General features: G+C 35.3%; 1 protein-coding gene across 1 annotated transcript; it reads right to left on the bottom strand.

Moving 5' to 3' along the window:
* Nucleotides 1-11938: 11938 nt before the first annotated feature.
* On the bottom strand, nucleotides 11939-73032 carry LOC149543426 (flocculation FLO11-like protein). The gene is made up of 5 exons (XM_089798212.1): nucleotides 72447-73032; nucleotides 72063-72174; nucleotides 67717-67837; nucleotides 12901-13929; nucleotides 11939-12714 (listed from the first exon to the last, which is right to left on the bottom strand). Exons 1-5 carry the CDS (start codon nucleotides 72685-72687, stop codon nucleotides 12274-12276), a joined length of 1944 nt encoding a protein of 647 aa, XP_089654338.1. The 5' UTR covers nucleotides 72688-73032; the 3' UTR covers nucleotides 11939-12273.
* Nucleotides 73033-144179: the final 71147 nt, after the last annotated feature.

A 144179-nucleotide genomic window follows, 5' to 3' on the forward strand; every position in this document is an offset into this window, starting at 1 on the left:
AAAAGTTGTGTAGTATGTAGTAAAACTAAAGCTAACGTTGCATAAAGTTAATAAATAGTTTATAAATATAAAATGAAAAAGAGAAGGTAGATTTCCAGTGGTATATATAAATCATTTTTGAATTTACGATACAATTGATGACTTGTGAGTTGCATTAGAAAGCATAAATACTTAATAATATTCTGAGACTTGATAGTATCCTATAAAATGCTAAATCTCACTGACTAATAATTGACTTGTCATGACTGACCTAAATCAATTTCCAATCCATATCCTCAAACTTAACTTCGCCTTTTTTTTATTTTGGCCTTCATTTTGGTCAGTTGACTTCATCTCAAAGAAGCTAGTAGAACTTGTTTTGGACTGTCATTTAAGACTATCATTCTTGTTTGAAATGTTGGCTAACCCTCTCCTTTCACTTATGAAAGTCTAGTACGTGAGTTCCCTCCCATAGGGAAACTTTTTGACATTATATCAAATAGTAAGAACCCTCAAACAATCTTCTAGATTCGTGCCTAGTTTGTTTCTTGCCTTTGATTTCAAGAACCTCAATGCATTGAAAATTCTCTCATTTTAACAAAACTTAATATCATCATTTAACACAAGTTAGCAAGTTTGAAGTATTCTAAGATTTCTCCACACAATATTGGGCTTTGACTTAATTTTGACCAAAGTCATGTTATTGATCCCAGTAGATATGAACTATCCAAAGCCTTAATTAGTTCATACATTGTTGCTACAAAATAGGTTGATTTCTCTGTAAGCTTAGTTTTTCTTACAACTTGTCTATTTCATTTCCATCCACTTTGAAGTTTGCTATGTTACCAAAATTATTCCCCAAATCCAATAGCCTTTTATGAAAATCCTATGGATTAAGTGTTCTCTAAAAATTAGGGTACACAATAGATATAGCTTCTAATAGTTCCTCGCGATGGATTTGATTTAAAATATTTGTTGAAACATGTTTTGCAATCTTCTATAATGTATCTCTCATAGAACTCACAATGTTTTTGAAATCCTCCAATTTAACTAGTCCATCTCTCTTTCTAGTAGACCATGCAGTAGAATGATTTCCATGGTAGAATACTAGTATCTCATTTCCATGAATAGAGAAACACAATTCGCCTTTATAATTAAACTATAAAAAAATATTAGCATGACTCAAATATGTAATCTATTTCCATCTACTAAAATCTTCATTGCTAAATGGAAAATTAGCTAGATATTGATTATTGATGCCAAAGACATTCATTCTATATAGTGTAGCATATTCTTGGACATGAATTATTCTCTCTTGGGCTTGTTTACTAAGGGAGTTCATTTTTTCCAATAGGGAAAGAATACCAGCTAAGGTTAATAGTGTCTCTACATCAATTAACCAATGTAAAAGCTCAACATATTGATCATCTTCTTTTTATTCATCCATGACACCAACTAGAGATTTGTATTCTAAGAAAACCCTTTCTGCAAGTCCATGAAAGGAGATCCATTTGGTCTCAACATTCTTAAGTAGCATTTTTCGATTGGTTATTCCCTCAACAAATTACTAAAATTCTAAAAAAATTGGGAGTTTGGGATGAGTATGCATAGAGCTCGTGAATTAGTTGATCAAATTTGGCTACATGTTCATACTTATGCACAATTTTACATGCTAAGTTAATCATGTGTGTCATCTAGAGAATGGGAACCATGTATGGTGTGATGCTCGTTTAGCTTTACACATAGATCATTCCTATGACCTTGCATCACTGCAACTCTATCTTCTCCTATACACACCATCTTTTTGGCAATTATAAAATCATCCATACCGAAAAGTTCATTTGAAGATTTCTTAGCGAGGTCATACATAATTTGTGTTGTGGTGTTTCTTGTCTTAGAAACATAGAGTAGATGAGGGTGGTGGACATGGTTTTGTACAGTATACACATGCATACACATCTAAGTAGTGTTATCCACCATTGTAACTTCATCTAAAGATAATACAATACAGTTTAACTTCTCTAATTTTTCTCGTAGATCAATTATTTCCACTTCATCAAGACAACTAGCCAAATCACATCCACTATTTACTAACCAATGACTTACAAGATATCTTGAAACACTCATTAATTTTAAAAATCTAGAAATATCAGTGTGGTAGTCATGGGACAAAGAGTAGCCAATTGAACATTTTTTGGATGTATATGTATCATCCATTATCTTTTTAAATTGAACTTCAAGTGAACCCTTGCATTTTGATTTCTCCTATTTTTCTTTATTTGCATAAAACTCTTCTACATACTTGACATGCTTACATTTTTCCTTTATTTTCAATCTAACCACTGTTTCTTCCATTTTTTCAATGATTTGTTTTTTCATACACTTTATTGATATGATTTTCTATTGTGTCCAACTTCATCTTCATTTTTTTATCCTTATCAAGTTTCTAAGTATAGAGGGTACACTTGCATTTTACTAGAGGTTTGTCTAGGTCTAGATTTGGGACTAGAATAGTGAATGTGTACTTTGAAGCCCACGATATCTGAAATGAACTTGTACAATACCAATCATGCCAACTTTTGGCTATTTCTTTTCCTCTACTCTTCTATGCATTTTCATTAGTAGTATTATCAACATTATTACTAGCAGCATTATTGGCACTGTCAATAATAGCATTCCTGACACTCTCAACAACAACATTACCAGCATTGCCAACAATTTTTGTTTTTCCTTTTCTTCTCCTCTTCAATGCATTGTTAGTAGTGATATTATTGGCATTGTTAACAGCAACTTCATCGGTGTTCTCAATGGTAACATCACTGATATTTACATAATCACCTATTGCATTCCCACCAATAGCATCAATGGCAATGCCAATAGCAGTAGGATTCTCACCAATAGCATTTACATTGACAACCAAGTTGATTAATGTTTTATTCTGGCTACATAGGGTACCCATTGGAACATTCTTTGTAACATAGGCATCAAATGAAAGTGTTGATGTTGTAGCTTCATCTCATGGAGCGCAAAAATATGAAATTATATTATTATTGCTTTTGATAGCCTCCCTCTAATAGGTCCAAGTATCCTTCTGCTCGACATCTTTTCCTAACACAAATTGCATGAAGAATATGATTCATATGAAATAGAGTAATAGATAAAAAGAAGGAAAATAATCAAATAGATTTTCTTGTAGCAATGCATGTCATGTAAATAATAACACATTAAAATGGAAAAAATCTAAGTTGTAACAAGCTATAGCTAAGCTCCAAGAAAAATGTAGAATCAAAATGATAAACAGTAACAACTAAAATATATATAAAATACATTAATCTTATATTTGTCACTTACCCTTAAATTTACATAGTGACAGGGTATGTCAGGGACTGAGTATCTAAAGAACTAGGAGAAACTTTTGACTAGGTTGTAGACTGATTTGAACAAGTTGCAAAATAGTTGATAATGGCTTATGGTTTGACAAAGACAGATTTCACACTTCGTGCATATACTAATGTTAATTGGGCGAGAAATTTGGATGACAACAAGTTTACTAGTTGAGGTGCATTCTTCTTGGATAAAAGCTTAATTACCTGGACAAGTGAGAAGAAGGGTTATGTTTCAAATTCTATTATTGAAGTTGAATATGTTGTTGCTACTACTACTTGTACACAAGTCATTTGGATGAAGTAGATGTTGAAAGATTTGAAGGTACGCATTGATGAACCGATAGTTATTCACTGTGACAATTCAAGTGTTATTAACATTTCAAAGGATTTGGTATAAAATTAAAGGACAAAGCATATTTCAATTAAGTATCATTTCTTGAGGGACAAAGTGAATGAGAAGGAAGTCATAATGGATTATGTGCATACTAAAGAGCAGATTGTACATATTTTCACAAAGCCTTTACCAAAGGATACGTTTAAGTGTCTCTAAGGTAAACTTGGGATCATACCCCCTCCTACACATATTTCAGATGCTCGATGTAGTATCAATCTAGTGCACTATCAAAAAATTATTTCCTTGGATTGGTATGTAAGGGACTTCTCCTTAAGAAGAAGCGGGTCTTGTGTGATTCGATGTTGCAAATCATTATTTTAGTTTTTTGAGGACAATTTAGAGCTTTGATGTCCTTGGTCCCTTCGTCATTGATGTCAAAGGGGGAGAGATATGTGTGAAAACCAATGCTACTATTTAGAGGGAGAGATCATTATTGAAAATATGGAGAAATTATTTGAGCTGGAATATTTAGAGTGATCATATGGCTATATTTTGACAGAGGGATGAGGTGGATATATTATGACTTTTCCCATTGATCGGTTTTTCACTTTGTATGTTGTCATCAATGTCAAAGGGGGAGATTGTTAGAGGTTTGATTGAGTGTCTCATAAATTGTTGGGTGTGCTAACATTAGTGTTTTGTCATTAATGTCAACATATTATTTGTTGTTGTAAATAGTGTATTGAGTAGTGTTCAGTTTGGTGGTTTGAATATTATATTGAAGATCTATTATTGCTCTTGATATTGGAGGTTTTGAGATGTTTAATTTGTATGCTTGTCCTCATACAAAGGTTCGCATGATGGTCTAGATGAGTTTTTGGTTGAGTTGTTGATTACTAGTATTATAGTGTTTTGATTAGGTAAAAACAGGTTTTGAAAGGACTCGAAACCTTGTACAAAGGGACAAGAAATATATAACAATGAAAGATCTTAATACAACTATGGAACACCACCCAGAAAACTAGAGGGACACACTAAAGTTCCCAACAAGAGGGCTAATGGCCTAGAAAGCCAAAGACCGTCAAGATTTACAATTTGGTCCAAACTTTTGAGAACCTAAAGACATCAAATGAAGGTTTGGAGGATTTAACTTTTTTTCCTATAACTGATGTCCATCCATCCTCCACCTTCCTAACATTCATCTGCCAATCCAAAGAACCAAGGAAAACTGCAAGAAAAGGGGTAGCCGCACTACTAACCCCCAAAACCCTCGTAAAAGAAGAATGGGCCTCTATACCCACAGCAACAGGAGATTAAACAGTTGAATCAGCACCAGCAACAATGTTCTAGATCGAATAAGCAGCAAAAGAAGGGACAACAACAACATTATGAATCAAAGTCACCTTAGGGACATCATTTGTATCATCAAGGACAGCAATAGAATCCTCAGCAAAAGAAAGATCATTCTGAGAAGAGCTATCCACCCCACCCACATCCTTGGATACTTTCTAAACCGTATAGTGATCATCTAAAACCCCCAACCACCAAGAAGGTGATTTCTTTGATCTAACCTTGTCAGAGAAGCATCGTGCAGCAAGATGGCTAGTCTTATGACATTTCCCACATCTAAAGGGAATACCCTCATAATCAAGAAGTTGGATCCAAGAACCATTAGGCTAAACCAACTTAATCTTTTCGGGGAAACTCTTGGAGACATCAATCTCCACAAGAATGCAAGCATACGTCATCTTATACACATTTGAAGACTTTGAATCAACCAGTTTGAAGTTCCCAATGGCCTCCCCTATAGCCTTGAAGACTAAATCCTGCCAAAAGTGAAGGGGAAGATTCAGCAATCTTACCCATAGAGGTATCTTATTAAAGGATTCAGTAGTCGGATCAAAATCCTGATGCCAAGGTTTGGCCATCAAGGGGAACCTCTCCTCCCAAGAGAAACAATGGCACAAGATGGAATTTCTATTTGCAGCATTTGCAAATTTCACAATAAAAAAACCCCTTGCCACAGGTTAAATCTAAACTAAATCCAAAATGATTGGTTCCCAATATTTGGAAATCCAAGCATGCAAATTTGAAAGCAAGGGCCAAAAACCCTTAAAATGAAAAATAGCAGCAGTAGAAGAGTAATCCTCCACATATTGGGAAATCTCATCAACAATTTTTGAATCTAGATGAATCACAAGCGGATTACTTACAAAGACATGCACGGCCGAACAAAGTCCCCTTCTCTCAACAGGACCACTAAGACCTGCCTCAAAAGCAGAAACATCCACATAAGAAATTCCAAATCTCCCCATAGCAACCTGAGAACCAGGGTAAGCCATCTAAGACGTCCCAGATGACCCACCAGGAGAACCAGCAGAAACAAGGAGCCTCTCACAAGCAGCATTAGGATGATGGTGAGCATCTGCAGCAGCAAGAGGAAGAAACACCTGGGCAAGAGCAGCAGGAGCAGAAATGAAGCATCCACAGTAGCAGCTTGAGAATGAGCATCCACAGCAGCTGCCTATGAACAATGGGCAGGAGAATTGGCAGTTTGAAAAGCAACCAGAGCAGCATGGGTGCGAGCAAGTGTAGGAGCCATCTTGAATCGTCACTTGTCAAGTTCGATGAACTAGTATTATAGTGTTACTATATGCAGAGGTTGAGTATTTGATTCAGTGTGAGTTGGATTTGATGATTCAAGGGTTGCAAAGCTATTACTATCATTGTGCCCGTAATTGTTGTTGTTTATGATTCTAGGTACAACAAGCTATATTTTGATAAGATGAAGTTTGACAGTAAAGTGTTCTTGTTGATCAATGTTGAAAATGAGTTTGGATTTCAAGTTGGAATTGATGCAAAGGTTCTAAATGGTATTCATGTTGCTTTTTGGTGTTCTTAGGTCATGTGATGATCTCATTGTTTCTCTCCTTTGATTGAGGATATTGTAATTTATGTTTTGGTAGCATGTGAGTGTTTCTTCATTTGGTCCTCACCAACTTGATGGAGAAACATGTTCTGATTCTTGGAGTTGCATTAGCGATGGTGTACAATGTGTTTTTGGTTGAAGATTCGATCATACATAAGTCTTAACTAACTTGAGTTTGGATCACATTAATTTTTAAGCATATTGTTTATATCTTTTATTGTACTTGGTTGGCTTCTATACCTAGTGCATGTTTATTTTGTCATTAGTATAAATGAGAGATCATTTTTGTATTTGAGAGTGTATAAGGAGTGTGAGAGGATAAGGTAAGCAAAGTGATGTGAAATGTACTTCATTGGAACTATATAGCCATAGAATATGTTATCTGTCAATTCAATTGTAATTTACTATTTGTTCATCTTGTTGTAATTGAAGAAGATAACAGTAAACCAAACTAAGGGCCAGATCAGGGCCATTGTTTCCATTACAACAACTAAAGGACGGAAGCTACACCATATGGATGTGAAGACTTTTCTCAATGGTGTTATTGAAGATGTCTACATTGAGCACCCTGAAGGCATCATGATTCGTGAGAAAGAGTCTCGTGTATGCAAATTATAGAAAGCTTTATATGGTCTTAACTAGGTTCCTCTTGCATGGTATGAAATGATTGACCAATACTTGGTGAGTCTAGGTTTTTACAAGAATTACGTTGATCTACATCTTTACTTCAAGATAATGGTGAAGATTTACTCTTGGTTCTATATGTTGATGACTTATTTCTTACTGAGGAAGAAAATGTTGTCTCTAGATGCAAAGAGTTGACTTCAAAATTTAAGATGAAAGACCTAGAACTCAAGCATCTATTTCTAGGTTTAGAAGTGTGGCAGAGGCTTAATGAGATCATCCTAAGTCAATGAAATGTATCACTGATATCTTAAAGAGAATTGGGATGTTAGATTGCAAGTATATGTCTATACTGATGGAAACTAACCTGAAGTTGAGTGAATCTGCAGCTAGTTCAAATCTTGTGAATCCTACATGTACAAATAGTTGATTGGATCCTTCATGTATATAGTTAACATTAGACTAGATATTTTTTCTCTAACAAGTGTACTTGGTCAATTCATGTGTGAACCCAGGCAAATATATCTAGTTGGAGCCAAGCATATCTTGAGATACTTGCATGGCATAGTTGGATATGGCTTGAAGTACTCTTCCAGTGTGGACCTAAATTTGTAGGGCTATACTAATTTTGATTGGGTGGGGAGTGTCAGTAATCAAAAAAGTGCCTCTAGTTACTTCAATCTAGAATCTGTTAGCATTTGTTGGTGCAATAGGAAACAATGATGTGTGACTCAAAGTATAGCAAAAGCTTATATGTTGCAGCTAATGTGGCAGCACAAAAAGCAGTGTGGATTTGAAGAATTCTTACAAGATTGTTTGGACAATCATTGGATCCTACAGTTATTGATTGTGATAACCAAAGTTGTGTGAAACTCTCTATGAATCATGTGTTTCATGACAGAACAAAGCATTTCGAGATTAAATATCACTATATTAGTGATATAGTGCAAAGAAATGATATTCGGATGAGGTACATTAGCACTCATGATCAAATGGCCACTATTCTCACCTAACTCCTTGTCACAATGAGGTTTGTGCATTTTTTAAATAAGTTTAGAATTGTGGAGAATGAAGCCCTTGTTGAGAGGGAAGCGTCAATGATTCTTCAACATGTGTTATAATGCATTCTTCTCTATGAGGCAGAAGTTTGAGGTGCATGCCCTTGTTAACGTGTTCTTCTTTATGAGAGAGAAGTTTGAGGCAAAAGCCCTTGTTCCACCCTCTGGGAGTAGCCATGATAGATGTCTTTTGAGAGACTCCAGCACTTTTGTTTATTCACCCTTTGGGAGGAGCCATAGTGAACATCATGATGAGATGACAACAGCATGATTAATAATTATGTAATGAGCAGTTGTGTTCATTTGTATTTCCATTCATGGGAGTAACCATGATAGGCCCACCATCTGGGAGTAGCCATGGTAGATATCACTACATAACTCAGATATCTAAGAAGATACCTAAGAGAGAGTGTTGATGTTAGTGTCAGGAGGTTAAGATGAATCCAGCAATGAATAACGTTAATAAAGAACAGCTTGAAATATTGCAATACATAGACAATAATAGCAATGAGATTAGTCAATGACTCTAATCATGACAATAAACTAATGTTGTTAGTGAACACTAATCAAATCATTATCAAACTGTTTATGAAATGGTGCCAAGTTTTGGTGTGAGTAAAGTCATGTCCCCTAGGCAATTTACAAATACGATTTGGGAACAATAGAAGTGGTATAGAAGAAAGAAAAACAAGAAGTAATAAGCAGCACTGATAATAACAGCAATCACATATAAATAAGAATTGGTAAATTGATCATTCAGAAAATATTAGATTGAATACACACAAGCATAGCAATGCTTATATTGCAGACCTACAGAAGATTGTTCCATTGATATTGCAGATTGATATTACAGATTGAGTAAAGTCACGTCCCATAGGCAATATACAAATACAATTTGAGAACAAAAGAAGTGGTATCAAAGAAAGAAAAACAAGAAGTAATAAGCAGCACTGATAATAATAGCAATCACATGTAAATAAGTATTGGAGAATTGATCATTCAGGAAACATTACATTGAATACACACAGGCATATTGATACTTATATAGCAGATCTACAGAAGATTGTTCCATTGATATTGCAGATTGATAATACAGAAGATCGATACATTCATATCACAAATGATTCTTATGGGGGATCAATATATTGATATTACAGACTGATTCTTATAATAAGATCAATATATATTGTAAATTGATATTGATCAAGAAGCATTCATTTATATTATCAGCCTCGAGTTAGAAATTTTGTAATCAGACTTGATAAATACAATCAGTGATTTTGTTACTGGTTTTTTCAACTTCAAGTTGGAAGGTTCCCCCAGGGTATGTGTTGCACATTTTTTTATGTAAACTACAATCATCTGCATTTAATTAATCTGATCATGAAAATTAACACATCTTTGCTATGTAAGCATGAGCTTGTAGTAATTGCTTTCTTTTCACCACAACTACATGACAACACAAAGAACTTGCAATTTTTTAATAAATAGTTGTCACGTACTCAAAAACATATGCCCAATGTATCATCAGTGCATGAGTGACCTAAAAGTCTCCTCGACAATGTAATGACATAAGATGAAAAAGGTTAGGATTTTAAAATGGCTGTTTCAATCTTACTGTGATATGCATTTATTTCTCATTTCATGAATATGGATCTTAGACATGGTGTTCATTGATCTCTCATAAATTAAACCATTGATGATGTGTTGTAAATGTGGACGGGGTGGAGCCACTATGAAAACAATTTCATGATTGCTTTAATTGAAAACAATGTAATTTACATTAGGTATTGTGCCTTTGCAGATGATGTCAATGGCGTCCTCATTCATGACCTTGTAAAGCAATTTCCATGCCTTTCGAAATAAAGAAAACAATTTCATGATTGCTTTAATTGAAAACAATGTAATTCACATTAGGTATTGTGCATTTGCATATGATGTCAATGGCATCCTCATTCATGACCTTGTCAAGCAATTTTCATGCCTTTTTGAAATAACCAAAAAGTATGCATATGTCATCCCATCCTATTGCTCGGGTTCTCTCTTTATTTACATGCAACAAACCCCTAATAACCACTTTCTACACATACTGCAGTGATTGCTGGGCTCTTTCATATATCAGTTTAGAAAAATTCATTGTTTGTCTATATTATTTATTTAGTTATCATTATTAATGCAACAGTTTTGAAAAAATATATATCCAAAATCCTCGAGTCAATTTTCAATTACATTGCGAGGCAAAAGTGACAATAAAAACTTTTATAACAATAAACAAGAGAGAAAAAAGAAATGTAAATGCCAAAGATGAAAGGGATGTTGTTGCATTTTTTGTTTCTTTTATTTTCTGTGTTTGCTGTTCATATTTAGAATTGCACTATGTGCAAGCTAACTGTCTCGCAATTTGAAACATCTATTGTCTAAGACATAATCAATTATCCCATTATATGCTCCATAGATTTTACTATACATATTAAAATATTTTCAAGAGTAGCAAATACCTGATCAACTAATTATCCATGCCATCTTTCACCATTATGACTTTCAGATTCAGAAGATCCTGCAATGATATGTTATAGAACACAATTTTTGATAAATGCAATTGTCCATTTCATGAAAAAAGAATACTCCAATAACTCACAATTTCAGTGACCCATCTGTTGGACGAATTTCACACGTCAGGCAAAAACCAATCTCCAATTCAAGATCAGGTAGAGGCCCCCATGAAGCATAATCATCTCAATCTCCAACATGCAGCAGCCTAGAGCATTGCTCTTCATCCATTTGACTGATTTAGTAAGTTATTATGAGCCCACCTATGGTCAATCTATTTATATGATTTATCATTGAATTGTGCAACAGGTGGTTCTATATTTTCATTCTATAGTCCATTTACTCTCTCTCTCTCTCAATATTCTACTCTCATTTTGATAATAAAATCACTTATCCTTAGCCAATCGGCCTCTAAAAGCACTACATGGAAGTATTTTTGAGTTTAATTATGATATAAGATAGATAATGTCCCTTCAATCAGTATAGACAATCCTTAAATTAGAATACACACAGCATCTTATGATATCCTTTCCAGTAAAACCTGTGGGGAAAACACCCCTAGATTTTTTATCTAATAATCAATTATGAAAATGTGGAAAGCAAAGCCAAACTCAAGGTTTATGGACACAAAAAATTAGAAATGTCGGGAAGGAAAAAGCTCTACTGCAGACGCTCCCAGTGCCTGACAGACTAGCAACCTGCCATTCTTTGTATTGGCAGCCAATTCGTGCAAAAATCCCACAAAAAGATGTATGGTCAATGGAATGAAAAAATATTACAAATTATTCTGAGGACACCCAATTCTTCTTTCCAATTAACCATTATTTAACAGAGGCCTTTTTTGCTGGATTTTACAACTGCTGAGTGTTTGTGTGTCAATCAAGAAATGCATGAAATTTGTGTATTTTACCAGAAAATATCTTTGCTGCGAGACAGACTTCCAAAGTATATATCCTATTTATCTGCATTATAGAGACAGACTTCGTAAGTGTATTTCCTATTTGTCTGGCACTATATTCAATATTGTCCATAAATCAACACAACTGACTCCCACGTAGTTGATAACCTAGAGCTCATATTCACCAACGTAAGGTTTGCACATTAAAGACTTAATTGATTTTCAAAGAGTGTCCAACATTATACATTCCTGGCATTTAATATTAATGATACAGACTTTATCTTCTCACCATTGAATTGTAAGCAAAAATTTGAAACAGCAGACCACTTCTACGATATGTTTTTTTTCTTTCCAAAAGTGCAGTAAGTGGTGCAAATGATAACAACTCTAAACAATTTGTACTGATACAACAGTCTCCTTTCAAGTCACCAATACCTTCGCTCCAGCAAGCTCCAGATGCAATGACAATAGCAAGTGTGACTTGCCCTATTACAACAATTACATCCAATAACATGTCAATATTGTAATCTGAGTTTACTTTCACAGTCTGCAGCCACACTTCTTGAAGATACAAAACCTTCCGATGGCTCAGACAATTCTCCTAATTCTTGGTTGTATAAAAAGTCATGATCATACTTATCATCTCTAAGTCCAGGACTGTGCAGCCAATTTGTGCTCGCCAGGTTTCCCTTTGAATGAATGCTACCTTGCTGACTTGCTGGGGAGATCCTGCTTCCTCTCTCACTTCCAAAATCGTCATCATCCAATTCACTTCCTAGGCCTAGAGCGATGCTTACACTATGTTCTGAACTAGCATTGCTGCTTGTTGCTACTGGAGAGTCGGAAATACTAGCTGGCCTGCTTCTACTAACTCCTGATCTGACACTGTACAGAGAAGACGTCGGAATGTTGGTCATGAGAGGCCGCAAGCTACTGGGTGTACTTCGGCGTATATCCTGCAGAAAATCAAGTTAGTTGTCTTTTATAGTCTTCAATTAAGGTTGTTTGCAAACACACAATTGATCCACCATCATCAATAGGCTGTATAAAAATTTTATCGATAAATGAAACTTGCATGTTTCAGAATCAATATTAAAGTAAACAGCAATCCCAAGAAGCTAAAAAGTGAAAGCATGGCATACCATGTGTCTCAAAGCCATATCCAAGGATTTCTTTGAAAGAGTCCGCCCAAAACCTGTACTATCTGGAGATGATGCAGGCTTTACTGGTCGTTTGGAATGCATGGTGGATGTAGTAGATCTTGTGGATAATTGATCTTCCTGCCGTGGAGCAGCTTTTCTTGCACTGATTACCTTTTCAACCATCTTGCTACCAAGTACACCAGGGATCATGATCTCATTTCCGTTACCATGTGGTTTACTGGAGTGCACACTAGACCGGTCACTGCCATGGATTTCACTTGAAATTCTTCCTCTTGTGGTGACTGGAGAACAAGACTGTCTTCGGGGCCTGCCACTAGCATTAGATGCTTCATTAGAAGATCTTGCGGCACTGGGAGCTCCAGGTCTGCCTCTTGTGGCTGAAATTGGTCGTTCTGGCATGGTTGTTCTCAAATTTGGAGGCACATCAAGTGAGAAATCAGGCATGGATGGAGGAGGACAGGGTCGAGATTTTACAGAAGGAGAGCTTCCCCGTGAAGGTGCTGAGTTTCTAGAAGGTCGTGAGGTTGCCTTACTCACAGAAGAAGAGCGGCCTGGAGGCATAGTACTAATTTGACTAGAGGCTGGAGTTGAAGGTCGTCTTGTTGGTGTGGATGGTCTTGATGATGGTCTTGATGGAGGAACTGAAGATCTTGATACAGGAACTGTAGACCTTGAGGCCGTAATAGTAGGCCTTGCTGTGGGGGTTGAAGGCCTTGATGCAGTCCCTGCAGATCTTGATGCAGGAACAATGGGCCTTGATGTAGGTGTCGATGGTCTTGATGCAGTTGCTCCAGACCGTGACATAGGCATCATAGACTTCGGTGCCGACACTGTTGACCTTGAGGTTGGAGTGGATGGCCGAGATGGAGCATGACCCATGCCTGTGGACATTGACCTCTTAATATTTGTATTCATAGAATTGTTTGACCCAGAAGAGATACTAGTCTGTCGTGAAATCAAAGTAGTCCTTGCAGCCATTGATGTTGCTTCCATCTGATGATTCATGAGCTGTACATTTAAAACTACAATGTCATTGACTACTTCAACCATTAAGTTGGAAAAAATGCCTGAAAGAGAGCATTCCAAAGTAGATCATATAAATATAGGAACAGAATAGATGAAGCATGCTTGTTAAGCAATGTAAACAGAGTAAAAAGAAGAAAAAATAAATTGGCAATCAAAACAGAAATAACAAAACCATGAAGCACATGCTCCCCAAAAATATATTTAGTTTTTGACACTAGAAACAATAAATGAAATTTGATGATGAAACAGAACAAAAAGAAATCAAAGATAATGAAAATTCATGACTGGTGAAATAGAGACCACATTTAAGATATTTTAATATATACATCATTTACCAATTTATCTATTCAGTAGCAGGAAAGCCTGAAAGAGAGCATTTCAATATGAATCATACAAAGTAAAAGGTCAGGTGAAACCTAAATGCTGGGCAGTTCAAAGTCAAACACAGTGTCAACAGAAAATATTAAAATAAAGATGTTTTATTTCACTGATGAACAGCAGAAATAGCAAGACCATAAACAGACTACTCCCAGAATTAAATATGTTCATAATAGTATAATTTGACAAATACTAGAAGCCCTGGCATAAAATTGATGCTCAAACTGAACAAAAATGATTGCGGAAGGGGTAGAAGTAATGTTTCATAACCAGTACAATAGAAAACATTTTTATTTAGTAATCATTTAAGACTATAATCTGATACACCAATTCATCCATTCTGCTGGGAAAAAGAAAGCCTAGAAGAAACATTCCAACGTTATACAAAGATAGCTAAAAGTAAGTTAACACATTTAAGTTGGACAGCTTTAACATGTTAACAAAGGAAAAGTAATCTTCTTTTATCAATGAACAACAGACATAGAAAGAGCACGAACTGCATGTTGCCTTAAATATTTTTCTACGTTCACATTTGATTGTTGACATGTACAAGAAGTATCAGAGAAACTTAACTTTGAAATACCAAAAAATGTAAAAGAGATAGCGTCATACTTAATTTTGAAATACCAAAAAATGTAAAAGAGATAGCGTCATTCCTGAAAAGTGCGATAGAGACTATACTGTAATCATTTCACCAAGGGGAATACTTAACACTTAGTTGCATTGTATAACTAGACGAATACATTTTGTTCCACGAACTCTATTATCCCTGGATTTTATCATTCAAACTCCTTTCTTTGATGCTCAATATCCTCAAGATTCATATGATAGACACAGCATACAGATATTTGTGCATAACCTTGTTCTCAAAAGACAAAACATTTTCAAACACTCAATAAACTTGGAAAATAAAATCAAAATTTACCTTTTGACAGATCTCTCGACAGATAAGGTTATTGCTCTCCTATCTAAAAGTATTACTCACCTTGGAGATTGGATCCTTTTTTCACATTTCAAACTTGTCTCTATGTAAAATTATAATATCAAAATTTTTAGTTTTTGAGGTGGCGAGCACAATTGGCATGTGTTATCATTTATGAAAAAAAATGTGTTTAAAGATCCCCATTGTTCAGCATAATAGCATAGACCAATAGTTGGTTGTCTAGGATAAGAAATGCTGATTGTAGTGCCAATTTTTGTAATGTGTGACTAAGTTGTCCAAATCTGATGTTATAATATTTAATACATTTAGTATGCAATAATAATAATACTAGAGACAATAATATGACATGTAGAACAATCACATAATGTTATCAAAAGTTTAAGACCACCTTAGGTTTTAGGCTATGTTACCGGATTCGCAAGCAAACCGGAACCGGGTCTGTACTGGGTCTAGATTCACAAATCGGTATGTATCAGATTTGTGTGGTCCGGATTTGACAGTGTGGATTCATCTGGATTTCCAAACTGCGAAGGCAGACGAACCATAGGGTCAAATCTGGACCTTGTACGAATCCACAAGCACCCAGTAGAATCCAGCGCAAATCCACACGGACCCGAAAGAATCCAGTGAAAACCCGCACAGATCCGCATGCCAAATTTGAAATAAGTGCACATGAATCCATGTATATAATGCACACACACACACAAATCCATACAAATCATACTGGGGGAAAGTAACAAATCTGGGAATTGGATTCTTGTACCTGAACCCGTGCCTGAATCCGAATCAGTAACTTAGGTTTTAGGCTATTTTAATAAAGCACAAGTAAATTGATTCAGAAGCATAATAGGGTGCCATTTTAGGCATTCTGTCATTTCTTGGATTTTAGGTTGTTCAAGTGATTTTGAGTCTAGTAAGGTCCCTTGAGACTATTTGGGATTGAGTTGATCCATTTTGGAAAGTTTGAGGTCCAGTTGTAACAAATTGTAAAAGTTGCACAACAGTTGTCATGTTGCAATAAAAATTGCCAAACAACTTTGTCATAGATGTTAAAATTGTCATAATCATTAACAAAATGGTTAATTGGTTGTTTATAATAGTTGGAATTGTCTGTAAAGGCACTAATATGGCCTCCAATTCAAATACAAAGGTTGCAAAAGGATGGAATGAAAGAAACTTGAATTTGGCAGCTTTCTTTTCTCCTTTTTTCCTTGTGTACATGGTCTGTATTTTGCTTGGTATGACCTGGAACGGAACGGTACAGAAATAAAACTTATATGGTTTGAAAGGTAATTGTTTTACAGATATTTTTTTGCTATTACCACTCCTAAGGAAATTGTCATTTGAATGATCTAATAAGTCAATCTTCCTAACAACCCTTTTCACAGACTAGGGTTTCCAGTTTTCTAAAAAGCATCATAACTTTCATTTCCAACATTGGATCTTGATGCAAATCGGACGAAATATACATCTTAGATTTATCTACCATCTCACCAAAGTGATTTTCTTAGTTGCTTGTTTTGCAAAAGTTTTAACAAGTTTTAGTCTGATATCTTCATGCATTTGGCCAAGAAACCACGAAAAGAATAGCAATTTGCACAAAGGGAGTTTGATAATGTATTATTGGCAAGTGAAATATGTTATCAGATGTGTGTGGACCCTATCGAAGCCAAGAAAGTGGTAGGAAGATCTCTGGAGTTCCTTTTGTGGTGATGCCCTAGTGTACTAGGTTCGAAATTAGCCCTTTTAGACCTAATTGGCAGGACAGTCAATTTTTTATGGATTCCCTACAAAACACCCTAGGCTGATTCTGAGATATGTTGAATAAGGCCCAAATGGGTATCTGAACTACGTGTACATTTTTCATATCTTTCCTACATTGGAAGTTACGGGGAAGAACCCTATTTGAAGGGCTACTAGGAGAATTGAAGGATTGCAAGAGAAAACCACCATTGGATGTTTGTGGATTTGAAATATTGGTTGTCTGTGATTATTTTGCAGTTGTCTGCCCCTGCTTTACATCAGATTGGTATCAGAGTTAGAAGACCCTGAGAGTGCAAGGTATGCACCAGGACAAGAGAGTAATGAGCGAAAGTTTGTTGCAAGTATGAAAGAGAGTCAGTGACTTATATCCTCCAATAGTGATGAAACTGGGTAACTGTGCAGATATCTTCCACTAAGAAGAAGTGGGTAGAAGAGGTCTTGGAGAGTATATCTTTCAGAATCCTGTTGGGTAGAGGATAGTTCAGTATGTGAAGGTATTGGGAAGAGATAAAAGAGATGAGACAAGCCTTGCAATGGAATATGCCACACAAAAGTAGTAGATTAACCACGATATGATATGTTAAGTCCTACTTTTGCATACATTATTTGGAAGTCATATGATAGCGGATCCTGAATATGGAGTGCTCAACTGCCAGATACTTTTGTCTACATAATAATTATATAAGATATAATTTTCTGATCATAGAAGCAAATATCATTCTTGGGAATATCTAGGCAGGCCAAAAAAAAGATTTTCAATATCTAGGGATAATATTGCAAAATATCTGGAATTTTTCAGATATCCAAAAAGTGCATAAAAACAAATAAAGGAGAAATAATTGATGTCTTGACTTACTATTAAAATTTTATAGACCATGACAGATTTTTTATGAGAATGTGATTGCCATAGAGGCCATTCATTCCATGGCAACCTCTAAGGAGAAGGCCATGTTCATCAAACTTGACACGGCAAATGCTTATGACAGAATTAAGGGGACATTCTTTTGGCTTTTGGATTCAACAGTGATAGGGTTAACTGGACTATGGTTTGTGTTAACTCTACCTCTTTCTTGGTTATTGTTAATGGTGAACCTTCTGAACTTATATTTAGTGCTACTAGGTGTCTTCAACAAAGGGATCCTCTTTCTCGTTATTTGCTCATCATCATGGCCGAATGTTTTGGTAGATTTATTAAATCCCATGTTAGACAGTCTAATTCAGGGATGAAGATGGTGCAATAGTTTGTCTCCTTATTCTCAGCATCAGTTTTTTGTTGATACAACTTTGATAGGCATGGCCAGAAAATGAAGCTATTTATTTCAGCAGGGCTTTGGACAATTATATGGCTGCTTAGGGAAAAATAATAATGAGGCTGTCTTGCATCTTCTTTAAACTTCTCATCTTATTCAGAGCAGAATCGCTCAGATTCTCAGACTCTAAATTGGCTCGCTTCCTCTGGTTTATCTTGGGATCCCCCTTGGTGTTAGACCTCAACCCAGAGAATTTCAGCAAGAGGTTTTGGGATAAGTTCTGAAAGAAGGTTAGCCATTAGATTTGCATGTAACTTTCTTCAACAAGGTGACTCATTTGAAGGCAGCAGTATAGGCTCTTCCTATTTACAAGTATTTTTTTGTAAGTTGCCCCCTCCAGCTTTGTCAAAAAGTCTCATGCTCTCACTTCCCAATTTCTATGGTCTAGTATTCTCTCTTTAAACTGGAGGTCGGTTGGGTAGGATTCAGTTTGTAGTCCAAGCCACCAAAGTAGGAAGAAGGTCTGGAGCTCTGACCAGCTGGTATTATTGGTTAGTTTTTATCTGCTAAGTTATATTGAGATGGTGCACTTGCCAAGACCAAGACTGGGCTAGAATTCTTTGCCCATAAGTACCTTAAGGGAGTAAACATCTCAAATGTACCTCATTGCAACATTGAGGGGAATGATTCTAAGATTTTGGATACTCTCAAAAGGAGGGAAAAGCTCATCAAGGAGGGCCTATTTCAGATTTGTTACAAGGGATCAAATGCTCTTTTGTGGTATGACTCTTGGGATGGTCATCCCCCAGATCTCAAAGTTCACCCACCTTAAGACCCTTTGTGATATTTTGGTAAAAGGCCAATTGGAGTAAAGGATAGGATCTCAAGACTACTTAGATCAAGGGTCAGATGGAGACAACTTGTTCGAAAGATCAGATTGGCAAGCATTATTTGAGAGCTTTGTTGGTAGACTTTGCAACTGCCCTAAAGGGAGGAATATTTTGGCTTGCGGCCTGATCCAAAGGGCAAACTTTTTGTTGCCTCAAACTACCTAGAATTTGATAGACAGTATTGGTGGAAGTGTGTGGAATAAATCCACTTGGCCTAAATTCATTTTTTTACCCTAAGCTTGTTGCTCAAAGAAATGCCACCTAGACGAATTTGCAAAAAAGAGGATTTTAGGGTCCTTCTATCTGTGTTCTTTATAAAAATAGTGAAGAATATACTTCATGTCTCTTATTTCAATGCCCTTACTCTAGGACAAGTCTAGCACTTCTGGTGGAAATTCTAGAACCATACCTATGTCCATGACACTTCTTACTTGAGTTCTAGATAAGTTTGGTGAGACCTCTAGCCAAGACCCCTTTTCTACTTCTTTCTTGGGTCATTGGCCCCACTTCAATCATATGAAATTTTTGGTTATAAAGGAATTGAAAGATCTTTCAAAATTCAAATGTGGTGAACACTCGCTTGTGTTGAAAGATTGTAAACCATCTTCAAGAGACTATTTCATCCAAATGTGATCTTTATGTGGCTATGGACTCGAGTGATTTGGCTGTTATAAGGACTTTGAATTTGGGGAGCCGTGGTTCAGCATTCTCTATGGATAGAGGATCTAGACAGTCCAAACAAAAAGCTCATAGAGGGGATAGAGGGGCAATGACTTCCCCCTCTTGAGAAAGTTCTAAAGGTTAATACGAATGGATTTTCCGAGAGGAATCCTGGACATGCAGGAAATGGTGGCATTGGTAGAGGCAGCGGTGAAGGTGCTGTGCTCTTTATCTCTATATATGACCAACATTCAAACAACCTTGTGGTTGCTCTTGCTACTCTTTATGCTAGGGTGTTCTCGGGGTTGGAAACAAATTATTTGTGAATCTGATTCACAAATTGTGGTCGATGTGTTGAATAAGCAAAAGACTGGATGGGGCTAATTGGCATTTGGCCTCAATAGCAAAGCAGATTTTGAATCTATGTTCTTTTCAAGATAATGTTTCCTTTTGTCATATTGCATGCAAAATTTCTAGCTAAATGGGCTTTCAAGAATCTTGACAGGGAGGATGTGGATGATTGGGAGCTATTGCCCCCAGAATACACAGTGATTCTAGAAAAGTCAATTACTGGAGACAAGATATGAATGAATTTTATCTGTGGGGTTCCTTTGGGAACTACTAGTTGCTTGTGTGATGTCCTCAGTTGGGCTTGGTGCCTTTTGCTTTGTACTCTTTGCTTTGTTATGAATAAATTTTTACCCCTTTTTCAAAAAAAAACATTAGTTAATAAATTTTAGAAAATATTTTACAAACCTAGAAAATTATAAATAAAAACTAAAAACTAAAAATAATAATATATTACTAATTGAAAAATAATTAATCTACTAAAAGTAATGCTGAAGTATAACAGTTTAATCTACTTATTAATTGAAAATCATATAACTATTCAAGAAATTAAATTTATTTTTATTGAAATTTTTTAAAATTGTTAGAATTATTTTTATATATTATTTATTATTTATAAATTTGAAAAATTAAATAAAAAATATTACAGCTTTAAAATGAAATGGAAAACCATTTAAAAAATTAAAAAATATGCTCACAATTTTGTTGATGTAAACAAAAATAAATAAATTTACCACAAAACAAATGAGAGAAAAAGACATTTTATAAATTAATAGATTATTATATTGTAATATGCTTACTAAATTTATTGAAGCAAACAAAAATAAAAATTAAAAATTTACCACAAAAAAAAAGAGAATCAAATGAGAGAAAAACCATTTTATATATTAATAGGTTATTATATTATTGGCACAAATGAATGCAAAAAATGAATCTTAAAACAATCTGCACACCTGGAGCAGACCTTCAAGAACACGGAAAAAAGAAAAGAAAAACTAACCACAAATTACTACCAGAAATATTGAGGAGAATTTGATTGCTGTTCAAAAATTTCACATGCTTGTTAGAGTAGAATATGTGAAAGGCTTTTGACGACATAAAATTGCAAACAAATAACCCACACAAATAAAAAGGCAGAAATGGAAAACCAAACCCAAAAAACAGTTAAAATTGCTAGCCTTACAGAAAAACCTTACAACAAATTACTCTCAGAAATATTGTGGAAAATTCGATTGCTATTCAAAATTTTCACATGCTTGTTAGAGTAGAATATGTGAAAGGCTTTTGACGACATAAAATTGCAAACAAAAAAACCACACAAATAATAAAGCAGAAATGGAAAACCACACCAAAAAAACAGTTAAAATTGCTAGCCTCACAGGAAAACCTAAACAGGAAACAGAATATTGCAAACAGCCAAAAAAAAGGATCAAAATGGCATTTAAAATCATGATCACTAGGCTTTTTTCCCCTAGTATTGTGCAGTTTTGAACAAAACAATTAGGCACAAGAGCAAGAAACAAGAGCTTACAATTTAACACAAGGGTCTCTCTGCAATCTGCTTACATAGTTTTAATTGTGATCTCAATATATTCATGTGCAAACAAAGTTTGATCTGTAATTTGCACAATGTATGATTGTTGCAAACTCGCTTACAAACAAATAAACATGTTTCCGGCAACTTCATCAAGCCAACATAAACTGTATTACAAGCAGAATTCCGAGAATCACCATGAAATCGCCTGAATCGCCAGTTTGGCGATTTGATTCAACCTAGGCAATTTTTCATGAGTCGTGAATCGGAACAGCCAATTTTTTCTCATGAATCGCCAATTCATGCGATTCATGGAAAAAATCCCCTGAATAGGCTCCATGAATCGGCCACGCGACAAGGCATAAAGTGGACTTATTTCTTTAATAAAACACATGTTTTTTAGGTTTTCTTTTTGGCCTTTCCTCTTTGTCTTAACCCTAAAGGGCCTTCTAATTGTTAAGCATGAGTAGAAGAGAGGAAAACTGAGAGAGAAGAAGAGAAGAAAAACCACAGGTTTCCAACCGGCAAGAAGGAAAAGCACCAAAGAGATCAGAAGTCCATTTGGGGAGGCCATAAATTGCATTGGGAGCATTAAGGAATCAATAGCAACACTACTCAACTCATTTGCAAGAGGTATGTGCTGATTTTTTTTTTGCATGTTAGTGTATTATGCATTTTTTGTTATATTTTTTTAGTTTTACTAAATTGCAAACTAGGGTTTGTTGTTTTGTAGCTTTTGTTTATTAGTTACAAACTTTGATGTTCTACTTGGACTTTCTTATTGCAGCAGCCCTTTGCTTTCATTTTCAGCAATGGGTAAAAAAGATGAATGTTGGAAATATACCGAAGAGTTTCCTGGAAGAAACAAATTTAAAACGAAATGTAAATTTTGTAAAGAAATAAATTCTGGTGGTATTTATCGAGTCAAATACCACATTGCTGCTATACCTGGACATGATATTACAATTTGCACTCACCAAACAGCTGAGGCAAAAAGCACTTGTTTAGTGGCATTAGAAAAATATGAACAAGAGAAATTGAATAAGAAAATGCAACTTGAAGGGTTAAGGGCTATTGGCTCCCATGCTCCCATAGCCCATTTGCAGTTGCATCAGCTTCCGCATCCATAGGTTGTGTTGGGGAGGGTTCTTCCAAGCCTCCTTTTCGTCCTAGTTCTAGTGTTCATGCGAGTGCTAGTGTGCTAGTCGGTCTTATACTAAGATTGAGTCCAACTCCAACTTATTGCGGCCCAAAGTGCGGAAAAACAGAATGGATAGTTACTTTGTGCCCTACACTACTCCTGGCTCACAACCTACGCTTGAGGGCATGGGTTTGAACAAGGAGATTCATGATGCTGCCACAAAAGAGATTTGCAAATTTTGGCACTTTTGCAACATTCCATTTGTTGCAGCCAGGTAATTTATTTATTTTTCTTTGTTTTCTTTAAGGTTAAATTTAAAGTAAAACTTTAATCATAGATTCATTGATTAATCATAGATTCACTTTACAAGCTTACATAATGATTTGACATCTAAATTTCTAATCACAGTCTATTTATGATAGGGCTCCTTATTGGAAAAACATAATAAATGCAATTGCTATTTGTGGTCCGAGGTTTAAAGCCCCAACTGAGGCTGAGTTGAGTGGATACCTCTTGGATGAAATGGTAAAGGATATGAAGGTTGAGCTTGGGGAGCACCGAAAGGAGTGGGTCAAAAACGGTCGCACCATCATGACTAATGGTTGGACGGGTAGGAGGAATAGAACACTCCTCAATTTTCTTGTTTCCTGTGGAGGTGATTGATCATTCTACTTTCCTACATACATAATTGTGAATCGTGGTTGAATATTTCAAATTTTGATTTGTTGATTGCTAATTTCTTGATGATCCATTATAATTCATTGTTTTGTAGGATATAACATGTTCGTCAAATCCATTGATGCTTCCGCTCATATAAAAAACGCCACATAGTTATGTGAGGTTATTGAGGAAGTCATAGCAGAGGTGGGGGAACAACATGTGGTGCAGGTGGTGACTGATAATGCAGCAAGTTATGTTGTTGTAGGTAAACTTTTAAATTTTCAAGTTTTGAAAATAAATTTATTTGAATTTTGAACTTTTTCTAATTCTAAGTTTCCTAACATGTTTGAATTTCTAATTAACTTAAAATTGTTGTAGGTAAACTTTTGATGGAGAGGCACCCCACCATATTTTGGTCTCCTCGTGTGGCACACTGCATTGACCTCATGTTGGAAGAAATTGGCAAGCTTGTGTGGGTTAAATCATGTGTCGAAAGGGCAAAAAATGTATGCAAGTTTATTTATAATCATTCATTTGTCTTTAGCACAATGAGGAAGTACACAAGAAGCAAGGAGTTAGCTCGTCCAAGCATCACAAGGTTTGCCTCGACTTTCATCACACTACAATCCTTGTTGACATCAAGGGACGATTTGAGGAGCATGTTTGTTGGGCGGGAGTGGATTTCATCTTCCTATGCTACGACCACTGCAGGGGTAGATGTGGTCGATTGCATCTTTGATGATGATGGTTTTTGGAAACCTGCTAAAGAAATCCTTAAAGTAAATTTATTGCAATTTAACATTTAGTATTTTACTTTCTAGTATTTAATATCTAATATTTAATTGTTTAATGATTTAGTTTTACTTTTTTATATTATTTTATATTTAAAGTTTTGCCTTGAATTTTTTTTTACATTATATGCAGGTCACTGAGCCCCTTGTATCTCTCCTACGAACTGTTGATGGGGAGAAGCCCTCTATGGGCTACATATATGAGGGCATGGATAGGACCAAAGAGACCATTAGAGCCCAGTATGCAGGAGTGTAGGATAAGTATGCCCCTATTTGGGATATCATCGATAGAAGATGGCAAAATTAGCTCCACCAACCCATCCATGCAATGGCTTACTTTTTGAATCCAACATTTTGTTTTCGTCCTAACTTCAAGGCAGATGAGGAGGTTCTCATCGGCTTATATACAGTGATCCAGAGGTTGAGTAGTGATGAGGATAGCGCAGTTGCAACCATTGAGCTCGACAAGTTCAATAATAAAGAAGGGCCACTTTTCTCTGGCAAGATGGCCATAGATGCTCAGACAACAAAACAGTCAGGTAAAAATTAAATAATGTATTCATGAATCTAAAGTCTATGACTTATAAGTTGTACATTTTAATTGTTGATTATGTAATTTAAAAGTTGTAAATAAGACTAATTGCTTTTGTTTTCCCTTATTTTAGATAGATGGTGGCAAATGTTTGGGCCCACAACCCCAAAACTTCAAAAAATTGCCATCCGTATTTTGAGTCAGCCAAGCAGCGCTTCTGGATGTGAGCGCAGTTGGTCCATGTTCAAGCACATCCACTCGAAGAGGAGAAATAGGTTAACTGTGCAGAGGTTGAATGATCTTGTCTTTGTTCATTACAACCTTTGTCTTAGGATCAAACAGAGTTTGGGCGCTGACTCCTCTCCAATCATTCTAGAGGAGATTGATCTAGAATCAAAGTGGCTCACTGAGGCTGTGGATCCAGTCTTCAATAAGGAAGACCATGAGTGGGTTGACCAGGTGGATAGGGAGGCTGAGGCTATGGCCCTGGCAAAGGACGCAACTAGAGCACGTTCAGGCACTGGTAGACGCACATGCGCACGCACAAACACGGGCCATAGTGATGTTGTTCGTGAGCCCATCTTACATGCACGGGATATGGTTCGGCAGTCCTCTAGGACCTCCCTTAGACGCCTTTCTAGTAGGCAGACTGAATACTCAGAGGCTGAGGCTGAGGCTACGACCGAGCTTGAGGATGATGATGAGGCTTGAGCTGGAGCCTTGTTTTTTCATTTTGTTTACAAATATTGATAGACATATGTTTCATGAATCTTCATCTTAGATTCTTACATACATTTATGATTTGATGTCTTATGGATCTTCATCTTACATACATTCTATGATTTGAATCACTATGATCATATGATTTCTATTTACTTCAGCTAAAGCCTACAATTTACATTTTGCGTTGTTACGTATGTGATGAATTTATCATTTATGTTCCATGTTTATGTATGTTAACTTCTATTTGATGATGTTATAGTGTCTAAGTTATATTCAATAAAGGGTGCATGAAATAAGTTTTAAATTGTTAAAATCTCTAAATTTAAAGAGTTTTTTTAAATTTGCTGATTCATAGCCGATTCATGGCCGACTCGTGGCCGATTCATGATTTGATTTGGCCTTTCCGATTCCAATCCGATTCCGATTCTCGTTACTTTGATTACAAGTACTCCATGTGAAAGCAAAATTTGAAGACACTATATGTCTCAAAATAAAATTCATGCACAAGTACTCAATTGAAGATACTCGTATAAATTACAGCACAATAGATAATAAATTGCAGAAAACTTAGGTAGACATAATACCACTCAATGTTTGACACTGATTTACTTAGTGGAAACTTTCCTGGAGTACAAATAAACCACTTTACTTCTGCTTCAGACATGTAGCTTTACATTTTCTTTAGTGATGTTAAATGCATCATTATGCAACAGGATGGCTTTCTTGGAGCATAAAACTACACCAGTCTCTTGCACACACTGATGACCTTGGCTGCTAATTGATCCTGCTTACAAGTTGCCAAAAGAAACTGTTGTATAGACAAGATATATATATTATAAATGCTGGAGACTCATTTGAATCGCCATAGGCTTCCTATTCCTTGACTTACATGCTTTTGTTCCAGCTATAATAGAACATAGAAAGAAAACCGCATTATGATTGAGACTGATTGAAATAGAGGAAACTTTCCTGGAGTAAGAATAGACAGTTTTACTTTTAAAATGTTTAATTTGTGGTTCCATGACAAGATACCACTCTTGGAGCATGAAACTCTATTATGTGTCATACATTAAAACCTTACTGTTCTTAATCCTTCTTGGAAGTCGCCAAGAGAGACCATCACATCTAGACTTGCATAACTAAATAGATCTAAAGACTCATTTCAATAACCAGATGTTTCCCATTTCTTGATTCACATGCTTCCTTTGTTGAACTCTTCTAGATGATCAGAGGAGGTAGGGGTGAACCAGCATGCAACAATTACTTAACTTATTATGTCAAACACGTCTAGCAATTAACAGTAATCCAAATACCCAATTGATGAAAGACATTGCGAATGAGCACACAAACACATTCCAATGCATATGACATCATGCAAAGCACAGATGCAAAGCACAGCACACAACAATAGGATCAAATTCATTCTCTTCAACCTTCCACCAATGCATATTTGAACCAATAAGTCATAAATAGGTCATCAAGATTAACTGAGTCAGCAAAAGACCACCACAGACAGCCATGTCGCACTCGAAAAAACATATCTTCACTTGTGCAGTAAACCAACATAAAACATAAAAGCTAGAACACTCCATAGACATTAGAAACATGTCAACTAAATTGCATATCTTGAGATTACAATGCAGAGCATTCTCCAAACTTACCCTGACTATTCCTAACAACCAGCTTCCATGTCAGCAATAGCAAAACACAACTTCCAAAATACTATGGACTTGAATAAATTATAGTGAAACATTCACAGACCATGCATTTCAAAACCAACACTGCAATCCAAAAACCTCTCATGCAGAGAAATACAGAGTGTTATGCCATAGGGACTTCAATTTCAATTTCTTGCATACTTTAGCTTCCCATTCATCCCTCTTTTCAGATACACCTCATACAATCTTGTCATCATCATTCATCAAATTAATCATGTGAGCACAATACTTCAAATACTCTTTCCTACATATCAGACTACAAATACTTTTATCTACATACTAGATGTCTTCATACTTCTGTATTCATCAACATCAGGTTGATATCAATGTCCAAAGCATGTTAACATCAATGCTAACACTGAACATATTAGCTAATAATCGTCCCCCTTGTCATTAATGGCAACACCAACCAAAAGAGCATTTGCATTTTCTCTCCATTATATATATATATATATATATATATATATATCCTTTTGACATCAAGGACACAAGGTGTGAGAACTAAAAGATCTTATGAATGTACAGCTCCCCCTTTCAAGGACCACTTCTGCAAAACTATTCCTGAAATCAGAAAACCTCACCCCTCTGCTCCCTCTAGGAGCAGCAGAGGAGCAGCAACCGCATCATTCCAAGAGGCATAAGATAGACAATAGAACTCTCCCTAGAAAAATGTGTCCCTTTTATGCATCTAGTTTGAAAAAGGAAGAGGCAATAAACCCTAACCTGCCTTCACCAATCCCTTTGTGAAAAAATCTGCAATTTGTTCTTCATAGGTACATAGTCCAACTTCACTTCATTTTCAGCAAATCTCTCTCAAGAAGTGATACTAAATAGAAATGTGCTGTTTTTGAATGTATCACCGGATTATTTGAAATATTGATAGCACTTGTAATATCCACCAAACTAAATCCTATTTCTTACATCCAAGAGACTAATCTGTCTCCTAAGAAAAATGCAGCACCACTTGTACTTCTGTCAATTGCACATTCAGCCCAATTAACATCAGTAAACACTTGTACTTCTGTCCCTCTTATGCATCTAGTCTGAAAAAAGGAGAGGCAATAAACCCTAACCTGCCTTCGCCAATCCCTTTGTGAAAAAATCTGCAATTTGTTCCTTCATAGGTACAGTCTAACTCACTTCATTTTCAGCAACTCTCTCTCTCAAGAAGTGATACTGAATAGAAATGTGCTATTTTTGAATGTATCACCGGATTCTATGAAATATTGATAGCACTTGTAATATCCACCAAACTAAATCCTATTTCTTACATCCAAGAGACTAATCTGTCTCCTAAGAAAAATGCAGCACCACTTGTACTTCTGTCAATTGCACATTCAGCCCAATCAACATCAATAAACATTTTTAGACAGAAATAATGACATCTTTTGTAACATTATCCATGATCCGGAGTCCCTTTAAAATATCGTGTCATCCTTTTTATTGCCATCTCATGAGATTGCTTGGGATTAGCTTGATATCTAGCAGCCAAACAGACTACATGAATAACATCTAAAGTTGAAGCAGTCAAATACAACAGTTCTATCACAAACCTATAAAGCTCCTGAACAACTTCCAGAGATTCATCACCTTTTCTTAAGTGACAAACAATAGGCATTGGGGATCCAGCTAGTTTAGAGTTCTCCATCCCAAACTTCTTCAGCATTTCTTTGGCACACTTGGTCTGAGATATGAAAATACCATTTTCTTTCTAGATTACTTGAAGACCTAGAAAGAATAACAACTCACCAATCATAGGCATTTCAAATTCTTGTTGCATCTCTTCAGCGAACTTTTGCAAAGGTTCTCATCTCCTCTAAATATGATATCATCAGCATATACACTTACAATCAACAATTTACTAGTTTCAATCTTAAGGTAGAGATTGCCAGTACCTTTCCTAAATTTTAGTTGTAGTGGATATTTGTCCAATCTAGCATACCAAGCTCTAGGAGCTTGCTTGAGCCCATAGAGTGCTTTCTTGAGTCTGCAAACCATCTCTGGATCATTTGATAACTCGATACCACCTGCTTGTTTTATGTAAACTTCATCTTCCAATTCTTCATTCAAAAAAAAAAAAACTTTACATCCATTTGTTACACTTTAAAGTCTTTATAGGCAACAAAAGCAAGAAACATTCTAACAGCTTACATTCTTGATATCAGAGCAAAAGTCTCTTCAAAGTCTATTCCTTCAACTTGAGTATAGCCTTTAAATATCAGTCTTGCCTTGTTTCTTGTGACTTGCCCATCTTCATACAACTTGTTCTGAAACACCCACTTAGTTCCAATCACATTGTTGTCCACCAATCAGAGAACTATTGATGGATATTTTATGACTGCACCACCAACAGAATAAACTACCAAAGTATCTTATCCTGCTGAGAAAAATCATGTGTATGCTAAGATCACAAAAGATCATACAATTGATGCCAAGGTTCCTTTTTAGGTATGGATAAGCTTTGAGGTCATCGTGATTTGTTTGCAACACAGAGACTTTACACTTGAATCATTCTTTACCTTTTCTGCGATATTGGTGTAAACTTCTTCATTGGATATTGCAGTCTCGTTGTTCTTCTTCAAGTGGGCATGACTGAAATTAAAAGGAAAGGATTAGAAGGAACTAAATCTACTCCTCAAGGAAATGATATCAATGAATAGTGCTCCAATGGACAAACTCCCAATAACCAACCTCTGCTTTGCCAATATCAACTACAACTCCACAAGAACTGGTGCAATCTTCAAAGGGTTATGCAAAGAATTTTCATATCACAATAAACACCATCATAATGAACAATGCACATTTAATGATAGAAGTTAAGCATCCATAAAAAAGTGACTCAGGCTAACACAACATGACAGCTTCCAATCAGCATACTACCAAAAGTATGAGCCAAGGAAACTCATCAATCATCATTACATTTCTCCCTAGAGATCAAAGCACTTTTCAACAATTGAGAAACCAGAAAGACACTGTGCAACAAATTGAAATAAACATGAATCCACCAAGTCTTCACGTCTTACAACTATTGTTTTTTCTGCACGTCTTACAATAATGTATTCCCCATCTACTCTACTCGACTCTAAGGAGCAAGGGATAACTATCTAATTAGCTACGTATATATGATTCCACCTGATCTCGTGATTTATAAATGAGAAGGCAAGGCCTATATAAAGATTTTCAAATTATAATGTGCAGCCCAGATTGACATAGAATAGAGGGCCCAAATTTTGCCACCTTAGCCATAATTAGGGTTAGGGCAACAAAGAATCTATGTCATAAATGAGTAGGTCCACACGGAGCAATCAGAAGAGTGGTGTCCCCTTAGAGGGAGAGTGGTCTGAGATTACCCATAACGCTTGAAGGTTCCCCTCGTAGTTACACCACCATTAGGGACCGGGTGACGCAAAAATAGGGGATGGGTTTCCAAGACAGGAGGACAAAGGGCCCTCAATTTGAGATGGCGAGGGGATGGCAGAGGGGTGGGTACATATGGTATACATATAGTACTTGAAATGCTAGTTATTAAAAGATGGTGACTATTAAGAAGTAACATAACAAAATCGCAAATGCCAAATAATAAATAGTAAATACTTGAACATTGAACATTGAAGTCTTCAATATCAAATTACTAATTAGAAATTAGAATACATAAGTTTTAAATTACTCAATCAACAAATGGAAGATTTCTATTATATAATATCAAAAATATCTTATTGTAAATGGGCCCTTGGTATACTATTGAAGTTGAATGGCTCCACGTGAGCCCACCAAGGATCAAGGCTTGTTGAGTCCAAGGCTCTGACATCATAAGGGATGAGGTTGGGATCGTGCCTTGGGTGAATTAGGCGGAATGGATACCCCTCAATCCTTAGCTCTTAGCCAAAAAAGTTTCAACCTATAGGCTCTTGCTCTCGTATCACGTAGCAAAAATTTCTCCGTAGTGGCCCTCGTTAGGACTAGGTTGCTCGCTGACTTCATGCCTTTGTTGGGCAGCCTTGCTCGCAGCTTTGAACCTCCATCACAAAAAAACATCTAAACATAAAGATGAACACAATGAGTAGCATGATATCAAACAAGTACGAAAATCAAAATGTCAAAATGAAAAAAATGTAGTGAAGGTCGTCACTAATAATCCCTTGGGAGGTCACAAAAAAATATCTAAACATAAAGATGAACACAATGACTAGCATGATATCAAAATAAGTACGAAAATCAAAATGTCAAAATGAAAAAAAATGTAGTGTAGGAGGTCACTAATAATCCCTTGGGAGGTTGGCGAACTCCTCATCACTAGAGCCACTGGACTCCCAAGGTCAAGATCTGCCAAAGGAACACCAACTAGTCCTATATCTAAAGCACCTTCATCCTCATCAATATGTGATAGCTCCTCTGGCTCTACATCCCATAGTGTTGTTGGGCTCTCCTTGTATACACGTGCCCTACGACCAGTGACACAAGGCACTATGTAAAACCACTAGCTTCTCTGCTCACCTAGAGGTAAGTATATTCCTCTTAAGAGAGGTTATAAGTAGATGAGTTCCTCTCAAAAGTTGGAGCACAGCAAACAAATGGTCAATGTGGTATTCGTTGATCTCTGTCCATGACAAGTCCACCACAAAATTGGATCCTCATTTGCCATAGTTCTTATGCTCCTTTGTCACAGCCTTATAACCCCTAAGAGTAGTAAATTCCATCCACTCAGTGTGAATCTTACCAACAATTTCAACATCATACATCCTATCAATGCACCTAATGAACCCTTCCTTCACGTCATCATCTTGAATTGGTGTAACTCTACCAGGCCTAGGCATGTACCCACTTCGGATTCAATGCATAAGCAACAATGTGCAAGTGAGTGTTTAGGTTGTCCCATCTACATTGAATAATAGGCCAAATGTGCTCATTGTAGAATGTTAAAGTGGAGTTCTCTCACACATCTTGCCTTCACCTAGCCAAACATAGAATTGATGCACTCGTACACCTCTCCAAGGTTAGGTGCATCCCCATCCCCATATTTGATGACCTAAAAAATTGGAGTGATGACTTGAAAATTTGTGAAAACCCACAGTATAATTTTTGAGGGTGGAATTATTAAAACCCATTCAAAAAAATTTGAGGAAAATTTATTAAAAACCCATCCACTAAATTTTGAAGGTCAAGAATTAGAAAACCCAACAAAAAATTTTATAGGAAAAATTTATTAAAACCTACCCATTAAATTTTTAAGAACAAAAAATGGAAAACCCAAGAGACCATGGTTTTTAGGATAGAATTGTGCAAAACCCACACTACAAAAAACAAGTCACAACAACTAGTAAACAAAACCACCTACTATAAAAACCTTCACGCGGCAATACACCAAACTTCACAAAGAAAAATACCCTAAAAAATGGCCAAACATCATCACATGTTAAAACAATAAAACACTTTGCATGGTTGGCAATTCACACAAGCACATGTAATCCACATACCTTTGGACCTCCCTTGAGGTAGTTAGACCCAAACTAGCTATGATACCATGTTATAAAACTTGATAGTTTATAGCTTGATATTAAACAATGGAGATGAAGTCTTCTCAAATAGAAAAGAAAATAATCACATTTCTAAACAAAATTGCTATTAACTGAATATAAAAAATGGAAACTAAATAAAACTAATCTCACTAAAGATGACCATTAGAAACATTACATTATTATTTTAATATGATTCACAAATAATTGTCAACACAACTCGCAAAAAGGACATATCAAATTGAAAATTAAAAGTTGGTCCTACCAATTTGAGAGTTGAGTGAATGATTCAAATATTTATGCATTACCTATGTGTATGGAGCATGAATCATGTAGGAAATTGAGTTTCAAAGGTACCCACGTGAAAAATGAGGAATTAATTCTCAATATGTGGATGTTTGGCACAAGTTGCTCGGTGCAATGATGGAGGCAGAAAAGTAAAATACATGATTACTAGTTATAGCACCTTTAGGTCCTCCTAAAAGGCCAATCAGCACTAAAGATTTAAAGTCATTCTATAGTGACACACAATCAGATCCATGGGTGAATTTGCCTCCAGTCATGATAGATATCTGTATTTTGCCTTCAATCTTCTAAGAAGATTGTCTTGCCAGGTCCAATTTGGCGTCATTAATGTTTAGACTCCAACGTTAGCTCACTCCTTTCTATTGGCATTCTCTAATAACTCTTTTCATGTAATCCTCGGACACTCCTCTTAAGCTCATTCCATCGAAGAAGACAATCAGTAGAGCTGCTAGAAAGGACATTTACAAGCAATAGGTCTAGGTTGTGTGGGCCTTCCATCTTGTGCCTCTAAGCTCAAAGCATGCTTTTTGTGTGTACATTTACTACAAGTCAAAGATGGTATCCTTGCCAACCTCTCTATCTCCGACATCATTGGTCTCATGGCTTTATGTTTCCCTTGAACCACATGAGGGTGCATTCCCATCAACTATAAGTTAAGACAGATCATCATACTCCTTGCATTGATTGGATCTCTCATCTTTGCTCCCTACAAGAGGTTGAGACAAAAGAACATTTTACTTTCAGATGCACCATTTAGATTTGAAAGACATACCAATGCTCTAGCAACACTCAAGAAACAATCTCTCTATTTTCTTTAACTATTTTAGGCTAGCAATGTTTAGGTGTCTATCATTGGGAGGTGATGAGCATTCAACACACATTCTTATAAGTTGTTTGCTAGGATTTTAGAGCCTCTAGGTTATCACCTTCTCCTTTCAACATATCAAAGAAATCGGCAACCCTAAATGGCCTTTGGATGCTACTATTGTCTCATAGATGCAAACAAACTTATCTACAAATGTCTCTCTTTCTACCTCTAAATCTTACCCCTCAACATCATGATCCTATTTCTTCCAAATATTGTAGCGCAACTTCCTCTTGTCAACATAGATTCGTTCCTACCTTGCCACTTGTACAATCACAAGGATCGATGCATATGACAAGCTTTTTCACTAGCATGGGTTACTTCGGCCTAGGATGTGAGGTTTGACTGTCGTAGGAATATCCCAATGGAAATATTGTCATTGATGTCAAAGGCATTTAGGAGATCCTTGAAGTATTGTCATTAATGTCAAAAGCATGAGCAAAACCAATAATTATGGCAACCTCCTTATCTATAAGCATAAGGAGACAACAATATGTGGTAGCATACTGACAGTGTTTATATGCTACAAAAGCAACGCACATAAAGGTAATGATATCCTAGTTTCATTGCACATCCAAAGCATTGAAGTTACTTTACATAAAGGTGACAAGGTAGTTATGACTTTGAAGAACCGAAAGAGCATATGCTGAGAACGAAGTGATCACATGTAACAGTGACGTATGGTACAAGCAATTCAGACTGGTGGAAATCAAGAAAAAGAATAAGACGCAAAGATCAAACAATATCTTCTTACCATAATTCATTGAGGCATTCAAAGATTGCAAATAGAAACAGAACAAGCATACCAAGCGCACATGTTGTCAACAGGAATGATGCTTTATTATCCAAACCAAAAAATATAAAACGAAGTCTGTCATCATTATAGCATGATCAGCGGCAATAATATAACTATGAATCACAGAGTTAATATTCAGACAGTATATGACATGGAAACTATTAATGACATATTCAGCACAAAATAGCGACTCACAAGACAGGCCAGTAAGAAAAATTATATAAGACCGACTAGATTAAGATGCAAATAGGAGGAGGCCATATCATGAACAAATCAGATACACATGTCATCTAGCATCAAGAACTCGGGGCAAAATGATAACAGCTGATGAGAAACTAAAAGAGATTATGCAATCATTAAATTAAAAATGTGTTTGATTGGAATATGACGCGAGTTTTTGGTTATTATAAAACTCCATACATATGAGGAAATGATTGTCGGTGGGTCATTGTTCGAGCCAGTACTGAAAGTATGCGCAGCAACATCAAACATATGCCATGTCATCTAAAATTTCTAGTCAGCAATAATAACGATTAGGCCAGGAATCTTCAACAATTAAAATTGAAGGTTAATTCATTACAAGCCGGCGACATTAATAAAATAGTTGCCATGTTCAAGATAATCCATGCCATCAAGAATAATATTGAAGTATGTGAATGCAGCGATGGAAAAATAAGAGTAGACTCTCCATCAAAGAGGTTGAACATACAGAGATTTTAAAGTATGTAATTACTCAAGAATGGTTGACAGAAATTAAGACAAATTCTTCTCTGAAACAAGCGCTTCATAATAAGAGTCGACAGCAATAATCACTTACAGTGATGAATTTGTGTAGCATTCAAGTTAAAACAAATAACTATGTATGCCCGATGATAAGCAAAACCAAAGTAATAAAGCTGCAATAACAAAGGTATGATTAATCAATTAAGTAATAGAAGAACAAATATTATTTAATGAAGGGGTGCATGCATTAAGTATGATTTATCTAATGAAGGCTGCAATTAATTTGTTAAATTGATTTAACAGCGAGGAGATATTATTAAGGAAGAAACAGATTGCTTATGAAAAGGCATGCCTCTAGTTACAAGGATAAAAAATCAATATGAAGCATGTGTTTTAAATATGTGATGGAAGACAAGAATGAATATACAAGAGTAAGTGGGTAAACAGGGATGACCAAAAAAAACATCCTGCAACTATACATATAGATATCATTTATAAAAGATGTATAGATGATGTGTGTTGAGAGTGACTTATATCAGACCTTGAGTAATGTGTGATAAAAACAATATAATATCTATATATTCAGGTTTATCATTCCGATTTATATTGCAGAACTATAAGAGTATGTGTATGAGATACAAGGAAATATACGGTGTATGAGAAAAGTGTGCTTTGAAATCAATATGCTTTTAGACAAAGAAAAGAAAAGAATTGCAGATTTGTTGAAAAAAATATCGAAGAGAAGTATATGCAGATATAAATATCAAAATTGGAGAAGAATAGTTGTGCTAAGAAATTATCCATCATCAGTTGAGTGAGCAACATCATCAAGGTGGAAAGGCAGTTTGTATGCAGTGTTGTATGCAGTGGGAGTTGTTGCCTCCAGTAGGTCAGTGCCTGCGAAGTGTGGGAGTTGGTGCTTTCGGTGGGTCTGTGCTCATAAACACAGGGATTGGAGCCTCTAGTAGGTTGGCACCTACAAAACACTGTAAAAGAACAAGTTTATATATAAAGCAATTAATTTGCCATGGTTTTCTCCCATAATAGGTTTCCTCATGAACATTGTGTTCATGTCCAACTTCACCATTTCTAGTCCAAATAGTGATACTCGACATTCTTCCAACTTAGTTTTTTGCTGTTCTTTGCTCTTCACAGTTCTCACTCCTCTTTCTTAGCTGTTTGTGCGTATATCTCAACCACTTGTTTTGGTGGTCCCTGGTTGTTTTGCATCTTTTATCTTTGTTCTTCCCATTAATATGACATTTCTAGTTGTCTAGGTTTCTCTTCCCAGAACTCTCTATTGAATACTGCTATTCTCCTTAGTTTCACTAACTTACTTTTGGTCATCCGTGGACTTCAATAAAATTTCTTTCTTTCTTTCTTTCTAACCCTAGATTGGGCACAACATAAATTCTACTATTTTACATGATCCATGCCCTTCACCATCCAATTACTAGTGTTAAAAACCTTTTCAGTTGTCTGTTAATTTCTGAGAATAAAACAGTTAACAAATATGTAAAAACCACCTTTCACCAGCTATGAACATAACCTCTAAAGTTTTTTCCTGGGGCTATTAAATGGTTACCAAAATTAATTAAAACACGAGGCATTGAGCCAATATGCAGATAATAAAACGAAAATAGTAAAATGTAAACCTCTGAAGTGGACATGGGCTCAATTGTGTTTTTTTGCTCTAATAATCATTATCCTTTAAAAATGTTGCAAAACTTATTGGCTTTCAAAATCATCATCATATTGGTGTGAATAAATATTTCCACAGATACAACGCATGCATTTAAAGCAGTTTCAACACAAATAGTACTTCCTTAACCTTTAACCCAAAAAGAAATTTCAACACAAATATTGTTTGGGAAGTCGTAACCATTCAACATGTATCCTTAATGTCGTTTTCTAGGATTCTACAGCCTCCAGGTTGATCACCTCCTCCTTTCAACATATTGATCAAACCAGTAACTCAAGACAGTGTTTGGATACTACTATTTCTATGATAGATGCAAAGAGACTTGTTTTCCAACATCTCTCATAATTTCTACATCAAGATAATACCCCTCGACATCAAGGTCCTATTTCTTCCTAACAATGTAGCCCAGCTTCCTCTTGTCAACAACGATTCACTCCTACCCAGCCACTTGTACAGTCACCAGGATAGATGCATACTACAAGCTATTTTGCAAGTATAGGGCTTACTTTGACCTTGGATGTGAGGTTTGATCCTAGTGGGAATAACAATCCCGCCATTTAGTACTCCTCGATGAGCATTATCAGATCTTTTAACCAACCCCTCATGATTATTAGCGACAGCACTAGCGATTTCACCAAATCCAGTCCAAATAGTAATACTTGGTTTTCTTTGGATTTCCTTTGTGGCTGCTCTTTGCTCTTTGGGGTTTTTGTTCGTCTTTCTTAGCTATTTGTACTTTTTCTCAACCACTTATTTTGGTGGCTTCCAATTGTTTTGCATCTTTAATCTTTGTTCTTCCCCTTAGTAGAACTCTTATGCTTTTCTAGCTTTCTCTTCCTAGAACCTGTTGATGTGAGTTTTGTTACATTAAAATATACAAAATCAAAAACTTAATGTTTCAAGGAGAAACACCAAACACTCAATCCTCTCTTGATATAAGGACACTTCTCATGCGAAGCTTGCAAAGTAAGATCATGAAATGACTTCAAGGTTCCTTCTTAATCATGAACTTCACTCAGCTTTATGATGTGATATGTTGGTAATCACAAAGGGACTAATTTTATTCATTCAATGAATATCAACTATTTCTCTTATAGACTTGGCTTTACAACGTGCAATGAAAATATAGTTTTGATCTTCAAACTTCCACTTCAACTCAAACGTAAATTGGCTAACTTCTACTCCAAACTATGAATGCAAGTAATCATGGATGACTTGGACTCTACTATATGTAATCTTGCAAGCAACTCCGCCCACCTAATGCAAGCTTCTAAGGAACACTTGAATGGTTTTCAAATCAATATCTTCTCTCTAGTCCCATCAAATGGATGCAAACTAAAGATTCAACATCAAATGAAGTTAAGTGCATTCAATAATCGGCTTACCACACAAGGCACTCCTACCATCAACAAGAGACTAGTGACCCGGATTTGTTCGAGTCAAGCAAATAAACATCCACAACAACTTCCATTCAACTAAACTACTCCAACACAAAAAGAAATCTACTCCAAGTGAAAGATTGAGGAAACCATGCAACACTTCAAAGCAACATTAAGTAATCCACCATGAAAAACCAACAATGAATTATCGATTACTTTGACAAGCATTATAGCAACAACTTCATCAAGTCTCTCCCTTAGCTAATCTATTCTAGTCTCCTACACTAATAGCTCTCTCCTACTAAGCTTGTCCCTTACAAATGAGAAGGCCTTGGCCTTTTACAATACTTCCATTACAACGAAGGGCCAAGATCAACCAAAGATCAAGGGCCAGTATTTAATCCTTCAAATCCTGATTAAGGTTGCCAAACTTATAACCAATTACACGAGGCCACTAATTAATGGGCCAATAAGAAAATTTTAAATATTTTCAAACTAACAAGAAAATAGAACACTTGGGACAATTTGATTGGTTGTTCTTGGAATTGGAATATTTTTATTGGAGTAGACAACCAATTAACACCTCGTCGTCTATCTCAAGTTTGGAGTCTTGGTTTGAGAAGATGTTTGTTAAAACTGTAAAAGCATCTCTCAACATTTGAGATTCTCTCCATCATTTGAAATTCCCTCATGAAATTGACTTGAATCACTTGCATCTTTGCAAACCTGTGAACTTGATCTTTCTTGATTCTCCTTGAATATGTCCTCATGTGGCTAGATTTTTTCTTGTGTTATGAATTTCCTCATGATTTCAATCTGAATGTGCAAGTTGATAGCTTGAACATGAATCTTTCCTTCTCACTCGAGTCTTGGAACTTGACTCATCTCCTTGTAGTATCTGCTTGAAGTTTTGAAGCCTTGATCATCAGCTTGCCCTCTAGCTTCTCCTTCTTGAATTCACCTTGCAAAACGAAGGAGAAAAGCATTAAGTTCGTGAAAAAAAATCTGAAAAATAAAATCACATCAATAATAAACAAAATGGATTTCTCTTATTCAAGACTAAGCATTTCAATCTTCTTGTACTGATCAATGTCTCGAGTATTTCTAGAGGCTTGGAAGAAAAAGTTCTGCGGTGGAAATCCTAAGGTGAGAGGAATTCCACAATGGGAATTCTCTCAAGAGACGATTTCCACCAAAAATGACAAATAAAAGTCATCCCAACTTCAAAACTTAGCATTAAAAATTCCTTTCTTCTACAACTCTCTAATCTACCTATTTGATTTATCTTTCATTTTGCATGAGGAAAATAAGGCTACGGCGAAAGGGGGAAATTCCAAGTTGGGAGGATTATTGTGGTGGGATTCCTCTGGAGAGAGGATTTCTACTGTGGGAATCCTCTAGAGAGAGGGTTTCCACCAAACACGATTTATCCTTTTCCTTCAATTATTTTCAACCTTTCTCTTTAATCATTAAATATCTTCTCAAGTGACATCCTTCATCTCCAACTCTTGTTTAAAATTTAAAAATGGAGGGGGTGGAATACTTGACATGGGAGGATCTGTGGGGGGAAATCCAAAGCTCAGACTTAGCACTTCATTGTCTTACATCTTTCCAAAACTTCATCATTGCCAATTAGTTTCACTTCAATTGAACATCCCTCAACTCTAATACTTGCTTGATATCCATTTTGGTGCAAAGTGAAAAGGGGGAAATTTGTGTTTGAGAGGATTAAGGTGGTGGGAATCCTCCTCTGGTGAGAGGATTTCCATAGTGGGAATCCTTTAGTGAGAGGATTTCCATAGTGGGAATTCTTTGGTCAGAGGATTTCCACCATATATGGATTTTGCCGCATAGACTCCCAAAACTTGTCATTCACACACACTACTTGATAATTTCTCGCTCCATTTTTCTTCTAGACGTTGGATTCATGCCTTAGACCAAATTTGAGTGCCTTGGAAGGGTGGTGGAATTTTGAGCTTGTTTGGATTAATGTGGTGGGAATCCTCCACAAAGAGGATTTCTACCATATGTGCTTTTGCCAATTAGACTCCAAAAAATGCCAAGTCTTACCATGACTTTAGATCAATTTTGAGCTGATGACTAGAAGGGTGGAAATCCTAAGGAGGATTTCCACAATGGGAATCCTCTGGTCAAAGGATTTCCATGAAGTTCATAAATGCTGCAATTATACTTGGGAAAATTACCATTCTTCCTTCTCTTCATCATTTTAACATAGCATTAATCAGTTTGCTACCTCTGTAAGTAGCCCTTACAACCAAGTTTGCACCACATCCCTTTGTCCTAAGATGAAATCTTGAGATTTTTGGGAGAAACGATAGCTGGTGGAAATCTTGGAGTTAGAGCAAATCCAAAAGGGGAAAGGAAATCCTTTGATCATATGATTTCCACCACATTCCAAATTTGCCCACAATCCTTCCCCCATATCCCAAGCGTGTAAACCTTTCTTTCTTAGACCAAAACTCTACCCTTCCACTAGGACTTTGGCTATGAAAATACCTCAAAAGGACATCAAAACCCTCACACAAACCCCAAACAACTATTACTTCCTAACAAGCCAAAAGTGCTTAAACTCACCCTTGGACTTGGAGACTTTAAAATGTTGCCAACTAGAACAACCTAAGACAATGACTTCTACTTGCTAAAGCAAAAAGCAAGGGTGATGGTGTGAAAATCCCACAACAAAAATCTCTATTGAATACTGCTATTCTCTTGAGTCCCACTAACTTACTCTTTGTCATTTGTGGACATTGACAAAAATTCTTTGTTTGAAATCCACATTGGGGACAAGAAATATTTTACCATTTCACATGATCCATGTCCTTCACCATCCAATTACCAGTGTTAAAAACATTTTTAGTTTTCTGTTGATTTGTGAGAAGTTATAAAAAGTGTGAACAATTATATAAAACCATCTTTCACCAGCTATGCAGACAACCTCTAAAGCATTTTAATTTTAAGGCAATTAAATGCTTCTTACCAAAATCAATTAAAACACAAGAAAAGGAAAAAGTAAACCTTTGAACCCAACATGGGCTTAATTCATGCTTTTTTTGGCTCTAATAATCATTGTCCTGTCCTATAAATTATATCTTTATCCTTATTGGCTTTTAAAACAATCATCATATTGGTGTGAATAAATATTTCCAATGGATACAATGCATAGCACTACTTCCATACGTGCAATTAAAGAATTTTGAACATAAATACTCTTTCCTCAACCTTACACAAAAAGAAATTATTATTGACTCCATAAAAATTAGTTTGCTTTAATCTTCATTGTAACTCTCGTAGCCTCATTCAATTGCTTTACTGTACCAAAAACATCAAATGCCAAAAACCATAGTAGCAAAAATAATTCCCGGGAATATATCAGCAAAACAAACGATCAATGATCTTTTCCAAAAACTTGCAACTTGAAAGGAAAAATTCAGTTAAGGATTAAGGTTTTAAATAAACAAAAGACACGATTGGGGTAAGGCAAGGTTTAGATTTTTTTAAATAGAAATTTATGAATCACAACATACAGTCGAGACATGCAATAAAACCTCAAATGACAATAAGTTATAGGCATTAAAAAAAAATTATTTATGTGAAAGAGTTTACTTATCATTGACACATCGATATTTTGTTTGAGTCAGAAAAGGTTCTTGCCACACCAATAGAAAGGATGATGCTATGATAAAAGAAGAAAATGTGTTAAACCAGTGAAAAAGTTGATTAGGAAAATCCAAGCAATCACTGCATAGGTTGACTCCAGCACCAATGAATTGTGGCATCAAAAGTTAGATCATATTAAATTTCCCAAATGCAAAAACAGACAATGGCTAATGGGTTACCTTTTAGTTTGGGAAGACAAATAAACTTGAGCATGTAGTTCAGCAAGAAAACAAAATAGGGGGAATTTACAACAGCAATTCTTGAGTGGGCACATTCGGATATATGGGACAACAGCAATTCTTGAGTGGGCACATTTGGATATATGGTTACCAATGCTAACTCCCTCCATTATGGATAGTTCCACAAGAAATATGCAGGGGTATTTTTTTCAGATGAAGTCAGAAGTATCAAGTTGTTTAGAGATATTTTTGAAAGGTAGTGGAAATTAATCAGGGAAAAACTATAAGGTTCTCAGGACAAATAATGGAGGAGAGTACACTTCCACATATAGCTATCTCAAGTGTTGCAAGGAAGAAGGAACTCAGTACACACCAAGATCATTCAAAGGTCAACAGAATGGAATGGTATAAGGAGAAACTAAGTGATATTTTAAACAACTATATAACAGTCACAATAGAAATCTTCAAACCTCTTTAAAAATAATAATGGAAAGAGGCCACTGATAAAAGCGTTTACTTGCAATAGGAGCCGTATAACAGCTATAGAAGACATAAAAACAGAAGCAGCTTAGACACGACAAAAACACAATGTAAGCCACTCATGAGTTTTTTGATTGAGCATATATATCCTGATGAAAGATAAAATTTGGAAAGCTTTTGTCATTGGAAAACTAATTGAGCCAAAAATTACAAGCTGCTTAACCTTGCTAGTAATTGTGACATATGTACGGGAGATGACATGAGCAAAAATGCAATGCTCATTTCAGAGATTAGGATACAAATCATAGTTGTGGATGCTAATAAAACTTGACACTGTGTGAGGATCAGAATATAAGCTAATTAAAAATCAGATATCAAAAGTTGACTTGCTAGAAGCTCTACAAGTTGATAGATTAGCAAATGTATCAAAGGACTATCTCAAGTATACAACAAGTGACAAATGACCCTTTTTATACCATATTGGAGGAAGAGAGACAAACCAGAGTGGTATGCCACAGGCAAGTCAGGTAAATGTTAATTTTTTTAGTAATGTTAACTACGTTTTCATGTTCAATGCTATAAATTATGTTCAGCCACAAATTTTCAAGTGGGATAAGGTAGAGTGTTAAGAGGGTTAGGAAACAAAAACAGATGCAGATATTTTAGATTGCTAGAAAATGCAAATATATTTGAACAATGTTCAAACCTGACAAGCCACTGATTGGCTATAAACAGTTGTATAAATGACTCATCCATAAATATAAATCATAAAGCTGGTTAATTGCAATAAGATTTGCAAATAGGGAGGAAATTAACACGACACTTGCTCCTGCAGTGATGGTAGCCCTCAGACTAGTTGCAGTCATACCTGCACACTTCAAGTGATGTAGCAGATGGAAGTAAAGAGCAGTTTTTCTTACTAGCAAGAAAAACTCAGAGCTTTTACATCATAAGGATTTGAAGTGAAAGATAAAGAGCAAATTGTTTGGAGGTTCATAAAGCATCTTTATTGGTTTAAAATGGGTTCCCAAATACACCTAGTATATCAAAATTGCCAACCATCTCATGATCACAAGATACAAGAGGGGTCATTGTCAAAGTTTTGGCAACAATGGTATTATCCTCAAGCTGTACATAAGTTATCATCACCTCTAATGAGGATGATGCATTTGACCAGGCAAAATTGCATTTGTCTACTACCTTTGGCATGAAAGATGGCCTCATCCATTACTTTCCAGCTAAGTTACTGATCCTAGTACTGGTTAAGGTTCGGGTTCGGGTTTGGATTCATGCCAGGTTCAGCGGTTTGGTTCAGAGATTCACTCCAAAATAATTAGGGTTGGGTTTGTTCATTAAAAAAACATATAACAATAATAAAGATAAACTTTTTCCTTAACAAATAAATATAATATACATTTATATATATAATATAGTATATGTTTCATATTTATTAATAAATATTTCCTTAATTTATAACTTAATACATTTATATACAATGTTGTATTATATTTAATATTTATTAATAAACATTTTCCTTAATTTATAACTAACACATAAATTCTAAGTTACCAATCCTAGTACTTGTTCAAATTCAGGTTCCCTGGTTCAGTTCGTCGATTGACCAAAAACAAATTTGGGGTTTGGATTTGTCTTGGGCTAATCGATACAAAACATATAAAAATTATAAATATATACATTCTTAAAGCCTAAAACTAAGAACACAAGACATGATATAAATGTTTTTTATGTATAGTAATATTTATAAGCCTCATACAATATTAATATTGTTAGTATGTAATATTACATGTTGATAATAAATTATAAACAAGACTGCGATTAATATATATTATTAACTTAAGCCAGTATTGTTATAGTGTAACTGTAATGATTTGAATGTGGTGGTGTTATTCTTGCCGCCAAGGTTCAAACCCTGCTGGGGTGTGTTATTGTTAGGTGTTTATGTCGACATCCACCATTTGTGACCTAACTCATTCATAGATCCTCATCAAAAGTGTTTACCCCTCTTGAAAAATAAATATATTATGAATTTTAAAAATTACATATATAACTATTACTAGTTCTGTTCTAGGCTGCTTTTGATGTTTATTTGTTGTTAGTATGTTGTGTGTGTACACCCTCAGGCAGTGGTCTTGTAAGGGTCAGCACCTTAGTTTTTACTGCTGATTAATATCAACAACTATTAATTCTTTTAATCATTTAATAACCCATTTAAGTTAATGCATGAGTTTTAATTAACAATAGATATTATTTACCCTTTTCAATATATACACGAGCTGCCATACAAACATGCAAACAAAAATATTTACTAAAATATGCACGCTTTATAGACATTGTAATATGCACTCTTTTAGACATTGTATAGCAGTTGATGGTGAGAAAGTCATCTCGATTGGAAACCAAACAAAATGCACATTTGTAGATAGTATTATCTTTGCATCTATAAATAATATGAGCAAGTTGCAATGGCAATGTGGCCTAGAACGTTGCCACAAAATTTCAAGGTTTATTTTCGCTTGTGACACAAAAAAATGATAAGATTTCCAAATATTTTTAAGTCAGCGAGAAAAAGTGAAATTGTCATGGCAACAAAGGAAAATACTGTAATTTTTCACAAATCTGCTCAGATTCATCTTGGACAAACCGAGAAGGAACTTGCAGAGCCCTACCTACAAAAGTCGTCCAACTTATCATTGATCTAGATCTAATCTAAATTAAACCCAAAACGAAAGGTCCAAAGGGTGTCGATCTACATCCAATCCAAATTAGACCCAAATCAAAAGGTCCAGAAGGCATCGCTCTAGATCAAATCCAAATTAAACCCAAACCGAAAGGTCCAAAGGGACTAAACCCATAACTTTAACATTTATAAATAAAAATAGAAGTATATCTTATATCCATTCATATAAATATAAATAATAATTTAACATTAAAAATTTTAAATTAGGTCTTGACAGATTTGAAGTTTGAAGATCAATAAAAAAAGTTGAGAGAACTCTGCACATCATGATTGCTCAATATGGCCAATAATGAAGGTACCACCAGCAAGCAATTGGAAAAGCTATTTGATTTCAATTTCCCAAGAATAGAAGTTCCCCATAGAGCTTTGTTTTCAATTCGACTTCATTCCTTCTCTTCTTCACATATCATGGGTGAAATCCATTGATCCCCTCAAAAACAAGTGAGTGAAACTCATTGCTCAACCTGGGAATCATTCTAAACATCTATTTACCAATCCTCTACTAGAAGCTAACGAAGCAAATTCAATGATTTTTTTAATAATCGTGAAAGGGAAAAAAATTTCATTCTTCCTACCACCAATTTTTGTTAGATTCAATTTGGAGTTAGCCAAATTCACCTAGCTGAACCCACAAACCAAAAAGTCAATCCTAGCCAACTCCCTTCCTGAACCAACCCAAAATTTCAATCACTTTTGAACTGGACCCAAAAATGTGAGCTTTTACAAGGAACGAACCGGTTCCATAGCTTACCAATACCAACTATATAATTGTGGCACATAAACAAGTGCACTTTGTCTCGTAAAGTTAACAAGAAGTTTACTAGAAAAAATATTGTAGATTACCAAGATGCCTTTAAGGCCTCCTGCACCCATACGTGATACATAGTATTTGAGTTCAACTAAGTATACGCCTGAGTGCGCCTAGGATGCGTACCTTGGACACACCAATGCATACGCCTAGGCAAAACCATACTCAATACAGGTGCGGGAGGCCTTAAGGGCATACTTGGTAACCTAGAATTTATTTCTAGTAAGCTTTAGTTTTACTACCTAGGTGTGCCCAAGGTACCCAGAGCCATCGAGCACCAAAAAGCAAAATAAGGCATTTTTTTAGTTATTTTGGAATCCAAAAACCCTAAAATGCCCCTTAAAGCATCATTTCACCCAAAAAACAAAGCTCAATTTTGCTCTCTATTTTGTTCGAGCACCTAGGGGAACAACTTGCAAACCCAGAAACTTCACAAACAAAGAGGGAAAAAAAAAAGATGTTTTTTTCACTAGAAGTGAAGAATTGATTAACATGATACAAAGTGTACAAACACCCTATATAAATAACAAAGGTGTGATGAGGGTGTGATGAGGTAGCGATAACTGTTATCAAACTACCAATTACAAAAAATTGAATGCGCTCTAAACAATATACAAATAACATGCAACTAATAGCCACTAATATCTAGTAAAGTATTATATCACCTTCCTAAGTAAAAACTTATGCCTACATCAAAACTAAGTGCAACTTAAGGCGATTATAATGCAAGATGGGTCCCAACAACAAAGCCATCTTCGGTACCCATACATAACAATACAATGACAAATAGAGAAAAGGAGAAAAAATCTGTAGGAGAAAACTCCTCTCTAACAAAGAGCAAAATTTTGAAAAATGCTCAAAAGCAGAAGTAAATTAGGACTATCAAGACTTGCCAAAGAACTTCCATCGCCCCAAACATCAATCACCACAAAAGATAGCGAGAAGATGCCAAGGGTTTGGTGAAGATGTCCCACAACCTAATACTCTGTGGGCAAATACACCAAACTAAGAACACCATCCTGAATGAGTTGTTAAATAAAGTACATATGGATCTCAATATGCTTAGTACTTTGATGCTCCACTAGGTTGCCAAATATATAAATAGCAATTTGATTGTCACACCACAGAGTAGTGGAATGGTTAGAAGCAAAGCCAATCTAAATCCTAAATAAGTGAAGCCAAAAAAGCTTCCTGACCAGCCAAGACTACTCCTTGCTACTCAACCTTTGTCAATGATAGTGCAATAGCGCAATTTGCTTCTTGCAAGCCCATACAAATCAGACCAGAACCAAGACAAAATTCAATGCCAAAAGTAGACCTTTGATCATCAACATCACCAATCCAATCAGAGTCAGTGAATCCCACAATTTGAGTAGTTCCTAATGCACGGTGGATGACAAACTATGTAGTGTCTTGAACGTACCTCAAAATAAGTTTGGATGCCTTCCAATGACTCTGATAAGGATCTTGAGAAAAATGGCACACAAGCCCAACCACAAAGTAAATATCAAGACAATTGTGTGTCAAGTATATAAGATTGCCTTTTGATTGTCAATACAATGTGGCATCAACTGACGGAGTGGTACAACTAGCAAACAACACAACACTTGACTGCAAAGGAGTAAGGGTGGGCTTGCAATCAACCATCCCAAATCTCTAAAGCAAATCAAGAGCATACTTATGTTGAAAGATAAGATCTACTAGCAAGCAACACAACACTTGACTACAAAGGAGTAAGGGTGGGCTTGCAATCAACCATCCCAAATCTCTAAAGCAAATCAAGAGCATACTTATGTTGAAAGATAGATCTACCAACAAAAGACTGATGAACCCAAAGACTAAGGAAGTAATACAACAAACCAATTCAATTATATCAAAAATGTTCCATCAAAGCTCGTTGAGTATCCTCAATCATAGAAGTCTATGAGAATCAAATCATCCACATAAAGCGTGAGAAAGAGGACATCCCCTCCATGTCTGAATATAAACTTCAGGATCGAAGTAACATCTAGTGAACCTATAAGCAAGCAAAAAACTATCCATCTCATACCAAGCTCTAGGGGCTTGTTTGAGACCATATAATGAACATTGAAGCTTGCAAACAAATGAAAGGACTTGCACAAAGCCTAGTGATTGCTCCATAAAGATCTAGTACTAAGTAAAAACTTAAGCCTACACTAACATCTTATTCTCATTTTGGCATTCTAAAGAGCAACTAATGTATATTATATGGCATGACTTTATATTGAAATTTTAAACCATCAATTGACCTTTGATATTTATTTCTCACTACCATTTTGGCATTTGGAATTGATCGATGAAGTAATCATACTATCAAATGTATTTAGTTTTGTACCCAAAGAAAAACCGTTGAACCCATATCAGTCCTCATACCCATACCAGCAACTTAGGAAAAAGTTGTATGGATGACTGTGAATAAGATTTTATGATAACGAAAGTTGGCTGATAAATTAATGCCCAGGCAATCAATCAATAGCTTTGTTTATCTCGAAACTACCACTAGATGTTTGTTTTGCAATCATCTTCTATCTAGATTTATGATAACAAAAAAGACTTGAGTGTTGATTTGCCAAATGAAAGGGCCTCTAGATACTTACGAAGAGAGAATAGTAGACCTTGGGATTTGGGTTTGAATTCAAGTTTGCTAGTTTAGTTTGTGGACTCCGCCATAAAAATTTTGGTTTGGATTTGTTTAGGGTTCATCAATACAAAAACATATAAAAGTTATGAATATATGCATTTTCATAGCCTAAAATCGAGAAACATGCGACTGAATAAAAATATTATTTTAATGCATAGTAATATCTATAAGCTCCATACATTATTAGTAAAGCTAATATTATTGCAATATAATGATAAAATTATAATAAAAATTAAATTTGATATATATTATTAAATTTATCTAGTATTGGCATAATATAATAATTTTAATATGGTGGTGTTGTTCTCGCCACCAAGGTTCAACACTCGTTGGGGTGTTATTGTAGAGTGTTTATGTTAAGAACAACTTCCCTCATTTGTGGCTTCACTCGTTTGTAGCTTTGGATCAAAAGAATCTACCCCTCTTTAAAATATATTTATTATTAATTTTTTTTAAATTAACAATTTGTTAACATACAAATTATTAATTTTTTTATCATTAGTAGCAATATTAATAACTTATTTAATATATTTACATAATTTTTTATGATCAATGATAATTATTACCCTTCTTAACATATGCATTATTGAAGTAAATATGGGCTTCTCCTACTTAACCATGCTTAAGTTTACTCATGCATCATTTATTTATTTTTAGTGCATTTAGTTTTGGTAGTTGATTGTTAGTTTTTTACAATCTCTCTCCTTGACTTTATAAGCAAGGCATATGTACAATATTTGTCCACTTCAATATAGTTGTTTTCATATTAGTGGACTATCTTTCTATTTCTCTCTCTAAAAGGTTGTATTGCAGGTTGTTGATCCTACTTTTGGTGGCCATCTTCAACATGCCCAACCTGCAATACATAATGTAAACAAAAGAATTTACAATACATTAAAAATATGTGCCCCTTGTAGACATTGTATAGTAGTTGATAGTGAGCAAGCCGTTTAGATTGGAATTTAATAAATGCACAATTGTGGATAGTATTACTTTGCGTCTATAAACGATACGAGCGTGAATAGCATTATCACCTAGAATACTGCCCCACAATTTCAAGGTTTGTTTTTGCTTGTGCTACCTGTGAAACACGATAAAAAAGACAAGGTTTTCAAATATTTTGAAGCAAAGCAAAGTAAACAGTAGGTTTTTCATGGCAACAAAGAGAAATACAAAAGTTTGTCACAAACTAACCCAATTTCATCTTGGACAAACACACAAGGAACTTGCAAAACCACACCTACATCACCCATCCAACTAATCATTGATCTTAGATCAAATCCAAATTTTACCTAAACAAAAAGCTCCAAAGAGGTATACCAATTACTTAGCATTTATTAATGAAAATAATGGTATATCTTATATCCATTCATACAAATATATATAAAAAATGTACAAAAAATTTAAACATTAAAAAAGTTAAATTAGGTCTTCATAAATTTAAAGTTTGAAGGTTGTCACTGAAAAAAAAAAAGTTACATAGAAATATGTGCATTATGATTGATCGACTTGGCCAACAAAGAAGGTACCATAGGCAAGTAGTTGGCAAAGATATTTGATTTCATATTACCAAGAACAAAAGTTCCTAATAGAATTCCATTCTCAATTTGACTTCACCCCTTTGTTTGTTCACATATCGTGTTTAAAATCCATTGATTCGCTCAAGAGTGAGTAAAGTCATAGTTCAACCAGGGTAAATATTTATTGAGCAATCATTTGCTAGAAGCTAACGAAGCAGATTCAAAAAGTTTTTTTATAATTGTAAGGGGCCATTTTTTTTTTAAAAATAGAAATCCCACACACTCATTCTTACTACTACCAATTTTTGTTACATAAACCCACAAATCAAAAAGGGAACCCTCACCAACTCCCCTACCGGACCAACCCAAAATCTAAATCAATTCTAACCAAAACCAGCTTTAAGGGCTTCCAAGGAGCGAACCAATAAGATAGCTTCCCAACTTTATAGTTGTGACACATAAAAAAGTGCATGTTATCTAACAAACAAAATAAATCAAAAGCTTACTAAAAAAAATTGTATGAAATCTCGTTAATGGGAGCATGTGGATTAATACAACCTCTAGTAGAGATAAAAAATTGGTATGAATAGCACATGAAGAAGAATGGGTCAAAATAGACTTTGATGGGGCTTTGAAAGGAAACCCTAGACCATCAAGGGCAAGATGTGTAGCAAGAGATTGTTTAGGTAATATTTTGGCCATTGGAGCAAAAAGGCTTGATGATGGAACCAACAATAAAGAAAAGGTCCAAAAGGATTTGCTTGTAGTATATATAGCAAGAAAATTATCATTATCAACCATCCATCTAGAGGGTGGCTCCCAAATTATTACTTATTCATTAGTAAACAATGATTACCAAAATTGTAATATTTATTAAAGGTAAGATTCAAACTTTCAATTAATCGCAATACAATAGTGCAACAAAGGGCAAGACTGTCAAAAAGAAGAAAGGGGTAGTAGCGATTGCTGAAAACCAACAAGGATTGCCATTGACAACTTCACAGTATGGGGATACGAATATTTGCCAGAGGTCTAATATGCCTTCTAATAAAGTTGTTCAAATTGTAATTATCCTAGCGTCGAAGGAACAGGAACAAGAACAGGCTAAAGCCATGAGCTTGACCAAAAATAGATCTAGACGCTTGTGCTAGGGCAGAACAATGAAATAGAAATTGAGGTTAGCAATGAAATCACTGAGGAAATCACCATAATAGAGAATCTTGCATGTAGATTTGTAGGTGGTCGACCAAGCAGGAAAACAATAAAAAATTGGATCACTAAGAACTATTTAACACAAGATATCATTAGATTAATGAATAAACAATTCTTTACCATTATATTTGCTAACGAGGAAAAAAAAGAAAGCGTTGTCAAGGTAGACATCTAGCATATGGATGGCTACTCTTTCTATATGGTGCCCTAGAATCACAATTTTGATGCCCTAGAATAGCAATTTTGATCCAATGAATTATCACCCATACGGCTATCCTCTATGGATACACCTCAACAACCTACCACCAGAATAATAGACTAAGTGGTGCATCAAAAGAATTGGAACGATATTAGGCCCATTCATTGATATGGACATTTGCTATTTCGATGACGACTTGGGTGAATTTGTTCGCTTTCAAGTTGCTGCGATCAATACTATTCCATCATCAATTGGGCTTATTGTCAACAAGATTAACGGAGCCAATTAATCAAAATTGAGGATAGGCACTTTTGCATTCAATGCAAGACCCAATCACACTTCGAAGTTGAATGTTAAACTGAGGTTAAAACTAAATCAATGCAGAGAAAAAAATCAGAAATCGCAATTCCTAAGTTGTCGGCTACCAAGGTTGGGGAGGATAGTAGAAGCAATAAAAAGATGGACATTCCCAATTCAAATTTGGAAAAAATGATCGGGCCATTTATCCCTGTGGATAAATAAGACCCATCGATGGAAAGAATTAGTTCAAGGATTCAGGATGAGCCCAAAATTGGTGCCAATTCCAAAGCCTATTCGGTAGTAGCCATGCTCCAAAGCCTATTTAGTGGTAGCGTTGGATGGAGTCAGCAATTTGGATACCCAATGCTTGCAATTAGCATTCCAACGGTTAATTGATGCAATTATAAAATGAAAGGGCAGGATATCGGCTATACAAGATAGGGTGGAGGAAGCCTCCTCAATTGATGACTCCAGCATCAAAAAGTCTTCCAATTTCCATGGGAGAAAGCCCCTCCCTTGCAAAGCATTGATAATATAATGCTCATATGTTGTAGGCTAACTGGCCCCTGACATGAGCTGCCGCCCCAGGAAGCTTAGGCTTGCATTCTCCAGCTTTCATATTCAACAATATGGTTCTGTCAGAATTTTGTATCATAAGTGGCTCAAGGTCTTTTTTGGAGACAATATTATACCTGGTTCCATTTCTGTCACCATATCAGCTTGAAATTGGTGAGTTGTATTGTTTCTGTTTGAAGCCTACCATGCGTACATTATTAGGTATGGTTGTCCAGCAATTCAATTTACTGATTGAGCCTTTAAGTGGTAACTTCAAAATGCGAAAATCCAGATGTAATGTGGTTTCTATGGCTGCACAATGGCCATGAATTGGTTGGTTGGAACATTTTTAAGACTATGGATGTTTGTCCGTAATTATTAGTAACGAGAATCACGGCGATTCATGAGATTTGGCGATTCGATTCAAGCCAAACGATTTTTTGTGAATCGGTGGATCAAATCAGCGATAAAGGGCTTATGAAATAAGTTATTAAATTTCAAGGGTTTTTTTAATTTGCCAATTCAATTCCGATTCATGGCCAATTCGCAATTCAATTCGGCCTTGCCGATTCCAATCCAATTCCGATTCTCGTTACACTCTGTATGAATGATTGACCAGCTTGCATCCATTATTTGAAGCTAAGGTCATATCATTTTAAATACCCTTCACTTACTGTAGTGGTTCCAGAAATCATCTCTTACTGGTGGTTGCACTATTTCATGGCAATGATACCCTGACTGGATCAAGAATGTCAAATGTAGGATGGGAATTAACTGAGGTTGGGTCATTCTTCCCGTGGAATGTATCTGTTTATCAACCTGATTAAATTTACAGGTTGTCTTCGTCTTCTGGCTGTTTGTAAGCAATGTCAGGAAATTTACTTCACCTGGTTCTTTCCCCCTGCCGCTCTTTTAAATCAGGTTTGTAATCTGTAATTTTTATATCAATATAATATTCTGGCTACGGACTTTAACTGATCAAAAAAATATATTCAAACTTTCAACGATTTAAAATTTCCCATATTGGAAACAAAGCGGCAAATGTATTATCGAAGTGGGTGGTTTCATTGAAATGTAAACATGAAACAGAGATATGGGAGAATTTTTTGAGGTGGCAGCATTGAAGATGTAGTAACACATCTAGCACCAGGAGTTAATAATCACACATGAAATGCAATTGTTTGAGACTCGCAACAAATCCCCTGCAAGCAAACAGTGGTTATTGGTGAGGATAGAAGCAACAGCAGTAAAGAATTTGCAGAGAAAAAACCAGTGACGGGAGCAGTGAAAAGAAATACCAAGGAAGAGCAAAGTGGTGGAAAGCCAAAGCCAGAAGCGGTACAATGACAATGGAGGCAAACATCTCTCTTGGGATGAAAAGCAGCAGATTTCATTTTTGGGGAAAATCTCAGATGACCAGCTGAGAAACATTGTCACAATCCAGGATCCTATGTTTTTGCAGATTATCAAAACATTGCTTGGAGATGAATTCTTGGGTGCAGAGTATAAATATCAGACTAATGTGGACGTTGCATCCATGCTGCTCGCATAGTGTCTGGAGTTTGGCAGCAAGGATGAAGCGAGGTGGATAATGAATGTGTGTCAAAGGCCACGGACTTGAGGAGTTTATCACCATTGCCATGCTTGGAGAGGGCTTCAAGGCATGCGAGGTGATTGGCTTCATGTGGCAGAGTTCACACCTCCACTACATCCACTTTTGTTATGGCAGGCATCCAGTGACAAGAAGGGCAGATGGACAGAAGCACAGGCAGATTGGCAGTTCTAGGAGTACACACTTGCAGGAATGAAAGGAGAAGAATTCGAAGGAGGCGGCAAAGACAGACAAATGAGACAAGAAACTGAAATTCTATGAAGACAATTACTGGAAGGGGCAGTAAGGGCATTAGTATCAGTTTTTTAGTTAATTTTTGAAATTCTGTTGATAGGAAACCTGCGTTTAGTATGAATATTCTTCCACAAAAGGGCATCAAACAACTTTATATGATTATTACAATGTCTTTACAGTCTGTCAATTTTGTTTTATATGGGTTGACAGGTAAACATGAAAATGCACATATTTTTTTATAAAGGGACTAGGCATAGATGGAAAATGCATGTATGTTGGAGAAAAGCCAGGAATGATTTTGTATAACTTCTTTGCAAATCAATAGAAATCAGTGTTTATCTTGCCTTTACCGATCAAAACAAGAAAGTATGAATGACTGTAAATATGATTTTATGATAATGAAAGCTGGCTGATAAATTTGATGTCTAGCCAATCAGTCGGTAGCTTGGTTTATCTCAAAACTGCCACCGATTGTTTGTTTTTGCAATCATTTTCTATCTAGATTCATGATAATGGGGAAGACTGAGCATTGGCCTGCAGCAAAAAGGGCCCTTGAACAAGTTTACAAAGAGAGAACAGCAGACCTCGGGATTCCTTACAGTAAATGTAAGATATTCAACTTGAAAAGTTACCCAAATTCCACCGTGGGGGCTTGTATAATTACATGCTATCTCATGGCTTATCAAGAAGCTACCAACTGTTATTTTTTTCTCCACTGAAGTGAAACATAATGCTACTAGAATATTATAATATATTTCTTTAATAGTCATCTTAGTTAGTCTTTAATTTATTAAGTAGTTTCCATTTTCACTTTTAATTCACATTTGTTTCTTTTAAAAACATCATCTTTGTAAATCTATATAAGGATTAGCGATTTACCATAACATCAATTTACCATTAAAGAAACATTATAATACTCCAATACAATGTAATACAACTACAACAACATTGATTTACCATAACATGGTATCAGCATGGATCGATGGGATTTCATTAAAATTTGGCAAATTATTAAGATACATTCAAGCCTCTATTGATCTAGGATTTTTTTCCAGAAATTTGTTTTTTGATTTTTTGAAATAAAACACATAAAGAGGTATTTTATGAAATTTATGGTTTATCTTCAAAGGTTTTTGCTGAAAATTGCAAACCTGGTTTAAGGTTTTGATCACATGATTTCTTTGTTTCAGCAAGGGTCTCTTTTTCAAAAGTTGGTATTTGCATGTGAGTTGCATGTTCTTGCATGTTGCTTGAATGTGCATTTTGTTACTCGCATGTGTTGTTTTAGCATGCAAATCTTGTAATTTGCCACATGAAGGTTTCTCTAATGGGTTTTCATTATTTTTTCCCTTAAAAAAAATGGAATGGGTTTTCATAATTTTGTCCCTTAAAAAATCTCTTTAGGTTATAATTTTTTCTTAAAAATTATCTGGCGGGTTTACAAATTTTCCTCAAAAATTATCCGGAGAGTTTATAATAATTTCCTCGAAAATTATCTGTTGGGTTTTAGCATTTTTCCTCAAAAAAAAAGCTTTGTATTCTCTGATCCATGTCTCAGATTCTGTTGTCCAATTTCTCTCCTTAAAAATAATGACTTTTTGCATTCTGTTTTGGGGCACCGTGCTCATCCGCAAAGTTTGGAGGCTTTGCCAATTGTTCCACAAACTCATGCCCGTTGTTCACAGTGTTTGTTATCCAACATCAAGTTGAGCGTTCTATTGATTTTTGGTCAGATGTTTTGCTGATTCTGGGATGGTTAGTGGCAAACTCATCTCAGTGACAAAGTCTGTGGAATGCTCTTATCTCTTTTTTCAAAGCATTTTGAAAAAGGGGGCACCTTTCTCTATTCTTTTTTGGACAGATTTTGGCTTTTTGGTCATTAACATTTTGCAGATCCAGAGAGGGCCTCAGCAGCAGTAGAATGCTTTGTAGAATTTGTGACCAAAAGATGGCAGTTAGATAATGACCATTAAGGGAGGAGGGTATTAGAATGATATAATGTTTCTTTAATGGTCCTCTTAATTAGTCTTTAGTTTATTAAGTAGTTCCTATTTTCATCTTTAGTTCGCAAAAAAAATTTTAAGAAACATTGTCTTTCTAAATCTATACGAGCTTTCATCTCCTTTGTTTAATACAACTACAACAACATCGATTTACCATAAAAAAGGCAGTGGTAGTTGCATCCCAATAAGCAGTTTAGATTTGAACCATACCAGATTGTTTGTGTTTGACAGTAGCATTATTGTAGGTAAAAGTACTCATTTATGAAAATCAAATCTGGAGCTTGTCAAGACTCAAGTATCTGGAGCTTGCACTAAAGATATTTATCACCACTACTTCAAATAACTTAGTGAATAAAAATAAAGCTAACTATATTTTTGCACTACATGAGAGCATATTACAAAGTTACAAACAAAATCACCAGACAGACAAGACAAATTTATCCTGATAAGTGATAGGAGATGAGCTTTGTTTCAATTCAAAATTGACCATGAAGGGAGGTTATTAGAATATAAATAATAATACAAGATCAAAATAATAAATGATATTCACTCTCTATGAAGTGTCACAGCCACATTTTTATGGCCCTTACAAATTATGTTCTCCACAAGAACTGTTAGCTCCTGAACTGCACTCAAGCTTGCAAATTTCAAAAAGCCTTGTTAAACTCAAATAACAGAAGAAGAAAGCATCAGTTCTTAGAAAACATTTTGTCTTAAAAACACTAAGTAAAGGGCTTGAGACATAGAAAATGGATAGAGCTCAGTTAATTCTAAATTAAGTATGACTAAAAAATATACGGTTAAGCTCTTTTAAATCTTATAGAAAGGATGATTATATTCAGGGAGGGTGTGAAAAACAGTATAAGAGTATGTCATCGGCTCTGCTAATGGTTCAATTATTGATTGATCCTCCCATCTCTCAAACTGCTTGCTCATGTTTAAACGCATTTTAAATGCTCTAAGTAATAGTGCTAGAATTTAAGGATATTATGGTGGCGCACCTAGCTCATGTAGCCCTACATCTGACATTTTTTACAATAATATGTCAGCATACATCATATCACCACGTAGAGCAGATTTATTGAAGGAAATATTCGGGCCTTCTGCTAGGTTATATTGACTTGTTGCGATCACTTTTGGCACTAGCATTGACACTAGCAGAGAGCATGCAAACAACCTCCATGACCATACTCAGGATCCTTGTCCAACAAGATATGGCAATGTGAAATTCTATGGCACTCTGGTTATGGTATTTTCTTCCTGATGCATCAACAGTATTCTATCATAGCACGGCAATCTTTGTTGATACAACAAATGGCTTTCACTTTGCAGTCTAAACAGTGTACTGTCCCCACTTTAGCTCACCTTTGTAATGTTTCGAACATGATTTCAGCCGACGGAGATCTCTACTCAAAGGCAATCTCAATCGAAAGGGGAACTCAACCAAAAGGCAATGTCTTCCCAAAGGGGATCTCAACCCAAAGGCAATCTCTTCCCGAAGGGAATCTCAAGTCGAAGGCAATCATTCTAATAGCACTGTAATATTCCTATGTCACTTTAGTGCCTACGGAAGTACCTTCAGAAGGAAATCAAAGGCTGCACATGAATGTTGGATGTTCACACAGAGGCAAAAGCAAGGGCACGGGAGATAGCTGTATGGTGATTACAAGCCGTACGGAAGTCAATGGTTGTACGCTATGGATGTTGCTCAAGGTGTCCGTACAGAAATGGTTGGGTGTGTACAGTGATGCCAGGCAGGGAGTACGATGGATATGGGAATCTGGGCGATGAGCACAAGTGGTCTATACGGTGAATGTGGGGAGTTGTGTGGTGACTAACGGAAGCTGGAAGGAGCTTGTCTGTACGGTGTACGATAATGACTATGGTCGTAAAGTTGATGTAGTTGTTGGTGTACGGTGTTATGGGATCTATCACACGGTAGATATGAGGATAAGTATGCAATAGGAAGATCTTGTACATTATGATGGATGACAAAAGAATGAATGACCAATGACTCGATGCCGAAGTTAAGATAGATGTAGATTCTCCAATCAAGGATAATAACCACAAATAATAATCAAGGCCAAACAAGATTATCCAGATATCGCCAAGTAAAACATATAGTTGTACACAAAGTAAGGCACTCAGACTTGCCATTTCCGAGCCAAGTAATACACACACAGAATAGGGTGAGGGTTAAAACCCCACCGAAACCAGAAAAGCCAAGTAGGGAAGATGTTTCACTTTTGAAATGGCGAACAATACAAAATTCCAACAAGAATTGCAATACAATAAAAATAATCCAAATCGCATGACAAAAACTACCTACATGTCGTGCTTAAAATACCCTTCAGAGGAACTCTCGAGTGTTTACAAAGATAGCCGACGGCAACAACTACAAGAACAATTTAAATAAAAATGGGTCCAAGATATACTAAATCAATCGGCCCATAAACAATGCTTTCATTGTTTATTTATTTTTATGATGGGAACATTACAGTCCTCCTGTCCCAAAATTTGCTTGTCCTCAAGCAAATGCAATGCCGAATGTTGAAGAATGTGTTCACCTTCCCAAGTCATGTCGTCCAGTGGCAAGTGTTTCCAGCATACCAAGTATTCCAAGTATTCCTTTAGGGTATAGTTCTGCAAGGTCTCTCGTACGTTAATGATCTCGGTCGGTTCCAACACGAGTTTCCCTTCCTCATTGAGTAGCACATGATCTGTGGTTATTGCAATGTTCTGCCCCACGGCTTTCTTCAAGCAAGAGACGTGAAAGACGTTATGGATGCGGCTCCCTTCTGGAAGTTCTAGTTCATAGGCAACTTCACCGATGTGGTGAGTTACACGATAAGGACCATAAAAACGTGGATTCAATTTTTCCTTCCCTTTTGCCTTCGATGAGGATTGTCTATACGGTTGGAGCTTGAGATAGACCAAGTCTCTAACTTCAAAACTTATCTTGATTTGGTGCCTGTCGACGTAGATCTTTTGTTGATTTTGTGCCCTTTGTAAATTTTCCTTCAAGAATCTCAAGATGTCTTGCCCTTCCTAAAGCTAGTCCCTTACCCTAGGTGCGCAATTGTCAACCAAGACCATGTCAGTAAATGAAAGGGGTTCATACTAGTACAGTGCTCTAAAGGGTGTCATCCCAAAAGACATGTGATAAGTTGTATTGTAATAGTATTCCCCTAGATGCATCCATTTGACCCATGCCCGTTGTAGTGCTGAAACATAGCTCTAGAGGTAGCCTTCTAGCCATTTGTTCACAAACTCTATCTATTTGTTTGTCTGAGGGTGGTAGCTAGTACTTGGCGCAATTCCATTCCTGCCAACAGAAACAATTTTGTCCAGAAAATACTAAGAAACTAACCATCCCTGTCACTAACAATGTTTTGAGGTAACCCGTGCAGACAAAAAACTTCTTTGAAAAAATAAGTCAGTTACCAAAGCCGCCTGGAAACCTAAGGAGATGGCAAAAAAGTGTGTATAATTCGTCAATTTGTCAACCACAACAAAGATACAATCCTTTCCATTTACCTTAGGAAGTTCGGTGATGAAGTCCATAGAGATACTTTCCCACTTCTATTCTGGTATCGACAAGGGTTGCAATAGCCTGGCAGGTAAAGTGTGTTCGGATTTGTTTTGCTAGAAAACTGCAAATTCCCACACGTATTGCGAAACATCATCTTTAAGTCCCTTCCACAAGAACCTCTCCTTGAGTTGTCTATAGGTATTGAGAAACCCCGCGTGTTTGGCTAAGGTTGAGGCACGTATTTCCTTCAAGATTTTCTGCTTCAATTTGGATTCAAGCACTAAGTATATCTGATCCTTCTAGTAAATGATCTCATCCACCACCATGTATCAGTCGTCCTGAGTGTCACCGTCCATTAGCTTACATGCAAATGTGTTTTTGGAATATTCCACCAATAAGTGTGCTTCCGAGTCTGCTGAAATCTGAGACAATAAGCAAATGGCAAGTTTCTTTGACAAAGCATCTGCAACCACATTGTTCTTTCCTTTCACATATTCAATGTCAAAATCAAAAGCCTAAATATTACTTACCCATTTTTGTTGCCTCTCGTTCAAATCCTGTTGCTCTAGAAAATATCTCAAACTATTATGATCAGTACGAATGACAAACTTGGCATCCACCAGATATTGTTGAAACTTCATCAATGCATGCACAATGGCCAACATCTCTTTTTCATAAATGGAATATAGGCGCTCAACTTGTGTAAGCTTTCAACTCTCATAAGCTATCGAGTGTCTAGCTTGCATCAATACCACGCCAATGCCCTCTTCGGATGCATCACACTCCAGAATTAATGGTTGAGTGGAGTCAGGTAAGCCGAGAATTGGGCAAGTGCTCATTGCTTTTTTTAACTTATCAAAAGTGCGTTGCGTCTTTTGGAAGGAGCCTTTCTTAGTCAGATCTGTTAATGGCACACTGAGCTAAGAGAATCCTTTTACAAACCTCCGATAATAATTGCATAGTCCAAAGAACCCTCGCAACTCAGAGAGCAATTTTGGTGGGGGCCAATCAAGGATAGCTTAAATCTTCTCTTGGTGGACCTCTACTCCATATTTATTGACAACAAGCCCTAGGTATAATATTTATGTCATTCTGAATTCACACTTGGATTGCATGGCAAACATGGACTGAACCTCCATGATCCCAAGGACTTCATCCAAATGTCTCAGGTGTTCTTCCCAGGTTTTGTTGTAAATAAGGATATCATCAAAGAATACCAGCAAGTACATATGCAATTGTTTGTTGAAGATGCGATTCATGCAAAACTAAAAAGTAGTTGGTGCATTCATTAATCCAAACGACATGACCAGGAACTCATAATACCCATAGTGACAACATAAGGCGTCTTCTCCACATCTTCTTCCCACATACGAATCTAATGGTATCCAAAACAAAGATCTATTTTAGAAAATAAACCACACCATGCAACTCATTCAACAATTCATCAATCCTGGAAATAGGTATCTATTTTTAATTGTCTTCTTATTCAACGCATGGTAGTCCACACACATGTGCAACATCACATCCTTTTTTTTTTACCAATACTACTGATGATGCAAAAGGGCTAGAGCTAGGACATCCATCCTTTCTTGAGAAACTCCTGAATCATTTTCTCAATCTCAGCTTTGAATCTTTTGGGATGGAGATATGGCAGGGTGATAACTAGTTTGGCACCAACTTCCAACTCAATGGTATGCTCAAAACCACGATGGGGAGGTATGCCAGGAGGAATGTCTATAAAAACTCTATCATGGGTACTCAAGATAGCCTAAAGATCATCACCACGATGGGGTGTTCGTTGTCCTTTTATTGGTTCTGTCAAAACAAAGCAATGTGTAGCCCATGTAATGTCATCATGCCGAAAAATGGCCTCCACCCGTTGTGTCGAAACTTCCTTCGGTCCCTCATTGGCCATCCCACAGAGAACAACCTTCTTTCCATTGACAACAAAAGTGAAGTCCATCCGCTTGAAACTATGTTTGTATTCATCTAGTGACTCCATCCACTCTATGCCCAGAATAACCTCCATATCATCCAAGTCTACTATAAAGAAATCCTTTGTCACAGCGCAATTAGCCATGGTGATGCTCAGTTAGGGAACAAGGTGCATGCAGGGAAAAATGTTCCTTTAGCGACATTGACCTGGAATCCTGTGTGCGTCTCTATAGGTAGACCTCTTCTTTTCACCAAAGATGAGTTTATGAAGTTTAGAGTGGCTCTACTATCGAGCATCAAAATGACCCTCTGTCCTTGTAGGGTTCCCCATACTCGAATACTGTACATCTCAGGCTCCCAACCAGGGCGATGGTTCCTCCGCGTCGTACTAATGCGGTGATCTTCTTTATACGATTCAAATTAACCATTTTGGAGTCCTCCTAAGGCTGACCATCCTCTGTGGGTAGATTCTCTTGATCGTCCTCATCATCAAACACGACCTCAATGTAGTGTATTTTCCCTTTACTGGGGCACCTGTGCCCAGGTTCCCAGGACTCCTTACAATTAAAACATAATTTCTTCCTTTAGAGCTCCTGTCTGGTAGCTTTGTCCAACGAAGGCTTCTTCGACAGAGGTTTTTTATCTCTGTCCCTTGGAAATATTGACAATTTGGAGTGCGAGTAACCTTGAGAGGATAATGTCGATGATGATGCCATGCTTTGCGCCTTTTTTATACCCTCCGAAAGGGTGACAGGATCGAAACATTTTATCTAACCCTGGGGTCCCATGGGGGGGGCTTGGGCTCTATATTTAAGGAGCTAGAGGTCCCATGATAATATTTTGGGGGGGCTAAAGCTTAATTTCAAATCTTTTCCTATTCACTAGGAGCTCCTACTTTTTAGTTGAGTGGATGCAAAAGGGGGGAGGGCTGGAAATAGCCCCTACTGTTTAGGGAAGAATTCTGCCACTTGGCAAGAACCTACCCTTCATTTTCCCTCCAAATTGAAATCATCCTACCAAAAATTCTAAAAACAACAATTTATATTTTTAATATTTCCTTCAATTTAGGAGCTAATTTTTTTAAGCAAATTTAAATGTCATGCCCATGAGACTGCTCCCCTTTAAATGTTCCTAAAAAAGCTCAGCAGCACTCGCTCTATTTTTAAACAAGAAGGTGCCCATGGGACCCCAGCCTAACCCCTCAGTGGTTCTGTCAACCCGTCCATGAAGAGCAGTATCTGTCTCCTTTCAAAAATGTTTGTAACTAAAATAGTGTTTCTGAAATTCTGTGATGTGCTAATTTGGAGTGGAAGTAACCTTGAGAGGATAATGTCAATGATGATGCCATGCTTTGCGCCTTTTTTATACCCTCCGAAAGGGTGACAGGATCGAAACATTTTACCTAACCCCTCAATGGTTCTGTCAACCCGTCCATGAAGAGCACCATCTATCTCCTTTCAAAAATGTTTGTCACTAAAATAGAGTTTCTGAAATTCTGTGATGTGTTGGTCGACCAATCCAGTGTGCCTAAATTGTGCCTACTCTTTAAAATTAAGTTTTGGATCTTTACCATCAAACCGATCTATCAATCTTTCAGTGAATTCTGCATAACTATTTACTTGGTCATGCCCCAACAAAATGGTGCCATGATGTCACCATTCATGTGCCACTCCCTTCAAGTGGAATGCTGCAAATTTAATTGCTTCTTCTTTTGGCATTGGATGAAGCTAGAAGTAAGTATCGGCCTTCATTACCCATGCATGGGCAGATATGGATCTAGATTCGTCAAATGGTGACAGATTTACTTTACTCAACTTTCTTTTGAGATCATCATTAAAAATATCCTCAATTTCCGCCTCTAGAATATCGCATTCTCAATTCTGTGTAATCTATGTAGGATATATCCTCTTCGAAGTTTGCATTCTTCCAGTCTTCTTTCAACAGTTCTTAAACTTCCTCAAAGGTTGGTTGCCTTCCTTCGTGTGATACCTCCATCCATGGAGGGAAAATCGGCATGGAAGGTCGAGAGCGTGTCGGATGAGGATTTTACTTTCCCGAAACTGAGTCAGTACTGTGACCATTTTGTTCCCCAGACATCTTATTAACTATCAATTTCCGGAGAGTTTCTTCCATAAGTCGTTGAGTGTCATTGATCTGTGCTTGATTCCTCGAAAGATCCCTCAATAGTGCCATGACTTCCTCAGGAACCTAGGTTCTTGATCTACCATTCTATCAAATAAGCGAGATCTCATTTTCCGACTATAAACTTTCATTCACTGTCCATAAGTTGGCTGGCTCTTTGGCTCTAATACCACTATAATGTTCCGAATGTGATTTCAGCTGACAGTGATCTCTGCTTGAAGGCAATCTCGGTCCAAAGGGGAACTCAACCCGCAGGCAATGTCTTCCCGAAGGGGATCTCGACCGAACGGCAGTCTCTTCCTGAAGGGAATCTCGAGTTGAAGGCAATCACTCTAATAGCACCGTAATATTCCCATGTCACTTCAGTGCCTACGAAAGTACCTTCGGAAGGAAATTGAAGGCCACACATGAATGCTAGATGTTTGCACAGAGGCAAAAGTAGGGGTACGGTAGATGGTCGTACAGTTAGTACAAGTCGTACAAAAGTCCATGGTTGTACGAAAGTCAATGGTTGTTGTTGGAGATGCCCATACGGAAATGGCTAGGGGGCGTACAATAATGCCATGTGGGGAGTATGGTGGATAGGGGAGTCTGTACAGTGAGGCCAAGTGGTTCGTACAATGAATGTGGGGAGTTGTGTGGTGATTGTTGGAAGTTGGAAGGAGCTTAACCGTACTAATGAATAAGATTGTTGATGTGGTTGCTAGTGTACGGTGTTATGGGATCTGTCACACAGTAAATATGCGGGTAAGTTATGCAACAAGAAGCTGTCATACAATATGCTAGATGACGGAAGATTGAATGACCAATGACTCGACGCCAAAGTTAAGATAGATGTAGATTCTCCAAACAAGGATAATAACCGCAAATAATAATCAAGGCCAAACAAGATTATCCAGATATCGCCAAGTAAAACATATAGTTGCACACAAAGTAATGTGCTCAAACTTGCCAAATCTTAGCCAAGTAATACACAGACACAATAGGGTGAGGGTTGAATCCCACCGAAACCGGAAAACCCAAGTAGGGAAGATCTTCCAATTCCGAAATGGCGAACAATATAGAATTCCAACAAGAATTGCAATACAATAAAAATAATCCAAATCGCATGACAACTACTAACTACATGTCATGCTTGGATACCCTTCGGAGGAACTCCCGAGGGTTTACAAAGATAGCCAACGGCAACACCTATGGGAACAATTTTTTAAAAAAATGGGTCCGAGATATACTAAATCAATCGGCCCATAAACAATGCCTTGATTATTTATTTATTTTATAACGGGAACATTACAACCTTGGTTTGTAGCGAGGATTAGCCTATCATTGACCCTTGTAGCCTATCATTTGGCAAAACCAAAGTCCAATTTTCACTCTAAAGGTCAAGGATGTTCACGATTGCTCCTCTTTTGGACTTACTATTTGTAGTAAGTGTCTATCTTATGAAAGTTGGGATTTCTATCTACAGTAGGACGCCTTTTAAGGTTGGTGGTAGTGTTGAGATTTGGTAACATTGATAGGAGCACTTATTCAAGTACTTACGATTTATAGTAAGTCATGGTTGAGGAGTTACTATATCTAGCAAGGCACCCAAACTCATGGTCTGCACAGTGATTGACTCATTTGTCAGTTGGCCTAGTGAAGTGATTTTTATTCAGCACATTGATATTAGTTATCATTAAATAAGTCATTTTATTATGATATAAAGTTCTTAATTAAGTGGAGCCAATTGACTTTAAAAGCGCATTAAATGAATGTTATGGTGAGGGAGCCAATTTATTTATTCTCCTAAGTAAACATAGGACATTGAAAAGCACAAATATTTAATGGTTTAAAACAAGTCAAATGCATGATGAGTTTGAGGTCAAGTATATAAAGGCCTCTTGAAAGAAATCTAACACATTATGCATATTATCTTCTTTTGACTTTGGTGTAGCTTCTTGGGAATTGGTGTTTTTTGGTTCAAGGGTTTACAGCTTGGAGCAATGTGATCTTAAGAAATTGTTCAGCTATATTTTATTTAAATTAGACAATATTGAAATCGTCAAAGAAAATTTTAGGGGCTCATCTAATAAGTTTCTTCTAAAGTAATACACGAAGACTGGGAAGAAAGCAAACAAACATATCCAAGATCCAGCATTTGAAGTGTTGAAATAAACACTGAAATTTGATTGAGGAGTCACAATTCAACTGTTGAAAGGAAATTGAGAGTTGCAGGTTTATTCAGAAGGGTTTTGGATTTTTTTTTCCAGAAGAATTGTTTGCAGAGAATTCAAGGGGCAGCAGCAATTAATATCACTACCAATACACCAGCATTTGGAGTTTTCTTAGGCAGCCACACCAAATCTGCTAGCTTCAAGAATTGAACACATAAGGTTTTGAGGGATACATTCATACCAAATATCACCAATCATTGGCTTTTTGCATTGTACTATGAGAGCTGTGTTTATTCTTGGAAGCAGATTTAGCGTGGCGTCCAGCTCCAGGTTTTATAGTGATGTTAGATTCATTTCATGACTTCAATAAATTTATGAGTTGCATGTGCATCATTCCTTACATTGAAAGGATTGGACTTCATCAGCTTTGAATTGCAATAGATAGTTTTATTTTCATGTATTGCTTTTATATATTGCAAAAGCACAAAAAAGCATAAATCTCAAGAATACCCAAAAAGTAAAAACATAACAAATTTGCAGAAACATCTTCTAGCAGAGCCAGTTGAACAGGGATAGAGCCAACAGGGTTCTTGCGAACAGCATACCAGCAACAATAGAAAACAGTTTATAACGATTTTTTATTGGTGTTATTGAACTTGGGTCCTGCAGATATGAAATTTCTTTTCAGGCAAAGCTTTTGCTGGTAATGCAGTTTAACATATATTATTAGACAGTCTCAGGCAATCAAGTAAACTTTTATTTTTGATAAGACAAATGTTGGAAGTGCTTAGAAATTTTCCAACTGGCCTTATGGTCTCTAGTTTATGCTAGTGAGTCTGGTCATCTGGCTTCTAAAGATGAGATACTCTATTTTGACCAATGCCTTAAAGAGCTTTGCACAGAATTAGATCATTTTCTTAGCGCAAAAATATATTTTTCTTTGCACAGTTTGGTAAAATCAAATTGAATAGCCAAAAGGAAGATTTATTTGTAGAAAAGTAATCCATAGAGCTTGTTTATACATGACAGTCTACCTTTGTATCACTAGCCAAAATACAATCTTTTTCATTTCAGAATTTTTAGTGGTCAATCTATAAATGAATATGAAAACAAAACGAGAAAAATATTAAACTTTTCAATAAGAGAAAAGGTGAAACCAACTTCAAGAAATATTGTAAAAATACTTACTCTGGAAGGCTTCAAAGCAGGTAGTTGACGTACTGTAGAAGTTCCTCGTGGACCAGCGACCAAGGCCGGCATCTCTTTTTCCAATGAGGGAAAGACAGGGGTTCCAGGTGGTGTGAGAAGCCTGTTAGAAGGTATTTTAATCAAGTTAAAAATAAATATTATTATCAAAGTGCATAAATGCACACTATAAATAAGCCAAACTTTCCATTGTGCTGAAAACAAATAATATGATTTTAAAACATTTATTTTCTTCCAAATGGAAAAGCATCATCCGATGAACTGTATATTTGTAAAACAGAAAACAGAACACAACAAAAAAGCATTCTCAAGCTGAGAAATGGGATACCAAGTTTCAGAGAGGAAAATTTGTTGTTGGATTATCTGGAAACAAGAAAGAATCATTAAGTTCTAGCTATCAGCATGTAAAACACGTCAACTTCCTGTAAATATAATGATATCATTATAGGCCGATAAACCAAACGAAGGACCATATATGCCAACAGTTTTATCATTTATTTGGCACCAACTTTCATTATTGGTAGATATCATCAATGAGTGGAAATTTAAAATGAATAACATACATCAGGAAGTTGGTGAACCTTGAAAGTTGAAACACGTCAACAGGAGCACGATTGAATGGAAGTCAATATGAATGGAAAACCCAGGTTGACAGATCCTAAGTAAAATAATAATGGACAAATATTGAAAGAGTTACTGGACAAGGAACTTGCATGTTAGTAAGACAAACTTACTAAGCCATTAAATAATAAAATTGCCACTTGAAAAAATTCTCATTTTCAATCAAAGACGAATTATAAAGGCTGTGCAGCAATCTAGAGTTGTAGATAGTTCTTCAAATTAAGCTCAAAGACAACTGAAGACAGATTGTGAACCTCGGAGAAAAACATAGTTCAATTTTGCCAAGTGACAAAACGCTTAAGAAGAAGAATGGTAGAAAAAGGTGTCTCTTCAAAGTTCAATCCATTGTTAATTGGTTATTCCTTTTAAACTTCACTCCTCATTCGTTACCATAAAATTAAATTATATTCTATGTAGTGCATGGGAAAGCAATGAATAAAATCCAGGGTTGCCAAGACCAATCAATCAAAGTTGATATCGTCAATTTCTTTTTGCACACAGTTTTGAAGAAATAAACCATCCAACGAATGTTGCAGATCAATGGCAAGTGTTAGGATGTTGCTGATATCAATATCGTGCTGGTGTCTTCTGGAAGGCCTCAAGCAAGTGGTAATGTAATAAATTTGTATTAAAGATAGGGGAGGTGAAACAGTACAGCTTTACCCTTTTGGAGTTATCCCACATAAGGTTTTTCATTTTCATGTGCTTCATTCTCCTATTTGCCAGCCTATATTCACTTCAATTACTCTAGTTTCTCAGGGACTCGAGAACATAAGACAATATGTTCAGCTGGTACAAGCATTGTACTTGTTCACAAAAGCAAATAGGAATTGATACGTATCTTACAACAGCGTGCACTTTGTACACTACTATTCTTGTGAAGCAGACTCACATATTGGCAGTGGAAGTAAGAAAAGTGGTGTGCAATGAATGTAGAGGTAAATGTGAACATGTTTTTATTGACTAGCAAAATTATTGTACATATTAGTCAGTCATAAATCGGTAGAGATCATCAATTTCCGGCCTTGAACTGGTTTTAGCATAAGCCAAAGGGATATCACATAGGGAAAAGGAAATTTGTGTGCCAAAACATGCATTGAAATGTTAGGTCAATTATAAATCATTAGCCACTATTTGTCATAGACAAATACGGTGCCAAAATACTAAATTCTTGATATGCAGATGTGGAACAAACCGACCATGGCCAATGTTTTGCCGCAGACATTGCTAATGCCCAGGTCCCCGTACTGCTACTTAACTTCTTTTTTTTAGCAGCAGCTGGTCGACTTTTTGTGGAACAATTTGTAGAGCCGGTGGCCCCATGGATGGTCATATTTGCTACTTATCAGCCCTCTGAATATTATTTTAAAATTAAATTATTATTCATATTTCTTGCAAATAAATTTGAAAGCAAAATTGTGGACAAATTGAAAGGAGATGGGAGAAAATGATGAAGATGCTTGACTTTTTTCTCAATAAGCAGTTACTGCTTATTTCTGTTAGCAGCAGCTACTCAACGTTTTGAGGCATAATTTGTGGAGCTGATGGTCCCATGCATAGAACATTTGCTGCTCTATTTTAAGCAGTCTTACATTATTTAAAATTATATTTTTAGTTGTACATCTTGAAAAAAAATATCTGAAGGCGAAATTGGACGCAATTAAATGAGAGATTAAAAAACACAGTGAAGACACATGTGCTTACTTCAATATGCACCAACTGCTTATTTTCATCCCCCCATTTTTTTCAAAGCCTATTTTCAACTTCTAAGAGCATGTTCCCATGCCACTGCTTAGCTTATTTTGGCTAGCAGTGGCTGCTCAACTTTTTTAGGAAATAATTGTGGAGCTAGCGGCCCCATGAATATATATTTTGCTGCTTATTTTTAATAATAATTTTACAAAGAAAAAAATAGAAATAAAATCTTTAAAAATAAGAGGGAAAAGAGTTTGTGGAGCCACGTGGCATTTTTGGCAATAAGCAGCCACTGCTTATTTTCAGCCCCTCCTCTTTCAGCCCCTCCTCTTTTCCTCTAGCTTAATTTCAATTGCTAAATAATAGCTGCTCCACCAAAATAGCTAAAGATTCTAACACCATATCCCCATGCTGCCGCCTAAATCAATTTTCAGCTTAATTTTAAGCAGTAATGTGTTCCCATGAAAAATAAAAATTGTAGGAAAAGGAAAATTTAGAATCTTTTCCTACTTTTGTGGAGCAGCTATTTTTTAGCAAATGAAAATAAGCTGTGGGAAAAGAGTGGGGGGCTGGAAATAAGCAGTGACTGCTTATTGATAAAGGCGACACATGTCTTCCCCACGTTTTTTTTCATCCCCTTTTTATTTTCCTATATTTTAGTTTTCAGAATCGTTTGGAAGAAGAATGATTAAAAATTGATTTAAAAATAATTTTTAAAACACTGCTTAAAATTATGCAGCAAATATTTTGATCCATGGGGCCACAAGCTCTACAAATTGTGCCACAAAATAATGAGCAGCTGCTGCTAGCAAAAATAAGCTAAGCAGCGACATGTGTGACATGTTCTAAATTATCATTTTTAGATAATTTAAAATGTCGATGAGAACACTTCACTGTTTAAATTTAAACGAAAAACCCACTTAAGCAGCCGCATGGGAACACAAGGTAAGCAGCTGCTGCTCCACAAAGATAGAGAAAGATTATAAATTATCCTTTCCCTATAATTAAGAAATTGCACGGAAAACTTAAGCTGCTTAAAATTAAGCAGAAACTACTCTCAAGCAGCTGCAAGGGGACATGGGATTTTCAATTTATATGCAGCTAATGCTTGAAAAAATTAGAGAAATGTTCTAATTTATCATTTTTCCTAACTAAGAATTTACATGGGAACACCCTAGCTGGCACATGGTAACACTCTAGCTGCTTAAATTTAAGCCTAAATTGCACTTACAGTCTCACTGGGACATGGAGTTAAAATTACTTACAACCAAAAGTATAGCGTAATGGATCACTGTGCATGGAATACTGAACAACTGTTCATTTGTGTTGTAAGACATGAACAACCAGGATTCAAACATAGAACCTCCCCTGACCATGCTGAGTGCTCTGTCACTAAGCTACTGACACCTCACACGTTTGTGCTATATACTACTATGAATTGCACTTTTAACAATTTCAGCTATATTGTATCCGTAATGCGGTGGAGCAATTTGTCAAACGCGATACGCTCACGTGGTAACACTATGGTGCATCTAAGGCAAACCCTTAGGTTCACGTTCCTGAGAGAGTTAATAACGTGTTAAAATTAGGTTATTTACTGCATCCAATTCATTGTGTGTAACGTACCCCAATCTACAATATAGAATGCAAGTCCCATGTGAATTTGACAAGAGAGATCAATTGGTTAAAACACCACATCCAACTCACTGAGTCTGCTCAAGTGCAACGAATGAAGCCAGATGCAAGTCCCAGTTGTACCTGAGAAAATAGACACCCCTTCGTCCTAATAACTAATCCGAAGGTTGCCACCGTTGGGAAATTTAACAGATCAAGAAAGAAAGAGGGCAGGATTCACATATTACAAAAGGGCGAGTAAAATAAGGGCAAGTAACCACTACCATCCATCACGAATTTCCCTGTGATCTGGAAAATGCCAGACAAACAAAGCTTAAACGTGAACAACAACGTAGATTCCTATTGTATTGGGCCAATAAAAAATGTGCATTACTCACCAATCATAGTCATTTTTGCCTCCGTCTCCGTTAAGCAAGTCATCAGACACTGTCTTCCTCACTGGTGATTCTGGCATTCTGTAGACCGGCGAGCCGCCGGAATTGTTTGCAGCTGTAAGCATGACAAGAAAAAAACCTTCTTTAATACACTCAAGAACAAAAACCAATGCTTAGATTTCAAATGCAGTACAGTAGCGCAAACACTTCCGAAAACCAAATCAAGCATAGCAGACTGAGAGCGAGTAGTAGTGTCCCAGAAGATTAAGTAAAATGAAAAACTAGGTTGCTGAAATGGGGTGCATATTTAAAAATCTGTGCCACAAACCCCACAAATGGCATTGATCTGCAAAAGCAATGTGAACAGTTGGGTATGTGAGTACACACCAATGGGGGATGATTCCAAGTCATCAGAGTGAGGGCTGAGGAAAAGTATATTGTTGCGCTCTTTCTCACGCTTGCGCATCTCATGAAACAATGCCAGATCATCATCCCTCTCTTTTTCTCTGTCTCTTACTGCACTGCCCAGACTACGCCCCCTCCTGTGCAGCAGCAAGTTGCTCTGCTGCATAAAGTAAGCCGAATCTCTGGAAGCCCTCTGATTGTTATTCATAGCTCCCTCGTTCATTCCACAGCTCTTTTAGCTTTTGTTAGCTCCCCATGATCCTTTTCTGAAAGTACAAGCCAGCTACAAACACCCCGTAAAACTGGATTGGAAGATTTCAGGAAACAAAAACTCTTCGCTTCTACTATTTCGGGTGCTTCTGCAACTGTCTGAATCCCACGGCAGACCCACGAGAAGACACAAAACATGTATTATTTGTAATTGGGCTTTGCAAACAGTATTATAATACTGTGAGGCAGGAAAGGCTGAGCTTGTACTTGGCATGAAGGTATCAAGGAAATGGAAATTATTTATGTAAGGTTGGAGGGAAGTCACATGGAGTGGGACATGATTAAAGCCGGGGAAGTTGAGTTTACCTAACGTTGCAAGAAAGCTTTGGACTGACTAAAGTTTACGTAGTCAGATGGTTTCACATGGGAATTGCAAAGCAAAAGGAGCTGCGTTAATAAATATGGGTCCGTCCAACACAAGATGAGGATAATGTCATACTCGGTGCCATTGTATAGTTTCTTTGAGAATTTACACTTATTTTGGTCATACAACTCTTTAAGGGTAGACAATATTCACTCACAATCTAAGTAAAGTGAAATTTTGCACTAAAAGCTTGGTTGTGAATATGATGAAATTCATAATAATTATGATCAATGTGTATCTATGTAATAATAATAATAATGATTATTTTCATTATTATGATAATTAAGATAATTTTAATGAAATAAATTTAGTACAAAATTGTAAATATGTTTATGTTTTTATTTTTTATTTTTTATTTATCTGGCATGGTTCATGGAATGGCTAGAGGCTCGTCGAATCAATTCATAGCTTAGAAGGAATACATCAACTAATTGAAATAATATATGGAAATGAGGTGTACAAACATATGGATGTTTAATGGGATGAAAGTGTCGCAACCTTCGTGTGGAAATACTTTGATATGTTCAGTTATGAATACAAAATTTTGAAAGAGGAGTTGGACAATCAACAAATGATTTTCTCAAGTGGAGATTATGGAATAATTTGGTGTGTCACAGAGTCTAGGTAAATAAATGATGGAAATTTGTGATAAAGTGACATAAAGGGAGTAAGAAGTGTGTATGGCATCAAATAATTATGTTGGGACTTGATTGTTCTCTCAAAGAAAGGGGCCTTTGTTTGGACCATGTAACACAAATGCATTCTAATAGGGAGATTGACTATTAAAATTGGATTTCCTCAGACCATTTGAATGTCCCTTATACATGTCACATGAATAAATAGTGGACCATTTGCTTGTACAGTGCATTGTAGCCCAAGCGTGGTGCTCCATATTTAAAGGAAAGTTAGGGTGGAAAGGCCCTTTGCCTAACAATATCTAGGATATGTTTGGTTGACACTTATATTAAAGAAGGGACCTTTAGGGGTTAGTTTTTGGATGGTGATCCTTGCATTGATCATTTGAAAACTATGGAGGGAGACTAACACAAGAATATTCAAGAAAATAGCATCTCCATTAAACGTGATTTTAAATAGAATCAAAATTAGGATTTGCAAATTGTGAAACACAAAAGTGCTCTATAAGAAATGCAAACAACTTTTGGATTAGGATGACAAAATGATAAATGTATGAAAACACCTCATCCCACCCAAATAAAAGTTAATCAAAGTAGAAAAAGGGTAGAATATCCATTGGATGTAAGCTTTCTCCATCAAGTAGGGTGAAACTCGACTTTAATGGAGCTTACTGAGGCAAACATGGGGCTTCTAGAAAATGATACATCATACAAGTTTCAGTTGTTGAACATGTGAAATATTGAAAAATAGGGTGAATCAATATTCCCCTGAAAAACATTGAACTTTTAAATAGTTGTCCACATAACATAATTTCAACTTGTTGAAAAGGAAAGAGCGGAAAGCAAATAACAGGACACCACATAACACCAAATATTTTTTCATAGAAACCCAAGATAGAAAAAACCATGGACAGGGTTAGCTCTCAGGCATTAAGTAACCAATTACCATATACAAGGGTAGACTACTATCAAGGTGGCTTACTACCCAAAATACAAAACTCGTAGTTATAGTTGTAAGGTGGCATATAGTCAAAGTATAAAATACAAAATTGAATTGTCACAATTACATCTATACATGCATAAAATTTGGTTCTTATTTTAGTACAAAATTTCTTCTATACAATCACTAAGTTACATATATCAATTTCCCATGTACATCAACAAATCACTTATACAAATCACATATCATAAATATCGCATCAATATTATAATATTTTTCTTATGTTGATGTCATCGCCAATAGATACAACCACTGAAGTTGTATCCTTTTGTGTCAGCTAAGGCCAAAGATAAAATTTTGTAAATACATTACCAAAAATGTTAGAGATGTTAACCACATCAAAAGATATCTCACACTAAGAAAAATAGATCTAGATCTAAACATTGGTGCATCATGCAATAGACTGAGACAAGTTATCATCATTGGACCCAAAGATAGACCAGAGATAATAATGTTGGACAGACTAAAATAGTGACATTGATTAATTAAAAAAATGGATGACGATGATTAATAATTTACTCTTTTGTCATTGATGACAACCAAATGTATGGAAAAACAAAACTGCAAAAAATCCATAAGACTCCTCCTATGATGAGCATCCCTAATTTTTTGTTATTTTTAAAAATATTTTTATAACTTTATCTGTGTCTATTACTCCCTTTTGATATCAAGGGAAAAGGGGTAATGCCTAAAAAATTATATACAACTTCAAAAAATTTAAAACTCAAAATAAGTCAAGCTTTATTAGATTTTCCTTCCTCGAAGAACATCTTAAGCTCATAACCCATTTATCCTTGTTATTGTTCCATTGTTGAACAACCTCTATCAAAAGATGAGAATGAACATGAATCAATGCCAATAAAGCTTCTCCATATTTAATGGAGCCAAAGTTAAATAGGGCAATTTTCTATGCCTTAGAAATAGCATGATTTGTCAATGTGATGCAGTCTACACACATGTCTTGGAGATTATCCAAGGGCATATTAATGTTCTCTTTTTTTGTTTCAATGTAGAGAACTTTTTGTGTAACTTCTCAATTGAGAATCTCATAGTACCTATTAGATCTTATGAAAGCTTATAGGTGTGATGTGTATGACAGATGGGTAACTCAATAGACTCAATCTCTTTCCAAATTTTATTTGTGGCCTTTGACAATCGAAGAATATAATCATATAGAGAATTACTCTCCTCGAGGAGGTCCTCAACTTTCCAAATAAGCAAATAAAGATTGGAAAAAGGATTTTTGCATCTGGCCTTAAAAACTGGTAGCAACTTATCCTTAATAGCTTCCTCTTTCTGATGAACTTTTTCATCTATAGACACAAAAAAAATCCTTTGTTCCATTGATAAGTGTTATGCACTTCTCTTTCATACTACTAGATTGTTCTATGTTACATCAGTTACAATGCTTCAGGAAATGATCTCTTCAATTAGATTATATTTTCCTTCAAAATCTTTTTAAAAATCATTCTTTGTCAAAGCCAAAATAGGCACAGTTATCTAAAATCTCTAGAATAAGGTAACTTTATCAAAACCAATGATCAACTTGGATGTGGTAATAGGTCAAAGTATGAGTGTTAAGGTGAGTAAGTTCCTCGATGTCTCATTAGAACCTATACTGGTGAAATTTATTGCAATCTTTTATCTTCTCTTGCCATGCTACTAATTCTTTGCATTTATTTTGATGCAGTGTGTTATGCATTGGATTTACCAGTATGAACTTCTTCTACAATAATTTATTCTTTTCAAATTTCATCTTCCCCTTCTCCTTTCTCTTCTTTCTCTTCTTCTACCTCATTTTTTTTTTCTATCGTTCTTGGTTCTCTCATCTTCTTTTTCTCTTCTTCTCCTTTAATTATATATTCTTCTTTTGCATTTCTCCTACTTCAATAGATGGACCTATCAAAGCATAAGTTCTAATTAGAGAGCATGTGTGCTCTATTTTTGAAGGATTCAAATCAAGGGTGTAAAATTCTTCATCATCGTATTATGTAACAAGACTTATGGGATCATGATTTTGAATGGACAAAGCAAGTGGAAAATCCAACCCTAATGGGAATGTTGTGATTTGCACAGGGGTTGATGGCATGAGTGTGTCCAATCAAGGATCACTATGGAGTTTAGGTGAAGAAACTCGTGTCATGGAGGATGTTGATGATGAAAAACCTCCTGAGGACCCACTAGATAGTGGGAGATAGAAAGTGTATGATCCTCATGGCCAAGTGGAGAAAGCGGGCATGAAAACCAGCCCTAGTGGGAATGTTGCAAAGTGTATAGGGGTTGTTGGCACAGGTGCATCCAGTCTAGGGTTGCATAATGGATCTATTATTGGCACTCTATTTATCGAGGTTGTTGATGGTGGTAAGCCTCCTAGGGACCCACTAGTTCGAGGTGCACAGAATGGGCCTTACTCTCATGACTAGGTGAAGACTTTCAAGGTGAATAGTTTTCTAGGTAAAAGAAAAAAAATGGTTGTCGTTTTTCAAAGATAGACCAACAAGGAAGTCCTCATTTACTAAAGTTATTGTTAAGGAAGATCAACAAAGAGGTGAATTTTCACATTTTGTCCCAGATCCCCTAGTTGATTACTCTATGTCTGCTATGGAACTTTCATTAGTGTGTAAATTTATAGAGCCTTGACCAAATATTGAGCGGTCCAAGCTTTTGCTATAAAGAAATGTCATCTCAATTGCCAAGTGGATAGTTTTTCTCTTCCAAAAGAGTCTATATCCTTTTTTTTCTAAGAAGGAAGACGAGGGCTATGTTTTATGTGGGATTCCCTAGATGTTTGATAAAATGGTTGCAACTTTTTGAAAATAGAGTCCTAAATGGGATTACAATAGTAATTGTTTCATGTCGACCCCAGTTTTAGTTAGGCTCCCTGGTCTTTCTCTTGAGCCTTGGAATGAAGAATTATTTAAAGGGTTTGCTTCATCCTTTGGGAAGTTTTTGTCCATAGATCATATGACAACTTCAAAGATGATATTAGTGTTTTCTAAGATTTGTATCAATTTTTGTTAATTGGATAATCTCACTTTGTTTATCAACATTAATTCTAAATTGGGCAAACAAACTTCGGAGGTTGAATTTGAAGCTCTTCCATTTACATGCTTTATTTGCAACAAATGGGTCATTAGGCCAGAAACTGCCCGAAAAAGCTAAGAAGGCGAATAAGAAAGATGAACCTAAGAAGAAAATTCAAAAACCAAAATCAACAAAATTATGGAAAGAAAAAAAGAGGGATGACATGGTTATGGTTGAAAAAGCCTAGCAAGGGGAGGAGTCATCATAATTGAAGAAGGAAGTGGAAAATATTGGCATCCCTATAACTTATATTCAATAGGGTGGAGATTAAAACGATGTCCAGAAAGATAAAGAGGAACACTTTTCTTTCTAGAATCTAGTTAAACATATTGGCTCTTTTTGGAGCATTGAAGAAGTAAGAAAAGAACGATATAAGGAACATATCAATGTACTAGAAAAGGGTGAAAAAAATGGAAGTGTTGGATCCTAGATACCCCTTTGCAAAATATTCCTATCCAGTCCTTGATGGATGGAAGTAAAATCCCCTCAAGGGTTGAAGAAACTCAATTTATGATACATAAAGTTTCAATATGCTCAACAATATAATATCCTTGCGGGGGAATTTGTCCTTATTCCATCTAATGAAAGGTTGGAGGAGGAGGATATTTCCTCAATCCTAGATACTATTTTCTCAAGAAGTTGGGGGGATGATACATATACAAAGACGTAGATGTTAGGATTAAACCATGGACAAAAATAACAATTACATGGAAATATAACCAATATCAGAAAATAATAGATCACATGGAAAAGAACACAAGACACCAAGACTTAACATGGTTCACCCAAACCTTGGGCTACATCCACCAAATAGCAAGTCCAGTATTTTACAATCCAGTGATTACAACCTAATTACAATCTGTAATCCCTTACAGCTAAATATTGCGGCAAGAACCAATTTTTGCATCACCTTATGAAACAATCCCTAACCCTAAGCCCTTTTATACAAGTATTTTTACTACTTTAGGGTTATAATTAATAATTACATGTCAACCCAAAATCCATGAAGTATGTATGGTACTTTCCTTATCAGTCACCACAAACTAATAGTAAAAGATCTATTGATAGAGCTAGGAGATGAACAATGGTATAAAGGAGTTATTTGAATAAGAAATTAAAAAAAAAATCCAACAAGGATGACTCACTCTTAGTGATGAAAGGCATTACAACTAGGATTATGAAACTTGATGTTGACTCATAGAAAAGAGTTACAAGAAAAAAATATATAAGAAATAAATAAGGGAGTCAATCAGTAAGCATGATCTTGTAGATGGAAGGAAACTTACCATCTTGAAAGCTTGTACTCCCGATAAAAAATGAAAGTTATATCATGGAGCATTAGAGCTCTGAATGCCTTTCATAAGAAGGATATTTTAAGGAATTTTGTTCAAGATCATAAACTTTACTTGATCCTTATTTAGGAGACCGGGATTTCAACAGGGAAGGTAGAAAAAATTAATCTCTTTGAGAACCATGGTGTTGTTAGATGTAGTTTTGAAAGGGCTTATGGGGGCGTGATTGTGTTTTAGAATAAAAGGTACATTTAAGGAGACCCTTTGCAATCTGAAGGAAATTTAGTAAGTATCAAATTTGCTCATATTTGGGATGGTTTCTCTTAGGTTTTGTCCAATGTCTACACTCCTAATACTAAGTCTGGGTAGATTAAGTACTAGAGAAGACTAGAACATAATAGGTCTTCCTTTCTAAATTATCGATGGTTGGTTATGGGTGACTTCAACTCTCCCCTTAAGGACAATGAGAATTTTGAAGGCACAAGATCTCAAAATCATCTAGAAGGTAAACTTGGACTTATGGATTTAATTAATAGACAAGCTTTGTTAGATGTTGATTTGCACAATGTTAACTATACCTGGTCTAATAATGGGACTGGCACGAATCTCATTCAGAGCCTTCTTGATAGAGCTCTTATTTTAAGTGATTGGTTCAATAGGTATTTAGGTGGGATCAGACCATTTTCCAATCTCCTTTGTGGCTGATCCTAATTAGGAACTTTCCCTGCATATTTGAAAAAATGTGAATAGATCATCTAGATCTCATTAATAGAATAAGGGAATGATGGAAGGTTGAGGTGGAAAGTACTACTATGTTTAGGGTTGCTGAGAATCTTATATTTATTAGGCAAAAAATATTGTTTGGAATAAGAGTGTTCATGGGGACATTTTTACAAATTAAGGACTCCATCAAAGCTTATTTATAAAGATATTATTTGGAAAAAAAGGGTCTCCCCAAATTTGAGAAGCAAGGAAGATGAGATTTTAATGAAATATCATAGTATGATTGCGAAGGAGTAAATTAACTAGAGACAAAGATCAAGATTGTTGTGGTTGAGAGCTGATGATAGGAACACAAATTATTTCATATGTTAGCCTCCAAACATATGGATAGTTGTAGGATTTCTAGTATCAGAATTGAAAATGGTAGGATTGATAAGGAGAGACACATTTCAATTTCCATGGTTGACTATTTTTATTTACTATTATTTGTGTATGGAATCTTAATATTAATGATTACGACATTCTTCTTTCAGCCATTCCATCTCTTCTTAACGAGGATTGTAAAATAAAGCTCATTACTATTCCTAATGCTATAGAGATTAAAAAGGAAATATTCCTCTTTTGAAGGTGAGAAATCCCCTAAACCAAATGGATTCCCTATGTTCTTTTCTCAATCTTGTTGTCCAATCGTGGGGCTCGATATCTGTAATACTGTTAAGGAATCTATTGGATCTAAGTCTATGTTAAAGGAACTAAATTTCATGTTCCTTGTTCTAATCCTGAAGAAGTATGGTGTTGATACTTTGAATGCTTTCACGCATATTAAGGAATATAAAATATTTGTAGTTTTGTATATAAAATATTTTCCAAAGTGCATACGATGAGACTATTGAATCTCCTCCCCACTATTATATCACCTCAACAAAATGGTTTTGTGCCTTGGAAATTTTTTTTGGATTATATTGTTAAGGTGCATGAAGTAATCCACTCTATACAGAATTCCAAGAATCAAGGTTTCTTTGTCAAGTTGGACCAAACAAAATCCTATGATAGATTTGATTGGAGTTTCTCATGTAAGGTCTTTAGTGCTTTTAGTTTTGGAGAAATTTTCATCTAGCCTATGTTTCAACTCTTAAGTACAACTTCTAGAGGTGTCATTGTTAATGGATCTTCATCAAGATTCTTTAAAGACTCAAGAGGTCTTCACCAAGGGGATTCCATATTGCTAATCCTTCTTGTCATAATGGATGAAAGTCTTGGTAGATTCATCCGTAAGAATATTTTGGAGGGGCTCATCTAGGGATTGAAGCCAACATTGAATGGTCCCCTCAGTTCTTATGAATTGTTTGCCAATAATATCATTCTTATGGGTTTATCAACTATATAGGAAGCCAAGATGATTAGAAAATCCTTGGACTTTGATTTCTCTATTACTAGTTAGATGATTAAGTAGGATAAAAGCTCTATGTTCTTTACTTATACTCCTAAAAATAGGAAGCTACGAATTTCTAGAATTATTGAGTGTGTTATTGGAAATCTCTCTTCTTCATACCTAGGATTGCCTCTTGGCTTACAACCCCCTAAATCTTTTTGGTCATCCTTGGTGGAGAGATTTAATAGGAAGATTGTGGATTGGAAAGGGGCATTGCTCAGCCAAGAGGTCATACTCGAGCTCCTCGAGGCTACCCTTCAAAGCCTACCTATTTATGCATTAGGTCTTTTCAAGATCCCCTCAAGGTTGTTTGAGGCTATTGAAAGAATCTAGAAGCACTTTCTTTGGTTGAGGGTCAAAGAGAGAAATATATTTACTTTGGTTCCCTAGGATAAAGTCTACGAACCTAAGAAATGGGGAGGGATAGATATTAGACCTATAAGGATCATTAATAAGGCCTTGTTGGCTAAACAAGTTTGGATAATTCATGGGGAGGATAAGGAATGGAATTAGATTGTTAGAAGCAAGTATCTTTTCTCTTTCCCTTTGTTGGATTATTTATTTGGGTCAAATATCAAAATAAATGGCTCTTTTATTTGGAAAAGCATTCAAAACATGAAGAATCTTCCTCCTTTGGATCGAGATGATTGTTGGGGGATGGTTGTAAAATCAAAATTTGGGAAGATAATTGGATAATATATAGTCCTCTCTGATCTGACCCCTCTTTAATTATGGCTATGGAGGTTTACATTTAATGAATTGGACCTTAAGTGAGGGACTATTAGATTAATTGATCACAAGTAAATCTGACTAATTTGGATATTTTCTAAAACACATTGCTATGGCTCTAAATGTTTGGAAAGTGAAGGATAATGTGGAGGACTCGTTAATCTAGGCAAACAATTCTCATGGAAATTATTATGTTTCCTTGACAACAATTATGTTATTGAATCAAATTGGATCTCCCCCCTTTGGGGCTTATGCTTGGGATAAGCACCTTATTCCAAAGATTAACACATTCTTCTGGATGGATCTTCAAAATAAGATTCTTACTATGGACAATATTCATAGAAGAGGTATGATAATTCCTAGTATATATTGCTTATGTAAAATGGAGGATGAGATAATGTTTCATATTTCGGTTTCTTGCTCCTATGCTTAGGAGGTTTGGTCATTTATTCTGCTACAACACTGGAAGTTGTGTTGGATTTTCCTTAGTCTGTTGCAGGATATTTTTGTCTAGTGGTAGACAATGGATGTTCATCTTGACAAAACCCTTTAGAAACTGGTCACCCCTCATATTGTTTGGAAATAAAGTAAAGATTCTTTAGAGATGTCTCTTCGTCTCCCTTGTTTATTTCTAAAAGAAAAGAAAAGAAAAGAAGAAGAAGTATTAAAGATGACTACATGACTAATGTCATCCCAATGCTAGATTTTTAGGCTAGAAGTGGTATTGGTGACTCCAAGATGGATGTCTATAACAACAAAAATAAGCTATAATATTTTTTTCAATGACTCCTCCCCATAGTTGTGTTAAGTTAATTTTGATGGGCCTATGAAGGGAAACCCATGTATTGCTCATTGTGGTGGAATTGTTCAAGATGATAAAGAAAAAAGTATTGTGGTTGTAGCATGTCCTCTTGGGACTCAGACTAAGCATGTTGTGAAAGTGATGGATTTTTTGCATAACCTTAGGCTGGTTAAGAACTCCTCTTGTAGAAATATTTGGATCGAGGGGGATTCTAATAATATTCTCAATTGCATTAAAAATACTTCAAAATATTCACAGACTATTAACTCTATGATTTTGGAGGCCAAAAATATTGTTAATAGTTTTTGACAAGGTGTATATTTCACATGTGTATTGTGTAGTTGTCTCTCAATAGATATAACGTTGCTTTATTGTTTCACGTAAGTTTGGTTCTAGTTCTTTGAATTAATTCCATGGACTTTCTTACACATCTATATTCAAATATAAGTGGCCCAAAATATCTCATATACATACACATAACAATGTGCAAAATTCATAACATCATATAATCCAAAATACCATTCAACTAATCAATTCAATTCAATATTTCCAATATAGTATATCATTTATCCACACTGAAACCACAATTGCATCATATCAACTAAAACCACCATTTTCATAAACATCTCATATAGCCATATATTCATCAAAAATCATATCATCTTAATATATTTAACCATAATGAAATTCACTAATAGTATCATCATGAGATGAACATCAAAATAGTCATATGAACAACCATAACATCAAATATGTCTAGTAAATCAAGATACATGGACACTAGTATCAACATAAGTGAAGTAACCAATCATAATGTAAAATAATTACATCTTATGTTATCAATGCTCGTCAATAACTCTGAATTCATAAAGCATAAACATATCTCATCAAATATTGAATCTAAAATGACAATGTATCAAATGTTATGATAGCTTGGAGAGGGGCCTTATACCCTCCCATAGGCATGGAACTCCTCTAGGAGTTCATCAAAGAGGTGAGGGTATTGTGCTCTCATTCATGTTGCGTCCTCCCATGAAGTTGTAACCTCATCATTACAATCTCACTAGACCTTAACCTAGTCTAGCTCTCGACCTTGAAGCGTTAATGTTTGGCATGCTAAGATTTGAATGGGATCCAATATCAACTACCCATCCAACTCCACTTGTAAGGCATCTCAATATATAATGTGAGACTCAACACACACACACACTCTCTCTCTCTCTCTCTCTCTCTCTCTCTCTCTCTCTCTCTCTCTCTCTCTCTCTCTCTCTCTCTCTCTCTCTCTCTCTCTCTCTCTCTCACACACACACACACACACACACACACACACACACACACACACACATACACACACACACACACATCCTTAGTATAGACACATGAAATACATCATGGATGTGTGACAAGCTAGGTGACAAAGATAAACATTAAGCAATTGGTCATATCTTCTCCAAAATCTTAAATGGGCCCACAAAACGAGGCAAGAGCTTAGAACCCTTTCCATAACAAATTGGAATTTTATGAGGTCACACTCTCAAGAAGACACTATTGTTGATCATGAAGCTTTGATCTACCCACTTCATGTCTGCATATATCTTTTTCCTATCATGTGCCTCCCTGAGATGCTCCCTAATTAGTACTACTTTCTACTCCATATCCTGAAAGGGTTTGGCCCAATCGATACCCTATCCTCAATATGATCCCAACTCAGTGGAGTCTTGCAACGTCTGTCATACAATGCCTAAAAGGGTGACATCATTAGGGATGAATGGTGCCCATTACTATAGGAAAATTCTACCAAGTGAAGGTACTCCTCCCATCTTGACCAATGGTCCATAAAATACATCTTGTACATATCCTCTAACACCTAGTTAACTCTCTATATCTTCTTGTTTGTCTCCAGATGATAGGTTGTACTAAAATTGAGCCTCCTACCCAAAACTACCTATAGCTTTTTCTAAAAGGATGATGGAAAGAGAGTGTCCCTATCTGAGATGATCTTATGAGGAATGCCATTGAAGTTTGATAATATCTTACAAGAATAGTCGTGTAATCATTGGAGCTAGGAAGGTGGTGCAAATAGGTGAGAAGTGGGCAACCTTGGTCAATGTATACATCATCACTGTGATAGCATCGTGGCGGCAAGAAGATATGGGTAGACCACTAATAAAGTCCATGGATATAGCATCCCACTTCCACTCTAGGATCTCGTGTGGCTGAAGTAACCCACCTAGATGATGGTGCTCTACCTTAACCTTCTGATATTGTAAACATCAAGCTACTAACTCTACTATATGTATCTCATGCCTAGTTAGTGATATAGTTGTCTCAAATCTGCATGCATCTTCTTGACCCTAAAATGTGTTGTATATGGTTCTTTGTGAGCCTCTTACATAATTAACTCATGCAATCCCCCCTAAAGAGGTTACATAGATGTGTCCCATGTGACATAACAACCCATCGAATTCCATTGATAGTCAACAAACTTCCCTTCTAGGTATATCAAAGACTAAACCATTTGATAAAACTATGTATATATCTCATCCTCATGCAAGTGGGACAAAACATTATCTCTCAACCTTGTGTCTACGGAGATAGATTATAGCCCATGACACCTTCTACTAAGCACATCTACAACTATATTCTCTTTATGTTTAATGTGGTGGACATCAAAGTCATATTCACAAAGAAATTCCATCCACCTTCTTTGATGAGCATTAAGGTTTAGTTGAGTGAAAATATACAAAAAACTAAGGTGATTTGTATGTAAATCAAATTGATGTCCTAAAAGGAAATGTCTCCACTTTACTAAAGCATGAAGCACTGCTACAAGTTTGAGATCATGAGTGGGGTAATTAAGTTCATGAATCTTACATTTCCTAGACTCGTATGTAATAGGGCTAACATGTTACATGAGCATTACTCCCAAACAATAAAGTAACTTTCATACGTACAAACCACAAAATCTGAAGAAGGGTTTGTTTCTGTAAGGATAGGTGTGTTGGTGAGTACCTTTTTGAGTTCTTGGAAAGCCCTCTCACACCTTTTCGTCCATTCAAATTTCTTACCCTTTCTCTGAAAAGAAGTGATGGGGTGTGTCACCTTAGAAAACCCTTTAACAAAGAACCTGTAATACCCCACTGGTGTTGAAGTTGATGAAAGATCAATCCCATAGCTCCCAAGAATCACCTGCAAGCAAACACCTGTCACTGAAAGAGAGAAGCAAAAGCTATAGAGGTTGGAATTCCCAGATCCATAGATGAGACATTCTTGATGAGCAAAAAAGAGATTGTTATTATCAAAAGTGAATTAATAAATTACAAAGAGATCAATCCTTATAAAAGGAGTTCAAAACCCTAATAGGTAAAACCTAGGTTACATGATAACAATTAATAAAAGAATTAATTATTATATGCCTAAAGTTTAGCTTAAGTAAACTAGAGATAATAAGTGACTTGATAATTAAATCAATATGATTTAATTAATAAGAAAAAAATTTATTACTCTAACACCCCCCCACCCTTAAGATAAACTTAGGGAGTAGCTAAAAATCTAGAAACTATTACAAAAAGTAGATTTGGGTCCCAACAATAAGGCCTGATGAGGTACCCAAGCACAACTAAATCTCTAAAAAGAGGAGAAATAGAGAAAACCACATAGGAAAAACCCTACTCCAAAAAGAGATGGAAAAATGCTAAAAAGAACTAGTGAAGGATTGAAGAAGCCTCCAAACTAGGGAATGTCCCAGTGATGATCATGAAGAACACCACTGAAGCATGAAGCTGCAAACACTGCCAAACTGTTGATCTAAAGAACCTCCACTATATAGAACATGACCAGGTAGAGAAGACTAAGTCTGAAGAGCTGATCAATCGAAGATGGAAGGTATCTTCATGGCCTCCAAAAAAAGGAATGAAAGAATGTTTATATGGTAAATGATCCATCTCACATAAATGCATAGGTATCCAACCACTACAATTGCCTAGTACATAGGATCAAATATTGAATACATAGCTCACTCCATCGAACCAAGAAAGCAATGGAACCAACATAACTCTTGTATAATGTTGAGAGGTAAGACATAAACACTTAAACTCAATGCAATATCTCCTGCAGAAAGAAGAACCAAGAACATCGAGAGTGCAAAAGAAGTACAAACACCTATAATGGCACACGTAATCAACACATCATGAGGCTAATGCCATGGAAGGACCACTCACTTGATAAAGGAAGATGGTGAATATGGCCAACATGAAATCCCCCAAGACGCTTTATAATGTAATGTGAGTACAACAAAACACAAAGATGCACAAGATCCCAAAATGTAATTGAGTGACACTTTATCTCAGTGCATTTGAAAAAATACTACAAAAGGATGTCAACAAAGATCACAAGAGACATAAGGTTGATATAATAGATAATACAACTAATGAAAAATCATCTGAAACAACAAAATCAATCTCCGAACCTAAAATAACCAAAATATCCATTAGAATGCAAAAAAATAAAAAAGGAATGGGATGTGCCTGGAGAAGAATCTGGAAAATAGAGCCTCTAACTTTGACTGCATAAATTAGAAACCAAACAACATAAAAAATTCAAATAAATTGTACCATCACGACGGACTCAGAACAAGCTTTCTAGGTGATATTTCATTTGTGAAAAATGGAGTATGGATGAGGAAGTTACGATAAAAAAAACATAGGTAGGTCAAAAAAGTGCTAGAAAAGCAAAAAAAAAGTGCCTCAGGATTTGTGCCAAATACCTCAAAAAGAGTGCCCAATCTAGAAGTAATATTATTTTGCATCAAATTCCAACTATGTCCAAATTCAACAAATTTTATATGAAAATAGGGGTTTTTTGGTGCTCTGAGCTCAACGATGATGTCCGCTTGGGCTCAAAGTGCACCAAAAGTCAATGACCCCTAGATTCAATACAAAATAACTCTAAAAAATGAAACCCTTCGAAAGAAAAAGTATAGATCTAAAAGCCAAGCCAAACCTCTCATAAATAGAACAAGGGCATGAAGATCTCGAGCTCTGATACCATGTTGAAGTTGATGAAAGATCAACCCCACAGCTCCCAAGAATCACCTACATGCAAACACCTGTCACAAAAAGAGAGAAGCAAAAGCTATGGAAGCTAGAATTCCTAGATCCATAGATGAGACATTCTTGATGAGAAAAAAATAGATTGCTATTATCAAAAGTGAATTAATAAATTACAAAGAGATCAATCCTTATAAAAGGAGATCAAAACCCTAACAGGTAAAACCTAGGTTGCATGATAACAATTAATAAAAGAATTAATTATTATATGCCTAAAATTTATCTTGAGTAAACTAGAGATAATAAGTGGCTTAATAATTAAATCAAATATCATTTAATTAATAAGAAAAACTTTATTATTCTAACAACTAGACCCATGAAACTCCTAAATCATGTCATTGTTGTTGGTGCTAGCCAATCTAGAATAGCTTGGATGTTTGATGATTCCAATGAAAACCCATAACTTAAAATGAAATGGCCTAAATATTTGATCTCTAATTTGAAGAAAGAACATTTTGACAAGCTTCTATACAATTGATTTTCTCTTAAGCATTGCAACACCTTCCTTAAGCACTCTGCATGCTCTCGCTCATCTCGTGAGTAAATCAAAATATCATTAAGAAACATTATCACAAATCAATCAAGAAATTTGTAGAATACCTCATTCACGAGACTTGTAAATATTATTAGGGTGTTTTTTGAGGCCAAATAGCACCAAAACAAACTCATAGTGACCATATCTTGTTTGTAATGTTTTTTTATGGATATCACTCCATAATCCTCAATCGATGGTACCAAAACTTTAATTCAATCTTGGAAAACATGTGGGTGCCCTATAGCTAATAAAAAAGGTCATCAATTTGAGGGAGGGGATGTTTGTTCTTTTTAGTTAGCTTATTCAACTATTTTTTATTTATGCATAGCCATAGATATTTGTCCTTCTTCATAAAGATGACTGGTGCACCCCAAGGAGAGACACTAGGACAAATGTGACCCTTCTCTAGAAGTTCCTCAAGCTGAATCTTAAGCTCATCAATCTCCTTAGTAGTCATATTATTAGGTTCCCTTGAAATTAGAACTACTTCAGGCACAAGATCAATATAAAAATCCACATCTCTATGAGGAGGCCTACCCAATAGCTCTAAAGGAAATACATCTACAAATTACTAAAGGATGAGATGGTCATCAAATTCTTCCTCCTTCTCTTCTTATTCTTCCCCTCTAGCACTAATAATGATTTCAACTAACTAACACCCCTTCTACATGTCGTGCTTTAGCTGCATAGCAGAGATCATACAAATGGATATAGGTCTCTAGATTTCGTATATCACTATAGGGGTGTCATGATCATCTAAGCATTCAACCCTCTTTTGCCAAAACTCTAAGTTAACTCTACGGGCATAAAGACAATCCATGAAAAGTACTATACCATAAGAACTAAGAGATGTGATGTGTAAATTGACTATAGTGGTCACATCTACAATCCAAATTAGATATTTAAGTACCAAAGCTTCAATCAACATTATATCCATTGAAGATAACTCAAAATCACCTTGCCTAGTTTCCATTATCTCGCAATACTCCACAACTGATGGGGATATAAATCAATTAGTACCTCCCGAATCAAAGAGTATGGTAAAATTAGTACCTGTAATCACCCAAAATGATCATCTAGACTATTAGCCCCCTTTCTAGTTTTTTTGCATAATTTATCCATTGCTTATTTTTGATCAAATCATCAAAAATCTATTTATTCAATTATAACCTATGGTTTGACCACTTTATCCTAAGTCTTTTATTTAATTAAAAAAAATACTCCCTTTTAATTAAATTAAAAGCCCACCTTCCCACTTATCCTAAGTGTGCACACATAAAGCATTATTCCTATTTTTAAAATAAAAGAAAAGTCAATTTTGTCTACACATGAATGCACAATTTTCTATGTGAGAGGAATCTTCTATGTTTAAAATAACTTTAATTCTCCTCCATGCATTTCTTTCCCTCTCAAAAGTCATCTATCATTTCTCATTCGTGGAGATGCTTGTGCACATGGATCATCCAAGATGCATTCTCCTCCCTTGATTAAACCTCTTTTGTCTCTTAATCCCTACCATCCATTTTATCTTTGAAAGGAGAACTCTCTCCTTATTATCTCAATCTTAGACTATCATGCTAACATTTTGTTGCAGAATTTCTAGATGCTTTTGGAGCTTTTAAGACTTGGAGCATTCTTGCATTTTGGCATTTTAGCTTAGATCTCACTCTACTTGCATTATGGCATTTTAGCTTAGACTTTCTTTACACTCATAGTTTAGCTCACACAGCTTAAGTAGGAAGGCTTACAACTCTTCATATTTGATTAGCTTAGTGTGGATCTTGCATTTCATGTTAGTATATCTTGCATTGAATTGCACTTGCATTGTGATTCTTGGATGCTAGCACTCTTGCTCTCATCTTTGAATCTCTTGTTCTATGGTGCACCTTGCAAGGGTTGCATAAATTGGTTTATTTGAGAGTCACCGTACTACCATTTTGCACCTTTGCACATCATAGATAGAGATCTATAAGCCACCTCTTGAGATGATCTCTTTCATGGGCATTCTTAAGAATAATAGTTTATAGAAGTATGACACATTTTGTACACATTTTTAGTGCCCACTATGGGGCTAGAACCAAGTTTTTAGCTCCATTTTCTCTCTTTCATTTTAGTTGCATTCTCATTTATGATTTTTTATATCAAATTATTGGATCTAATCAAGTGGTTTTTAAGGTTTATCACTTTGGTTTTAAGGCTAACCTTGTGTAGATTGGTTTGAAGGCCAAAACCCTAGTTTTTCAAAGCTTTGAGCATATCTTCCAAACTTCTTTGAGTTTGGATCTAAAATTATTTTTGCAAGTTGGGGATGTAGATTATCGTGAGTTGACTTGCATCCTTTATAATTTTTTCTTTTGTTTCATAAAAAATCATTTCTGGTCCCAAATTAGTGACTATATTGGGAAAATATGCATTTTTGGAAAGGTATGGGAATTATAAATTGGGTTTATTTTTTGTGTTTTGAATTTGAATATCATATTAGGGATCAATAATTTGATTTGAAAAAATTGGTCTATTTTTGGAAAATGAGTCCCTAGGGCACAGATTAAGAGATAATACTATTTTTTTTGCATTTTTGGAAAGATCTCTAGTTTTTAGTAGGGATCTCTTCATTGCATTTCTATTTTTGGAGCCGAAATAATAGAAAACAAATAAGATCTTGTTGACTAGGTTAAAAGCAAAGAGAAAAAAGAAAAAAGATCATTTGTGATTAGTTTGCACTTTTTTTGTATATAATTGATTAGAAGACAACTTGAATTTTTTAGAAAACTAATAACTTTGTGTTGCAGGTCTTGCTTAGTTTTGATGCCCTAACCTTGTTGTTTTGTACGTGTTGCACACTTGCTTGCCAAATCAAAAGAAAAGAATGCTTGTCAAAGACAAAAGGGCTACTAACGTGTTTGTAGGATTGCCCAAAGAAAACAAACAAACCAAGTCTTTATTATATTTTATTTCATTTTCACGTGCAACATAGATTAGTCATTTCATTTCATAGGAACATAAAACTTGCAAGTAGGGTTCATTATTGGTAGGAGAGTATGCTCTTTACCTTATAGGTGAATCATAAATCTTGACCCTTCATTGGATCTTGAAAGTGAGTGGGATACTCCATTTTTTAGTGGTTTTAAATAATATTATTGGTGTGTTTAGGGGAAGCACCAAGGAATAGGAGAGTATTCTCTTCATCTTCTAAGGTGAATAAGAAATCTTGACCTCCTTGGCGTGGATCCCTTTTGATAATCTTACTGGTGGGATCTTATCTTTAGAGGGTCTACTATTGGTGGGAAGGTACCAATAGGAATGACCTAAAGTGGAAATAAGAAAAACCTAGCTAATCTGACCCACTATAATCACAAATCCATCTAAAAAGGCCAACTCCTTGGGGGGTGTAACACTTGTCTTCGTCTAGTGGAAGTACTTGTGGGATTGTGACCATGACAAAATTGCTAGGTGAGAATGTTTAAGGTACTCTTATGTCCGTGAGGTCCATTACTTATCATATGATAAGGTGTCCCATATCAGGAGCAAAGAGGGTGTTGCAAATGAAACCCTTACTAGACACCTTAGGATAAGAGGCCACCCTATTTTGCCACTCAATATCTTGGTGCAAGGATCAATCCTAGCGAACTACCCAGATCCCCCAAGATTGGACTCATCATATGTGTTCCTTTAGATGTGGGTAACCCATCTATGACAAATCCAATATATATTGTGGACAACCACTTTATGTGAGGCAAGGGAGAATTGAGTTGTGGGCCGAGGTATTGAGTAATGAACTACATTCTTTAGGTAGATATTTCTTGATGTGTTCTTGAATGTGCTAGACCTGTGGAAATCTTTTGAACATACACATGGTGGTAGTTCTAGGGTTTTCCTTTTTAGACCTCTTATATGCTTGCATCATGAAAGGTTACTTTTTCCCTTACTTGATTGTTTGAAGAATACTGTGTCACTATCTTGCTTGAAAAACTTTCTTTTGAACATCAAATGTGCTATGCTATCAAATATTGTCAAACTTTGTCAACCAAGTCCAAACATCAAGTGCAAACATTTTCTTGTATTGCTTGCCACTGGGAGTTTCATCATTTGACTTTGATTTTCTATGTCTTTAGTACTTGAACATGCTTAAAGTGGCTCTTTGGTCTTAGCACTCTTGGTCTTTTCCATCTTCATGGTCTATGCTAGCATACTAAGAATTGATTTTGTTGAAATGGTTACTTTGATCTCTTGACTACACTCTTTGATTGGGAAAGTTGTTCACTTGTCATCTCTCTTGATTTATCTACTTTTCTATTTGACATTCTTGCCTCTTGACTTGAGTCACTAATGTTGTAAGCTGCTTGGACACTATTCTTGATAAGTCACTCATTCATTACTACCTCTCTTTGATAAGTGAGCACTCTACCTTTATATTTTTCACATCAAGTTATCTTATGTCACCTTATTAGCTTCCTCTAGTCTCCTTCATTCTCAAATTTCTATCTACAACCATGGGCTTAAAACCTTGTGCTACCAAACCTTAACCAAGTCTAGATGATAATAAGCTCTTTTATACTGCTAAAGTGTTTCAAGATCTATATGCTCGATACAAAGAACTAGAAGAAACAAACAATCTTTCTTACCTTTATCTCACTAGGTGCATGATAGAAATGAAGTATAAAATTGAGAAAAGGTTAGAGAAAATAATAGAATAATCACATGAGATTCCCATAAGATCTCAATACACACAAAATTCTTCATCTTCAAGATCATATTCTTCTTCTTCTTCTAAGTCTGCACACTCTGTCTCTCCAAGATATCAATTGACTTCATTTATTGGATCTAAAGACCTCATTAGAGAGCAAGCAAGTGATATCTCATGTGAGCATATGCCAAGCTTTCATGATAAAACTATCTTTGATGAAGATATTGATGCATCCTATGCACTTAATGAACAACAAGAAGATCCTAGACATACTCTTGAGAGAACTTTTACTCCCTCAAAAGATTTTTATGATGACATTTCACAAACACTTCTTGGCACTAGGCTCATCACATTGCCTAAGGTTAGCTCATATGGAAACCCATTCTTGGATATCTATTGTGCTTATCATGACATAATGAGCATAGTACTTCATATTGCATTGAGTTGAAACATAAAGTCGAAGATCTTATTGATGATTGGATTTTTGATATTTCTAATGACTCATGTGATGAGGATACATCTCTTGAGCAAGATCATGTTGATGAACCTATGTCTAGTGATGGTTTCCTTAACACCTCCACTTCTTCCATCATGCATGAACTTCCTAAAAATTCAAAGCTCTCCAACATACCTCCATCAAACAAAGAACATAATGCTTTTTGTATTAATTGTGTGTATCCTCAAGGGCTACCTCTAAAAGAAACTCAAGCTAACCTTCACTTGTCTGCAATTCTTTCTCATGCTACTAAGACTAAAAATCTTCAACTTTCATGTGATGTTATGCCTACTCCACTTAGTCCTTTGTTACCTCTTCAAGATCCTATCATGTAAACCTCATATTCTCCCTTGTCCTTAGAAGTGGCTCCATGTCAAGAGCACTCTCAAAAATCTAAAGCTATAAATAGAGACCAAGATCAAGTGCCCTTTCATCTCCTTCAAGATGTCACTCTCCCATATCCTACATCTTACCCATCTCCTAAGTATAATGAAGACATTACTTCCAATAGTTCCACTGAGCTTACTGAAAATATGAGAAACTCAGTATGCCTATGCCATCTTAAAAAAAATGTCAAGAACAAAGCATCTCCTCATGTTCTACTTATCCATATCCACTTCAAAACTATGCTCAAGATTCAAATTCTCCTATCAAAGATGTTGCTCCTATCAAAGATATTCATGAGTCCATTGATGGACTTCACCATGTTTCTCACTCTAAAGATGTTGATATCAATATCCACTATCTATTTGCATCTCCCAAGTCTATCCTTGGTCCTTCCCCATCTAAGCTAAAGTCTTCAAACCTTCCTTCCATATTAGGGCCTTATCTTCCTCCATCTCCTACTTCTACTCCTAGCTCTCCTATCATACCTCAAGATCAACAAAGATGCTCATCCTTGACAAATATTCATTCACATTTCCATCTAAACCAGTCATATCAACCTTATTCATCCATAAGTCCCAAGTATTTTAGAAGAAATTTGGATGATCAACTTAAAAAGAAACACAAGAATCCATTGCAAATAAAAGATCACTATGTCCAATATAATCAACATGAGAATGCAAATAAAGAAAAATCATTCAAGATACCACAAAGGTATACTAAACAAAGCTTAAAATCAAAACAATTATGGGTTCCTAAATCCATTATTGAAGAAATCTGTTGTAAAGCATCCAAAGGAAAATAAAACTCTAAAGCTATATGGATTCCCAAGTCTCTCTTAAAATACTTGAACCTTGAAAATAAATCAAAGTTGACATTCAAGATTCCAAATGCTTCCAATCCATCTTCTTTGAAACATATTCATAAAAAGATTTCAAAACCTTCCACTCCATCTTCCTCCAAAATTTCTCTACCACCTCATACATCTAAGCTTCAAGTTATTTCATCCATTATTCCTTTGCCATTCCACCACCCTTCAAGGTGTATGCCAATTTTGATCTTTCCCACTTTCTCTCCTACACTTATGAAATATTTTCAAGCCTATACTTACCTACTATACATACTCCTACAATCCTTTCAAGGGATGAACTCATATCCTCCATATACTTATCCTACGACCATCTCTCTTCCTTCACCCTATCAGCATCTTTGAGCATACTTTTCTATGGTCTTGGCTTTGCATAACATCTATCATATAGGAGCACTATCCAACTTGAAAAGGCTTGACCTATTTCTAAAAATTCAAAATAAAAATAAAAATATAAATATAAAGTACAAAAAGAAAAAAAATGTGCCTTGGTGAGAACTTGGTAACATGTGCCTTGGTAACAAGAGTATAGAGAAACTAATTCATCCTATAGTGCAAACCACTTCTTGTGGCACTTTAGATAATTACCATGATGAGAGCTTGGCAAATAGGCATCATGCATAATTCTTCCATAATCCATTTGTTCCATCTTTCCTCTCTGATCTTGACAATGTTGAGTTATCCTTGCATATTGGCTATCTTATCCATTAGTTTCCCTATTGTGCTTGCTCATTCACTCATATCCTTCACATATAACTTCATTCTTATTGCTATATCTAATTTCTATCATATCCAATTGACCCCTTGGTCTTGATCATAATAAAGAAAGACATGGTTCTTATAGGCCTCTTGACATGTCTACTCCTTTAGATCACACGCTTGCGTGTTATCTCGCCTATTATCTTCCATTACTTATCCTATATGTTATCTCGCTTATTATCTTCCATTTCTTATCCTATATGCTATCTCACTTAATGGCTTCCACTGCTTATCCTATATGTTATCTTGCCTATTGTCTTTAACTGCTTATCCTACATGTTATCTCTTTTTTTGGCGTTCTTTGCTTGTCCAAAATATGCTTCATCTAACTATCTTTTCCTAGCTTGAGAACTCTTGAGGAGCCAATCCTTGAGGGTCACTTTCACTCACTTCATATTCCTTGCCTATCCATATCTACTTATCCACCAACTTGTTGCTCCATCATGTCCTATACCTTGCTTGACATTGGAATGAAATGATGTGATCTTGCTTGAGAAATAGTAATCTCTAAACCATTCTAAAAAATCCAAAAAAAATCATATATGATGCTAAAAAAACTCTAAAAATTAGAAAATGTCTTGAAAAAAAGACCATCTTAGTGAAAACCTAGCAATAGGTGCTTTGATGTATAACTAAAAAAATAAAATACAAAAAAATTATAAAAAGACCTGAATAAATTACCAAGTGGTGAAAACTTGGAACAGGCACTGCTTGAGACCCTTGCACCCATGTCTATCAATGTCTCACTACGTGTTGATACACCATTCATATCATATTGCTTTTACCTTGCTTAGCTTGGAATTGACTCTTGTTTAGGCCTAGGAGGCATGAACTATATAACTTATCATGGGTCTCCATGTTGCACTGGTGCTTGTTTGGCAACTCTCAAATAGTGTGTTTCAACACTTTCCCTTAACATCGAGTGTTTTTCAACACTTATTAGATACTTTAGTATAGTCTAGGATGTTGTGATACTTCTCATTGGCAGACTTGAGTCCTAAAGAGACAGTCATGTGATTAACACACATGCACTGGGCACTAAAACTAGTTGAGGCTTGTTGATTTATTTTCTCTTTGTGTGTTGTCTATGATGGTTTTATTGTTGAGTATTCCCTCCCTAATTGTCTCTCAAGGATGTCATGAACTAGAGGACTAGGGGCATGGGGCATTTTTTCTTTACCTTTTTCTTGTGTGTATACCTTGTTGATCTTAGGTGTCTTGAGCATCTTTCTTGTCTCATTTGACACTTAGGGTCTGCAATGTATCATCCTTGTCTATTTTGCAAGTGTATGCTTATGGCCATCTCGATATTTCTACACTAAACTTAGCGAATCTAACTGCACTAAGGATCTCGACCTATATGTCTTTGATGAATAGGTTGGATTCTCACATCCCTATCTGGTATAGATCATATTCATATCCTCATAGTTATGCTAGTGATGATTGATCTTCTGATGTCCCTAATAAGGATTGATGATAAAAACTAAGACCTATCTATATAACCCTTGCAATTGCACCTTTTGCATAGTAGCTTACATTTTAGTGTTGATTTTATCTTAGCTTTGCATTTTTTTTATTTTGAGAGAGTCTTATTTATCTTTCATGGACATGTCGGCTAACTACGTTTATTCTTTTCTGACTTCTTCTCATTCATATCTTGTCATTTCCTCTTGGCTTTCATTCACCTCTCCACTATCTTATCATCAAAAGGGTTAATCTTATCATCACATTTATCTGCCCTTTTGAGCCTCTTACATAATTTTGACTTTCTAGATCCATTTTTTGGGATCAAAATCAAAATTTAAGTTCATCTTGATGGTCACAACCATGTTTTATAATTATTCCTTCTTCCATGCAGAATCTTGCCAGGGCAATCTTCATTTCATCATTTCTTCATCATTTCTATTCTCTTTTTCCCTTCTTACTCATTCTATTTCATTTCAATTCACCTCTCTTCTTGCTTTGACCTAATGCTCACACTTTATCTTCTTGGTCAAATTTCATCAAATGGGGGCATATTTTCATTACATGGTGGTCACTCTTTAGTCTTAATCACTTATCTATCATCATGGACTTTTCTTTATCTCAATTTGATCATACTTGGCTCATTCTTGCATCTCCTCTTTGTCATATCAATTTCAATCCCAAGGGGGCAGGAATATTCTATCATTGTTGCAAATTCATTTTTCTTCTATGGTTACCTATTCATATACTTCCTTTTCCTACTTTTTTTGACATATCAATGCTTGTCTCATGTATTGGTATTGTTTATGTCATTCCTAATTTTCAGTACTGCCACTAACAAGTTGTGCATTTAGGATTTTCTATCTCTCTATGCTTCGTTCTTTGAAGTCATATTTTTCTTATCTGCTACTTGCTTAGCTTCTTCGTTCTTTGACTTAATGTGTTCCTAGATCAACCACACATTAGTCAAACAAAGGAAAATGTAATCACCCAAAATAATTATCTAGACTATAAGCCCCATTTCTAGCATTTTTGCATAATTTATCCATTGCTTATCTTTGATCAAATCATCAAAAATCTATTTATTCAATTATAACCTATGGTTTGACCACTTTATCCTAAGTCTTTTATTTAATTAAAAGAACACGCTCCCTTTTAATTAAATTAAAAGCCCCACTTCCCACTTATCCTAAGTGTGCACACATAAAGCATTATTCCTATTTTAAAAATGAAAGAAAAGACATTTTTCTTTACACATGAATGCACAAATTTCTATGTGAGAGGAATCTTCTATTTTTAAAATAGCTTTAATTCTCCTCCACACATTTCTTTCCCTCTCAAAATTCAATTATCATTTATCATTGGTGGAGATGCTTGTGCACATGGATCACCCAAGATACATTCTCTCCTCCCTTGATTATACCTCTTTTGCCTATTAATCCCTACCATCCATTTATCTTTAAAAAGAGAGCTCTCTCCTCATTCTCTAAATCTTAGACTCTCATCCTAAAATTATGTTGTAGGATTTCTAGGTGCTTTTGGAGCTTTTAAGACTCGGAGCATTCTTGCATTTTGGCATTTTAGCTTAGTTCTCATTCTACTTGCATTATGGGATTTTAGCTTAGACTTTCTTTATGCTCATAGTTTAGGTTACATAGCTTAAGTATCAAGGCTTGTAAATCTTCATATTTTATTACCTTAGCTTGCATCTTGCATTTCATGTTAGTATATCTTGCATTGAATTGCACTTGCATTGTGATTCTTGGATGCTGGCACTCTTGCTCTCATCTTTGAATCTCTCATTCTATGGTGCACCTTGGAAGGGTTGCATAATTTGGTTTATTTGAGAGCCAACGTACTATTATTTTGAACCTTTCCATGTCATAGATAGAGAGCTATAAGATGGCTCTTGAGATGATCTCTTTCGTGGGCATTCTAAAAAATAATGGTTTATAGTAGTGTGACACATTCTGTACACACAATACCTCAAGTCATACCTAAGGCCTCTATGACTATGGCTCAGTTCTCATCTTGATGATTATCAACTACTACAAAGACTTTGTGGGATATCCCTATGTCCCCTACCATAGGCTCACATGTTACCATATGATTACTACCTTTCTTATCCCACAAGTCTCATTGGCATGAATGTTTTGCCAAAGTGTGTTGTCATTGATTGGCAACCGGTCAAAGGAAGAAGAAGCTACAAGGTAATGTTAGAAAGTCCACCAAGATAACTTGGGGGGTAAATCATTATCCTACTATTAAAACATTTATCAAACTTATTAATTCTTAACCATGTGATCAATATAACCAAAAACCATAAGAAGATACACTTACACAATAACATCAAATATGTTAATTAGGGAAACACTTGATCAGATGGAAAACCCTAGTGGGGATGGTACCCACAAAATGATGTACTAATATAAAAGTTCCTCATAAGAGGATCTACTTTGTTAGGAGCCAATAAAATACATTTAGTACATATCAGTCCCTATTAGGAGACTTTGAATCCCTGTGAGGAGATTCCAACCCTATAAGGATTTGTAGAAGGTAGAAGGACCCACTATTCGAACAACTTCAAGGGAAAGACCACCAAACTCACTATCCAACTGATCTTTGTATTATTCCTTGCAAAATTATAGAAATGAAATAACTTGACCTCCTCTATCCTCTTGAATAGAGAATTCCTCTTCTGATCTCAATACCAGATCACCAACTTCATCCTTTGGATCACTCACACACATTTACCAACTTCACATATTACTTGCTCAATACTCTTGAACACAAACACACACACTTCATCCACAAGGGAAATAACCTTCATTTATACAATATCCTCAAAATAATTCCTTGAGTCGGCCTTTAAGTTTTCCCAATTAATTATAATAGGACCTCATTAAGATATTACAATCATTTTACAATTACACAACACTGTCAAAGTCTTTACAATTTCTCACATGTGCAAACTCTAACCTTGTGCACTCATTGACATCATCATTAGACTATCTACTATCACCGTCTAACTCCACTAATCACCCTATTAAGAGATACAATCCAAACATCAGAAACCACTTATCAGGTACTCTATCTACACATCATCCTCTATAATTCTTTAATAACTCTCACATGTTTTCGACTCTTCATACACACACTTATCCACTACAATAGGACATAATGTAGGACATATCCTCAAGTACACTCGACCTCATCATCAATACACAATTTGTACAACCTTGTTCTATCTGCTACTCTACCAATCTTTACATAAATAATACTATGTTGACATCAATGAAAAACATAGTCATGAATGCAACATGTCAATCATGCTAACTATCTCTCTAATTATTAGGATACTACCCCAAAGGAATACCATCAACATTCATGCTAATAGGTAATTTGGTCACTGATAGAAGAGTAAATCGGTATGCATATATATGCTACTCCACCATCGATAGACAATATGAAGGATATTTGAACCACATCATAGATGAAGTGAGTCACCATGGATGTGACAAGATAGAGGAATAGTCACAATAGATGTGATGAAAAGGGAGAAATGATGTAGGCAAGGATAAAGGCTACATGTAGATTGATAGATGGAATAATAGGGCTACCAATTTAGACCCTATGAGTAGGTGTCATGGGTTTTTGATGAACATACTAGAAATGGAATTAAAATTTGAATTTGAAATCAATAAGGATATTTTTTCATGGGTAACTATGCCCTAAAATTGTAGAGTGGATTTAGACTATCAAATTATAGTTTGAAAGTGTTAGAGAGCATCTCTCTCAAGAAAATAATAGAGAGAGAGAGAGAGAGAGAGAGAGAGAGAGAGAGAGAGAGAGAGAGAGAGAGAGAGAGAGAAAGAGAGAGAGAGAGAGAGAGAGATTGTTTGTAGTGAAAACCAACAAGAGAGGCAATTGCAAAGGGAAGTGACACATTGACAAGTTGTACTGAGCAACCAAGGGCAGAGGTGACATTGAAGAGCTCATTAAGTAGAAAGGAAGATCAATGCATCTTTAAGGATATGCAACATAGACCTACAAGGAAAGACAATGCCATATTTAGATCATATATATTATATTATTTTCTCAATACTCCCATAGCTACGCACATTCACTAAGGAACAAAATTTCCATGACAAAAATAACTCATGCAAAGCTAACCACACAAAATATTCTCAAGAACATCTACACAAAGCAACATTTTATAACACCATTTTGAAACAAGAACATAAAATTCATAAGAAAAGAAGAAGATCAACCTTGGTCCAAGCTACAAAAAGATAGTTGATGAAGAGCTCCCTTCCCAATCCTCCAAAATTATCTAACTCATTTCTTGTCTCTAAATTAGGAGAGTTGGAAATATCTAGCACACAATGGAGGAACTCACTAAAAGGGTTCTCTACATTTCCCACAATCCTCTTGGGAAAAGTTTGCATTCTCATTGGCATCTCTTCCCAAACCCTTACAAGTTCTAAGTTTAGCAACTAAAAAGGTGGCTTTAAAAAAGGGAAAATTGTTTCTTGCACAAAAATGGAAGGTTGTCTAATGAAGATCATGCTTCCAAAAGTTGATTTTTGTCCATCTTGGAAAACCAACTTTTGAAAATCCTTTTGAGTCAACAAAGGGTTGTCTTAGGGTTAAAAATGACCCTTATCCATAGATATACCAAGTATGCCCTAGGTAAAGTTTTTATATGGGTTCCAAGAGATTTGACCCATCCTAAGGATCTCTAACTAAGTGGGCCACATGGGAAATCTAATATGTTACTATGGTCAAGGTAGAGTTCACATATTTTCTAGGTTGACATGTCATATATACACATCGCATGTGTCCAGTGACACCATAATTACACATGCAACACACATCAAATTTTCCACCTAGAAGTTACACATTTACAAATAATAATTATGCTCATGTAACTATACATTTATAAACAAAGCACTGTTACAAATGAGGTTTTGTCTCTCAATAGATGCAACCTTGGCTAACTATTTCATGTAAGTTTGGTTCTAATTCTCTAGATTAATTCCATGGACTTTCCTTCACATCCAAATTCAAATATCAGTGGCCCAATACATACACACATAACAATGTGCAAACTTCATAACATCATATAATCTAAAACACCATTCAACTAGTCAATTCAATTCAATATTTCCAATATATAATATCATATATGATCTAGATTGAAAACATAATTGCCTCATATCAACTAAAATTACCATTTTCATAAACCTCTCATATAACCATTATGTTCATCAAAAATCAACCATCTTAATACATTTAACCATAATGAAATTCCCTAATAGTATCATCATGAGATAAACATCAAAAGAGTTAGATGAACAACCATAACATCAAACATGTCTAGTAAATAGGGATACATGGATACTAATATCAACGTAAGTGAAATAAATAATCATAATGTAAAAGCATCGCATCTTATGCTATAAAACCTTGTCAATAAGTATGAATCCATAAAATATAAACATAGTGTATCAAACACTGAATCTAAAATAGAAATGTATCAAATTTTATGACGATTCAAAGAGGGACCTCACAGATATATACTAGATCTCAAGGCTACTATGCATTGGAGACAAGATATATTATGATTTAGAGTTGAGGGAGAGCACCATAACTTTGAAGGGGGATTTTGATGATGATATTATCACGACTCGTCACATTACTTAGGAGTCCATGATTCACCAGTATGGAGAAGTGTATCTACTCACTTGTGTGCTTGTCAATAGTATTGGTTGCATAGGAGCTCCTAATCAAGGCTAGAAGAGCTTCCTCTATAGATGGAGCTAGTTACCAAGGGATCTTATTTCCAGGCCACGTAGATTCACATGGGGTGCTACACTCTTGTGTCATTTATTCTGGTAGCTACATGTGATTATGTATAGACCTTTTTGGATTTGGGTTGTTGGTGCTCTTGTGCTACAGATATGGGCATGGGAGAATATCCCCATTTCTTAACCTATGTAAAATGGTCAGAGAGGGGCTAGACAACCATACATCTTTAGATATTTCTAGGGTACCTCCATCAACCCAATTTGGACAAGCTACCATACTGGAGGTGATAACTAGATTACCTAATAGTTGTTGTATAGATGCCATAGCTTGATTGGGAGCATTGGGTTGTGCTTGAATCAGGAGTATATGATGATGTTCTCTAGTGGGCCACTCATTGGTCAGGTCACCCCAATCATGGAGAGATTCTACATCAACCAGACATGAAGACAATTTGGCTAGAGGCAGGATGTAACCACAAAGTTCACCACCTATGCTCAATATTCTAATGAGGTGGGCTAAGGATGGGGTTTAGTTAATGATTATTGTTTGGAAGTATAGGAGGTACAAACACTCTAAGGTGAAACATGGGACTATTTAGTAAATGTGAGGATACTAAGGCCACTACAACATATCATCAACATGTGATTACCCATCTATTCCCCCAATTCATTGATCCAATAGAGTAGGTCCTGGGACCCAAGGATAATGATGATGTGTCTCCAAAAGGAGGTGAAGGAAAAGGTGGTATAGGTGGAGGTTGAGGCTAGGATCAAAGAAGGGGATATAGTTCCCCAACATTAGCAAAGTGCCACCATAGCACACTAGTACATTTGGTCAAACTTTCTAATGTAAATTTCTGACGAAGAAGGCATTTTGTTTGAATTCAAATAAAAATCATCATCTTATATATTCCTTTGATAGAGGATGAATGAAAATAAATATTACATTTTCCTCAATTTTTATGAGAGATCTATGAGCAATTAACCACCCCCCTCCTTGCTCTAGTTGGCATTTGATCATTCTATTCCTCAATGGCATCAGCTCGACTCTCTATGTAACATCGCTTCTCCATCCCCTAAATGGAGCCTAACATTGATTCCCAACCTAAATTACTCCTAGAAGCCATGGGGCCCCCTTCCTAGGTAATCTAGACACTTTTCCATAACAATTTATCTTCCACCCCTCCCTAAATTGTTACTCATCAAATGATTCCAAGTTTATGTCCGTGATTTCAATAAGTTGCCTGAAGAGTTTCAAAAAGAGGGCCAATAGTTTTTCAAATATAGATAAGAAAGTTATAGTCAACAAATTTATGTGTTTAATTTTATTTTTTTACTATGATGTTGCTATTGATGAACATCATCTAGACCTAATGCCCGAGAAAAATATTATTAAGGTTGCTAATGTCACAAATGCATTGTATTTGCTATTGTTTGATCCAATGTGTTGGTATTTTATATTATTACATATCTTGATGGAATTATTTAAAAAATCCACTAATTTGGTGATTGATTGCTATTGTTAAATATTTTTCTTCATTAGTAAGTTTAGCTACCAATTGTGAAGTCACAAAATGTTTCTAGACGATCAACACTACCATTTCATTCTTACTCACAGTTGGAAAATCATTTCAAATAGATTTCAAGAGGATAGAGGAACACAATTTCATAAGTATTCTCAAGATTTATAAGTATTTTCAATTTCATAAGTAGGGGTTGAAAATTTTAGGGAAAAAGGTTCATACTTTTCCAATTTGTAACGCCCCGCCGAGGGATCCAAAAGAATTAACCTAAAGTTTTACTAAGTTTGCTAAACATTTTTTTTTTGAAGTAAGAAAGTATAACATACACATTAAACACATAGTAGCGGAAGCAATAACATGTAATCATCAACAAACATACATAACAAGTTACATTCCTTAAGGATCCCAAGACGTTGAGTCACATTTAAATTTAATTAATTCTAAGTCTAACAACTACCACATCCTCATGAAAGAATATTAAGAAAGTCCAATGTCCATAATATACAGTTGTTATGAATGCCTCTTGGAAAATTAATTCGGAATGCTCTATCATCCACTATACATGTCATAGGGCATGAAAGGCTTAAAAGAATATACATGTGTAAAAATAAAGATACATCATCCTCAAATCCATGATACAAATTACAGTAAAATAAATGACATTATTCACCATACATGATACATCCATACATCCATAATGATAAAACATCCATCATAAAATCTAACCATCCATCATAATAATCTATGAACAGAATGAAGGTAAATGCCAACCAAGAAAGCTCCAGCCACAGTAACCACAGATGGATCTCAATGGTAAGAGTAAAAAGCACTACCACCCGACCGCGTGGAACCTAAATGGCCCACTCCCACCACGCTGAGGAGATAGTCTCAAGTCCCAAACAAGATATCAAAACACAAAGCACAAGTACTCTCTAAGTCTGGGAAATCTTAAAAGTACACTAACTCAAAGGTTCCAACATAGAACGACATCTGAACAAAGAGGCACACAAAGACACGTAGGAAACCTACTATGCAAGTGGGAAAGTGTCATCGCATAATTCACTTCGAAAGTTACTCAAGCAATCCCTTAGGAATCTCGGGTCCCCTGTGATCCTGCAGCCAATAGTATCCTCTCGTAATAACAAGGCATACTATGGAATGCAAGGTTGTAACCAAGCATTCTCTCTACCCCATCCCAGTCTGTACTAGCACTCAAGGCATGGGAGAGAACATACAATTATCTTATTAGGTTCATTTAAGTCAGTATTTAGGTGAGATGTTTTCACTTATTAAAACAACTTACAATGGGTTTCTCTAGGCAGCCTCTTAGGGCCTCGACTCCCATTGCAAGCCACTTCCCGACACTACACATAGATAACCTACCCTAGGCTCATGAAATCACAAATCAAGAATCATAATAAAATCACCTCAGTCCTATACAAGCGACTGAAAGCGTTATAAATATAATCCATAATAATCACATTAGTTCTCCATGAGCAATTGAAAAGCATCCAATGATAATCATATTGATCATGAAAGTTCTCTATAAGCAACTGAAGGCATCACTAATAAAACACAATATCCAATGGTTCTCCAACGAGCAACCAACAAGTATCCCAATAATAGATCACAATACTGATCGAAGACTCCAAAATGGTCAAGTCAAACATGTCACAACATGACATCATCAAGAACAAATCATACACTTTAGTCCTCTCAAAGTGACTTGAAAGCAAATCAAATATAACTAATCGATGACTCTAAAATGGTTAAGTCGGGTAACTCATAAACATACACCTCAACTTCACACAAGGAAACTAGAAAGCAATAACAAACAGTCAATAATACACACACATCATAGAGCATGCCATCGCATTACCATGGTTGGGTTTCAAAAAGATCGAGACCAAAACATCATAACATCACAATCACATAACCCCCGAGCCTCTGGTAAACGTCCTAAACTGGTCAAGCTAAAACAACCCGAAACCCCAAACATAGACATCATAAGGAACAAGATGCAAATACATGTTTTGGCTTGTTTTAAATCACATGGTTGAGTTGAATATAAGGTTTCAGTTTGCATTTTAATGATCGTTTTAAGTGTATAAGGTTCTCAGTATTACCCTTATAATTAAACCCGATAATTAATTCAATCCCATCTATATAAAGTTGCTCTCACGTTTAATAGTCAAATTTCCTAACAAAATAATCTAGGATTACATTTTTATTTTATTAAGTTATAAAAAAAAACCCTTAATGATTTTAAATAAAATAACTAAGATTTAAAAAAATAAAATCAATTATTTAATCTTCATTAATAACAAATATCATTTAAATCATACTTTATTAAATTAATTAATATTTTATTTAGATATAATTACATTTATTATTATTATAAAATATTAATAAAGTTCAATATTAAAATTATTAATAAATAATATAAACTTAATTTAATAATAAATTTATTAAAATTAATTACAATTTATATCATCGCAACTTAACCAAAAATGAAATAACATATAATAAAGTTTTCTTTTTAAAAATAAATAAATAATGCAAGCGATATTAATCGCTGCTTGCGCCATACCTGCGACGCAGGGACTGCTGTTGCAGTCGTCCTGCGTCAGCGAGTACGACTGCATCAGCAATCACCTGCTGCGCGTAGAGGCTATGACAAGGGGGGTAGGGGGTGGTTTAGGCTGCCCCTCCCCATTAATAATTTTTTTAAAAATATTTTGTTTTTGAAAACATTTTTTTCAAAACGTTTATAAATTATTATTATTAGCATTTAATAACATCATATATATATATATATATATATATATATATATATATATATATATATATATATATATATATATATATATATATATGTTAACCTCATAATGGTTTTTGACACTTGAGTACCAATAACACTTACCTACTCTATATTGGAGCCGAGTACACCATGCATGCCGAGCCACAACAAATGCCGAGTTAGGAAAGACTTCAGGTGCCGAGTGATCTTCATGTGCCAAGTAGTTTTCAGATGCCGAGTGAAGATCAGGTGCCGAGTGTTAACAAATGTCGAGTAACATAAGGTACCGAGTGTTAACAAGTGCCGAGCAACATAAGGTGTCGAGTAACATAAGGTGCTGAGTGATACAGTTTTGTTTAGGTGCCGAGCTATCCAAGAAACAACATGTGCCGAGTATCAGCAATACTTCAGGAGCCGAGTAACTCAGAATATCAGCATAAGAGTTTGTAATTGCACAAACTATGATGCAAACAGTTTTTGCAGCTGACATAAGGTAAATCTCGAAGGATTTAATGATGAGATCGAATTTTCTATCTTTCCTATGCAATCTACATGCAGCCAATAAGAAAAATGATAAAGGCATGCAACCAATAGAAGAAATGCAAATAATAAGCGGAAAATGGAGATTGAATATGGATCGTAGATCCATACCTAACCCTAAATCCTCAAATGTATTTATAAGGAAAACAAAATTTCATTGTAAAATATATGAGTGGACATACAAGGGTGCACAAGGAAATCTATTTTTAGAAGCGAGGGTTATCAGATCACAAAAGGATCAAGATCAGAGAAAGCGGAACAGGTGCCTGCATTCAGCAATCAAGGATTGTAATCTATCAGGTTCATTATACCTAATACTTTCTAGCAATTGTATTAGAATGAAAATCCTATGGTGATAGGTTAGCTTAACATCTATTTCGAAGATCCTTTAAATAGGTGATTAAATCCTTTAACAGGGTGACACTTCATGTAAAGTGTTTGTAAAGCCTCTAACCAGGTCACTATTAATACAGTGTAAAGCCTTTAACAGGGCAGATCATCAAAAGTGGTTGAACAATATTGCTGCAGTAATTTTTGTGGGTATCATCCCCACCCCAGTTTTACCTTCTTATTCCTGGAGGGTTTCTAGGTTACCAAATTCCAGTGTTATGAGTTGTTGATGCATGTCTTAGTTTCATGTTTACTTGATGTATTTACATGCATGCAATTTACTTTCAGTTAAAAGTTTTATTGGTTAAAGTGTGATACTTCTGATTCACCCCCCCTCTCACAAGTATTCTTTCCATATTTGAATATTCCAACAATATATATATATATATATATATATAAAATTTGAATTACTAGCACTATCAATAAATACAGTATGGATTTTTTTATTTTAAAACAAGATTTCTCCATTAAATTCAACCATCAAATTTAGAATTTCAATCTTAGATTCAACCCTTCCCGTTTAAATCCTATGTATACAGAAGTTAATTGACAAGAATATGATAAATTTCAATATTGAAATGTTTAAACATTCATCATAGAGAATTCAGGTCTACAATCCACAGACACGAAGAAGATAGGAAATAGGGAAATTGTGTAAATAATCAACGATCAAAACACAAGACCCTACCTGATCCTGATGCTAATATGAAATCCTCCAAAAACTATGAGAGAATTCGCCCCCCTTCAATAACTTTTCTCTGTAAATCTTTTCTAGAATTCTCCTTCAGAAATTCACTTCCAAAATTTGTCTCCCAAAATTCGTGTCCAAAATTGTCTCCAACATTCGATGTGCTAAAAAATGAACCCCAAAGTTGTGATAAGGAGTTTTCTCCCTAAATCGGGGCACTAATTGTGCGTTCACCCGAGAGGACTCCTTGCTCACCAGACTCAAACTCAAAATTAACTTTCTTTATATTTGCTTTATCTTTTAATGCATGTTAAATGAATTATTAAATAACTTTATTTAATTTTCCACTTGACTTCTATTTTTAATTAGTTTATTACTTTTAATCCCATGTGCACTTTATGAAATTAAAATAACATTATTATTTTCTCTTATTTTATCTTTGTAATTAATTTCTTTTATTTTCAACTCATGCTTGTATCATACGATCTAGAATCTTTTAATAGTTTAATATCTTTTACTTTTAATTTATTTTAGAAACTTAATTGATAAAATATATAATTAACTTAAATAACAATAATATTTAGCATTTATTTAAAATGAACTCTAAATATATTATTATTAAATTAAATAAATATTATTATGTTCTAAATTTATCCTTAAACTTTTATCTCCAATTTTAATTCTTTTATTTAATTAATTTCTCGATTAATTAAATATTAAAAAATATCATATTAATTTTCCATTAAATTAAATCATTAATTAATCTTTTAATTAGACTTAATTAATAGAAAATACACCAAAGCCTCATAAAACAACATACGAAAACCCATAATAGCAAAACACATACTAAATTAAACAAAAGGTTATAATCACGAATTAACGTCATCTGACGCATTCAGAGGGTACTTGACTCAGATACTTGTCCTAATTTTTAATTAGGACAATGGCTTAAAGGTTTAGGATTTGGACTTGAGAATTTATCTCCCCTCTCTTACCATTGAGATAATGCGATAGGGTACGCTCATCCTGGCAACTCAGGGAAGTCGATACCCGGTACCTGCAACCTGCATAAAATCCATGCATGTACAGACACAATATTCTAAGCTAAACAAACAATGACAGGAAGTGGGGCATCATGTAGATCCCGACTAGCAGGTGACTACGACTCCCTTCCTTAACCAGATCAGAACACCATACATAAAGAAAACAAATACACACACCATACACATGTAGTATGGGGTAAGTATCCATAAGAAAACACATGTGATAATAAACCATCTAACTAATCATCATCGATAATTAAAAACACTGAATAATCATCATACATGCATGAAATATAGAGTACCAAGTAATCTCATCATATAATCAACTAAATCTGAAACAATATCTGAAAATCTGAAAGTAATGCTACTAAACATCAAGCATAAAACTGGCCTAAAAGAGTTTGGCAATGAAAGTAAAATGCGAACTAGGGGCAAGTACTACACAATTTCTAAATGAACTTATGACAATGGACAAACTTAATGTGGGACAATGTTATAATTTGACTTTATATCACAAATTAAGACAAAGTTGACAATATTAGATGTAATTAGACTTTGAACATTGAAGGAAAACTTAATAAATATATTAAGTCACTTCTTTCTATTTTCTCAATAGCTTACAAGAATCTAATGTCATCAATCACCTTGAGATTATAGCCAAATCTCCATAAAACTATCACCACTGTAGGCTTTAAGCCATTATAAGTGTGATCATAAATAAATCCCTAGAAACCTTCAATTTTTTTTTTATCAAAAGTGTTTGGTAGAATATTTTGGTTTCACAATCTTCACATATCCCATTTTTCATTAATATCCTCCATGAGAGTGATTATTTCCAAAACATTACATAGTTTCTAACATAGTGAATAAGAGCTCCAATAACAGTCATATTAGGGCTTGTTATTTTCTACAAACACACAATCATACAATTTCCTATAAAGGCGCTTTAAAGTACTGGTTGAATCAAGAAAATATGTATTTTTAAATTGTGGAGAATGAAGTTATTAAACAAAATTTGTACAAACCATTGGATTGGAAGGTTTGTTGGAAATTTTAGAAGAAATTGTCCAATCTTTAAACATAGTCAATGAAGATCTTAAAAATTATTTTGAAAGAAAGTAAAATAATTATATTTCCCCCTTAATTGGTTTGAAATAGATATCTTCCAATCCCTATGAGTCACAATTTAATAATTAACAAAAATGACACAAAATGACATTTCAAAACATCATTTTCTTGATCATCATGCCCAAAATCATCTTCACTTTCCACCTACAACTCAAAGAGGAATACTCAAGTATATATAAAATTTGTAATGAATTCTTATCAACAACCAAGTTGGTTTATTAGTTTTTCAATCTAATGATAATATTTGTGCAAACTTGCAAAAATTGCTAACCAACTTTTTGCCAACTTTTTGCACTTTTCACATATGTATTCAAATGGATTCCAATTACCACAAAAAATTGCAAACACATAAAAAATGAAAAATCAACATGATTTAAAACATGTATGAATCTTCTTGACCTTTTGTACCAACTTTGACCATTATTGATCAATTTGAATCTTACAATTTTCCTTGAACAAAATGGCTATTAATGCCTTACAATTCTATTTTGAATGAACAATTTGGCTCTATTTACCCTCAAAAGAAATAAAATGGTCATGCATTGACCTTGTTACATTATTTGAATCATAATTGGTTCTATCACCTCATTGTGTTCTAATATGGAGGTACGTAGGAAATCATCAAGTTTGTATCAAATTTGTATGATCGAGTCTTGACTGCTTAACCAAATAGGCACAATGCTCCTCCTTTGCAACAAGACTATAATAAATCTAACCTATGATATTTAAGATAAGGTTTATTTAAACCTTATTGAGGCATATGAAAATATTATCTTGATCAAAATTCTATGATTTGACCAACCTTTTGCATTGATAACTCCATTTTTGAATATCTTTCGCTATTTCAACAAACTAGCCTTTCTAGGCCAATTGGCCCTTCCCTCAATATTTTTCGGATCAAAATATTATATGTACCAAAGGACTCACCAAGATATTTTTAGATTCAAACACCCTTTTCAAATCTCTAAAATATATTACAAAACCACTAGTTACTCTTTTGGACCAACCTTCCCAAATACAAGATTCCTCATTGCTAAACTAGGCCAATTAAGCCACCTTTATAAAGGAAATCTTCACTGATCAAAATACCAGCACCAAAAAGCTATTCCAATCTATTATTCAGGTCTTAAATGAAAGGAAACCATAATTTTTAAGAACCCACACACTAACCAAGCATCCAATCCACAAAATCCTCACTTTTAGGCTTTTTCATGAGGGTCTCCAAAAACACACACATGCACTCTTCTACAAATCTTAGAAACCACCCATATAATCTTTCGTACTCTCAAAATCGAAAGGGTTGGTCCATTTTTATAAAGTCACCAATCAAAAACATTAATTTTGCTTCTCCAAACAATATTTCTATGCCTAAGGTATCATACCATTATAGTAAAACTCAAATTTACAATTGGATACATTTAAATACCTATCCCTCTATTTGCACAATTGGTTAATTTATGGGAAATTCATAAATTTCAGTTACAATCTCTATATAAGAGTGTTTTTAAACTTGATTGTGGAAAGATGACTCTAACATTGTCAGTACTCAGTTAAATGATGAAAAACCAATTACAAATAAAAGAATACTTGTATATATTTATAACAAATTTTTTTTGAACCATTTGGTTATAGCATGGCTCATAGCAAACAAAATAGCAAGAAAAACAACCTAGTAATTCTAGATCTGCAGTCACTTAAAATCATCTAACTTCTTCCAATTTCAATAAAATTAGGCCAAACCAAATTTAAAGGAAATCAAACTCATGGTAATTTCTATCCATGTATATTTTTATATAGAATAAATACATTAACTATGAGAAAATAAGTAAAATAAAAAAATATTGCTCCTCATAGTTAAAAGTAATGATCATGTTTTATTACCAAATTCTTCCAACTTGAAATTCTTTCCATATCTCCCTCTATCCTTGACCAAGAAAGGATATATAGACCATAAATAAATTCTTCTAGATACCCCTAACCATTTTTTGATATTGGTAACAAGATCTATAACTTTTTGCATAAAAAATTCCATTACAACTTTTTGTGCAATATTTGACAACGTTGCATAACTTGATCAACTAACCTCAAAAATATATTCCAACATCATAAAAAAGTTTTAATAGTTCATAAAAGACCAAATAAATCCTTCATAAATATCCTTTCTATTGGACTAATCACCAACGTTTCCCTTTGGAATTCGTGACATGGGTTAACCGTCTCTTGTGCTCTATAAGTCTAGTGGTTGTATTGAGCATTGATAGGTCAATCTTTTGGTGCAACAACAACCCTAGCTTGTAACAAGTGGTATCTGAGATTGATCACAGGTTCAAATCTCCTTGGGTAACGCTAAGGTGGGGGGGGGGATTGTTGGACTAACCGACAATGTTCCCCTTCGGGATTCATGACATGGCTTAACCACCTCCTGTGTTCTATTAGTCTAGTGGTTGTATCAGGCATTAATAGCTTGATCTTTTGGTGCAATGACAACCCTAGCTTGCAACACTTTCTTATTTTTATTTTTATAGATAAAGTGAGAGTGTTCTCAAAGTCTTGTTGGGAACCTCTTTGTCTTGAGATAAAGGTATTTTTATGATCCATGCTCTTCTTATCATTATTTATGCCTAATGCCTTCTTTTTTTGGAATTAAAAAGAATGTGTTGTAACTTTTAGTGTTGTATATATGCATCTTCCATACCTTCCCTTAAGTAGCCAACAACTAGACTAGTAGCTATATACTAGCTAAGGGTGTTCTAGAAGGAGATGCTAAGAAATTAATTTCTTATGCATGAGATAATAATAAGGTATGATGAATATACTTGTACTATGATATTCTAAATTTAGAATTAACTAGTAAAATTTCCTTAAGTTTCATGGCTTGTATTGTGAAGTTTTTAAATTTGGAATTAACTACTAAAATGTACTTATTTTTCATGGGACCATTTCACTGTTAGTGTCTTAGGTCCCTCGATGGGATCACCAAATTAGATATATGATGGTGACCTCATAGGGGTCCCAAATCCCATAATGGGGATTTCTACTTGAAAATAATCACTCTTAGCTACTCTAGTATAACCAAGATCCTTCATTACATGGTCCACACCAAACTCTAGATAGGTTCATGTTTTGTACCATAAAATCTATCATAGAAATAAGAAAATAGGGCATAAGGAACTTAATTCTTTAGGTTGTAACCTATCCTGAACCCTCTCAACAAATCCTTGAGCCACTACAGACCCCTGAGAATGATGAGTGAACCACTACTCATGCAAAATGGGTCAATGAGTTTAACTAAAAAAACTACAGAGTTGAATCCTTATAGAAATATCACACTTTGACTTGTTACGAAAAATATCTCCTACCAATTAATTGATGAGCATAAGAGGCTTTTCTTAGAAAATATGTCATTTTCTTTGTAAAGCTATACTTTTCTTTATGGTGTCTTTCTCAGATCATTTTTATTTGTAATATGCTTTTCAAATTATGTCCTTAATCTCATTACTCTTATTGATGAGAGGGTTAATATTGATTTACTCTACTAGATTCAACTCTTTCTCAAGTATTAGGCTATCAATGAAACTAGCCTAAAATATGGTTTGACCCAACTGTTGCAAACTTACTCTACACAATAGTTACTACTAAGCTAGACTTTAAAATTTATGTTATGTTGATCTCTTGAAAACCTTAAATTACTCGTCCCCTAGTCTCCTGGACATCTTTGCACCGCATAGTTGGAGTACTCGAGTACTTTGTTAGTATGTTTAATGGTAAATGATTGTGGTTTGACTTGTAATTTTTATAATCTTAAGTATTTTAATTTGGTATATTATATTGAAATATCACTTCATAACATTTTAATTTCTATATGACTAGTTCTAAGAAGACTTTCATACTTGCATATCATTTGGCATAGTTTGTGAAGGTTATACACCAAAGTTCCATAGCCCAATTATTCTTCCTATGAAGAAGGACAATGCCAGATAATATCAATGAAGAATAAAATAAGGAGACAATTTCTAGATGTAAGTCTAACTTAAATAGAAAAGGTGATGAAAAATATTATTATCCCTGCAAAATTTGTGAGGTCTTAAATACTAGAAGACTTATAATCAAAATAGCTAAGAAACATTGTGGAGAGCATGGTCACATTAAAGGGGGGCATGATTATCATTCATTGTTAAGTTATTCATTATATTATTTAATAATTTATATACATAAGAAATCAATTGATGATGAGATTGTGATTATGGTTTATTTATGTTGATCATTTTTCTATAGATTGAGCACCATAGGGAAAATGGTATGGACCACCACAACACGAAGAATATGATTTTCAAAGTGGAGGGACATGGAGATGTGAATATCAAAGTTGGAGATTTTAATCCCATGGAAGATGAAAATCATATGCCAAAAAATACAATTGAAGATTATGATACAAATACATTGATCCATGATACATTTAGTACCAACACAAGTAATCACGTGTTGGAATTATAATGGGAAAGTGAGATGCTGGGGGGGGGGGTGTGGTGAATTAGGATCTCCCAAAAACTTTTACCGCTTTAGACATTAACCATATTAAACATAATTCACCATACACCTCATTAATATTGTATGTAATCAACCATGCAATATCATGTAATAACAAATCTAAAATCTACTAACACGAACAAAATGCATAAGAAAGTAAACAATTCTTGACACAAGATTTGGTATCGTAGAAATCCTCCAATGTGAAGGCAAAACTGTGGTGGGGATGTCACCCACAAAGTCTTCACTAGTGCAGTAATATAGTGTCTATTAGGGATACAATTTGATCATTTCTTATGATCTACCCTGTAAGGGGTCTTCTCTATTAAAAGCATACAAGACTACTAAGTCTACCTTTACAAAAGGATTTAAAATTTGCAACTGAGTACTTTTTTAGGAAATTTATAATAGGTCCATTAGGACCACTCTATTAAGAGATTCACCTGATATATTGATTAGAATGTAACAATATCATGATCCTTCATTCTACACTAATTTATTGATTATAAATCTTCTCTCTCTAGTATTTGATCAGCTTAATGTGACTCTTCTACAATATCTTCTCACTACACTGCTCAATCACCTTTAGTCTTTTGACACTTGATACTCACTAGTTCTCCTTCAACTTCACAAACATGCATTCCTCCAACTCACAACTACATATTCAACCTTGAATCCTTTCTTGTATAACAATCTTAAGAATCTTCTAGATTGTAATCAATGATTGTCATTCATCCTTTTTGCCACTTAACCTTTCCTATTTTCTTATTGTTTCTTTATACTGCATAGGGGTTAGTGATACTGGATTATAGGTGTAATCACCTCCTTGATCTTCACCTTGATCTTAGAAACATTTTACATGCTAAGAAAAATGGTTTACTTACATGCTCAGAAAAATGGTTTACATAAGATTTTGTGTCATTCTAAACTCATATACTCAAACTGCATAACTCAACACATATAACCTCTAATGCTCGATCTTGCTTGATTCTTCTTGTTGATCCTTGATATATACTGTTGGCATTATGATACATTTTTGTCATTAGTTACAACACTTATTGGATTCTGAATGCTTACCGAGCTCTCACCGGAAGCCAAGCTTTACCTAGTTCTCAGTGTTTACTGAGTAATAAAGAAGTCAGTATTTACCGAGTAATCAAGGTGAACAAAGAAGTCAGTGTTTACCGAGTAATCAAGGTGAACAAAGAAGTCAGTGTTTACCGAGTGATCAAGGTGAACAAAGCAACCAGTGTTTACTGAGTGTTCAAGGTAAAGAAAGGAATCAGTTTTGACCGAGTAAAGATGTACTAAGATGTAACCGAGAACTTCATGATAACCGAGCTCCTGAGGTTATCAAGGAAATTAATTTTTACCGAGCTCAGACGGATATCAAGGAAACTAACTATCACCGAGTCACAAGGTTCTATCAAGTGTTTCCTTTGATCACCGAGCAACAGTTCAGATAGAAGTATTCACCGAGTGACATCTCTTCTACCGAGTCTCCAGTGGTTATCGAGTTCAGAACTACTCGAAGTGTTTAGTATGAACCGTGCCTTCACTTCTACCGAGTGCATGACGATGCCGAGTAACGCAGTGGACGCCGAGTATCAGAAGGACACCGAGTCAGTTCAGTGAACCCGAGTTTTTACTTTGGGCCGACTTTGTATAGAGATTTGCACTTGTTGTTTTAGCCGACCTTGCATGTATTGTTTAGCCGACCTTGCATGTATTGTTTATATGGATGGTATATATATGCAATGTATTGTATCATTCAAACAACAGTTGTTATGGAAATGGTAATGAATGGAAATGTGAAAGTGTGAAAGTGTGAAAGTGCGAAAGAAATACATGCGTGCGAAAGTATGTGGGCTGAATTGTGAAGATATTCAGCAGGTCTAGTTTTGAAGCAGAAAAGTTTTATCTATCACATCAAGGTGAATCAGAGCATAGCAGATCTTATCAGCAATCAGTTGTAATCAGATCCACTGTTTCATTCTAACAGGTGAATCAGTTTTTTGTAAATCCTTTAACAAGGTAGACTTAACAGTCTTTTGTAAATCTCCTAACAGAGTGCATACTTTATTGTATGTTTGGAAATCCTCTAACAAGGTGGATCTAGCAATCCTTTGTGCTCCTAATAGGGCAGATCACCAGAAGTGGTCATTGTAAGCCTTAACCGACCAACTTCATACTGCAGTAACGAAGCTTGTGGGTTTCATCCCCACCCCAGTTTTACTTTCTATTTGGAAGGTTTCTGGGTCACCAAATCTGTGTGTTCAAGTGTTGCAAATGATTTTGTTTCATGCTTACAATAGGTTACTTGAATGAATGGTGAATATATCAGTATACAGTTTTATTGTTTGAAATTTTAGAAGTTACTGATTCACCCCTCCCCTCTCAGTAACTTGTCATATCTTGAATATTTCCAACAATTGGTATCAGAGCTATAAGGTTCTCAAGATAAAAGCTTCACAGCTTGAGCAAAGATCAAGGACAATGGAGATATTCAGACTTGACAAAACTATTGAGAATGAAAAGCTAGATCTGAAAATGGCCATGGCTCAACTCAATGAAGCAAAAGAGCATCTTTCACAATCCTTGAAAAGAAGAAAAGAACTTGCAAAGCAAATGAATGACCATCAGTATGTTGAAGAAAAGATTGAAGATCTCTCACCATCAAATAGTTCAGATGAAGCTGACAAAGCAATCAAAGAACTCTTAGAAAAGAATGGATCTCTGCAGGAAGAAATAAGAAAGCTCAAAAGGGAACAAGGAATCCAGTCCATCAGGCTATGCGAAATCTTGGAGCAAAGGAACAAGGCAGCTGAAGACTTAGAGGTAAGGAATAATCAATCCTCTCAGCTTGAAAATCTTGTAACTCAATTATCTAATGCAAATGAAGAAATTATGAATCTAAGATCTGAGAATGAGATTTTGAGAAATGACTTAATTACTGAAAGACAAATCAATGCAAGCTTACAAAGTGATCTAATCTCTGAAAAACAAGTCAATGAGAGAATGATAAAATCTCAAAAAGACATGGATCAATTGAATCTGCAAAATGAAGAAAACTTTCATAAACAAAATGGTAAAGCAGGCCTTGGATACAAGGAAGAAGGTGAATCCTCCAAACAGGGTACTCAAAAGAATCAAAAACCTACTTGCAGCCACTGTGGTAAGTTAGGTCATACATCTAACGGATGTTGGAGCAATGGAAAAGGCAAATTTAATGGAAAGTGCTACAATTGCAATCATCATGGACACAAAGCCAATGAATGCAAAAGGAAACCGAAATTTGAAGGTAAATGTCACAAATGCCAAAAGCAAGGTCATAAGGCATCACAATGCAAATTCAAATCTTTTAATCCAGCTGAACAACTTGTCAAAGCAATATTTGGTTGGGACTACAACACTTGGTGCAGATGTCATTATTGTGGAGAATATGGTCATACTGGCATAAACTGTGCAAGGCATCACCTAAGAAAAAGGGATACCACTGTAAGATGTTATACATGTACAGAACTTGGTCATATATCTAAAAACTGCATGAACATAAAGAAAGTTGAGGATGAGAAGAAAATCAAAGTAGACAATATTCGGAAACAAATGAAGCAGCAATGGATTCCAAAGTCTACCGAGCCAGATAATTCAAGTGATGGAATGGTCACTCAAGAAGTGAGTGACTCTCCCATTTCCAATTAAGACTCATCAGGATAAGACCAGGACTGTATCTACAAGCAATATCCTAAGCAGTCCTAGAATGAAAATATGATCAAATCAGTATTTCAGATACATCAGGATCATGGTCGGTACATGACCTTACCGAGCTCAGTCGGGTGCAATAAGGCTTCTTTCACCAAGTTGCACTTACCGAGCATGGTTGGTTCTTCTCTTACCGAGTTAAGGGCGGATTAACCTATTTTCTTTTGGTCACCGAGTTGCGAAGTTTAAGCCGAGCTAGTGGATGACAGCCTGTCGATCGCAGCTACCTCCGTGCTGAACATTAATGATGAATTTTTCATCAAAAGGGTAGATTTCAACCTCATTTTTCATCGTGAATTCGAGATTTACAAAAAAAAGGGCTTTCAAGCGAATTCAAGTGAGTTGAAGAAATTTTCCAGCGAAGTATTCTTACGAAATCTTCTTACTCACCGAGCAGCAATGGCTTCCGCAAGCACCAGCAGCAGCAAGGCGAAGAAAGGATCCGAAATGCTTGTAAAGGGAACGGAATGGAAGGCACTGACGTTCAAGCTTGTTCCTGCCATCGCTGAATCACTCGACCCGCATGGAGCTCAATCACAGATTCCTCCAAAGGTACTTCTAATCAATGATATTCGTACTCATTTCAAGTGTACTGTGCAAGAAATAGGGACACTAGATATGGATATCACCCTAGCTGAGTTATGCGTGGATGGAACCCTAAAACCTGAGTTCAAACATTTGGAAACCAAAGGCTTAACCCATATCCCCCATCTGCCAAGAAGTTTCCAAGTGAAATGGGTGAGGTATATCTTGAGCCAAGTACATAATGGTCAGTTGTGGTTGGAACAACCAGTTTTGATAACCAAGAAGATGATTCACAAAATCATGGGTCTCCCAATGCTCAACAAAGCCAAAACCACCAAAACCCTAGGACGGGATGAGTTACAGAAGAAAACCCAAGCTGAATGGGATGGCAGAGGTTTAAAACTCAACAATGTTTCAGATATAGAACTGAAATTTGGTATTTATGTTATTGCATACAAACTGTATAGTTCCAGCAGGCTGAATAGTGTACCTTGCGAGGCTGTAGATTTGGCATATAAAATTGTAAAGAAAAATATGGAGTTTGACCTAGCTGATGTACTATTAAAACAATTCAATAAAAACATGGAAAGCATAAGGACTGCAAAGACAAACCCTTGTAAATTTGGTTCTTTGCTAGTTTGTTTATTTTTCTATGTACAAAAATTCTTTCCATCCAAAGGTACAGTTGTATGGAGGAAAGATACTCCAATTTTGTATCAAATAAATGAATTCATAGTAGATATGGGTATGAATTTTGACAAAGTAATGGACAATTATTTTGAAGATTTCAAGGAAAGGATGAACAACAGATTCAGAATACCTCCAAAACTTGTTGAAGAGTATAAGGATGATGTCTGTTTCATGGTTGACTGTGACAAGGTATACATATAGGCAGTTAGACCCCGAGTTGCATGGGTGAAACCTCTTCCATATGAGGTAAATATTGATGAAACCAGGGATATCATTGAAGCACTGGTAAATGAGCCAGTAGACCCAAGGCAACGAATTTTTGGTACTTATGATGAAGCAAAGGCCAGAATTGAACTAGAAATCAAAATTCCACAGGCCATCAGCAAAGGTAAAAGGAAAATGGCCAAACTAAAAACTGAAATGAGTTCTCTTATGGTCACCGAGGGAAAAGGTGAAGATAAAGAAAGTGAAGAAGAAAAAGAAGGAGAAAAAGAATCAGAAAAAGAGCAACCGACAAAGAAGAAAGGCAAGGTAATCATTACCAAGCCCAAGAAGCAACCTACTGCAGTATTCACTCGAAGAACGAGAAAAGGTATTCAGGAACCTGTATTGGTCAAATCTGCACCTACATTCGAGCAAAGGCTCAAAACATTGGAAGAAGGAGCTGGCATTGCAAATTTCAAGGCATTGAGATTTGAGACAAGGACTGATGCAGAGAAAATGCAAATTGAGGAACTGGTACTTAACAAAATGGGAAAATGGAAATACTCCCCGGACCAGATTGCTCCTCATATCTCTAAAGAACTACTGGAGAGAGTACAGCCAAGATGGGAGTTAGCCACCAAGACGGTAAAAGATATATATGAGCAATCCCTGAAGAATCTTCGACCTAGTCTCACTGGAGCAGAGGTAAAATCTTAATTGAAAACCTATGAAGGTAAAATGATGATCAGATTCCACACTTGTTTGGTTTTGATCAAAGATATAGAGCATGTTGTAAATGATGCTACAAACATGTGGAAAAACATCTATCATCTACATAAGCCCAGTGTAGACCCAGTAGAAATAAAGGATGATGACAGCGGCAGCAGCAGTGATGAATCAGATAGCACTCCATCCATCACAGTTACACCAAGAGAGTTGCATGCAATGATGGAAGAAAAAGAGGAAGAAGACAAAGAGGAAGAAGCTAAAGAGGAAGAAGCTAAAGAGGAAGATAAGGAGGATGATACGGTAAAAATTGCAGCAGCAGCTATTGCATCCCTTCCTCACTCCCCAGACAAACCTGTGACATCATCAAAGTTGGAGTCAGCTTCAGCAGGTTCATCTACACCAGATTTACCATCTACACCTACCATATCTCAGCTCTAGGTATCATCAGTAGAAGTGACTACCACTTCATCTACCGAGCTGCATCCCTCTTTGACTACCGAGCTGCACCCCTTTTCATCTACCGAGTTAGCCTCCTCGACTCCATCATCATCAGTTGGTATTGCTGTAAGTTCTCAAATTTTGACAACTCAAATTTGTTCTACAATTTTGTCGCCATCTACTTCAGGCACAGTGAGCTCAGATACTATATTACTGAGTGTATCACCATTTTTGGCCAGCACTCAAATTTTTGACCCTGTACATACTTCTATTGGCACTCAAACCTCAAACATCCCAGTTTTTACTGCTAGTCCTTCTGTCTCTACTGTTGTGTCTATTCCAAAGGTCAAACCAGTCATCTCAGAAGTCAAACAAAAGCAACCATTAAGACTTATGATCACTGGAAAGGAAATTCCTGAAGACATTGACTTGGACACAGAGATAGTAATTCCAAAGATTGACTTTGATAATACTACCATTGAAGAAATGAGGTATGGTAGTCAACTTATTGAGAAAAAGGCTACTCAGATGCAGTTAAGATCAGAAAGGGATAAGGAATATAGGATAATTGAGGAATCCCGGAACATAATTACTGAGGCTATAGGTGTTGATGTTGATACTTCTCAACACATTTTGATTCAACTGGAAGAGGCAGTTAATAAATTCAATGAAGATGCCTCAGGACAAGAAAAGCTAATTGAGCGTGCAGAAAAGAAATTTGATAATAAGGTATTAGGGCACATTGCCCAGAACATTGCAATAAATCAGGTTGCATTAACCTCAGTTTTGGCAGATATGGAAAATTCTTTTAATAATGTAACATCTCTTTTTGCTAAACTTTGTGATGTTACCGAATACACTAAAGGAATAAGAGAAAAACTAAATAAAATTGATGAAGATCTGAAGGTAAGCGCACAGAACTTGAAGCTTGACCCCAGTTCAAGCTCATCTCATCACCTCAAAATCAAATTTTTGTCAGAGAAGCAGGCAGAGCTATTGAGGGAAGAGGCAAGGATCCGATCTACATTGATAGATATCCAAAACATGATCCTTCCCATCATGGATTCAATGCAGAAGCATATTGCACATTCAAAGACATTAATCCATGATAATAACTTCTCCATTGCAGATCATGTGATTGAACTTTCGGCTGAAGTTCAAATAGCTCTTTCCACCTGCAAAATTTTGCAAGAGAATTGGGATAAGACTCTCCAGCTTATTCTCCAGGTACATTCAGAGTTCATCTCTCATTTTGGTGTTTCTATATAAGTATATATATTCTTTATTCTTTGGCATTATTGTCAAAAAGGGGGAGATTATTGTTGGATATGTATACTATGGGTGAATAAGTGTTTTCAAAAAATTTTTACAAAGGAAGAGATATATAGCTCATGTAAATAATGTATGTACATTCTATGGGGGAGTTGTATATAAAAAAGCTATTCTATGGGGGAGTTGTATATAACGAAGCTATGTATATTCAGAATCAGTCATCAGCATGTCAAATAAATTTTGTCTCATAAGTGTTTTTGTCACTAATGCTAAAGGGGGAGATTGTTGGCATTATGATACATTTTTGTCATTAGTTACAACACTTATTGGATTCTGAATGCTTACCGAGCTCTCACCGAAAGCCAAGCTTTACCTAGTTCTCAGTGTTTACCGAGTAATAAAGAAGTCAGTATTTACCGAGTAATCAAGGTGAACAAAGAAGTCAGTGTTTACCGAGTAATCAAGGTGAACAAAGAAGTCAGTGTTTACCGAGTGATCAAGGTGAACAAAGCAACCAGTGTTTACCGAGTGTTCAAGGTAAAGAAAGGAATCAGTTTTGACCGAGTAAAGATGTACTAAGATGTAACCGAGAACTTCATGATAACCGAGCTCCTGAGGTTATCAAGGAAATTAATTTTTATCGAGCTCAGACAGATATCAAGGAAACTAACTATCACCGAGTCACAAGGTTCTATCAAGTGTTTCCTTTGATCACCGAGCAACAGTTCAAATAGAAGTATTCACCGAGTGACATCTCTTCTACCGAGTCTCCAGTGGTTACCGAGTTCAGAACTACTCAAAGTGTTTAGTATGAACCGTGCCTTCACTTCTACCGAGTACATGACGATGCCGAGTAACGCAGTGGACGCCGAGTATCAGAAGGACACCGAGTCAGTTCGGTGAACCCGAGTTTTTACCTTGGGCCGACTTTGTATATAGATTTGCACTTGTTGTTTTAGCTGACCTTGCATGTATTGTTTAGCCGACCTTGCATGTATTGTTTAGCCGACCTTACATGTATTGTTTATATGGATGGTATATATATGCAATGTATTGTATCATTCAAACAACAGTTGTTATGACAATGGTAATGAATGGAAATGTGAAAGTGTGAAAGTGTGAAAGTGCGAAAGAAATACATGCGTGCGAAAGTATGTGGGCTGAATTGTGAAGATATTCAGCAGGTCTAGTTTTGAAGCAGAAAAGTTTTATCTATCACATCAAGGTGAATCAGAGCATAGCGGATCTTATCAGCAATCAGTTGTAATCAGATCCACTGTTTCATTCTAACAGGTGAATCAGTTTTTTGTAAATCCTTTAACAAGGTAGACTTAACAGTCTTTTGTAAATCTCCTAACAGAGTGCATACTTTATTGTATGTTTGGAAATCCTCTAACAAGGTGGATCTAGCAATCCTTTGTGCTCCTAACAGGGCAGATCACCAGAAGTGGTCATTGTAAGCCTTAACCGGCCAACTTCATACTGCAGTAACGAAGCTTGTGGGTTTCATCCCCACCCCAGTTTTACTTTCTATTTGGAAGGTTTCTGGGTCACCAAATCTGTGTGTTCAAGTGTTGCAAATGATTTTGTTTCATGCTTACAATAGGTTACTTGGATGAATGGTGAATATATCAGTATACAGTTTTATTGTTTGAAATTTTAGAAGTTACTGATTCACCCCTCCCCTCTCAGTAACTTGTCATATCTTGAATATTTCCAACAATATACTACACTCAACTTAAATTGTTTTCTATTTGAATTACTTGGCTCATGTGGCACTCAGTTATGTCATGTGTTACCTCCTAGATAGCTCAATAGCTAGTAAATGCTCAACAACTATTATACGCTCAGCCTTCGTTGTGGCTCAGTCGCAATATTGACTGATCAAATCTACCTTATAAATGACTAAGTGTTTTGCACTCATAGATAATACCAAGATTGCCTTTAGGGCAAAAAATCTTCCCCTTTTGTGTTAGTGGCAAAAACACTTATCATGATAAAAAATATGAGATAACAAAATCTTCAAAAATTTAGCTCCCCCTTACAGTGTGCTTCATACCTGTAGCTCAGTCTACACGTAGTACACTATAACTTATATTTTCAAAATATTTTCCAAATTTTTTTTGATCAACATTAGATCAATAAATTGTCTCCTTATTACTCCTATACATCATATGTAACTATCCATTGCCCCTTATTTTTTAGTCATTACATTATCATTTCCAATTTTTTCCTTTATACTTGATCATAAGCATTTCCCCCTAGTTTTTGTCACTTATGTCAAATAGTAACATTTAACTTTGGACTGGGGACTATACCAAATACATCCAAAAATGGTCGGTGTAATCTTAAGGTAATAACCATTGTGTTATCCCAATTGTTCTTGAGTGTCTCAAGAACTTATCTCTTTATCTCTAATTTGGTTGCTAAATCCACCATATTGTCAGCTATAGAATTTTTTTGACTTTGAATGAGGTCCTTGATAATTTTTAGATTTCTTTGCATCACATCTAAATGAGGTAATAAAAATGCTTGAATAGATGTGACCTTTGATCTTATGTTGCATTCCTCATGCAATAATTCTAATTTCTTGCCTTGCAAAAAACTCATCTTAGAAAAATGTGCTAGATTGGAATTTGGGTCCATGCTCAATTCTTGACTGCTCTTCTGTAGATCGACATCAATCTTGTACATATTCTCCTTGATTTCTTTGGTGAATGTGGGGACACCACATAATTTAGTAAACAATGTGTTTACATTATCCACTAACTTTTCCAAATTGGTAACAAGAGTGGAGATCAACCTATTTTAGTGCAATCTTAGTTAATACTTTCTCCATCACTATGTTCTCAAACTTTCTCTCTAATCTTTGCATCAAATTTTTTCTTGAGTCTATATTTGGGTCATTGAGTTTCTCAACAATCTTAACCATCTATTCTATAATGGGGGCATTTTCATCTATGTTCAAGTTGTCTACATTAACAATGTAATGAAATAACTTGTACAATAGAAGAAATATTATATAATTACTTGAAAATAACTTTGAGTAATAGGCCACTTCAAGGGGGAAACCTCCAAATATCTCCAATTAGAACACACTCAAAATATGATCTTGAAATAAGACTCACAACCTCCTATATATACCTAATTATGCTTAGGCTAAATAGACACAATCCTACATAACACCTAGGCCAACCTACCTACCTAAATAATATAATAATAATGATAACATGACTTAATTAAGGATTAAGATAGCCACAAGTTGACTATTCATAACCCTATATACACCAATATTAAGGGCGTAACATGCTCCCCCTCTTGAAAGAAGCATTGTCCTCAATGTTAACCAAGTGTGAATTCTTTTGAATGAACTCCTCATGCTCCCATGTGGTCTCTTCAAATAGCATGTTCTTCCATTGGATGAGATACTGGGTGAGGGCTCTATTCCTTAGCTTCTTCGTGTGTGTTTGAAGAATGCACTCTATTTCCAAAATTATTCTTCCTTCTTCATCAAGCTCTGGTAGTATTGTTTGAGTAGGAATATTCTGCCCAATTACCTTCTTCAAACAAGAAACATGAAAAAATGGATGTATCTTTGTTGTTGGTGGCAACTCAAGCTTGTAGGCAACACTACCAATCTTTTGCATGATTTGGTATGGTCCATAATATCTTGGAGACAACTTACTATTCTTTTTTTGTTGCTTCATTGAGATTTTTTTATAAGGTTGCAATCTCAAGAAAACCCAAACCCCAACTTCAAAATTTCTTTCACTATGATGTTGGTCCACTTGTTGGTTCATTCAATTTTGTGCCATAGTTGAATTCTCCTTGAATCCAAAAAGCACCTATTGTTGATGAAGCAAGTGGTTCTCTACTACCTAAACTATTGGTGACACCTTTAATGATGATGTGATGGAAGGAGGATCATATCCATAAAGTGCCAAAAATGGAGACATTTTTGATGAGCTATGAAAAGAAGTATTGTACCACCATTTTGCAAGAGGTAGCCAATCTACCCATTGAGATTACTTCTTTGAATTGAAACAATGTAGATATACTTCCAAAAAATTATTAACAACCTCAGTTTGCCCATCTAATTCAGGATGGTATGATAAACTATGAGCCAATTGAGTACCCAAACATGAGAATAAATCTTTCCAAAAGTGACTAGTAAAGATAGGATCACAATCACTAATAATAACTTTAGGTGTACCATGTAGCTTTTGGATATTCTCCAAGAAAACTTTTACCACTATACTTGTTGTAAAAGGATGTGATAATGCAACGAAATGTGCATATTTAGTGAGGCGATCAACTACTACCATGATGATATTATGACCTTTAGATTTGGGAAGCCTTGTGATGAAGTCTGAGGATACCTCTTCCCAACGTTGGCTAGGAATATATAAAGGTTGCAAGGGACTTGGTGTTTTCATTGTTTCCCCCTTATTTCTTTGACAAAGCAAACATTCAACCACAAATTTTTGAACATCACCTTTTAGCCCTTTCCAAAAAAATCTTGCTTGACCTAATGATATGTCTTCAAAAATCTTGAATGACCACCAATTGGGGACTCATGTAGTTCTTTAAGAATCTTGTGTTTAAGAGTAGAATTCTTGTAGATATACAAGTGCTATTTATACCAAAGAATATCCCCCTTTAAACAAAACTTATTTAAACTACTAGGGTCACTTTTTATTTGTTGGATGAGATTACTTGTCGAAACATCATTTTTCCACTCCGCTTTGGCTTCTACCACCCAATTTTCTTGTAATATTGAAAGGGCACACAATAAGTCTTCATCTTTTTCATCCTTCCTAGAAAGTGCATCGACCACAATATGTTCCTTCCCTTTCTTGTATATAATTTCAAAGTCATATCCCAACATTTTAGTGACCCATTTTTGTTTCTCTTCTGAAGATAGTCTTTTTTCCAAAAAATATTTTAGGCTATCATGATCTGTCCTAACCTTTAAGTGTCGACCCATTCAGTAAGGCCTCTATTTTTTAACTGCATGAAGGATTGCTAGCATTTCCTTCTCATAAATAGGTTTGAGTTGATTTTTACCTTTTAATTGACGGCTCTCAAAAGAAATTGGTCAACCTTCTTGCATGAGAACTACTCCTATCCCATTTCTAGAAGCATCACATTCCATAATGAATTCCTTGGTAAAGTCCAGAGTGGAAAGCATTGGAGTTGTACACATAGGCTTCTTCAATTGCTCAAATGCTACATTAGCATATTTATTCCAATGAAAAGAATCCTTATTCAATAAAGTGGTGAGGTGTGTTGCTATACGACCATAATTCTTCACAAATCTTCTATAGTACCCTATCAATCCCAAGAAATCCCTCAGCTTCTTAATGATTTTTGAAATAGGCCATTACATGATAGCCTTAATTTTGTTAGGGTCCACCTTTACTCCTTCATGTAAAACTATGTGTCCCAAATACTCCACCTCCTTAAGACCAAAAGCACACTTGGATGGCTTAGCATAGAGTTGATGATGTTCAAGTAATTGTAGTGCTTGATCTACATGCTACAAATGTTCTTCCCAAGTCTTGCTATAAATTAATAGATCATTAGAAAACACTAAAACTAACTTTCTCAAGAAATTCTTAAAAATGGAATTCATCAAACTTTGGAATGTAGATGGTGCATTGGTAATACTAAATGACATTACCAAAAATTCATAGTGATCCTCATGAGTTTGAAATGTTGTCTTACAAATATCTTCCTCCTTAATTCAAATTTGGTAATAACCTAATCTAAGATCTAACTTGCTAAAATACATGGCTCCATTTAATTCATCTAGAAGATCATTGATGACTGGAATAGGAAACTTATCTTTAATGGTGTACTTGTTGAGCACTCTATAATTTGGACACATGTGCCAAGTTTCATCCTTCTTACACACCATCACAATAGGTGAGGAGTAAGCACTTTAGATATGTGTGATAATTCCTGCCTCTAGCATTTCCTCAATAATTTTTTCTATCTAACTTTTTTGTATGTGTTGGTACTTGTAAGGCCTAATGTTTGGTGGCTGGCTCCCTAGAACTAGTTGTATGGCATGGTCATGATCCCTCTTAGGATGAAGTCTTTTAGGCATATCTCTAAGAATCACTGAGTGACAATTAAATATTAGTTGTAAATTTGGATTTGTAAGAGTATTATATTGAGAGACTTCTATTGAACATAGCTGGGCCACAAATCCATCTGCTCCTTTCTTAAGAAATTTTTGCATTTGATGAGAGCTTACCATATGTGGGGATTTTGCCTTCAACACCCTTAGCTCCACTACCTTTCCTTTTGATTGAAATCACATGAATAGTTCTTGGAAGTTCATCTCAATTGTTCCTAATGTAGTAGGCCATTGTACTCCCAAAAAAATATCCACCACACCCATGGATATTGCATCCATTGGGGTGTCAAGTTGATAATCTCCCATGGATAATTTGATGCTATGACACTTCTCTGAACAACTAACTGTGCCCCCATCTGTAATCAAAACCTGAAACTCTGGGGCTGGATATATAAAATAATTTAGAAGAGTTGCCAACTTTTTGTTGATGAAATTATGAGTACTACCTAAGTCGATCAACACTGTTACTTTCTACTTCTTTAAGAAACCCACTACCTTGAGAGTTCGTGGTGCACTAAAACCTAAAAGTGCATGACAATAAATAATTGGTTGAGAATCATGTGATTCCTCACTTGACTCCCTATCCTCCTCGAATATGGATTCATCCTCTTCTTCCTCACTTGAACCTTCAATATAAAACAATTTCTTTTCACTACATTTATGTCCTCGATTATATTTGCTATCATAATTGAAACACAAACCTTTTGCTCTTTTCTCCTTAATTTTTTGTGGATTCAACCTAGTAGGTTGAGGAAGAGAAGGTGTAGAATATACTTTTTCTCTTATCACATTATCCCCTTACTTTCTAGGAATCAAGAACTTCACCTCTACCTTGCGTGCCAATATAAAAGACTCATTTACTAAGCTAGGACTAAGCATAAGTACCTCATGTTGAATGTGATCCTTGAGACGACCTAAGAACAAATAATTCAAGTTATCCTCTATAATTGTATCCACTCTTAAGGATAGATTTTGGAATTTTTGAATATAATCCTTAACCAACCCTATTTTTTGAAGCTTAGCAAGTTGGCTAAAGAAGTTTTCTATCACACTATTGTTATATTGTGCTTGGAGTTCTTCTGTAAAAATTGACCATGATACGATGAGACCCTTTTTCCTCCCATGAGTACACAAAGCCAGTGATACGAAATGAATTTACCTAGTTCTAGATATAAGGAAGCCATCGTGACCTTTTGTCCATATGGGATTTGATGTACTTCAAAAAAATTCTCCATTTTATTTATCCATGTTAGAGGATATTCTCCATCAAATTTGCACATATCCACCTTTGGAAAAAAATTCCTAGGTCTAGTAGGAGTATTAAATTTCATGTCTTTATTAGTTGACTTGAAGGTTTCAGCTTGATTGCTTGAGAACTCCTTCCTTGTTTCATTCATATAGGTGCTTAACATGCTTCATAAATATGATATATCTCCTCGTAGGTCACACATATCCCTCTTAACCTCTTCCTTGAACTTACTTATTTCCTCATTGGGATTACTATCCTCTGTTGTTTCCCAATTCTGATTAGAGGATTTCCTTGTTGTGGTAGCATTCTTTTTGCCTCTTGTTGGAGCCCCGTCATGATGGAAACCAATATTTTTGAAAAAAATCACACAAATGAAATGTAAATTCTCTGATTTTTTTTATTGTAACTTACTAGGGCCAAGATACCCTTACTTGGAAAAAAATCTAAAAAAATAGCAAATTTTCTATCTTGAGAGAAAATTTTCCTAATTTTGTTTTAATAACTTGCTTATTTTTGCTTCAATTTCTCCAAGCTTTGAAATTTAGGCTCCTCTACTACATATTCAAAAACCCAATACAAGTTATACTCCAATTTGGTAGGATGTGAGAGACATGTAGATCTCAATAAATTGTGTAGAAATAGTAATTATGCAATAATTTTCTCAAAGTTGCTCCAATTCATCTAAAATTTTGATTATAGCGTCTTTAATATGGTATTCAAAAACCCTTTGAAAATCTTTGAAAAAATTGCTAAAATCTGAAAGTTATGCTCTTCCAAAAATTGCCCCAATGTTGAGAAAAAATCTCGCCTCTATGGTGCCAAGATTATGCTCTGATACCACTTGTAATGAAATAACTTGCACAATAGAAGAAATAATATAAAATATTATATAAAGACTTGATAATAATTGAGATTAATAGGCCACTTCAAGGGGGAAACCTCTGAATATCTCCATTGAGAACACACTTCACAATATGATCTTGAAGTAAGACTCACAACCTCCTATATATACCTAATTATGCTTAGGCTGAATAGGCACAACTCTACATAACACCCAGGCCTACCTACCTACCTAAATAATAATATGATAATGATAACATTTCTTAATTAAGGATTAAGATAGCCACAAGTTGACTATTCATAACCCTGTATACACTAATATTAAGGGCATATCATATAGTCTCAAGAAATATATCTTTAATATCATAGAGTACATGTCCCTGTTGATGTTCTCTCCTCAACTCCTCTTGCTTGGCCTTTTTGTCTAAAAAATCACTAAGTGTCATCATTTTTTTAACACTAAGATTAGATGTGTTCCAATTAGGGATCACGATCTCTTCATCAAAAGTAACTGCCACCCTTCATAGCCAATAGAGATTGCTTCATATTTTTCTTCAATTTGTTTCCCTTGGAATCTGAGGTGCTGCAACTTGGCATTGTTTATTGTAGTCATTATGTGTGGATTTTGAGATTCTACCTAAATGTCTCCTCTTTGGCCCCCTTAGTACCAACATACTATTATAAGAATTCATTCTCCTTTTCCTTGTCATCTTAAATTTTGAGTTCACTAGTGGAACTCTACTGTCTAACCCCATTTTCTCCCTCATTCAAAGGTCCTGAGAAAATTGGTTTATCACTAGTAGTAAAATGATATGCTTTGTCAACTTAACTCTTTTCATCCTTCTCACAATTTGTATTAACATTATTATTGCCCTCTTTGGCATCATCCTTCTGTTCATGCCTTTGGGTGTTATCACCTTCATTAGCCAACTAACTTTGTTGCTCAACTTGATTGACATTTCCATCACCTCTACTAAGTGAACTCTTAAGAATAGTAGAAATAACAAGTGCTAAATTTACTTGATGTGTGCTCTCCTATGTACCAATCTTTGGATAATCTTTCACTTGTTCTATCATAGGATTTAGATTCAACAAGGTCTCATGAGATGACTTGAATGGTAGAGATTTATCTGTATTCTCTGGCTTGGTTAGCATATGACCTTCACCCTTGCTTTCAAGTTCAACTAGGACACTTTCTTGATGTGACACATCCATTGTCGGGCTTACCTTTGTTTTATCTTCAATCACAACTATGTTATTTTTACCTTCACTTCATTGAACCATGTTGTGGATTTTGTCTGCAAGATATTTTATGTCATCAAAGATGTCCTCTTTATTATCCAACTCTACATTTTCAGCTTCATCTTTCTCATCCTCATCTTTCTTCTCATCATCTGGCATCAATCCATAAATCTTTGTCCATGTAACTTTACTTTCCTCCACTACAATTTCTACTTGGCTTTTCAAAATAAAAAATTCTCCTCTTTTAGGAACAATTTTGTCATTGTACTCACTCAAAGCTTTAGAAATTTGTTTCTTGCTTAGTTTTGGCATAATTTGGGCAAGTGTGCCTTCTCTAATTTGTCTCTCAGTCATCAGTGCATACTACCATTTTTCATCTATTTTACCATACATTCAATTAGGTACCATGTTACCTTATTTTAATGGTGTATACTCAGCCACCAAAGTACTCAGTCAATATTAGGTACCTCGGCCAATACTGAACAACTCGACAACAACTATAGGTCAACAACCACTGAACAACTCGACACTAACTACAACTCAACACTAACAAGAAAAACATGAATATAGATGATTAGGATAGCAAGACAACCTAGGATGCTCCCACATCACAATAATAATATCATGCTACTCCTCATCCTTGTCTAAAGTCAAATCTTGGTTGAAAATAAGGCTTGGATTTCATCCAAAGATCCCTCTACCACAAGCAATCCCATTTTTATCAATCAACCACGTTTTTGGATAATGTCAAGTAGGATGTCTACATTTTAAAGATTTTTTTTCCACCAGTTGTCGTTCTTCCATAAATATAACAAGACATTCAACATATGGTAATTTTCCTCGAGTATGATACAATCGATCAACCATCTTTACATGCCATCCTTTTAATACTAATCGTAATATTTTTGATAATTTGACAACCCGTTTGATAACCATACCATCAATTTCTAGCCATTGACTCATTTAGTAATCACATACCATTTATAGATGATATGACCTTATTTTTTGTCTCACAATATACATTTGCCAATGCACTATATATAATTTTCATTAGAAGGGAAAATTTGCCTCATACAATACTTATTTTTCCATTAGAAGGGAAAAATTTCCTCGTACAATATATATATATATATATTTTACATTAAATGGGAAATATTGCATCATACATTATATATGTTTTTCATTACAAGGGACAAAATTGCCTCTTACATGATACATTTTTTTCTTTTACAAGGGAAAAAATTGCCTCAATTTTATGAAATTTTACTATGGTAAGATTGAAATCACCCCTAAATTTAAAGTTTTCTCAATGTTGAAAAAAGGGTTTGCCAATAGAAATTAATTTTTTTCTCTAGAAATAATGTAGGATTCACCACAATTTTATAATTTTTTTTGGGGAGGGGGTTTCTTAAAGTTGGTCAAATCCTGCAACCTAAGTGTTGGCTCCCGATTTAATGGTGATTTCAACTGCCAAGTAGACAAGACGAGATTTCATCTAAGGACAACTATCTCCTATGATGGACACAATTTGTCAAGAACCTGGGCCAACTATAAGGCTGAACTCCTTCTACTTTAGGCTTTGCAAAACCTAGGCAGGTAGACCTTTAGACTCATTCATATGGTACTAGTTCCATAGCATATATTTGAATCTATACAAAGCATATTAAAGCCTTATTTCTCCTATACTCGTGCAATAATAGAGGTATGCAGTAGAAAATTACAAAACCTATGAAATTCACAAGCTGAGTGAGGGTAGCCTTTCAACTCCTAAACATAAAGGGAAAATGGATGATTGATTATTTGATTTCGAATCAAAAAAACCCCACATATGAAACAACAAACTAAAATGATCCTATAGCTGATCAATAACCTATCCATTGGGTATCTCACAAACCATAACATACATCAGGTATTGGTGATCTATCCTATCACTTTGTGCATCACACATCAATGTTCATACTAAACCTCATACTTATCAGACATCCTTCTCATGAAACTCACAACCTTGTCAAAATGTTTCAAGCATTTACATGATTCATTGAATCAAAGGCAAATCACATTAAAACATACAACCCAAAATGAGATGCAATTGGATCTATGTTCTTTGTCCATGAACCACAAAAGATTGTAAACAAAAGATAAAGTAGACAAGAATCAGAATGAAACTAAGTAAATTTGTTCCTCTTTGTATTCATTCCTAAGTACATTCAAGATGCATGAAAGACTCATAAAAATACACAAATAGATCAGAACTATATTCTATCTTTATTGTTGTTGTTCATACAAGAGAGAAGTACTGAAAGAATGGTGGAATCATAGTGAGAGCTTTGCTCAATAGACTGAGAAAACCAACCTAGGTGGTATCATAGAAATGAAAACTTGTCCAAAAAATTAGAACCAACCCTGTACAATGAGAGGAGAAAGAAAGATATAGATGAGGAAGGAATCCCATATATGATATGGAATTGACACTTGTCCACTTGAATCTCCATTCAATGCTATTGTAAAACATCTTTCATCTTTGTAGAACTTAAAAATGGATTAGATCTCATCATTCTTGGCCAACAAACTCAAAAAATATCTTCTTGACTGATGAGAAAAACACTTTTCTGATAAACTATCATCTTTGATGCCTGAAGTTTCCAAAATCCACATTGCAACACTTTTGAGGCAAAACAAAATCCCTGTTAAGGCCCTCTACAAATTTGACACCTGCCCATTTCATTGTTTTATCAGAAACTGAAAATGAAACTGCCTGTACCAGAATGCAGTTGAATAATGAGCACCTAAGACAAAAACTGACATAAATTTTACCCACTAATACCTATGCATAAACAAATGGAAAATTTGGAAACTAAACTCTGAGATCTTTCTGTTAATATCTAATAGTCCTATACATGCTTAAGAGAAATGCCTTGGATTGCCATTTGAAGCTCCAGGTTGTAGACTAATTCCCAAGCCTGATTTTTTTATATAAAAATTAACCTTTTCCCTAAAGTTAAAACTTTATATTTAAAACTTCTTTCAATTTAAAATACTTGCATACTATAAGGAGGAAAATCAATAAAAAATGATTTTTTGAAATACTCATTTTACCCCCTTTTTTGAATTTGGGTCAACCTAGTTTGACTAGCCCATTGACATGTGGAAGCACCTGATTGGCTGATTTCTAAACTTTCACCCTGATACATCAGCCTACCTCACTTCCATTTGACACATCGCGACCATGTGTCACCTTCCTATTGGTTTGTACTACCTTATTAGTCGCCACATCATCACAACCTAGACCCCTCTATCACGTAGGTGCCACATGGTGCCTCTTGATCGGTCTGTTGAATGCTCACCAACTTTTGACATGCTGCCACATGTCATCATCTGATTGATCCTTGCATTTTCATACTTCTTAATGAGTGACCATCTTCATTTTGCAAATTTGTGACAGACGCCAATTTGTTGCCACATGATACAATCTAGTGCATCGATTTGTGAACCACCACTTCATCACCTCTACCATGTATCACACTAAAGCATTTTTGCATGCACAATCAACATTTCACCATGTCAACATGATAATGTGACATGTGACACATGTTCTCATTTTCCAACTCACCTGTCTCATTGTGTGCCACGTCATCGATGCCACATCATCACCTTGTCACATGTCACCTTGTCACATTCTCACATGTATAGTCAACATTTGCCACCTATTTTACGAAAATGCAACATTGAAGGATGACTCACCACATGTCAACCCTGCCACATCAACACCTCAAAATCCATGCTAGTCTTGGAAACATCTGCCACATATCACTCTACCATTTGTCACTAGGCTGGCCATTTGTCACACTGCGATTTGTCCAACCCTATCACATTAACACCTCAAAATCTATGCCAGGCCTAGAAACATCTAGCACGTGTCAGTCTCTGGTTGGTTGCTCCAATCCTTATCATCATCCAATCATCAGTCTACATGTTCAAAATTTCTACTTGGTCTCCAACTAGGCTAGGGCGCACATGCGCAAGGTGTCCCCTTTTGTCATAAAGAATAAAGCTTTAGACACTTATGTTGAGAATGCTTTCATATTTAAAACATTCAAATGCCCATCCCACAAGCAATATGGGATATTGTAATATACCTCCCCTTCATTTTAATATTGTAGACATTATGGATACTTTTCTCATGATAGGTTTGTTCCTGCATATACTTCTATTCATCACTTGAAAGGATTCCAGTCAATAAAAAACCCTTTTGCAACTTCTTTTGGGCTCTTCTCTACAAGGTTGCCATGATTTGTTGATATGTTGGGCTTCCTTCAATCAGTTTCTTGTAGTTTCAAAAGAGAGAAGTATATCATCTTCTGTAATGACCATTTCCCCTTTTTACCATTATTTGTAAGCTCCCTCATCTTCTAGATTAGAATCAACAAGGCTGGAAGATAGTTGAAAGCAAGCAATTCAATTTCTTTTCTCTTACATGATCTCATTTCACATACACATTACACTTCTCATGAGAAGGTAAGTGCTATTATCATCCATAACATGATTAACCAAACGATGAGTGGTACATCTGAAAACATCTTCATCTTAACACAATCTGCCAAGCTACGTTTGATCGAGGAGCCATCTCATCCACTCTGAACTCACCCTCCACAAAATGAATTTGACGAAGGTGAAAAAACTATAGTACAAATCATGTGACCCCCTTTGTAGACTATAGGAAAACTTATCACATTTATCTTTCTATTCATTCCACACATCTTTGGCCAGAGCTGCAAAGCATCCTATTGAAAATAGCATCTCTAGATTTAGTGGATGGTTTGTGATATGAATCACTCACTTACCAGTTGCAAGGAAAGCTGAGTATGCCCTTAAAAACTTAGTCTCATAATGACGTCTTGGTGGAGAACCAAACTCCTCCAAACTTTAATTCTGGACTCCTCAATTTCATGCATTGAAACAAGCAATGGACAAGCAAATTCATGGGAAAATTAAAACAAATGGAGCTCCTCACAATACAACTTTCACATATTTTATAAACACTATTACACTCATTTGATTTGTTCTAGAGATCCACTGTATTATAACCACAATCGATGTCTCTTTCCTTGTAGCCTGTACAAGAATAAATTAAGTATCTGAGCTGATTGCATAATTGCCTCCTTGGTTCAAGGTCTAGCCATAAATGAATAGATCTTAATACAATGATGGTGTGGATTTGTTATCTTCAATGTAGAATCCCACTTGTAAGTGCACTTGGCCACTTATAATTACAAAGTAAGAACATTTGTCCTCACCATTTCTCAATCAACAATGTATCTGTTACAATCAAATGTGCAACCTACATATACATGTGTGCTACCCTGTATGTTTATCCCGCTATCAACATGAGCTAGTTACTTAGTCTTTTTGATAAATCATTTTCATCTCCACTAAGTATTTTGCCTAAAACATCACTATTGACAAGTGGATAGAAGTTTGATCAACTTAAAAATACCAACATTGCATTGGGCACCTCCCTTTTTAGATTATAATTAATCTTGCACTTTAATGAATACCACCTGCAAGCATAGTCCATGCTTTTTCATGCACTATATCTTCACATATTTATATAAAAGGAAAAATCAACATCACATTTCTCCTTTGTTATGGAAATCAATTCTAATGCATCTCGCAAGTAGCAAGACAATCCCTTGTATCCACTTATTCTCAAACTATGAGATACACATGTTTAGAATGCCATGATAATCTCTTAAGACATCTTAATCTCTATAAGCATGTTATCAAACTTATGGAATTAGTCGGGCCCAAAAGTGGGTCACGCTATTTTTTTTTCAAATTGAAATACCTGACCCTTCGATCTAATCAATTAATCAACTGGCACTAATTAGATTCAAATTCCATTATTGTTGCATCATTTAAAAACTCATTTTACCTCTGCTTGCAAACTGTGATTTTCTGCCAGGGAGCCTCTGAAACTGGCTTTAAAAATTGACTGAATCAAACAACTGGGCCCTGAGATCTGACATACTTGCTCTCTTGTTTACACTTTTTTAGTCTGCAAAATCTCACTTCATGATGATTACTCTGTCAAAAGTTATTGACTGGCAAAGTTGTGCTTTTCAAACTCCCTACAAACAAACATGTTAGAAAATGATAAATCACGTTCAGTTTTGGTTTTGAAAACAGATCAAATGATCATTTGGAGGCATGAAAACTGGGGCATTAGTTCACTGTCATGTGGAGAGTATAAATCTATGATTTGGGCTTATGAAAAATAACCAAGAAAATTTGGCAAGCGTTCGAAGTGGGGTATTAAGAATTATAGAACTGAGAACACTAACAAAACAATGATTTTCACAAATGGAATGAACCTGGGAAAGTGTGCAGACGGATTCGTCAAGACTTGGAAAATGACACACTTAAAGTAATTTCAAAGTAAAACACAATGATACAATCCATTTATCTCATCTATCATAGTTTCAGAGTTATGACATCCTGAATAGGGCTGTCGATCAAATTGCAGTTTTAGACACCAATAAAACTTCATAAATTGCATTTGGAATCGCCTTTGAAAATTAGTCAAATAGATCCATCATACGCTAAAATCTAGAACATAGCAAGTGTCTAACCCCTAGAATGCAATAGAAAAGGAACTTCTTCAATAGGACTAACTAGGTCAAATTTATAACTAGTCAAATAGGGCTTCTCAGAATTCTGAACAATTTGCATCAGCATGACAACATTAAACAACCAACTTTGAGGGATTCAAAACCTAGTCAAAACATATTGAAAAAACTTGAAATATGAAACATAGGTTCTTTGATATGCATACTAAATATTCAAAAAGTGGTGAGTCATGAAACTTAACCGAATGCAAGATATTCATTTGCAAACTAGGTTTCCTATCGTCATTTGACATAGGCAAAAATGCAGATTTAAGCAATTCTCAAAATGAAACTTCACGAAATGATTTCGAATGGAAATTTATCAACATAGGACATATGCATATACTGAATTCAAGGTGTTAGAAACATGAAACACTTCATAGGCCTCAAAATGATGACTAGGTGTGTATTAATGAATAATGCTTATAGGGGCTCAATTTGACTTGGTTTTCAGAATGGTACTCAAAATCAGGGCTTCAATTTTGAGTCCCAACACTAAGAGAAACCTTTTGTAACCAATAATTATTTGTACTTCTCAATACTTCCATCATAACCTATTTTCATTTTGAACACCCATTTACATCCAACATGTTTCAATCCCTCGGGAAATAATACAAGGTTCCATGTATCATTCCTCTTAAGAGTTGTCATGTCCTCATCCATGACTAATTTATATGAATTCAAATCATTCATACCAAGAATCTCTTCTATAGATCTTAGTTCATTAATATTAGCATTCAAAGAAAATATGCATCTCCAATCATCAAGAGAATAACCATACCTTTCAAGTGGTTTTCTTCAGAAAAGCTCAAGTTGAGGCTCAGGTTAAGGTTCTCCTTCTTCCTCAAATGATTATGAACTTGCATATCTCTCCTCAACTTCTTGTCTTTCTAAGGGCCTCAATTTAACTTTCTCAAGTGCAATAGGCAGTTGAATCACATTTTTCTTTTCTTCCAATTGTTATGGTTGCACTAAAACAAAAGAATGCTTGACTTCTCTAAAGTCCCAATCAATTAGCAAATCTTCCATCTTCAACTTCTACATTTCAAAGTTTGGGCTAGAAAAATTCTCTACACCAATCTTCCTCAGCATGTTTTCCATCTTTACTATCTTGTAATATAAACAGTGAAATATTATGCACAAGCTCCCACTCAAACCTTGATTAGTTCAAAAAACCTTCTACTCAAAAAATAGAGCCAAAACTGGCCAGTTTCTGATACCACTTGTAACAAAGTAAAAGTATGTAGAAACGATTCACATGCTAATCTTGAGAATACAAATATCAAGAGATGCATTACAAATATCAACTTAACTATTATAGGGATTCAAGAGATGCATAAGAACATAAATAAAATAACAATAAACACATGACATAATGATTATTGTGGGGAAACCCTTACGGGAGAAAAACCCCACACTCTGTATTATCAAATCAAAAAGAGATTACAATACACTTCAAATGCAAGTTCTTACCTGAGTATCAACTGAACTAAACCTTGAAAAAGCTTCACTAGCATCCTTCCAGCACTCGATCTTGCAAAAAATAATAATACTGAAACTCCTCTCGAAGCCCTCATTTTGTAGACTTCTCACAACATAGAAATCACTTGTGGTTTTGCAATACCATGTGCATAACCTCGTTGCCACATGTTACACATCCTTGAATTGTGTTACCCAATATAGGCATGAACCATGTTAAAATATAGTCTCTCACATCCAATGTCCGATCCCTTATTTTCGATCCTTATAGTTGTCATGAAATGTGTCATATAACATCTACAATGGCCTTCTGATATTGTAGTATGGACATAGCATCTTCCAATAACAAAATTCATCTTTTCCAAGTCACCAACATGTAGATAATTGCCAACTACATTTTGGAATTATCTAGAACAATATGCAAATTTGAAAAACATAATATCAATGTCGAAAGGGTATGTAGTTGCAATGGTAAAACACACCCACTAAAACAACTTATAATTTGTTCCTTCTCTTCATGAACTATCACATGACTTAAATGAACAACATTACATTTTATCAATTGCTTAGATACTCATAATTTCTATCGATATAATCATTGCACCTTCAAATGCAAGTGGTAGTTTTTATTATATTGAGTGAAACAATTGATTACAAATTCATAATCAAAACAACAAATCTACTAATTAGAAAAAGAAAAAGAACTCTCACAACCCTAAAACTACACAAAATGAAACAAAATGAAACAAAAAGAAAGATCTCACTACTAGTTTGAACAATATCCACACCCAATAACATTAGAGTTCGCCACCATTGGGTTGGGGTGTGTGGACTTAAATCGGGACTAGTTCCCAGAAATTGTGGATAGAGTGCCCTCCCCTTTAACGATATCCTTTCCTGTTAGGGTTTCTTCCAAGGATAATGCTAACCCCCCGATTCTGCAGGATGTTACTAAGGTGCATGCAGATGACTATCTTCGCGACAAGCATGAGGTCACCGTGGAGATCAAGAAGATGACTGACAATGATGTGTGGGAAAGAATCCATGGTTTAGAAGAAAGAATGCACCTCTTGACAAAAATTATTGTCAAGGTGATACATGCAACTGCAACCACGCTACACTTGCTTAAAGACCAGGAGGGTGATCTACCAAAGGAGGACTCCAGAATGCTATTTTACTTCCTTGCGGAAGATTGGGCTAATATCCTCTTGGGGAGGAAGGAGGCCAAGAAGCCTTAAGGGCTCTCTCCTTTTGGTTTTTCATGTTGTATTTCTGTTGGTTGTTGAACTTGGTTGGGTTTAAGTTAGTTATGCCTTTGTTTTTATATTTCCCTAGCTTTTTTAGTTCTAGTACATGCAGTATTTGTGTTATGCCTTTTGAAACTCCTTTAGTTAAGTTTCAAAACTATGTTTTTAAGTGGTAGGAGGTAATTTTGGATGGTGGTTATCTGCTAGTGCTTCACCAGTTTGACTGTTTAATTGGCCAACCCCCTGATTTTAGCTGCTTGTAATTCAAAAACATCAAAGTTCGCCTTAAAATTTGATAGTATGATGAGGCAAGAACTTTTGTTGATGTGAAAAGCTTATAAAGCTCTTTCCAAAAGTAGAAGTCAAATTCACATCCTTGTCTTTGTATGTGAGAATTTACACATTATACATATTACATTTTGGTAAAAAAAACCTATGGCCCCCGGATGAACGTGCAAATGGATATAAAGACTCTTATTGGATATTGTCTTTTCAAATGTCTTTATCTTAATATTGTTGGACATTGTCTTTTCAGATGTATTTTTTTAATTTATTGGACATTGTCTTTTCAAATGTTTTTTTCCTCGCTTTTCTTGCTCTAAGCATTGTCGGGCACATGCGCGTTACATAAGAACATGTTGACTGAAGACATCGGAATAAGATATGATGTTTTTTTATAAGATTCCACGCCTTCTCATAAATATGACACCCCATCGAATGGAATGAAATCATATGATTTGACGTTCCTTCTACCCATTTTATTACGTGAAATCATAAACATTACGGCAGAATCTTACAATAATATTATGATTTATTATTGTTAAATGAATATTAGTTTTTTTTTTTAATGAGATTTTGTGAAAATAAACTAAAGTACCACATGTATGAGAATTTAATGGCTTTATGTATACAAAGTGATTTCAGGATAATTTGAGAAAATTATATTTTTGTGTTCTTTAAGTTTTGGGTTATTTTTTATGTATTTATTTGTTTATAAGTATACTTTTTAGTAAAGTTTTATTAAAGTTGACATTTATATATTTTTAATTATTTAGAGTAAATTTATGCACATATTTAATTAAGTCTTTTTTTATTCATAAATCTAAATTCTAAAACTTAATAATTTAGATTTGGATTTAATTATGTTAGTTCTTTCTCTCATGTGACTTGTAGATTGACTTTATGAACATTGCATTAAATTGTGTGTTTGGCTATTGTATGTAAAGATATTTATTCATTCACGGCTGACCTCAAATGCGGACCTCACTTATAATTTTTTTACCATTTTCTTTTTCTTTTTCATTTATGTTTCTATTTATTTTTACATTTATTGATTAACTCACAATAAATATCTCTCGGACACCTACAAACCCTCCTCTTTTGGACACTTAGAAACCTACATTGCTATGAAGAAAACAACTTTTACCTCACATCCTTATTTAATTTTTAAAAGTTAAAATAGTTTTAACAAATCATTTGTTTATAGATGTAAAAAAATATAGAGGTAAAAATATCTACCTAATAAGGATAGTTCTAAATGTCTAGAAGTTTTATTATGAGTTGAGTGTACAAATGCAAATTTTTATAGAAATATGCGTACAACAAGTGCCACGTTATAGCTATAGTTAATAAAATAAATATGTAATATATAGTTATAATTAATATATATTTTTTAATTATATAATTGTAGTTAATAGGATATACATTTATTATATTTATTATATGTAAGAAGAATAGACTATTATACTTAATACTATTGTATTATATAAATAATAGATGAATTAGATTATTTTATTCTTTTACATGTGTTTATAAACTTGATTAATGTGTTATAAGTAGATAAGTACATAATTTTTTTTTAACAAACTTGATTTAATATATTATAAATAGGTAATTTTATTTTATAATTTGAGAAAGGTAAGTTGTTGACTCACTTTCAATAAATTACATTTATAGAATTTCATATGAATGTCTTTATAATTTTATTATAAAATAGTGAAATAAAAGTGGCCATAAAATTTAGATAAATAATCAAAGCTTAGTATGTTTTGGTTAAGTCTAGCCTAGAATAATCACACCAACCTATGTTATTCTAGGCTTATTGTACATTTGCTTCTTATCTTCAAATGTTTTGCTTCAAATTGTAAACA

This window comes from Cupressus sempervirens, chromosome 8 (genome assembly GCF_028749045.1).
Source record: "Cupressus sempervirens isolate cs-2001-9-10 chromosome 8, ASM2874904v1, whole genome shotgun sequence".
In the NCBI taxonomy this organism is placed as follows: Eukaryota; Viridiplantae; Streptophyta; class Pinopsida; order Cupressales; family Cupressaceae; genus Cupressus; species Cupressus sempervirens.

Coding starts and splice junctions, on each gene's coding strand:
- LOC149543426 (XM_089798212.1), bottom strand. CDS start 72,687: ATGAACGAGGGAGCTATGAATAACAATCAGAGGGCTTCCAGAGATTCG. Junction 72,175..72,446: donor CTTGGAATCATCCCCCATTG/GTGTGTACTCAC, acceptor TCATGCTTACAG/CTGCAAACAATTCCGGCGGC. Junction 67,838..72,062: donor GGCAAAAATGACTATGATTG/GTGAGTAATGCA, acceptor ACCTTCTAACAG/GCTTCTCACACCACCTGGAA.